The sequence below is a fragment of the Melospiza melodia genome, chromosome 3 (genome assembly GCF_035770615.1).
Source record: "Melospiza melodia melodia isolate bMelMel2 chromosome 3, bMelMel2.pri, whole genome shotgun sequence".
Taxonomy (NCBI): Eukaryota; Metazoa; Chordata; class Aves; order Passeriformes; family Passerellidae; genus Melospiza; species Melospiza melodia.
This window is the reverse complement of record NC_086196.1, coordinates 38,683,401-38,827,006: the sequence shown is the minus strand read 5'-3', so window position 1 is coordinate 38,827,006 and position 143,606 is coordinate 38,683,401. Positions and strand designations below refer to the sequence as shown.

The window sequence follows — 143,606 nt, the reverse complement described above, 5'->3', positions numbered from 1 at the left end:
GGCTGTGCAGCCCCACATGCAGTCAGGGCTGTGTGCCAGACCCATAGATGGGGAGCAGCAGCCCCCTGGAAGCCAAGACCTACATCCAACCACATAGCTGCCTTTCTGTGTCTCCTCAGCTCTGGGGTGATGGATCAACAGTCTCTTTTTCCAAAGCCTCTTGAAGATCTGAATGACTTTTTGGTTTTAGACTTAGTGGTGGCAGCACATAGGTTTCTGAAGAGGATGTCCCTATCCCTCTCCATGTTCCTATCCCCTGGCTCCATGCATTTCTGGCTTACAGTGTTCTGCTTTATCTAAGTGTCTCTGACTCTCAAAGAGCCTCTAACTGGTGATGATGGGAAAACAGCCTTGCCAGTCACTCCATTTTGTCCAGGGCAGATCCTGCTGGTGGCTGCCCTAAAAAAGAACACTGTAGGAACAGGGCAGAGGCTGCAGTGCCTCAGCTAACACAGTCACGGTGCTGTGGGACAGGCACTGACACGGGGCCTCCACAGCTGCTGGGGGTGAGCTCGGGCACATGGAGACCACCACCGTGTTTTGCTCTTCAGGAACAGTAGCTGTGGGGACTGACTGGGAGTGCTTTGAAAGCCCCACAGCACAACCATAGGCATTGGGAAGCCTCCAGTGACATCTCCTGATGTCACCTCATCTATGCCAGTACATGGACTTCTGCAATGCTGCCTTTCAGTCAAGACCTTGTCATTCAAGGTCTCATAATTATAAATAACCCCACACTCAGCTGCAGATGGGGATTTCTGAAAGATACAGAGAGCACACACATGCCCCTTTCTGGAGGAAGTGGTATCACTCTAAGTTTAATTGAGACTTGCTCAACTCAAGGAGCAGAGGCCTCTGCACCATCAACTAACGTGACATTTTGTTTGTGTTCCCACAGGGTGGCTGACAAGCTGCCGAGACCAAACCTCGTCTTGCTCAAGCTCTTGCTCTCTCTGCTCCACCACATCAGCCAAAATGCTGAGACCAACAGGATGGACTCCAGCAACCTGGCCATCTGCATTGGCCCAAATCTGCTGAGCCCAGGCACGGACAGCGCGCTCCCGCTGGAAGTGCAGAAGGAGATGAACGACAAGGTGCGCTGGACTCACCGAGCAGCCGCTCCCTCGGGGCAACTGAGAGCCATCCATAGGGATCCATCCCACGGCCATGGCAGCAGCTGAACACAGCAGCACCCCTGGGCCTTGGGGGTGCTGAGCAAAGCAGCAGCTGCCCTGCAGCCCCCACAGTCACAGCACAGCTCCTGCAGCCTTTGCACGTGGAGGGCCAGGGGCACCCGTGGCCATTGTCACCCCTGGGCCTCGGGCAGCGAGGCCAAAGCTGTGGCTGATGGTGTTTTGTCTGTATTGTTTGCAGCATTGGGCCTTATTCCCCATGGGGGACTCACCCTTAGGCCTCAAGCCAGGATTTTGGCAGAAGCCACTGTGCTCTGTGCTGTCCTTCCTACAAAGATAGCAGACAGGGTGGGGAAAGAATTTTCAATCTGTCTTGACTGAAATGGGCTGTTTTGTGTGTGCAGGTGACAGTGCTGGTGGAGTTCCTCATAAACAACTGCATGGAAATATTTGAGGGGGACATTGCCTTCCCTGCCTGTGCCTTGGCTGAGGAGTCACCAGAGCACACAGACAGCTCCACAGGTATGAGAAGGGGCTGGGGATGTGACTAACTGCGCCAAATTATTGAATTTGATATGTGAATATACCTATGGAAACACAGAGAGTTGCTGACAGTTCAATGTGTTAATAAAGTGTTTTTCTACAGGAATGCCTTCCAGAAGTTCAAAATTACAACACTCACAATCCAGACTTAAATCCCAATGTTAAACATCTGATTCAAGCACAATTTTTTACAGATATGCTGAGATTCCAAGAACCTTTCTGGCAGGCTTAAAGCAGAGGATCATTCTCCCAACCTAACAAATCTAGAGGTCTTTATTTTGTCACTGCTTCTCAGGAGGAACAGGCTATGAAAAGATATACACATTTTCAGTACAGCTGATAGCCTATCTTTGTCCTTTTTTGCACTTGCCTTATCAAAGTTAACTGCTTCAAGAACTGTTTGCTCTTCAAGGTGAGATGAAACTTGAAAGTTTCAATGCTGGCTCCAGAAATCTGTGATGTGAAATGTCCTCTCAAGAAGAGAGAACATTTCAGAAGAGCAGAACACATTACAGAGAATGTGACATTACAACATGCACAGATGCCTCGTATATGATTTTAGCGGTGTTTTAAGTTTTGGGTTTTGTTTCATTTCACTGCTTATTTATTGGATAATGCTTACCTTACTGAATTGTCAAGTTTAAAAGTCACAGCAAAGTCCTGCACTTTTGCTTTTCAGAGCTGAATTCAGAAGAGCAGCAAGTGAGGTGCACACAGGGAGTGAGAAGGTGCTTTTCTGAAGAGATAACCCTCTCCATTTTCCACCCAAGAAGAAAGAAGAGTACATGTGGCTATGCAAATAGGAAAAGGAGAGGTGCAAATTCCCCAGCCACTGTCAAAACAAGTCTCCTGTATGAACAAAGATTCTGTTGCAAAACTGGGCCAAAATGAGAAAGGAACTTCTCCTCACAGAAGGTATTGAAACAAAAAAGTCTTCAATTTACACCATGAGGTTAAGTGCAAAATTAAGGAAGATGTGTCTCCATGTGCACTGGTTCTGCTGCTTTCAGCTAAGAACTACGTCGCTGAGAAATGCTGTCCTCTACAGAAGGTGTCCAGCCCAAGAAGGGGATGGGAAGACAGAAATAAGGTCCAGATAAGTGCTCAGCTTCTCCCTGGCAGTCCCCACAGGGGCTGTGGGAGCCTCTGTGGTGTCTCAGTCCAGCCCACTCTCCACTTAACCCCCAGCAGCACTCACGATCCTCCTTGCCAGCTGCTGAATTTTTTCCATGCTCATTGATTCAGAAGGGCTGTGAGATCTGGAACACTTACAAGGCTCTATGCAGCTAACAGTAACAAAGATCAGGTGTTTATCAACTGCTTTTCAGGCACACTACATATTTTGGTGGCTTCCTTGGTCCCAGTGTTTCCCACCAACAAAAGATCCCATGCTTTATACAGATCTGCTTAGTGTTTGCTCCTGGCTTGGAGCATGGTCACCATGTGGTTTTGTCAGAAAGAAATACACTTTGGGAAATACATCTTTGTCAAAAATACTTCATTTGGGATGAGCCATTCAAACTCCTACACAACCTTTAAAAAGGTTTGAAATTACTTTACTGTCTGTCGCCACCAGATGTCACTGATAACACTAAGCAAAGCACCTTTACCTGAGATTAGAGCCTTCCCTCAAAGGTAGGCTTGCACACCCACATATTTGTTGCCCACAGTCTGCACCATGGCCGTGGGTGGTTGACGTAGCAGACATTACTTTAGCATTTGTCATGCAGAGGTTATTCAGTGTAAAGCTCTTTCTGGCATCCATGCTGCTTATCACACACTTTGGGCTGTATAATATTTCTCTCCAGATCTCCCCAGTCTTAGGGACTGGGCTTCCCTAAATGTACAGCTGTGGCAGTGACCAGGAGACCAGTGCCAGGCTTACTGATGCAACCTGGCAAGGTACCAAAACCCAAGTTTTCCACAGTTTAGGGTAAAAATCAAAAACCTGAAAACTGAAATGGTAATAAAATTCTACCATTGGGCTTGGACCAAAATGGTTCTAATGGGCAACAGAGGATTAGGATAATCTTTAGAGAGACAATCAAGGAGATTGATGTGGCTGCTACTGCAGGGTTGCCAGCAGCCACCCTCTCCCCTTTGCCCAAGGCAAATGGAACAGACAGACCCAGCTAGGATGGGCCTGGGGGCTGACGGGGAGCTGAGAAATTACTAACAGCAAAGCTATCAGCACATCTGCCTCTTCAGCCCTGACAGTCTCACACAGGCGCCTCAGCAGGCAATGGAGCAAAGGCTACTGTTCCTAAAGGTCATCAGAGTGTTGTCTGCCACATGTGCTGACCAAGCAGGGTAGATCCCAGTCTGAGAGTGGAATATCAGGAATGACACCATTCAAGGACTTGAGCCACACCCCATACCCTCAAAAGGGTCCACTGGACCTCCCTGGACCACCAAGATATGTGACCTCAAAGGCAGCCCTGCCTTCCACCCATCCTAGGCTAGAACTACTCAGTGATAATCAGGGCAGATCTTGCTTAGTTGGAAAAGCTCCCTTGGAAGGTGTCACCCTCTCTGTGGGTGGCTAAAAATCAGAAAAAAGCAGTGAGATGTAACCACCAACAAATCCGCTTGGTGGTTAGAGGATCAACAGGTTTGAATGTGTTAAACTGAATGTCTACAGTCAAATGGTTTGAGGTCAAAATTGGGCTAGCATGTTCTAAAGGTGAACTGTTCCTCTGTAAACTCTGGGGTTTATGTCACAGTAATTCAACATACTGTGCTCTATGTTTCATTTATCATTAATTCCTACAAGTATCCTAATAGATGTCACCTCTCTGAAACTAGAATCGTCCATGCTCACCCCACCTGCTTACTAGTATTTGAGAACAATTGCTCTGTTTCTTTTGGTGACACACTAGATGGGAATCAAAGGCTGGCTGTGAAAATTTGGTTTAGATGTTGAAGTCAATGGGACCAGGGCTTTATTACAATGGTTTTGTTTTCATGAGAATGGCGACTCTTATCATGACTTCATACAAATCAGTCTTATTATGGCTTATTTTATCTGATTTAAAATAAATAAAAAGGACATTAAGGTGTGGCATGTGAGAACTGTAAATATGTTAGCTTCTTTAGTGGAATATTAAATATCAGTTTTAGGGATTACTCATTACTGGATGTCCTCTCATACCTTTACAAGAGACTTAGCAGCACTAGGAGGATTAGTGTGGATATTTGCAAAAAGATTCAAGCCACTGAAAGCTAACTTTAATATTTATTTTAGGAATTATCCAAGGAACAATTGTCAACTGGAAGATTTTAATTTCTGCCATTTCTACCTTGTGTTTTATTGGCTGAAAAATTTAATTAGAGGGTGTTGAGTTGTAGTATTTAAATTATCTGTGACATTATTTTTATTCTTAAATTGTTGTTAGAAAAATTAATTATTTATACCAATTGCAATAAATCAGTAAAATTGGTTTATGAAAGGTCAAGAACACTCTGAAGAGAAATTCCAAAGTATGTACATGACGGCTAATCTTCACATAACATTAAAAGTGTTGTTCAGAGAGTCCCTGTCCTCACCTACCTGAAGTGATACGAACAACTCACAAGTAGAGAAAAGAAAGCAAAGTTTGGTTATATCTATAAAGACAGGCTCCTGACTTCATATCACTTTTTCTTTTTTAAATGTAGAGTGTGAAGAGTTTGTTTGGATTTTTATGTTGTGGAAATTGTCAAGAGACTACAAGATCAGCCTAAGGTGGTTCAGCTAATTGGGATATCACCCCCACCTGCTGCAGTATGGGTGGAGGGCACTTGTGGAAAGTTTTGTGAAAACTTACATGTAGATATTTTTCCTCTAGCACCATTCAAATGAGTGCCATTTTTACATCACTAGAATTCACAAATACATCCAAGCCTGTAAATAATACCCACACTTCAAAATCTGTATTTAAGAAAAAAAAAAGTAGCACGAAAATATTACTACAATTTATTGCAAGGCAAAAATTACCTTGCAATAAATTTGGAGAATATATTAGAATAGGAGAGCCAATTCTCTTAACCCTAAAATATGGTGCAATCTGTGTTCTTTTGTCAACAGCTAATGGTTGTGTTTGATAAAAAACCTCATAAATCTGTTTCCATACCCCCTAAATGAAATATTTGTTTAATGATAACAGCAGCATAGGCACCAGGAATGCTTATTTGATGAAAAATATTTCTTCACATGGATAAGGTGTACCTAAGTTTAAAAGAAAAATATTATAATGGCCATTCCCAAGACACCTTTTGCAAGTGACTCAGTGAAAGGACACGACTGGGCTCTGCAGTCAGCCTGGCAGTCACATTCCTTCAGCTGAGTAGTGGGAATTATTTAAGTTTGCTCTAACTTAAAGATAGCAGTGGCAACAGAATTTACTTAGGAGCCAGACAGGCTCCTATGCCAATAAAATTGCACTGCACTGGCCCAGAGAGGGCATCTTGCTAGTAGACAGATCAGTGGTTGGGCAGGTTCTGCTGCATTTCCTTCCACCTGCTCCAAAACATTTGCACAGAGCGGCATTAGAGTCGTGCAGCAGGGACAAGCTGACAAGTGGGCAGGGAGCTGGGGGTGCCAAAGGGTGCAGGAGTTGTGCCTGACAGGTGACAGCTGGCCCTGGGCTCTCTGCTGGGCAGCACAGGCAAGTGAATGTCCTGAGGCTGGAGAAGTGAGGTTACTCCAGGATGACCAACCTTGCAAGCTGCCTGCCCAAACCCTCACATGGCCAAAGGTTAAGAACTAAGAGAAAGCTCCAGCATGGGTTTACCTGATCCCCATGCTCTCCAAGGGGCTGGGGAGCCACCTCTGCCAACATTCTTCTTCTTACAGCACAGTGCTTGTGCCTGAGGTCCCCTGGCAGATTTGGCACACCAAATAAGGAGCAAAAATATAATTTACTAATATGTAAAAATTACAAATTCAAATTAATGTATTTTCATGTATATAACTGCCCAAATGATAGGAACTGTCTAGTTCTGGTTAGTGGAAAACACAGACAGAATGAAAATGTTATATATGTGCCTATAAATCAGCACTGTCTGGAGACATACCAGTGAATAAAAATAAGTCATTCTCCTGGAAAATTTAAAAAAAAAAGTTTGTTTTTTTTTTTCTTATGCCTGTGTGGCACCACCTCTGTACCTTTAGGCAATTTGATTTCCTCTTCCAAAGAGTGTCAGCTACTGCCCCACTGCAAGAAAACATTGCTACCCTCCAATGCTATTGAGACACAAGATCTCCTGCCATCCCAGTCATGGGTGACTTGCAGTCCCTACAGAAGTGCTGATGAACTGCTCTGTGGGAACAACCTACACCCTGTACCTGGGCTGCAGGAGCTGCCCAGCCTTGCAGACAATATAGGGCTTTAGTAGTGTCTGTGGGAATGGACTGGATGAACTGAAGGAAAACTAAAAGGGAATCTAAGTCACGAGATGAAACTCACAGGAATTGGGAGAGCTCTTCCCTAGTACTCTGAGAACTTTGCATGAGCTTAGGAGGTGCCACAGCAGCGTGGGACTTGAGACTGGAAAACCCATCAGCCACAGGGATGCAGTGCCAGTGCCCCTGACCTCTCCATTCTTCCTGTGTGACTTCAGACTTGGGACTTTTGGACACCTACTACCAGTCTGAGGCTCATTAAAAAGTTACTGGGAAGTACAGACGGTTGCTATGGCAGTGCAGACGATGTGGTATAAATGTATGTTGAGTGTGGGGCGGGTGGAATAATTGTTCTGCAGCCCTTTTTCTGGGCTGAAGCCCAATCCCTGTTGCTGGTTCTGTGGGACTGAGCTCCTTATTCCATCCCTTCCAGGCCTGTGTCCTCCAACTAAAGAATAAATTTTGTTTTACTGTCTTTATTTACAGTATATGCTAATTCACTTCTGGAGAAAAGCACTATACAAAGTCCAAGGTAGTTTCATATTTAAACAGCTTTTGAAGAACTCCTCATCCTCATGAAACAGCTGTCTCTGAGGGGCTGCTAAAACCACAGTCTGGATGGTTATCAGCAACAGAGATGGCAGTCATGTAAAAGAAAGGACTTCTCAGCAGGATGGGCTTGCACTGTCAATCTCTGCAAGCAGCTGCTGTCTCCCATTCCATATGCAGCCTCTCGCTGACCTGCCATCAATCAGCAGAGCAATGGGAACACAGGTGAGACAAACAGGAACAACAACAGCTCTACTGCTTGGCTTTTGCCCACATCCAGAGCTGGACCCTTGTACATGTGGGAAGTTGCGCCTCCAACCCAAGAGCTGTACACTGCTATAAAATCCAATCCATATGGCAAGGATTCTCCTCAGCAGAAACAGGTCCTCTTTTCACTTCTCCTTAGGGAAATGGCCTTCCCTCAGGTAATTCCCCCCTGCCTTATGACTGACACGCTGGATTTCCACTATGTTTAGAAAAGCACATGAGAGTCTATAGAGGTTCACCAGCCTTGACAGGAAAGGAATCTTTTTCAGAAGACTCGTGCCTGAATTTTGTTCAATACCTTGGGATGATCATGCTCCTTTTCTCCATGTGATCTCAGGGCACTTCCACTCCTGAACCCTAAAATTTGTCTTGTTTTTGAAAAAAAAAACAACACTGCAAATATTGATATGCCCAAACTGACTCTTCAACAGAAAGAGTAGGTGGCAATCCACCTCCTTCCAGCAGCAAGGCTGGAACAGGAGCTCCCCATGGGCTCTCAGCCAGGCTCAGGCAGCTCAGGGCAGAGATGGGGGGCTGGCAACACTCAGCCCCCCTACAGCACTGGCACCTCATCCTTGCTCTCACCCTTCAGTGTCAGCAGGCTCCTGGTCCTGTGCCCTAGATAATAAACACAAGCCCTTGCAGATGTGGAGTGTGGAATTTGTAACTGTTTAGGCAGGTATTGCTGGTATTTTAATCACTTTCTCAAATGGCCCATCTCTCTCGTTCTGCCAGCACGGGAGGACTGGATCTCCACAGTTTCTTACTTCGAGTGTTTAAACAAGCAGCAAGCCTTTTGGCCTGTGGCCACCTACAGAAATACAGATTATTAATATTTATTTATATCAAATAATTAACTAGGAAATACAGGCACGGACCAGCGCTCAGCTTGATAATGTGGTGTTATACAAACACACAATGAAACACCTTCCATCCCTCAATTGAAGCAACAGGCAGGAAAGAACAAGAGAGGTACAGAACATAAAGAAAGAGCATTTCTGTGTCACAAAGATTTATTGCAAAAATTGATGTCTATGACTTACTAAAGACTGTGGGAAAAAAAAACCCACCTTGAGAGAAATGACAGTTAAATGCAGGGATGACTGTGCTGGGTCAAACAGCAGCACTTCAAGTCCAGTCCAGGACTATCTCCAGAGCAGCCAACAGGAATTGCCTAATGACAGCATGAGCACAGGGAAGGCTGCTCCCCAAAATGCTTCTGCAGGATGAGGATTTGCACCTCAAAGAGTTCCTGAATCAGAGCTGTTCGTGCTGAACATGCCTGTGCAGATTTTTCTTCCATGATCATGCTTAATTGCTCCTTAAACTGCTTCCTGACGTCCTGTAGCAGTAACTTCCAAGATCTGTTTTGTGTGAAGAGGTACCTTCTTCTGAACCTGCCACCTCATAGTTTGATTTGATGATCACTCTTCTTCCCCAGCTCTTATGCTAAGCTTTCAGTAAATACCTCTCCTTGAATCCAGTGGCAACAAGAAAAAGAGAATAAACTTCCTATTTAGAGAATTCAGCTGTATGAAATCATACATATATACATCTGTCTGTGTGTATATACAAATTATGCAAGATACTCTTCCCCAAGAGAAAATGCATATTCTTTATTATCTTACCAAGGTCTCACAAAAAAAAAAAAAAAAAAAAAAAAAGGCAAAATAAGCCACCAAAAAACTACCCAAAAACAAACAAGCAAAAAACCACCAAACCAAACACACACAAAAAAAAAAAAAAAAAAAAAAACCAAAAAAAACAACCAACCCCAAATCCAAACTCAGTGATCCTACAGCAGAGACCTTATCTGAGAGATCTGAGAGTAGCAAAGGACTATGTCCAAGCAGTAGGGTGAGAACAGGTGCAATTGCACAGTGCAGACCGAGAACATGTGTTGGGAGCATGTCCACAAAACCAGCCCAGCTCTGGCAAGTAGGGACACATTTTGGAAGGGGTCCACTGCACTTATAGCCCTTGCTGTCTTGAGTATAGCCAGGAACTTGGTATATTTTAAGCATTGTTTTTAAAAAAGGCACACATCCTCAAATAGGGGACTATTTGCTTTCATTCTGAGTCATTTCAGTTTTCACAGTTCTGCTCTCCTTACCGCCTGGTGATGCACCCCCATCTTTCCCAGCTGGAAAGGGGATAAAAAGAAAATTCCACCTAGGGTTTTTCCACCGGTAGGTTTGGGTTTTTGCATTCATTGTGCATTAATCGGGTGGGGAGCCCGATACAGGGCAGGCTGGTGTCCTCCCCGCAGCATCCTGCCCAGAGAGGGCCTGGCCCTGCGCTATCTCTGCAGCCTCTCCCGTGGCACCAGCGCTCAGACTAATGCAGGAGAGATGGAAGAGCTCGGGCCAAGGCGATAAGCTTTATCAGCCCGCTTCCTTCATCGGGAACAGGCCGTCTCAGCTCTCAGACAGATGCTGTTTTAAAAGCACACACAGGACACGCTGCCAGGAGAGCTTTGGGTTTTTCAGGACGGCGTGGCACCGGCTCCCCTCGGTTGCTGCAGAGGCAGGTGAAGCGCACGCTTGGAAGGGAGGAACTAACCAAGAGCTGCAGGAAGAGCCAGCGAGTCCTTGAGGGAGGACAAAGTGACAAAGCCAGGCACCAAGGGCCCCGAGGGTGCCACACCCTGCCCCGGGGCTTCTCCCGGGGGCCGGGACCGCGCCCAGCCTGCCGCTCGGGGCGTGGGCGAGCCGCGACCAGGGGAGGGGAAGGGAGGGCCGGGCGGTGGCGGCGGGGCCGGGGGCGGCGGCCCCCGCGCTCGGGCACCGCCACACCTGGGCCGGCCGGCCGGGCGGGCGGCGCCATTTATAGCGCGCTATTTCGGGCGCGCGGGGCCATTGGGCGCCGCCGCGTGACGGCACCGCCGCGCCCGGGGCAAAGTCCGTTGGGCCGCTCCCAACGCCGCCGGGGGGGCGCGGGCGGCACCCGCGGGCTCTGCGCGCATGCCCGGGCACCGGGCCGGGGGCTGCTCCGAGCCGCCCCGAGGGTCCCTGCCGCCTGGGAGGGGGACGTGCGGTCCCTGGCCGGGCCCCTCTGCCGCCTCCGGGCGCTGGCGCTGCCCGCTCGGGATGGCGCGGCTGGGGGAGCTCCCGCCTGCTGCTGCCGGGGAGGGGAGCAGCGCCCGAGGGTGGGATCGGCAGGGCCTGCAGGCAGGGTGCCAGAGGTTCTTCAAGCCGTGCATCCTTAGCCGGACCTGCAGAGCAGGAGAACATCGGCAGTCGCCTGTCCCTGTGTCGGGCAGCGCAGCGCTGAAAGACTGGCAGCTGGGCTCTGGTGTGAGTGTGATGGGAGCTGGGTGTGAGGGAGCGGTGACAGCAGGCACAGCTGCCTTTGGCGCCGGTCTGACTGAAAGTGTGCCATGGCACCTGGGTACCCCTGACACCAGCCAAAGGAACGGGCAGGGAGCAGCCAGGTTGGGTCCATCTCTAGGTGTACGGGCTCCCTTCACAGAATCAACTAAGCTGGAAAAGACCTCTGAGGTCATTGAGCACAGCCTGTGACCGAACACCACCTTGTCAACTAGACCATGGCACTCAGTGCCACATCCAGTGTAACCTTGAAACGCCTCCAGGGATGGTGACTCCACCAACCTCCCTGGGCACCCCATTCCAGTGTCTAATCACCCCTTCTGTGAAGAAATTCCTCCTAATGTCCATCCTAAACCTCCTCTGGCACAGTTTAAGACTATGTCCTCTTGCCTTGTCACTAGGGTCTGGGAGAAGAGACCGACCCTCACCTGGCTACAGCCTCCTTTCAGGGAATCATAGTGAGTGATAAGGCCTCCTCTGAGCCTCATCTTCTCCAGGCCAAACAACCCCACCTCCCTCAGCCATTCCTCATGGGACTTGTGTTGCAGACCCTTCACCAGCTTCATTGCCCTTTTCTGGACCTTGAAATACCTTAATTCAGTTTTGCTGGTTTAGAGCTCTAGATAGGAGCATACTCACATCCCCATGTGAGGATGCCCTCCATGACAGGATGGCACAGAGTCTGATGGCTCAGGGCTCAGGTGACTGCAGAATTTTTTTTTTTTTTTTTTTTTTTGCATATAGCATGAGTGTTTTGTAAACATTTAACAAATGGGCTGAATGGTTCCAGGACTCAGTGCCATTCAAAAACAGCCACTAGAACACCTTACTCATAAAAGCCATGTGTGACTTTCATGCATTTATATAGACAGTGTGTGATGATGAGTGGGATATATGATTTTTGGCAGCTGCAGTCCCTCAGTTCCCCAGGCCTGGTGGATACATCAGTGCACACATGAGAGGAGAGTCAGAAAACTCCACGGGGAGAGGTGAAAGAGCAGACTGCCATTTCATGTGATTGAAGAGCCCCACAGTAAGTAGTGTCAATATCGAACTGCCCAGTATTGTTATATTAATGTGGAAGTTTCTCCAGTCCACCAAACTGTTCAGCTAAGACAGCGCTCTAGGAAAGGTGCAATTATTGGCTTGGCAAATGTAGCATGGATGGAACAAGCTGTGCAAATTGCCTTCCTTAAGTCTTACAGGAGTCATCATCCCCGAAGTTGTTGGATGTAACTCTCAGAAGAATGTAGAAATCAAGCTACATGGAGCTGGGTATCTGAAATCCTCAGTTTTCTACAGCCAGTAGAAAAAAATGCTCCCAGCATCTTCTCAGAGCAACGCAGGTTGGAAAAGCAGCAACATATTGGCATAGCCCTGAAATTGTCATTTGTGTAAGCCCTTCATCGCCCACGGGATTTTGTCTGCGCAGGCAAGATCTGTGTTAATCTGGAGCCTGAGCCAAAAGACTCCTGGGCAGCTTCTGCCAGATCACAGGTCTGTCACATGCTAAGGACACAGACCAGGAATGGCATTTTACATTCCTTGCCTGCTAGCAGCGATAGTAAATAATCAATTAGTTGCACTTTGAACAATTTGCTTCACACCTTTTCCTGACTTAGACTGCATTTCTGGCAAGTAGAGTGCAATACATAAACTTTGCAGAAGCTGTTTCTGTTTGTCCATGTCCTGTTGTAGGGTGTCAGAACCCATTTATGTTATGGCTTTAAAGTTATTTCCAGGTGTACTGAATTGTTTAAACTAAAGATTATGCTACTGTTTGCCTGGCAGTGCTTTGTAATGTCTTAAGAACAATCTTGGCTATGTCTTTTGCCCATATATTTAGAAGCATATCATTCTTGTACCAGCACAAATTATGTGTGTTTGTTCTACATATGAAGCACTGTTGAAAGAAAGAGAAATGCATTCCTCCCAACAGCTGCTGCTCATTAATTCATTAAAAGAAAATCTACTTCCAAAAAGCTGTTCACTCAGGAATTAACATGTACTATTCTAGAAGTGTTCCCAAGCTGCCACTTTGGGACCACTATTGAGCCATATACAACAGCTTACTATAGAATTACACATTTCACAAAGTTGGGCACTTCCACCACTGTTACTATATCTAGAAATTGAAATTGAGCAATTTCTTCATGCTCACATTGAGAGCTTGATTACAAGTCCATTGTAGTCTATGACAGTCTTTTCAGGAATGTCACAGTGCTTGAGGACCTGCCCTCAGCACATAAAAGTCCATGGAATCTTTTATAGAGCCCACTGCTAAGTTGTCTTTACTGGGGAAAAAGCTTAGAAGGGAGCAGAAAGTTAAATTTGCAGGTTTAGATACCTGATATCTGGTTAGCTCTGCCCTTGTCCATGTGTCTTCAGTTGTTTTATCCAAACAAAACTAAAACTAGATTCCAGTTTTATAAGAGTCTTATAATGACACTTTACAATGGTTGGAAAGTCAAAGTTCACTGGCATTACAATTTCAGTATTGTTCCTCAAAGAGCTATTTTGGAAAGATCCACACTTCCCAAAAGCTTCAATTTAACAAGGTTTAAGAAGAAATTCAAGATTATATTATCAACTTATAAATCTGTCTGTCAACTAAGATCTAACAAAAGCTTATGTTTGGATGCAAAGATTTTATTGCCTTGAGCTAACAGTATCAACTGCCTGATAAGCAGAGCATTTCTGCTAATATTTGGAGAATAAACCTTGACTGCTGGGCTTATTTCCTATCACTGAAGCAGAGGAGGATTCTTGAAGCTCCCATTGACTTAACTGGGAATTAAATCAGAACCTGTGCCAAAAGTAAAATGCAAGTAGTTCTGCAACATTAAAATAGTGAAACTGCATTGTTGGTGGAGATATTGATTTGTGTGAGTTTTATCACTTAAATGTAGTAATTGTAGGTTACTGGGACAAGCAGTTTTGCCACCACCACAAATCAAAGGTATCATCAGGGAATGTCAATGAGGTTTTGTGCTCAGTGAATCTCATCTGCTGTGGGGGGAAAAGGCTGAGTAGTGCTTAATGATTAGATGGATCCAGTTTCTGCCTTGCCAGTGCCTTGGTCAGCATTGTAGTGCACAGCACACCGTTTTCTGAGACTCCAGAATGACAAAGAATGAACTGTAACAAATAAGGAACAGCATGTGATGGAGAAAAGTTTGGAAATTATGTTATAGTCATGAAAGTAGCTAATTTTATATTACAGTTGTTAACACAATGTCATGATCAATTGCACGAAGTCAGATTCTACCTGCCTTATTAATAAAAAAATTTATAAAGCACAGGAAAGGGCAGACTGAGGAGTAGTATGTGCCTTTGCATTCAAAAGGCTCTTTTAAAAGATTAATGCAAAGGTGTGCTTCAATAAAATTAATTTGCCATATGCAAAAGATTTCTTACCAGACTGACCAAATTCTTGTCAGCTTAATGAGAAGCCAAAAATATGTTTTCAAAGCCTGTCTTGTTGCAAATCTTGCTGCACAGAAAAATAATTGCAACTTCTGGTGTGAAAACGTGAGCTCCAGCATTCAGGGAAACAGTGCACCATTTTGCAGAATGGAACACGAGGTCATTTTGGGTGCATGCTCATTAAGGAAAGGAATTGCATTGGAATGTAGGAGGGTTGAGAGTAAGAATCTGAAGCTCCTATGTCTGCAAGAAAGCAGGGCAGTATGTATGCCACAGTGACTTCTGATGTACAGACACCATACTGAAATTCTAAAAATGTTAAGGATGTAAATTGGCTGTACTGAAGATCACAGTCACTATAAGTTGTCCATCAGCTCTCCCTGAACTCATTAGTCAACTATTATCCTTGAGCATGTACAGGAATGCCTGCTGGGCCTGGGCTTTACTCAGGCTCCAGTTCAGCAAGACTTTAAAGGACATGCACAGGGTTAAACAAGTCTTGTCATTTCACTGAATCCTGGAGAATGCCAGCAAGGCTGAAGTCAGCAGCCTCACAGTGAGGTACAACACACCCTGCCACTGGCTCCCAGAGACAGTTCTGATATGCACATTAAGGCATGGGGATGCTGCAAATCCAACGAGGATCCTGCAGATCCTCCATGTGGGTCAGTTCCATTCGTTGTTCAGCAGTGAAGCTGCACTGTGAGAAACAGCATTACATCAGTCAAGAAAAAAACAATTGAATAATGACATTTGAAACCTGAACTGTGATTTGAACAGAACAATCTAGCTTGCCCAGAGGTAGCTGTAACAGGACAATAGCGGGGTTGTAGAATTATTTATTTATTAATACTTCTAACTTTGAAGGGTATTTTAAGGCATTTGTCAGAAACCACCCTGATGATGTGAAGTAATGATTGTCCCTTGGGCTTCCTTCCTCACCTCGTCTGTTCAAGTAGCCATCCTGGGCCTGACCCTGACTGAATGAAATCCATGGGTGTTTGGGGTAAGACCAGGGTCTCTCTAATGCTGTATTCAAGCTGCACTGAGCAGAAGTGCTGTGGAACTAAGACAAACATTGAATTTTAAAGAGCTGGGGTAATTTTCACTCCCTCAGTCTTTTTAATTAGTAACATTGATTTATTTTTACACTGTTGCAGGCTGGTAGCAGTGTAGTCTGGGGCAGGACTGAAAGCGCTTAATTTTCTCTAAAGTGTTGTGTTTGCTCACCCAAATGTGCCACTACTCCCACAGAAATGCAGTACTCAATGCATCTCAAGTGTTTACACAACACTGTTGTAAAGCAGACAGTAAATTACTTCCTTTATGGATAGATCTGTGGGTACATTCTGCTCACTGCTGTATTAACTGAATATTAATGATTAATGAAAAAAAAAGGACATGAAGAATAGTTAAACCAACTTGTTATACTTTTAGGATAGTATAAAGTTTACTGACTGCTGTAGCACACCCTTTTGCATCCTGCATGTACTGCTCTGCACACATGCTCTAGTGAAGGCCCTGGCACAACCCACAGCAGCCTGTTTCTAGCCCAGAACATCTGGAGCCAGCCTGAGAATCATTCCAATACATATCAGATTAAAAGGAATCCATTATTTTAAAGATTTTCTCTTCTGTCTCTGTCTGGGACAAAAAACAGGCATAGGCATTTAGTTTGAGTTGAAGACAAACAATTGTACTGACCAGGACCATTTCAATTTTCCCCGATTACCTCAGATTTTTGTAATTGCTGACCAACTAACTTGTTCCATTCATGTCATCTCAAGTTTCCTAAGAAACATAGAACTGACCTCTTCCATCTCTACATGTGTTTAAATAAGATTGCATAAGAAATCAGGTAATGGCACCATGGCTAAAAGTAGCAGAATCAGGCTGGTAACATATGACTGGCACAGACATGGAGCCTTAATCTGGTGTTTGATAAAGCCCATAAACAGCTGGATTGCTGTGATCCTGTGATTGGGTTGACAAAATCAGCCTGATTCAGTCCTCACACAAGTGCATAATAATTTCTGACTTTGTCCCTGTGCACTTCATGCAGGTCTTTGGATTATACTTAAACCATGAGCACAGTTCAATGTTATCATTTCACATTAACAAGGGTTGGCTGAGAGGCTAATCTAAAGTAACCAATTAAGAATTACCGTGGAAGACTGTCATAGTGAAGTCATGGAATTTTCTCCACCAAACCTCTCGGTTACAGGCCTGGTCCCACTGTCTTGACTGAAGGGCTCTGGCAGGATTGCAAGCTTGAGTCCTGGGGAAAGGGGCTCACTTACAGGCACACTAGCTTGCATTGAAACAACCTCCAGCTCTCATTCTCTTCTCCACAAGCAGGGTTTCACTGCAGCTGAGTTTACCATAAAAGGGTTACACAGAATTAATTACTGTGTCTAAAATTATTCAATTACCTTTTTCCTAATATTTTTCCTGATATTCTGTGATAGCTTACAGGGTGTGAGTTTGAATCCATCGGGGTACTGGAAACATTTCTTCTCAAGGGACAAATAAGCAAGTTACCAAAAGAACAAGAAAATAACTTAAATCCAAATTTAAATCTTGCATGTACTTCTCAGTGGGAGTTTTACTGCTTGGATTTTTTTAAGGATAGTCATTACAAAATAAATCTTTTAACCCCGTGCAGTTTCTGCAATCATTTTCCCATGCAATAGCAATTTAAACAAAATTGTTTTGACTAAAGTTAAAAAACTGAATCTCAGAAATTTACAGCCACAATAAGAATCAGTGGTTAGAGATTTTAGAGGCAGCAGAGATTATTTTGATTATCTGCCTTGTCTAACATGAAACTCAGGTTGTCAGTTAGGAATTCCAGTAACTTTTGTTTAGGACTTTGTTTGAGTTAGATTGTCCTGCTGAAATTTAACACCTGCAAAAGCAAACAAACCTTTTTTTTAGTTCTTATTTAAGCCATTATTTACTCGCCATTCATGTGTGGTGGCATTTGAAACACAATACTTAATTGCTACTTGAAGCACAGAAAAAGACATCATTTCAAATACTACACATTGGAAACCATGGGGAAAATGGTGGCCACAATCTTACTTGAAACAGCACCACTATTTCAAATGTCCTTAGCACTGCACTAACTATATTGCACACTGCATTTTGAGGCAATTTCTCTAAAGAGGGGTTGGTTTTTTGCTTTGACATTCCTTTTTTTTTTTTAACTAAGGGTGCAGACTGAACTCTGAGACAAGAAAGAACATTGTGCAATACTCTGTGCTGTTATCTAAAGAATATTGTTTCTTATCTCTCTGGATTTGTACAGCACAGCATGGCTAAACTTCAGTGATGAGTGAGCAGTTATTTCAGACGACAGGGGTGGAGGGCATTGAGAGGAATGCAGGGAAGGAGCACATTTAGATATCTGGAAAGATAATACATTAGAAGATTATTCCTTGCTGTTAGATTTCTTGCTTGTGGGATTAGGAGAGTTCCCATAACTTCAAACACAAAGGGAAAAAATTGTGTGTTGTTAGACATGATTGCACTTGGAGAGAAATAAAGTGTGTGAAGCGCTTTTCTTAGTCCTGTCCACGTGACCTTCTGGGAGCACCTTAGGTGCAGTTCTCCGGGAGGTTCCTGAACCCTCCCAGGCACATCTTCTCTACAAGAGTCCCTACCTGTGAGACCAGTGTCTTGCTTTGCCAGGGTGTCCTGCTGTTGCTCTACCCTGTGAATCAGCTGTACATGCACACCCTGTTTTGCTGTCATCTCTAAGGCCCTCTTGGTGTTTTCCTGCCTCACCATGTCAAACAGGTAAAGGGAAACCAGGCCAGTGGCCAGAACTCTCAGCTTTCCCATTCTGTAGTGCTGTATGCAGGGCTGGGCAAGGGAACCACTGTCATGCCATGCAGACATGGAGCCTTCCTTGCAGGCTTTCACAAACAGGGCTCAAAGACCACATTCCCTATGGGTGGCAGGCAAGAAACCACTTGCATCCCTCAATCCAGAGCACTCAGACACTGAAGTCTGCCCTGGACACTTCAACATGCTGGGTCACAAACAAGCCTTGATCCCTGGCACAGCCTTTACTGTGACAGCAGCCCCAGTGCTCACAGCAATGGCCCTACATCAGAACGCTGCAAAAGGAGGCCGCAGCTTGGTGCTGTACTTCCCCCTCCCTCTGCATCTGCCACGGCAGGCAGAACACAGCCAGGGAGAACAACAAAGGACATCCCACTTTCTCACAGGAAAATGTTGCACGTAACAGCGTGGCGTGCCTTAGGGACAATATGGTTCATCCAGGACTACAAGGTGTTCCCAGCTCTTGTGCTCCTGGTCTCACTCGGGAACAAACTGGGCCTGGCTTTGGAGATGATCCAAGGTACGACTATGAAGATTTTAGTGGATATATGTTTGTATCAAATTACCCAAAGCAAAGTCCATAAGGCCAAAAAGCATGGGTAGGAAAACCAGCCAGCCTTCTTGGATACAGAAACTCTAATTCATTTCTGATTGCTGCAACAACGCTTTTACCGTTCCAAGATAATTAAACATACTGAACAATTAGCTCGTGAAGCACCAGCTCTGGAGTCACCTAATCCTCACCCTCAACTGATACCAGGACACAACACCCTACTTCTGGAGTCCAGCAGCACCTCACCCTTCTCCTCCCACACTGGAAGCACTTGAAGGTAAAAACAGCTCCAAAGGTGCTGCTGGTGAATGCTGAGACATCACCAAAATGAAACCATAGCACAGAAGTTGTTCATAAGGTTACATATGACAGATTTTCCCCTCTCATCTTGACATTTCTCTTTTATTAATAGAAACCAAAGAATTCATCATGCCACCCGTACAAGATAACTGGCTTATTAAATAACTGAACTGCTGAGCTGCGTTCTTCCTAGGAACAAATCAAGTCTGTATGACATCCTAGTTACATCCCAGGCAGCATGTCAGCTTTATTTTGAAGGCTTGAGTGCTACTCAGTAAATACCTAGGTCCTGAGTTACCTGCTGTAAACAGGTGAAATTCACCCAGTATTTTAAAGGAGGCACACAGATATTTTCCAAAGTGTTTTGGTGAGTTGCTAGCCAACACGCTACAAGACTTGTTTATCTTTTGTGTCATGCGTCAGAGGTAATTACTTCACAGGGTAGGTGTGTCATTGGGAAGCACTGAAAACTCCCTTTGTTTCAGGTTACCTGCATGCCTCAGTGTGGCAGGTGAACAGTAATCAACCTGATCCCCTTCTCCTCCAGCAAGGCCTCACAGAAGTTATTTGGTTTGGTAGCCTCTTTGTTTCTGAGTTACTGCCTTTAAGGCAGCTGGGGCTGATTAGATAAGGTGACTGTGTATCTGCAGCCTTGACATAAAATGGATTTAGTTTGCCCTCAGTGTTTAGCAGGGTGGTTGAAAACAAATTAAGGATATATGTAGCCATTTGTAAATTGTATATGAGCTGTTTGCTATGAAACACAAATATTTTTTTCTCACGAATGAATATTTAATTGAGGTACAGTTCCAGGTAAGCCCTTGCAAACTATCAGAGTTAAAATTCAGGTCTGGTGAAAGTAGGCAGTGTTCTACTTCGTTTAGAAATGTCACCCTGCTTGCACCTCCCTTGTACTTGGTCTTACGTCTTCATCAGTGCCCGCCTGTTTTCAGCATTATTGTTATCACAGAGCAAACAGAGGATTTCCCAAGAGACAGGTAGATACTTGTACTTCAGACTCCAGCTTGGTGTCTTACTCATGATACACTGAGGTCAAAACTACTCTCCTTTATCTGTGTGGAGAATCTCCATTATATTCCAGTATATTCTCTCCTTACTCAGTGCTGAGAGCTCCCTGTGCAGCCTGCACTGCTGTTGGGAAGCTGCGGTCTGAGGAGAGAACAAACAACTTCATCTCCTAATGGCACTTGGAACTGTTCATGTCTGCAGCAGACACAAGTGATGCAGAGCAGGAGAGATCATGTATGGACCAGTAATAAACCGCATCCCGAATATTGCGTATTTTCTGTTTCTCTCACTATTAGATGCATTCTTTCACCAGTGTTACACTACAAAAGTTTCACTAGTCTTGCACTAAAAAATAAACCTGATCTCTAATGTTCAAAGGGAGAGAGCCTTGTTGCATAGAGCACTTAAATCCGGCTAGGCAATATATGAGAAGATATCTGAGAGAGCTAGTCCTGAATGGCAGAATAGGCTAGAGTGATATTTGGGACATCTGAACTTTACCTAGTAACCTCTGCGTCAAAAATTTTTTCTGTGTCAATTAGAGAAAAATATGAGAAAATGGTCTGGCACCAAATTGCACAGTAATGCCCAGTTTATATTACTGACTTAACCAAGGCAAGGGACATGCTAGATGTTTTATTTTTGCTGAGTATTTAACTGTGAATTGCCTTATAGGTAATGCAGCTTCTGAAATTGAATGAGAAATACAAGTACCAGTCAATGCAAACAACTTGCAAAGCTCACACTGAAAGAGCACTTGGCTCTGGAGAGGAGGTAGAATCACTGCCATTCAGTCTTGAGACGGGGGTTTAAGGCCTTTCTAATGTTACACACTGGATTTGAGAAACACCAGGTGAAACTCAAGAGCTTAGTTTATGCTGAAAGTCAAACAGTGTGACTTTAAAACTGATTTTAAAAGGTATGAGTCAGTATCATATCGCAGGAAAAGAAAAGGCACCCTGTCTATAAATTGTACATTGAACTTTGCACTCTTAGCCCTGAAATTCTGAGTTTGGGCACTCTCAGTTAATTTGAAATAGCTTATTATTTGTGGTTTTGAACTCTTACATCCTCATTCCCACAGTCAGAGCAATACAAATGCCAGCAATATATGTAATTATAAAACAACTTGGAATAAGAATAACAACTGTAAGTAGACTATGAACTATTCTTCCCTCTATCAACCAGTGGGCATTTGTTTTGCCTCCACCTTCCTTACACTCTCACCTGCTCTAAACACAGATCTGTGCTCTGTCCACAAAGCACATGAATTAAGTTAGTTAATGTTATTTGACATGCAGTTTTTGTCAGCACCATCTTAACATATCTCTACTTCGATGTTAAAAAGCAAAACCAGCCAAACGAAAAAAAACTCAACAAAACCAACCACCAGCAAAAAACCCCAAAAAAACAACAAAAAAAACCCCAAAGCAAACAAAAAAACCCACAAAGAAGAAAAAGCCACTAAAATAGCTGGTCCCATAGAAAGTACTGAAAGTGCTTGGATGTGTGGGGGATATTTGCAGTATATGGCACTCAGCTCTGCTTTTAATCAGATTTCAAATAGAAAGCACAAAGGAAGATATCAAGGTGAAATAGAGATTACCTAACCAGGGGAACTCCCTTCCTCTTTCCTTTCTTATCATAAGCATTAAGATCATAGTTTCATTTTGAGACGTAAAAGCTGTATTGGCCCTAGTTTCCATTTGCTTTGAGCCTTGGACAAACATGGCTGGATTTACACATGCGGTATAATCTCTACAAATTCAGTATGTCATGAACTTCATTCGTCATTTCACACATTTTTAAACAATGGTTTGTGACATTATTGTTCTCATTCAATAGATTCAGAAAACTCTCAGTGTTTTTTTCTATTTGTTTATTTGTTGGTAAATCAATAATTCATTGTGGATTTCAGTTACAAAGATGATTACCACAGACTTTCCTTCCCTGGTCACTTTCATGTTTAAATCTGCCTTTACTTTGAGTAATATTTTATCTGTATTTTACCTACCACTAAGTCTTGCCTTCCCCATCCATTGTAAATAATTTCTCAGTCTCGGTGTACACAAAATGTAAATGCCAAATTATATTTTGTTTCAGTAGAAAAGAAGATTTTATTGCACACTTTGCATCGCTCCCTGTGAAAGTTTCCTGTGGAAGAAGAATGTGTTACTAGAGAGGTTACTACGACAACTCCCATGGGAACTGAAAGCAACCTGTGTTTGGGACTTCTTAAAACTTATTGAGGAGAAACATAATCCCCTTTAAGTTTTTCTCTCCTTTTATGATGGGTAAGAACAAACCAGATAAAAGCCTGAAGTCTTGTCTGATTATTTTCCTTCTTACATTTTAAAATAATCCTTCATAAATTTCATCATATATACTTTTCTCCTTGTACGGCTCCATGATGGTAATTCAAAGAGTGAAATAATCCCAAAGACTACTTGAGGGTGCTGCTGGAAGACAAATTGATGATTAAGGGTCATCAATTAGGATGGCAAAAATAAGGATCTCCCAGCATATAACCATTGGATCATTGAATTAGGTTTATTTCCAGGCCTGAATGCATCTAACCTCTTGTTGGTGCAGGAAAAAAACCCCAAATCTATGCTTACTGAAAAAAAAATAGCAAAACAACAAACAACTGAACCTGGCAACAGCAGTTTTTCATGTAGGAACAACAAGCAACTGAACTTGGCAGCAGCTTCTCATAGGAACAAGCAAAAATGAGGCACAAGCCTTGCACTCTTTTACACCATTTATCCCCTTCATAAGAAACTCAGAGAATGTCTCAAGAGGCTTTGCCAATAGATGCTGGTCCACTGTGACCTCATTCTGTCAGGTTTTCTGTAAGCTCAGTGTGGGTAGTGGGGAAGTAGCTCTCAGTGCAGAACTACAACTCACCATGTCCTTGGTCACTCTTCCTGAAGTCTGACATTTCAGGCATTATAATGCCAAAATTTCAGAATGTGCAATCAGTAATAAGCTGCTTATTCAGTTATGCACAATGAAAAAGAAACTATTGTCAGTAATCCCATGTGGTTCTTTTTCCTTTTACAGCTGTTCCAGTTGAAAAAGAAAATCAAAGTCTCCTGACTGTCCTGCATGACAGCAAATCTCCTTAAATCTATATGTCTCAGAATTTGGCAACCTTTCCATTAACTACTCTGATGAATGTCCTTACTTCTAGCTGCTATACTAAATGTGTAGTCTGTGAGTTGTCAAGAGGACAGAGTTAGCTACTATAGGTTTTTGTTACTAAAGAATCTGCAAACAAACCAGCAGAGAATCTGCAAAACTCTTCCAGCTATGCCTTGCCTAACCTGGATGAAGGTTTGTATTCAGAGAAACAGGGAGTTTAGGTCTGTCTGTTCTTGAGACTATTGATTCTGCATGAGCAACAAAGAATGGTGGATTTAGGGCACAAGATTCTATGTTTCCCAGTTCCAGGATGATCTGACTTAGGAAGTTTTATGTTGACTAAAAATTGACTGGCATGAAGCCTGTTAAGCAAATGCCACTTTTTAGCAATAGGACTTGCTTGAGCAAACCCAGGCAAGTACTTGGAATTCATAAATGATCCACATCAAGTTTGAATGTAATTACAGCTTAAAGTATAACAGGAAAATCAAATTGGTCTTCTCTCTAAAACAGGGAAGGCAGACTTGATGAGATGACACAGTCTGGTTAGGGGTCAGTAAGTCACAGGAACTGTTACAGGGAAGAAGACAGAAACTGGGTTCTGCTACTGACCTGCTGAGCAATCGGGACTCTTTCGTCACCTCCTCTGCCTTATTAATTCCTGTAAATGGTTGGTAATGCTATCCTCTTAATAAAGCAGGTTAAGAGTAAGTGCTGGATCAGAGCAGATCTTAATCCTGTGACTTAAAGGCTTCATTTTGATTTGGGTCTTATGCTTAATTGTGAGGTCTGACCGAAGATGATGTGGTTAGGGTGGCCATAAAAGCTCTCTCTTGCTTAGCTAATACCTAAATCTAGAAGTAACCAAGTTCCATAGAGTTTTAATGTGGAATTTTCCCCAGATTGCATATTTCTATCTGTTTTTTCTATATTTGTACTTCTGCCCCAGGATATCTTGACGCGGGTTGATTGTTTTGTGCCGATTTCATGCCTTCTCAGTATTCCCTCACACACACTCCAAAGGGGATCCAGTCTCTAAGCGTTCTTAGACAATGCTTAGATTTATACACGATGTCCATACTCTCAAAATTCAATATACTGATTTTCAGAGCCATCTCAGGAAATCCAGAGAACTGAGGGCTTTTACCCCCACTCTGGAGCAGAGGGAAACTGCTTTGTGTCTGGAAGGATGAGAAGACTTCTGTATAAAGGGGAAGAAGGGGCTTGCATTATATACATTCCCGTACTTCTAGGGGAGTGGTAGGGAGAGAAATAACAAGGAAGGAGCTGAACAACCCAGCTGCAGAAGAGAGTTTTGTACTGTCACAGAGACACCTGCCTAGCCAAGTCTTCAATAAGGTACGGAGCTCTGCAGGCAAGAGGGTTTGAAAGCACACCTAGCACGAGGCAAAAGCCCAGGAAGGAAGCAAAGGGTGTCTAACAAACACTTCAAGCTGGCAATTGTTCTGGTTCCTTCCACTGAAGACAATTCTTCCTGTGTAAGCTCAGTATGTTCACAGTGGCTGGTTTTGGGTGGAGTGGTATTGGGCAAGCTGGTAGTTATGGATGCCATTGAGGTATCTACCTTTCCCCATGGATTGCAGGTGTCTGTGGGAGAATGGCACAAGTTTATGTGCTGTGGCAAACAGGAACCTAGAGATTGTACGTTGCCACACTTAATTATTAGTCACCTAAATTCCTTTTGCCCCTAGGTTTGTGTGTTTAGGAAGCAATGGTGAGTGTTAGGAAAAAAACAAACCAAAACAACAAAAACCCTACAAAAACAGGGGTTTAAGCTTGGATATGTAACTAGCATATGGAAACAAATACTTACCCGACTAAATATGATGTATTAAATGAGACATCTCTCTGACTTGGAGTTTCTTCAACATGAAACCCAGGGTGACGGTCTCTGAGCTCATGTTGAGCTATGGACAAGAAAGGATTTTGGGAATGAAAATCTCCCAGAATGGAAATGGGTTTTCCACTAGATCCATGCAATGCTTTTTTTCAAGGGGATGCAGACACATACACTTGTTTTGACTTTTCTGTTTCCAGTCACAGCCAAATCTAGATTTTAAAGCTATGGCATGAAAATATCTCATCTCTATCCTTTTCCATCCCTCCCAAAATATCTAAGAACGTCACTTAGGGTTTTGAGTGAGAGCTGCAGAAGCTGGGTTCTTACAGTATTTCTTACTTGGAACAGTTGTTCCTTGTGCTTGGCAGCCTATCCAAAGCACTGTGATAATTTGGTCTGGTTCATTTCCAGTGTCATCTTGCTGAATAAAGCATGAAATCCCACCATAAACTTATTGCTTAACAGAAGAGCAAAGAAAGTGTCTTCACAAATCATATATCTGTTAAATGAACCCAATCCAACTGAGTGTCAGCTTATTTTGTTAAATTAACCTGACCCAAGTAAATCTCAGTGGAATTGTTTCAACTGAAAAAGGAGGCCATATCTGTTTCCCAAGGGTGTTTGATCCCATGGCCCTTTTCTTGGAAGCTGTTCAGCTTAGACTATTTCTTCTCACCTGCTCTTGCAAGCTGCCACCCCCATGGCTGTTTTGATGCTAAAGCCGTCTCTAATCTCTGAGGATCATGCAACAGGAAAGGAACACTACCATGAATTCTCTCAGCCTCCAACTGGGTTCCCCTCCCCTTTCTTTCACAGACCTGACACAGTAATGATTCTTTTATTTAAATGTGGCACAACCAAGTGCTGCTTGGTGGAGTCTGTGGGGGAAGACACCATTTGGAACTCTGCCAAAGCAAGACTTGTATTGTTTGGGCTATCCTTTTTGTCACCATCCCTTGATATTTCCCAGGCTCTCTCCTGCCCTATAAATTTTCCATGTAGTGGGTGTTATTATCCTTGTTCTGTGCCTCCCTGTTCCCATCCTATGTCCTATGCCAAACAGACAGACAGTGGTTGAAGTGGGGTGTTGCAGACAGTGGCTTGGGGACAGGCCGCACAATTTCCTCAATCTCACAGCTCAGCTATGTGCCATTGCTGGCACAGTGGAAGAGCTGTGTCCTACAGGCCGCTCGTTGCCCATGACTATGTAAATCAATGTGCTCTTGTGACCAGCCAAGCAAGGAGATGCAGTGGGAGGCCAGCAGCTCCTGGCAGACGCTATCCACAGAAGTGCATTACACTCATGGGTGAGGAGGGAGAAGGAACAAGGGGCAGAGACACAAATTTTGTTATCTGTGTGTGTTTATTCATTGTTACTCTACTTGCATGAACTTTACAAAAAGTTAGAACCACCTGAAGTATACTCTATAGTTTCTGAGTTTAGATGCATTTTCAAAGTTTTCTCTTTTGCTGACATCGCTGAAAATATGCTTTACTACACAAAGCAAGCCTGTGTGTTTTGTTAAGTAATCATATTTTCTGACCTCGCACTTCAAGAAACACAGCAACTATTACAGACCATCCCCAAGGCATCACCTGTGTGCCGGACGGACGCTTTCCCCGTGCCATCCACTGGCTTGGGAAGCGCCGAGCCCGGCGCGGCCCCGCCAGGTGCAGGGCAGGGCAGGGCAGGGCGGCGGAGCCGGGGGTCTCCGGCGGGGCCGGGGCCGTGCTCGGAGGGGCCGCACAGGCCCCGGGGGCCCGGCCGTGCCCGGGGGTCGGGGCGGCACCGCCCCCGCCCCTGTCTCCCGCCCGCCCGGCCGTCCCTCACGGCTTGGGGCTCGGGGGCTGCCGGAGGCTGCGGGCCGCGGTGCCCCCTGCGCGCCGGGCACGTCCAAGCGAAGCCGGCGGGGGTGCCCCGTGGCTGGGCGAGGCCGGTGCCGCGCTCGGCAGGCGCCGGGGGGAGCGGCGGGCAATGGCCGGCGGCGGTGAGTCACGGCCGGGCCCCACCTGCCGTACTTAACCCGCCGCCGGGCGGCCGGCGCCGCACTCGCGGGCTGCGCTGCCGCCGTGGCCGGGAGCGGCTCCTTCTTCCTGCACCTCCTCCGCACGGGGCGCTCGGCAGAGGCGCGGCAGGCGCTGCATGAACGTTTGTGTCGGGAGTAGCAGAAGCACCAGCAGCCCTCAAAATGCCGAAGCCGGTGAGCGGGGCGCGGTGGGAGGGAGTCGCTCCGCGGGGCCGCACCGGGGCCCGCCCGCCCGGCGCTGGGCGTCGGGGGCTAGCCCGGGCGCTCGGCGGGGCGGGCACCTCCGGGTGTCGCGGCGCGGGCTTTTGCCGGGCTGGAAGGGCTGAGCCCCGTCCCTGCTGCCCGGGACTGGACGGGGCGTTTGGACTCGAGCGCCCGGGGAAGTTGAGCGCGGCGCCGGAGGGAGCGGCGGGCACCCCGCGCCGGAGCCACATCAGCGGCCGCTCGGAGCGGGAGGGACGGAGGCATCGCCAGAGCGGCTGCTGCGGGCGCAGGGCCGCGGGCGGGACGGAGGATCTCGGGTGGGCTGCGGGATCTCCTCGCCGTCCCGCCGCCGGGAAAGGGAGCGCGGAGCCCCGGATCTCCGTGCTCCAGAGATCAGGCGGTGCATTGCTCCGTCTTGTGCAGCGCTTCCGTGCTCGACATGCACAGAGCTGCCGAGTAACTCTCGAAAGAAGAGCTTTCATCACGCTCCCGCTTAACGAGAAATGATACAACTGCGCCGCTGCCATTTAGCATGCTTGTGGCCTGTGCATTTATCTACAGGAAGCATGTATGCATCTGTAAATATAGGACAACGCTTGTTCCCTCCTTGTTTTGCGATCTAAAAACTAAATGCTAGGGACTCTTAATAAAAAGTTCTCCACGCTGGTCTTTACCAGTCATTACCGAAGACCTGTTTCCTTTTTTGGTTGGATTTTTTTTTTTTTTTCAATTGAACGGTCTTTTTTATCCCTCCTTCTTTCTCTTGACACCACCACCTCCTCAGCGCCTCCTCCTCCGACCTTGTAGTGGGTTTGTTTGTTTTATTTCAAAGTCTGCAGCTCCTGTGCCGGTTAGAGACGGTAATTCCCTTGGGGAGCCAAGTGCCTAATGCGGAGCTCCGAGCAGTCGTTGGAGCAGACGCACTTTTGAACTTTGAAGAGCATGATCAGAACAGATTGTTGTTACTATCTATTTTCAATAGAGGCAATATTTCTTAAATTGCAATGCAGTGAAGGACTTGTGTATTAGCTCACTTAAATGAAATGTGAAATAAGAGCAAACAAGCTTATCTTTGGTAATAAGTAATTGATGTTTTATCACCATAACGTTGAAGTTAGTTGAACTTTTTTTTGTTTAAGCATTTAGGTTAACTTACATAGCAGTTTCTATAAACCTACAAAAAAAAAAAAAAAAGAAAAGAAAAAGAAAAAGAAACCCAACCCAACAAAAGACAAAAACACTCCCAAAACCACACTGTGCTCAGTCCTAAGAACTGGTAAATCTTCAGGCTCTCTGGTTGTATTTCATCAGTAGAGGTGACATATTGCTGCATATAATAACAACTAACTGAGAGGGCCCTTTTGTAACTGGGGAATCAAATATATAATTTAAAAGTATGGATATAAAAGGTTGTGTGTGTGAATAATCTCTTTCTGCCTTGTTAGCTGTTTGCTAATTACAGAGTGCTTTCTTGAAATATCCTGGTTAGAATAATCTGAAATCCTGGTTTAGGACTAAGTCGCACTGGAAGCCATGGATAGGTGTACAAAAACTCTTTAATCTCTTAAAAAAATACAGCTGTGTTTATCTTTTTGCTTGGCAGTGCTAGGTTCGTATTCCCTCAGAGATGGTGATTTTTCTTTGTTTCTTAGCTGAGTGGCCAGTGAATAACAAGGGTGGATGGTGTAAACCACCATCCACTGGGGAAGGACAGTAGCACTGTAAAGACTTCTGAGATGTGACCTGCTGGCTGGGATTTATGGACAGGACTCTGTGTCAATACTTTGTAAATATAAGCCTTTTTCTCATTTAATCTGCTGTTCAGTGGGGCTAACTGCCACCTTATTGTAAATGGAAAAGAGGAATTTTGCAGAGGCTATTTTAGTAAAACACACTGTTCACTCTGTCTGCTTTAGACTGAGGCTGGATTTGGATCCTTCCCAACTCAGCTCATTTAATCTTAATACAGCTAAATAGGATTCGTGTCAGTTTGCAGGGAGGGAGGATGTAAAGCTGTCACTCCGGAGGCAGAACTGTGCTCAGGACGAATGTGACAACAGCCTTTGGCAGGTGTGAGGAATGATAGCACGACCTCTTGGGATGCACAGGGAAGCAGTGTTTTTCTGCTGGGTATTTAGCATGGATGCTAAATATTTATTACCTGTGCTTGTTTGCATATGTCTTGTCTACATGGCATAAGTAAATATGGTATTGCTTGGCAGACTTCATGCTGCTGTGTGAAGTCTCACACACTGGTCATCAGTTATTTACAAGTAAAGATTATGATGACAGAAAGCAAAATTTTGGCAACACCTTCTCCTCTGGCCCCTCCACCCACAACCCAATAAGCTAAACCTTTCTGTGAAACTATTGTTTTAACAAAAATTATAAATGTGCCCACAAAACTTACGGATCATGTTTGTAATTTATTATTTCACAGTAAACAACTGTAAATCCATTAACAGTCAGACATTAGTGATTTTGTATCTTAATTGAGTACCAAAGTGAAGTGCTAGAAAGCTGGCTTCCCAAGTCTGTGGTAACATTTGGTCACAATTAGTTGTACCTGATGCATGTTTACCATGCTCAAAATAAATTTTAGTAAAAGTCTAGAAAATACTACTGAAATAAGTATATTTGTTAATATAGACACGTGTTAATATGTAATTTAACAGTGCCATTCTGCCATGTGTAACAGTTACAAAGTAATGAGGTCCCTCCAAGGTAAGCTATAAATATATAACCTATACCCAGTTCATGAGGGTTTATGGCTGGGAGTTCATCAGCAGTCCAGATGCATGATTTCTGTCTAGTCTGTACAGAGGTTCATTAGGCTTTACAGGTAGTGAATTATTTTGTAAGGAAATGCAAAAGGTGTCATCTTGTCCAAATCTTGCTGTGTTATCTGGAAATGAGTGAAACGCTAAATAAACTTACTTACTCAGCCTTGCTTCATTTCATTACTGGAGTGTCTGTGTGCTCTGTGCATTTTCCTAGATTCATGGTTCTAGTTTATTTCTGATGGTGTTTTAGGCGGATTATATCCTCTTGCAAAACAAACCAATCTAATAAATTGTGGCCAGAACAGCATGGCTTCGGGCTAATGAACAGTGCTTACCGAAGGAGGAGGAAATGTGATCTCGGGTCTATAGAGTTGTTAATTTGATCTGATCTACCAGCATTCTTGGTTACTTTATTGAAGGTGGATTTTTTTTTTGTTTGGTTGGTTTGGGTTTTTTTGTTTCCTCTTGGAGGGAAAAAACAAAATGTAAAGTTTCACAAGAAATTAAGTTAGCTTTGCAGCATAGCACTTGATTGATGTGGTATCACACAAGAACTTCTAATACTTGTGTGAATGTGTATAAAACTGTGTAAAGAGAGGACAGCAGTAAGTGCAGTCTAGCAGCTTTTGGTCCTAAAGAGAAAATACAAGTGAATTATATCCAGAGGCACCTTTTTAAAATACCTTTATTAATGGCCTGTGGTCAGAAAGCTGAGCACAGTAATGAACTCTGTTCATGTCATGCTGCTGGGGGGGAAGCATTATTGATGCAGAGGGCCAACATATAAAGGGGATTGAAGGACTGGGGCAATAAGTTCCCTTTGCATAGAGTTAAACTTGGAGGGGTGGGGAAAGAAGGTCCCTCACTAAACAGGTTAGAAGGAGACGGATTAATCAATGTATGGATTAATCAGTGGTACAACTGTCCTGTTGTTCATGTCATCTGCAATGCGTAGGGCTTTTCTAACAGAAGGCATTAATAGAAGGTTCTAGTGAGAGCTTTCCTTTAATGAAGGTACTTACCTGTGCCCAGGACAGACAAATTCAAAGCAAAACCTAGAGAATGGGTTTGGGATGACAACAGACAAAATTCCACCTTAAGATAAGAGGGTGCTTGGCTATTTCAGCCTGGTAGAATTCAAGGAGTTATCTCTTCCTTCACCTGTGTAGTAAAATGTAAGGAATTTAAATGCCAAAGAGGAGAAAGAATTGCTTTAAGCACAATTTGTGGTTTAAGAGACTTTAAACTTTTAGAACAATTAAGCATGTATGGGGAGGGGGTTGTGAGTGGGTAGAATTTTTTTTCCCCTTCCTTGTTGATCTTATTAAAAGACTATTCCAAGACCTACCATCCTTAAGATAAAATTTGACAGTACACAATTTATTGCTGCTGCCTATAGGAGTGGGGAGCTGGAACTGATGTCTCAAAAGGGTTTTCCCAGCCCTGTGTTGTTAATAATGGGCTGGTGTGTGCTAGGCATGAAGTGGTTAGACAAGTCCTCTGTACCTGTTTGGTGTTGAATATACATGCGTGCTGTCTTCAAGTTGTTTTTTCAGAATACAGGTCTTCTGCCAAACCTTTATCTGTCTGTGAGCAGACTATGGCATTAAAATTTAACAAGCTTTCGATAAGCCAGCCAAAAAAATATGCAAGTGTAATGACAGGAATTTATTTCTAAATATAAACAATTAAAATTATTCATTGTTCCAAGATCTTCTCAAATTTTCTTCACTATCTGTTTTCTAACTACACATAGTGGTTTTATCTCAGAGCTCTTTACAGCAGATTCCTGTAAGTGGACTGAAATAAAAATACTTTTTAATGGCTTTAAGTGTTCACAATCAATTAATATACTCTCAGCTTATGGACGGCTATAGATTTAGTCAAGAATAAAATATTACCCTTGTAAGCACCAGTTGCAGTCCATCATGTGATACAGTGTATGGTGTATTTGATACCAGGAGATGTATACTCACTCTGGGGCAAAATGGAAACCCAAGGAAGCTTCCATTTGCCAAATGCCAGAACTCCCTTACATTTGCCAAATGTGTCACTCACTGCTGCAAAAGAAAGGTGGAGAATTCTATGAGTAGTAAATGTAAGGAGGTGAATAAAGTTATAAGAGAATGAGTTCACAGTTTGCCAAAACCCTTATTTACTGTGTAAGCTGAGTAAGCATTTCCGAGGGCAGTTTGTTGTGGGATGTTAGCTGCTACAGAGAAACCAAGGGTGTTAACTGTTATGTTAGTCACTAATTAAAGAATTTCTTAACCTTCTTAAAGGTCAAAAGGAGGGAGATAAGCCTTCCTGTTCTGTTCTCTTCCTCCACCCACATGAACATCTTCCTTTGTCCAGGAAAAAAAAGCTGTGATATGTCAGGACTTTTTGAGAATAAGACTTCTTGATGACCACTGAAGATTCCCACATCAGTGTCATTCTTGTTTGGCACCCTGTGCCCAGAGAGCTTTACATGCGCTGTAAATCCCATAATCACTCGATTGACCTTGATGGAAGGCAGTGCTGCCCAGGATCACTGAACCTCGCTGCACACTGTTAAGTAATGTGCTTTAGCTTTTAGCTGTGTTGAGTGCTTGCTTTCAAGCCTGGTTTCTGCAACAGATAACATTTACTCTGTGAGCTGGGAATTACAAAAAACAGCAGTGGGTGCACCTAGGAGAGGGGAAAATTGTTCCAGTATGAGGCTGGAAACAAGGCATAGCTCAGTGTAACAACTAACCCTGCTGCCTCCATATTGCTCATCTGTTCAGATCCAGATTTTGTTTCTCTTTCTAGTTCCTACTTCATAGTGGGGAAATTCACTTGCCTTCTCTGCATCCGCTCTCATCTTTGAGGTGCTCAGCTGAGGCCGATGGACACCTCATAGTAACAGCTGTCCATTAAGGAAAAATCCTGACTCCAGGAATTAACATGCAGGACTCTGCTTTCTAATTAAGTAAGAAAAACTCTTGCTGATGACCATGGACTCGTATTTGGCTATCTACTGCGTAGGCTCAGTGGAAGAGATGCTAACTCCCCTACACCAGGCCTGCAGCCTTTTGCTTCCTTTGAGAGGGGAGTGTGTGATTGCCCTGTTTGGTTTGTGTGCATTTACTTCTCCCTCTCATGAGCAAGTGCTGTAGCTATTGTGTAAAACTCTGAGGTGTTACTGTCACCATCTCTTCTTTTCTTGTTTTTGCTTGAAGAAGTCCATGTTTGCTGTAGTTGTTCTAACTAACCTCAGTGTGAAATGAGTGTGAGAGAGAATTCTCTGGGGATGAGTGGATGGATGTCCTGTTGCTGAATCTTACAAAACTCTAGAGTGGCTCAGTTCTGCCAAGAGACCACTGCTGTGTAGATGCAGAGAGAGGTCTGTGAGCTCTCTGCTACCTAAAGAAGCAGAGACTAAAAAAATCTCACTTTTGAACCCAGGCACCTGAATTTTGCCTGTGTAGCCCAGTAGATGACTTCAAGCCTATACTGTAAGTTCTGGCCTTCAGAGTTATTTGTAGGAGCTAAAGTTGTTCTTCAACACCTAGCTGAGTACACTTAGCTGGCTTAACTTTTTGTCTCTGTAGAGATAAGTGATTGTGCAGAGTTCCTGCTGCACAAACTGTGGTGTGTGGTGGGGTGATTTGCATAATTGATACTCGCTGATCTCAGTGTGGGGGCGAATAGATCTTCCTCCATAACAACTGTGTCACAGCTGTGAGACAAACTCTTGAAAGGTGCTTTATCTGCTGTCATTGTGCTCAAGGTACACTTTGGGAACCACTGGAGCATATTTGTTTGCCATCACACGTCGATAGTGAGGGGAGGGGGAAGAGTTTCATCTCAGGAGCCCTTAAGGTGTTTTATGGGTTACAAAGGGGTACTTTGGTCCTTTGCCAGTCCTTGCAATCACTTTTCCTTTATGATTTGTAACTGCTCAAGAGCAATGCCTTTGTGCTTAGGTGACATTCCAGGACTTGCCATGACCTACCTTTATCTGGGAGCAAATAGTGCCTGTTGCATGCTGTTTGAAGTACCTGCTTGAGAAGTTGAAGCATTGTAGTGTATTGCACATAGATCAGATTATCGAGCTGTCAGAGGTGATCACATCTCATAACCCCACTAAGAAATTTCACAAATGCCATGAAGTGTGTTCCACTGAAGTCCCTGAGTAAAATGAAAGAGGCTGATATGGAACAGGTAAAACAGAAGGGTGGAATATCAAACAAAAATCTCTCTGTCAAAAGGATTTGTATCTAGAATGCAGAATGAACAAACATCATTACTGGGCCTTGTGTGACTTGTTGCACTGCTATGTCTCCCTAAGTAAATGGAGTTCATTCTCCTTCTGCACTTTGATGTCTATATGAACATGGCTGGCCTTGTAGGTCAGGCAGAAGCCCTTGTAGCCTAATAGTACACCTCTGATGTTGGCCAAAAGCTGATGCCTGAGGAAGAGTATTTCAAAGATATGCACTGGTGCTTTCCTCTGAGGTATTGGAGGTTGAAAAGTCCTATATAATGAGTTACTAAATGGATTTCTGTGAACTTGTCCAGTCTTGCTTTAAAACCCTGTGAACTCCAGCATCCGTAGTATACTTTAACAAAGGCTGTGTCCTAGATAACCTTCACATTGTTTGTAAAGTTATCTACAAACCTCTTTGCTACAGTGCTGCATGAACACATGTTCCTTGTCTAGTCTGTTCATGTAGCTCAGGAGTTTATATGCTCTCATGTCCTTGCCTCAGTTAATTTTCTTCCAAACTGAGAAGTCCTAGCTAGCTTAGTTGATCCTTGCATGGTAATTATTTGAGCATCCTTGATCTTCTTCCAGTTCACATCTGATGATATAAATATGAAAATGAAATATGGCTTTGCACCCTGTAAAGTTTCTGTCTGGGAAGAGTACAGTTACTGAGAATATTTCTCCAGTAATTGTTTCTTGGATGCCTTAAACTCCCAGGTCATAGTCCTGTGAGAGAGTAAGTCACAGGTAATCCTTGTGTTCACTCAGCCCACCCTGTTCCATTGCAATGTGCTGCTCTTCCACCCCAGAAGAACAACCACAGGGTCTATTGAAAGTGTTGGGAGCTGTGTGCTGTCAGGCTGTGTTCCTGCTGTCAGACTTCTGACTGTAATGGCACTGGGTTTTCCATGCACATTGCCCTCTAGAAAATAGATCTCTGCATAAGCATTGGAATAAAAGGCACCAGTATTAGTGCCTCAGATTCAGGGGAAGCTCTAAGGCTATTGTGGCTTTTATTTAGATTATTCACAGCGCTTCAGATCCTGCCCTGGTTGTTGTGAGTTTGTACTGTGGAGTTCACCGTTTGCTGAAATTGTTGTGTGTTTGTTGTTTCCAAGTGAAAAAGCCAAGCAGAGGCATAAAATTATGTTTGTGTTCCAGATCAAGACTGTAAGATACTATTTTTTTTTCTATTCTCTCAAGGGGATTGCAGAAGGATGGAATCCCCTTTATGTATTGTAAATATTGGAGATGTTAAATTATTTAGAAGACCCTGCAATTATGATAAAACTTGATAAACTCTATATTATCTGCACTTGGCCTCATGCTTATGTTTCTGATGGAAGACAGCAGAAGATCTGATCCATTCTGGGTTCTGAGCAACTTCTTGAAATAAAGCTTATTTGAGGATTGTTTATGGGACTTGCTGTAAACTTCATGCGTGAAGCCTTAGTCTCACAACTTCATTATGTTTAATTAGATGCAACAGCTGTCATGATAAAACAGTCTGTGTATGCAGGAGTTTGATCCAGTGGCCTCTAGCTTTCCTCTGTATTTATTCTTTATGTACAAAGGAGCTATTGTTGCTGCACTCTGTGTTCCTAAATCCATCCTAGCATCCATTGAGGGCAAGTGACACATCCAGGCAGTGGTGCTATGTTGAGCCTGTTGTCACTGGCTGTGTGTTCCTCCTTTAAAGAGCAGACTGCTGCTTGTACACAGATATTCTGAAAATGCTAATGGAGTATTATACAGCATCAGAGAGCCTTTAAAGTGAACATTAATGTATTTCAATGAAACACCATAAGCCCTCCTACTTCTTCATAATATTGTGTTCAAAGTAAATCATTCTTACATCCCTCACACAGAGTGAGGGCAAGTGTTTTGCATGAAAAACACCTGGGCTCCTTGAGTGTACAGGGCTTTGTTCAAGGGCAGTATCCTGGGGCCTTTCAGACTTACTCTGCGTTGCTTTATGTCTTGCCAGAGCATAGAGCTGTGCCTAGAGAATTTTGCATTTAAAAAAAATAATTGAGTTTTAAAGTTTTAGATAGGCCTCTGTCTCTCAGCTTTTCAACTTGTTCCTGGCTTGAGACAGAATGATGCTGTTTGCTTGTTAGGAAAGAGTTGGGAGGAATCTTCGGTGACTGGAGAAAGATTCTTAAAAATTTTTTTTTCTTTCTGGGTAGAGTGCTTGGTTTTACTGTTTCACTGAGCAGTTACTGTTAAGTGTACAGGGCTGACCAGAGGTGGAGAATGCTGGAAGTCTGTCTGGGGCCTAGGCATTTGGGAGCCAGGACTATCAGAGATATACTGTCACTTGCACTTGCCACACCTGCATGAAATCTTCATGGTCTCTTGGCATGCAGAGTGTCATTGCTTGACCTAAGATAAAGAACTGAATTGCAGCCATTGCTGCTTCTTGATTTGTCACGAAGATGCCTACTATGCAGTTATTACCTGCTGACAGAGGAGATAGTAGGCCTTCATTAAGGGAACTGAGATAGGCATGTAATTTAGTTTGGCATCTTCTGCCCATCTAAACATAAAAAACTTTGAATTTGCCTTCTAGGATTATGTTCATGTTTAATTAAAAGGACAGTTTCATGCTATATTACAAAGAAGAGTTAAGTGGCATGGCAGCAATACTGAACTCCATGGATTTGCTGTCTTGTGACCTGTTTGTGTGTGTAGGCAGGGAGGGGGAAGTTCATTCTGAAAATTCTACCACTTTGTTAAAACTGGAATTTCTGGATGACTCCCCACATCTGGGTGCTGAAGGTTTTCCTGCTCACATGAACCCCCCTCCCTCCACCTCATCCAGAAGTCTAGCTTTCACATTTCACTCCAAAGTTTTTCTTGGCTTCCCCTCAAAGTACTTTATTTCTCTTCCGAAAAACTGCCGCAAAAGAAGTTGTGGTTTTCACCATACATGAGAGCAAGTAACTGGGCTCCTATTGCCTTGACTAAACTTAAGAAATCTGTTAAGTATAACTGATATAGCTATTGCTCCTTAAATACTGAGGACTAGTACCCCCAAAAATATGATTCTGCAAGCTGCTGCATTAAAGCTGACTAGTAGTTAAGGCTTACAACAGTACTGGACAATTTTAAAGTAACTACTAGATTCTAGGTTATTATATACACCTCAATTGAACCTCAGTGGTATTTCTCCCTCTCCTGGGAAGGTAAGCAAGGTTTTGAGGAACAAAGACCAGCCTGCTCGGCTCTAATTTTACCTGTTGCAAATGCAGCAGTACCTAACTGCTTCATAGACTCTGAGGAATTCCATTGGAACGTGACTTAATGTTCCCATTTATTTGCAATGAGGAAGCAATGTTTAACACAATGCGATCTGAAATGGAACGCGTCCTTCAGTTCACAGAGGGGTATTTTGATTTAGCACGGTATGCTGGGAAACTGGGTCGCCCAAGTGGGTGCCACCAGCCTGCCTTGTCAGCCAGGGGGAGGCCACTGAGGCCGTCTAAAATTCACATTTTGTGAGCTGCTGAGGCTCCCTTCCTCCTTGTCAGCAAACTGTGTGCAGGGGAGGGCTCACGGCTGCTGCGCTGCGCTGTGCTGCGCTGCGCTGCGCTGCGCTGCGCTGCGCTGCGCTGCGCTGCGCTGCGCTGCGCTGCGCTGCGCTGTGCTGCGCTGCCACCGCCCTCCCTGAAGTGCCCCGTGTGAGGCAGCCACTGCATGAAAGGTTCTGCCATGGGAGCAGGGGAGGAGCTGTGAAAGGCTTTCTTCGTGGCTGGGCTGTGCAGTTCTTCCCATTCCCATAGGAACCAGATTCTCCTTCCCCCAGAAGAGAAATGGTGGGTCTGTCATCTGCCTTCCCATTTCAGGTTCTTGGACGTCCTTTAAATCATGAAAGTGTAGCACTGGGAAGGACTTGGACCTGTGTTTTCTGAAGGCTGCATGGAAGTGGCTACATAATATCATAATGTCTTACCACTCCAGCAATTATTGTTTCTTGTCATGGTACCCAGCCTGCAATAAGAGGACTTTTTCCTGGTTTTCTCCATGTGGATTTAGAAGGTTTTATAGTCTTCTATATAAAACATGTCATGTTTCAGACAACTCCCATTTGGAAAGGGATCACTGACATGTTTAAAAATAAAATCTAGTTTGAAAACAAACAGAAAACCTCCACCAACAAATAAAAAGCCCCAAACACACACAGATTAAAAAAACCCCAACTGGCAACCAACCCAGAAACACTTGACCTGTAGGTCAGTGTAGACTTTCCTCGATTAACTTGCCCCCTTGCAAAAGAAGCATTCAGATTTGGGTGACAGCATTCCATCTAGCAAGTCATCGAGGCAGGCAGAGCAGAATAGTCACCTGCTGTAATGCTTCCGGTGACAAATACACTCAAGAATGTAATTTTCCCCTCTGTGTAATAGCATCACACCAGGAAATGTGGTGTTTTTCTGGGGATTATAATAAACCACATCCTTCTCTGCAGTCCTGCTGTAGCCCATTGTTTTTAAGCCTGTAATTTGTTCATCTCTGCCTCTTCTCCGTTCTCACCTCTCCAAGTGTAACACTTGCAGCTATTTTTCAGACCTACCAACATCCTTGAATTCCAGTGCTGTCCTCCCAAAAGACTTATTTGTTCTTGACTAGATGCTGTTAATGATCTTGTAAGCGCACTCCATCTTCCAGGGACTGTGAGAAAACTTTGTTTTCTTCTTCCCTCAATCCCACCCCACTCACATCCCCTTTTCAAGACCTTGACTTGACATGAAAAGGTCAGAATATGTGTCCCTGCTGTAGTTCCAGGAAGGTGAAGGTGCTGAGCCCAGCTGAGAGGGAAGCTGGAATTTGGCAATCCTGCAGCAGCGAATGGAATTGACCATTTGCTTGATATTCATGACATTTATCTCCTGCTCTGAAAGAAGCTATGGAGAACGTAGGCGCACAGCTTGTCATTTGGTTGTAATTTCACATGGCTCAGATTTGTTGTATGCCTAGTCTGTGTTGTATGGCACCACATCAAATATGTTATTAGATTTTATTTGATCCGTCAGGCAGGTTATTCTGTCAGTGAAGAAACAGAATTGTCTCCAGGCGTTGTGTTCTTGATATGCTGGTGTTCATAAGTACATTCTTAAGAAGTATACCATAAATTTAACTAATATTTCTGCAGTTGCTTCTGTGTTATTTGCACTACTTACCTTCTCAGAGTTGTCTTCTGTGCACAGTCTCTGAACCATTACCTGTTGACTTAAGTAACTTATGCAGGACGGAGGAATGCAGATACTGAAGTGTTAGCAGATCAGCTCTGAGATCTGAAGCTGCTGGGATTTTTTCCCCTCCTCAAAGTTGAAAATTTTCCCATAACAGTTTCCAGGAGCTGGGACAACAGTTACTCCATCAGTTAGGACAATATCTTTCTTTGTTGCTGGACCTGGAACCAATGAACACTACTGAATGGAATGTGGAAGAATAGAGAGCAGTTTCATTGCCCTTCTGATGCTGCTGCATGAAGTTGTTTTTCCTATTACCAGATACTTAATCACTCCACGCGTCTATGAACAGCTCTGGTTGCTAAGGTCAAAATGAGATTACTTTGTCCTTGCAGATGCATTGCTGCCCAGTCCAAGAAGCTTGCCTTTTATTTATTCCATTAGTAGCTGCTGCTTGCCTGGTGAAAGACTAGACCTGCAGAAGTGAGGATTTATGGTACTACTTTCTTAATATTATTATTAATGCCACTGAGTCCTCCTTGTCAAGATTTCTGTATTCCTTCAGCACAAGCAAGTCCATATCCACACAGAGTGTGTGCAAAAAGGCTGAACAGCTCTGCACGCTGTTTTTCATAGAATGTGCTGTGCAGAACAGCAGTTCAAAATGTGGCTGATTTGCTTAAATGTACCAGTGACTCCTGGGATTTCCAGACATCCAGTGACTAAAGAAACGAGGCACGTCTATCTAGGTTTCTCCACTGCCAATTGCCACCACTTGGAAAGATACCGTGCTTGGAAACCTGCTGTTTAGGAGACTCGGGTCTTTCTTCCTCCTTGGAAAGGGGAGAAAACATTCCTGAGCATTGTCTAAGGCATTTAGACCTGCCTAATGACAATGATAAGTGACACAGTTAAGTACCGGTTTGTCCTGTGTTAATGGGTAAAAGTTGGTATTTAGTGCCCTTTATCATATGTATTTACTGAAATTAAATTGTATGGTCTTATTTAAATGACTTGCACAACTTCGTGGTTTCACTGAACTATTTTATTATGCAAGTGAACTATTCGATTACATGTGTCAGAGTGCAAAATACCCACAATAGCATAGTGTGTCTGACAGCTGTGGGGTTTTTTCCCTGTTCTCCCTGCCCTTTTCCCTTTAGTGTGGGATGTTTTTCAGTAGAGCTGCAGTATCAGCAGAGGGATGGTTCGCTTCAAAGATACCGTGTTGCCTGCAGTCATATAGTGGTTCTGCACCAAGGTGCTCAAGAATCCAATGTTTGAACACACAGCTGTAGTTTTTTCTGGGTGTTTGAGAGAGGATGGGGTTGAAGAGGCAATGTCTTCTTGGGTTCGTGTCTAGGTCTTGATCCTTCCACAGACATGGTGCCAGTCAGCTGCTTGGCAGTGTGCTGCCTCCTTAAGAGAGTGTCTTCTGAATGTTTTTCAAAGGGCGGTTTGATTTTTCAAGTTACTCTACTGTTGTGCATGGACTCTGAAAGGCTGCACCTGCCCCACAGATTGATCTACTGACTTAGCATTAGAAAAGATGTTGTTCTATCGGCAACAAAAGAAACAAATGCATGACTTGAGGGCATTGCTAAAGCACAGAAGATTCCATTCTAACTACCATTGCTTTCCATAGTGTTACAATCATTTAAACTGTACTCTGAAGTTCTCTCTAGCTCTGGCCTTCATCTTCTATTCTCTAGTTGGAGTTGGTGAGGTAGCTAGCACGTTACAGTCCAGTATGAGGTCATGGAACTGGTGTTCAGTCTTTCAGTGTACTAAATTCTTCAGCTTCATTGAGAGTTTTTCATTTTAATGCAGAGGGCATTGCCTTTTCAACAACGTGCTTTTTCCCTTCTGGATCAAATTTGTTAGCAATTTTATGCATCCTAAGACAGGAAGAGGAAAAACTTGTGTTCTGTAGTGTTTCTGTATGCACAAGGAAACCTTAAGGGCCCTTTGTCATTTTAAGTGTGTTAGCCTCAGACATAAAAGTAGAATTATTTAATAGTTTAGGTTGGAAAGGACCTTAAATATAATCTATTTCCAACCCCCAGAATAATAAAGTGTTATGACATTGGCCTATCAAGAAAAAAGTTACATCTTACTGTCCATGATTTTTAGAGTGTTTTGTGCATAAAAGCACATATTTTTTAATATAAGCTTTATTTCATGTATTAAAGCTGTTCTCTTTTCTCCACACCCTTGTGCTCTTAAAAATGAAAAGCTGTTTTCATTTTGGTTATGGCTTCAACATTGTCCTGGGTTACTGCCAGGATTTGCTAGGATCTTATAAAGGACATGCCTTGCCTAGACAGGGTGAGCAGGACTTCACTTGTGAAAGTTGTCCTAACTGTGTCTTCTTTTTGTTGCTCATGGAAATGAGTTTGGGTTCTTGGTTGTTTTCCTCCCCAACAATGCCTGAATTGGTTAGCACGTTAGGTGTTGATTTAATCGTCTTGGCGCCGTGGGGAGCTCCATCTGGTCTGAGCTGAGTGCCAAACTGATAGACTCTCAGTGGAGCAGACATCGAGGTTTCTTCAGGCTGTCCGAACCAGAGTTTCATGTGGGTTAAGCTCTGTTTGCTGCTTTACTAAGAGTTTCTCTGTGGCTAAAAGCTTGCATGTATGGAGTGGTTGTAGGACATCCATTTAGAAACACTGTTAAAATCATTATGTTCATGAAGTCAAGGCTAAGGTTTGGAGATGAGAAGCAGGAGGGCTTAGTAGGGCAGGAAGGAGACTCAAAGGATATTCCAGGTAGTCATCAACTCATTGAAGGGACAGAAGGTCTCTTCTTGCTGTGCCTGTCTTGTGGCTGGCAGTTTGTCTGAGGGCACCAGGGAAATTCCTCTTTGTCCTGATGGTTATGTAGCCCTTAGAGGACTCAGGAATTAACCTTTACTGCAGGCCACAAGTGTCCTTGAAAGCTTTTTGGATAACTAAGTAGTCATGTTCCTGCATGCTTCCAACTTCAAGTGATTGAAGTGGAAAAGCAGATGACTACAATTTTTGGTCTTAATACTAAGATAATTAATGAAATATGTAGCAGCTAAATGCACTAAATAGCTCACTGTATAGCTGATCCTACAGTCTTTGAGGGTTGTAGTGAAGCAAGACTAGGGAGTTTAACTTTTTTTACTAGCAGATAACCACCAAGGAGAGAGAGAGAAGAAAATACATGCTGGTATGAGCTGGAATTTTGTACTCAGCCAGCATTCTGCAGGTTTTTGGTAAGGAGTAAGAAGCACCTCCTTTAAGTTCTTTAGCTTGTAAAGTGATACTTATTTTACACTTCTATGGTGTTTCAGCCAGAAGAACAAATAACTTGCTCAGCACAAAACTAAGACGATGAGCATATGTTTTCTTGAAGTGGGTAGAAAGGGATTAGAATATGATTAGGGATTTAATGTTGAGAGGGATTAAGCAACAGGTGTTTTTTAAGGTCACATCTTTGAATTGCAGACTTGCTGTTCCAAAGAATTTGATATCTGAACTTCCTCTACCTTCCTGTACTGGAAAAATTTATTGGGAAACCTTTGCTTCTTAAGGCATGGGAAGAAAACCTTGAGCATAATTCCGTGCTCCATTATGATCTCGAATGCTAGTTAGGTTTTCCAAGAACTCCTCTTACCTTCTTGCTTGTTCTTCCATCTTGCATTTAAAGAATTTTTTTAAAGGACAGTGCTTTAAAAACACAGCTTAAAAGCGGCATCACTAAGTCATCTTCTCTGGTTTAGTTCTGGGGTCCTGTGACTTGGAAAGTGTCTTCAGTCATCTTTCTTTGGGAGGATAGTCTGTCATATGGGAGCAGAAGAAAAGAAACAACTCTATTAAGATACTTGATGCCTTCATAGAATCATTTAGTTTGGAAAATATCTCTAAGAACAAGTTCAGACATTAACCTAACATTGACAGGTCCACCCATTAAACTGAAGAAGGTTGGTTAAACATTCAGTGTCTCACTGAAAAAGGAGTGCAAAGCTTTTAAATATATTTTACTAAAACTAGCTGAAGCAACTTGTTTTATTCACAATTCTGTGTTAATTGTGACATTGTTACATATGACATTTATCCTAGAGTTTAAACATACATAATTAAATTGCTGGGAACTGCTGAAGGCCGAAGCTTTGTAGTGAGTGATTCTATTCCTCTCCTTCCTCTTTTACCTCTCTTTTCTTCAGATGTGGGCCAGGCTGTCCTGGTCTCTTAACTGTGGCTTTCTGTCATGTGGCATTACCAAATTGTTGGGAAATTGTCAAGAAATCTCATCTGCCTGTACCTTACATGTTGTCTGGCCTTGTAGCATAACTGTACTACACAATCATACATATTTGGGACTTTTAGATTTGTTTTGGAATTTTTGTGTTTTTTGAGAAGTAGTATAATATTACAAGCTGTATTCAGAACAGTTGGAGATAATCCTTTCCCGATTTGCCATTTTACTGGTCCTTATGCCATTCCCTGCAAGATTAGTTTCTGCTTTTGCATCCTGATTAACTGCTAACAGACTTTTTCTAGTCATTAAACACTCTTGCCTTCTGCATTTAGTAGTAACCCCTCTCTTGCAGTGTAGTGCCATTACAGTAAATCTAGTTATGTTGTTTCTTCACTGACAGCAAGAGCTTATTGAACTCCTGCCCTGCAGAATCATTCAGTACCTGTTACTGCTGTTTTTATGTGCTGAACAGATTTTTATGAGGGAAAGAATGAACGTTTATCAGGTTAATGCTGATTGCTTTATAAGAATAATCTGCAGCCTTTTGCCTTTAAAACCTCAGATTAATTCCAGCTCTAATATAAATGGAAGTTAAATTATAAGTCTTAAATTTAATTTAGTCATTAGGGCCTTTCGTAATCCAAGGGATAGCCTGCAGGCAGCTATAATGTGTATCCACAGTAGCTCTTAGTCCAGGAGGGTTTAGGCCTGGAAAGGGTCAGGTCTAAAATACCCTCCTGTTGAACCAGAAGATCTGTCCAATCCTGTGTTGAGTAAGAAAACCTGTGGAGCAATTTGGTTAAAACAGCAGAATGAGTGCCCCAATTAAGTTTGCTGGTGTGATAACACGATTCTAATTGAGGCTTAAGTGTGTTTATTATAGAGGTTACAGGAGTGCATCAAAGCATGGAGACTCTTGTACACAAAGGACTCTGTTAACACCTAGAAGTAACTTTCAATGCATCTTAAACAATGCTTTTTGTTTTTTTCCTTAGATCAACGTTCGAGTTGTTACTATGGATGCAGAGCTGGAGTTTGCCATCCAGCCAAACACTACAGGCAAGCAGCTCTTCGACCAGGTCAGTGAAGGGTTCCTGTGGGTTCTTGTTGTTTAATTTTGGAGTATGTTTTGGACTGTAGTGTTTTCTTAAGACTGGATTCCAAACCTATCTTTCTTCTCTCTACCTCCTAATCAAACGGCCCCAATCTGAACTAAGATCTCTAAATTCCTTCACAGTAAAAGAAAAAAGCAAAAACCCTTGCAGGTATGTTATGTTCCAGTGAAACCTGTCTTCCTAGCATGTTGGATGATGAACTGTCTAAAATATTTAGACAGCATAACTAACATGTAAAAATATACCTCTTGCTTTGAAATACTGCTTAGCTCTTACATAGTTCTTAACTTTTAAGGTTGAAATGTTGCTCTTGTGCATAAAACTGTTCAGAATCAGGTCTTCAGGTGGCTGATGAGGGCGTTGGCATGACTGCATTCATTCAAATGCTGGGTTTGAGTTAGCACAGGGGTTTGAGTTTGCCAAAATACTGGAAAATCAGAAGAGTTTGTGATCTCTGTGCAACTTTTACAGACAGCATGCCTCGTAAGAAGCCCCTGTGCAGCAGGATGGAGCAGAGATTAGTGCAGGGATCCCTGCCTTCAGGGATTCCCAGGGAAGTGGAGAGCTTGAGTGGCCAAGACTCCTCCTGTACTGTTATTCTTCCTGTTAGTGCTTGAACAATATTCAGGTCTATTTGAAGATGGACCTGCAAAGATCAGATAAAGACAGCTAAAACAAACTGTGTGCTATTTGTGAAATTTTGTTATTATCAACTTAAGTAGCTTGCTGTTATAAAACTGAAGCAAGGCCTAGATTTTAGCAGAAAAAAAATTACCTACTGCTCTGCAACTCAAAAAAAAAGAAGAAGAAAAGAATTGCTTCTAACCATTTCTGCTGTAGACCTGAAAAACAAGAATTGGTCTATGCAGACTTCAGTCACACATTTTAACGTGTTCACAAACCATTATTTGTACTTCTTCCCTTGTACCCAATAACCTTGATAGCTAAGGGTGGTTGTACTTGAGTAGCTACTGCTACTCAGGTAGGCAGTATTGGCTAAACAATGTCCATTCCTTCTGGGGTATTGTTGGTGCAATTCTTGTTTCAGTGAGTTAACTAGAACTTGCTAGGCCTTATGGCAATTGTGCATTGAGAAGTATTTAAAAAGAAGATCCAGAAAAAAAAAACCCACAAACAAACAACCCACAAATCAGTTAAAAATAAACAAAATTCTAAACCCCCAACAAACTAACAGGAAAAAAGGTTTTAGTGAGTTCTTGAAAGGAATGAAAGAAGGAAATCAAATACTAAGCGCTGCAGAGCTTCACAGTACAAAGCTGAGTAGTCCAGCTTGTATTTAGCATTAAATCTAACTTTAATTCCTTTTGATTACTACTGATGTGGGATAAACATCAAGTATTCATTGAACACAGAGGCCAAGGGTTCAATTCCCATATGGTTCATTCATCTTAGAGTTGAGCTTGATGATCCTTGTTGGTCCCTTCCCTCAGAATATTTTATGATTCTGTGGCTGGAGATTTGCTGAAGTGCATTTGAAACCTGTATTTTTATGTAAACAGTAACTGCAGCTTGATCTTCCAGAGGAGAGTCACCAAGTTGATTAGGGAGATGGATCGCCTCTGCTATGAGGAAAGGCTGAGAATTGGGATTATTCAGCCTGGAGAAGAGAAGGCTTTGGGGTGACCTAACTGCAGCCTTCCAGTGCCTGAAAGGAGCCCTAAAAAACGTTGGAGAGAGACTATTTACAAGGGCATATTGTGACAGGGCAAGAGGGAATGGATTCAAACTGAAGGAAGCATCTTTAGATTAGATATAAGGAAGAAATTCTTTACTGTGCTGGTGGTGAGGCACTGGAACAGGCTATCCAGAGAAGCTGTGGATGCCCTAACCCTGGAAGTGTTTAAGGCCTGCTTGGATGGAACTCTGAGCAATCTGGTCTAGTGTAAGGTGTCCCTGTGCATGGCAGGAGGTGGAACTAGATGCTCTTTAAGGTCCCTTCCAACCCAGGCCATTCTATGATTCTATGATTCCATTCATGCTGATCACCATGGCATCAGAGTAACTTCTTCCCCTGGCCCTTTCATGTTGATCCAAAACAGAGAAATTGGGTTTTATCTCCATCAGTATGAAAATCCAAATTACTGAAAGCCAGGTTTTAAAAAGCAATGCTTTAGGTTAGACTCTAAGTATGTCCTTATGACAAGCATTCAACAAGTACTTCCCTCCTCCATATATATTAACTAATGCTTAGATCTGTTCAGAGTCAGGGTTGTCTCTCTGGCAGAAGGGAAACCATTTTCTCTGCTTTCTGCTGATAAGTTCAAAATCCTGAGAACATGGAAAAGGCAGGATGTTTCAGATTCCAGATACTTCTATTTTAGCTTGCTGTCTGGATTCTTAGGGATTTCTGAAGAATGATTAGTGCACTATTGGGATAGACCTACACCTCGTGGAGATTTGCTCCTTTACATCCTATGGCATGTGATTGGAAATTCTTATCCATATTTCATACCTTGTTGGAGGATACTTCAGCATATCAAGGGAAGGCTGAGGTAGAACTGAGCAGCACAAAACCAGAAAAGGTGAAGACCATGCATTCTCTCCTCAGTTCTGTTGAGCAAGCCTTTCACTAGGCCCTTATCTCGGGTGGAGTTTACACTCAGATAAAGCCTGTGGAGGCAACAGGTTTTCACAGGTATGGGGAGTGGCCCAGCTGGAACTGCAGAACCACCGTGGGGGTTTTGAAGAGCCAAGCTATTTTTAAAAACTACAAGGTGACTTATTGGCTTGGTTGTCAAAAACCAGAGCTAGGCTTTGCTAGATGTCTGTATCCTGCATGTAAGGTGTTCTATAGCTCCTTTTACAGGAGAGGGTAAATAAGGAAACCTGTGAATATTAAGTTCCTCTCCACCCAAGCCAGTCCTGTGCAGTTTATGCTGCAGTGAGGTCGGAGGCATCCCAAGGACCAGCCCAGTGGGCTCTGCTGCTGGCTGGAGTATCTCCCAGGTGGCCGTGTGCCCTCCTGACCACGTGTAAAAGAAATTCAAATGGAGGAGGGTGTAACTGGCATTCTCTGGGAGTGAATGCATAACTGCATGGAATGGGAAGACTCAAGATTTGCGGCTTCATGCATTTGAGGAAGCAGAGGAGGTGTCTTTCATCTTGTATATAATGCCTTGTTTCTTATTTCTTCCTTGTTTTGCCGTGGAGGAAGTTTACAGAGCATTTCCCAGTACAGGCCAAAACCTTCTTTGTTCCTTGTATTGAAACTCAAACAGTCAAATTATGAAGTTTAGCTTAATACTTTATCCTTCCTTGCTTTTAGGTTTGGGAAGAATTTGAGGGGTCATGATTTCTGAAAACTTTCTAACTCTATTTATAGGAAGTGTACTTTTTCTCTTGTAAGAGACATTCAGAGATAATGACCTGATTACTGCTTGATTTATGTAACTTTTTATTTTAACAAAGTTGCAACATTCTTTTGTGCAACAGGAAGTACCACACTCAACATACCCCTGGTTTCCTGTTAAACTTCACAAAAATACATCCAGCTGTCAGAAAACTGGTCTCCCATGATGAAACAAGTCGCTGTGAGGGAGGAGGGAAAAGGAATTTTAGTCAAGTAAAAGCTGAATTATTTACAGAGCCCAGCTCTTTTTTTAAAAGAACGTGGTGGGAGCTTGGGTTTTTTTGTTTGTTTGGATTGGTGGGTTTTATTGTCTTTGTGATAAACTCTAGTTAGTCTTAGCTAACATGACATTGTTTCTCTCAAGTCTGCTCTCCAGCCAGAGTGTCTCCAGCAATACCTTAAATGTGGAGGTGAAACAGATCCTTGGTTGAGATCTTAGACTTGCTTGAAGCACATGTAACTACACATTCCCAAGTCTGTCACACTTCCCTAACTCACTCAGTGGCTTTTAACTCTTCTTGCCTTCTACTCAGTTGAGCTCCCTGTAGTGATGCCTACATCACTTTTTGTGGGGCTACTCTGCAAATAACATAACAGAAGTGATGCACCTGTGAACGTGGTTGATCTTTGCAGATTTTGGCTGTGTCTAGAGCTTTACAGGTACATCAGCTGGCAGCCAAGCACTTGGCTATAAGAACAAGCTCTCAAGAGTAGGTGAAGGTCAGGGACTTGTTGACTCTGTCCTCCACTGAGGCAATGTAACATGTCCAAACAGGACTGCTTTTCTAGTAAGGGCACCACCCAGTCAATGGATGGTGTTTCTGTGTCTTTCAGCTGGTTAGTATTTACAATATATGAAATGAAACTTGTCCTAATGTGGAGGCATCAATGTATTCTTGTCCTTCATAAACTCAGCCTTTTGGGGGGTTTAAAGAAATAATAACCTTGACTGAGAATACTTGCATCTTGTTTTAATTCTCAGAGCCTCACAGCAGCAGTATAAAGCACCTCTCAGTTGCTTCCTCCAGAAGGAATAGTCTCTGGTGACTGGCAGACAAGGTCACTTGAGCCATTTTATTACTGCTAACTAGCTGTAATTAGTACTAATACCATTAGAGACCATCCCACCAAAAACTTCGGTGACATAACTCATCTGCTTCACTAAGTACAATTTTAAGATGAGTCAGTAGATAAAAGCAAGCAGAAGCCCCACCTGCTGCCAGTGTGTCAGTCTAGCAGTTGGTGGCCTGTCACTCGCTGTTTGTCTCACCTGCTTTCCCCAAGATCATCATCTTCTCAAAACTGGGTGGGACAAGTATCTCAGCCTGTGCTGTCATCATCATCTACAATGCAGCTGTATATCCTTGTCTGCAACGTGAAATTAAGAGATGAGTAGGTTTAGGCTCTTGCCTGCACCATCACAGGTGATGTGGGACTCGAAAGGATACCTGGGCCTCAAGTGAAGTTTTTCCTGCAATAGCTTTTTCTTTTTTACCTTTCTGTTGCAGGTGGTTAAAACCATAGGTTTGCGAGAAGTGTGGTACTTTGGTCTTCAGTATGTGGACAACAAAGGATTCCAAACTTGGCTGAAGCTTGATAAAAAGGTAACAGACTTTGGGCTAATTGCTGGCCAAAGGTTAAAGCTTGTATGTTTCCTGATGTGTTATTGGCTGCACCTTCATACACCTTGTGCCTGCTGTTGATTGTGCCCTAATTTTCATAATTCCAGGATTGTTTTTAGAGATAACATTGTGATCTCCATGGGTGAGGTGTGACATGGTAGAAGCCCTTTCACTCTCTGAGTTGCAGGAAGCATTTGCCACGTGTGCAGCAGCACCTGGATACTGTGCTTTGTTGGGAGGAAGCAGCTGCACTTTCTGTGGCTGGAGGAGCACTTGGCTGGCATGGGCTTAGGCCCTGCCTGTGCAGGATCAGTTGTGTCCTAATTGGAGAAGAGGCTCTTCCAAGCAGGGCAGCCAAGTGCTGATGCCTCTGGTGTGCTCCTGTCTTTGTGTTCCCAGCTCTTATGGGCTGCTTTCCTTGGTGGGGCAGTCGCTGACACACCTGTTTAATGTCAGGGGGCTGTTCTCTGTCAAACACACACAGTACTGGGTGGGTTTGCCATCTGATACAGCACAGTAAATCATTCTCCAGTGACCAGTGTTTGCTGTACAAACAGGATTTAACTGGCTTAGTTGGAGAACATAATGCATCTCCCCCATGTTCTCTCGTATCAGTAAGCAGCCAGAATTAAGGAATTCCACTAAAGAGTTGCCAGTCACCTCTTATGGCAAATGCCCCAAATTCTTTTTTCTGTCTTAAAGCACTCTATTCTATTGTTTGCAAAAAAAACCACCTGCTCAGTTGTGGTGTCACCTCTGTCCTCAGGTTTCTGCTCAAGAAATCAGAAAGGAGAATCCCCTCCAGTTCAGATTCCGTGCCAAGTTCTTCCCAGAGGATGTGTCTGAAGAGCTGATTCAGGACATCACGCAGAAGCTGTTCTTCCTGCAGGTGAAGGAAGGGATCCTCAGTGATGAGATCTACTGTCCTCCTGAAACAGCAGTACTTCTTGGTTCCTATGCTGTGCAGGCCAAATTTGGAGATTACAACAAAGAGGTGCACAAGCCTGGATACCTCAATTCAGAGCGTCTGATCCCCCAAAGGTGAACGAATTGGCTGATGCAGTCTCTTTTTTAATTTTTTTGTTTGAATTCTATTTAAATGCAAAGAGTTTCATTTAAAAGTATCTTTGGTTTTGTTTTTTTTTTTTTTTAATTGAATTGCATATAATTGGGTTTTTCCCTTATTTCACTTCTATCTGTCATATTTCAGTATATTTTTGCTTCTCCTTGTGTTGGTTAGAGAGGAAATATAGTTTTGTATTCAGATTTTATTTCTTAAAAACTGCTGCCATGCTGGTAACTGTGGCAGTATGAATGTTTCTTCTTTAAGAAGAAAAGAGCAGCATTAAGTCAAGAATATGTCGTTCTTGAAGAAGGTTGGGTTGTGTGTTCTTAATCCTAAAGTACAGTCCTAAAAAGCTTGTATGTGGAAAGCATGTCTTGTGGCTTCACAGTCCATCCTCACTCAGGATCAGTGGATGTTATCAGAACAATGCCTTCTGTTTACCCTTCCTGATGACACTGCAGCAATGTCTGATGCCAGGGATTGCACCAACTTTTGCTTTGCTCTAATCCCCTGGTGTCTACAGTATGTGTGTGATTCGTTTGCAGAGTTTTGCTTATACCTCTCATGTGTCTGGGCAGTGACCAGAAAGGCTTTGCAGAGGGTTTTTGCCCATTCTGCATTGCCCTGCTTCACAGAGAACATCTTTGGGCTGAGTAGGGTTTTCCTTTTGGCTACAGTAAAGCTTGCACCAGGGTGAGAGCAAAGATCACCATCAGTGGATTCTGCAGAACCTCTAATCTTGCTGATATGTGTTTCCTTGTGTAGGGTGATGGACCAGCATAAACTCTCCAGAGAGCAGTGGGAGGAGCGGATCCAGGTGTGGCACGCTGAGCACAGTGGCATGCTCAAGTGAGTGTTTTGTGTTGGTCCTTGGGCTGATCACCCTGCTGCTTGTTTGGTTACCTTAAGTTTGCATTTCTACAGCATGGTTTTGTTAGTCTGGGTTTAGACTCTTGAGTTGCCTGTGTGAGTGATACACACTGCTCCTGGTGTGTATTTTTTAGTTCAGTATTGGGTCACATGGTAAAGCACAGTAGTATATTTTGTGCTGGTGCTGAGAACAGTGTGGCTTCCAGAAGATCTTGGACCTGTGCACATTGGATTAGTGACAGCTTTGAGTGGGGAAAAGAGTAAAGGTGCTGTCAAACCTTACAGTCACTGAAGGATTTGCATTGACAGATGGGGAAAGCTCAGATCCTATACCTTTCCTACTCATTGTACCCTGAGACAAGGATGAGTGCTGAGGGAGGTGAATGTTGCTGATTTTCTGCCTGGAAGTACTAGGGATTGGTATATGGAAATATTCTCTGTGTGTGCTGGTAGAGATGCTCTCATAACTTCTAAAGTGAATCCTAATGGTGCATGTTCAGTTTTAACTTCTGAGTTTCAAGTGAGGTTTCGGAAATTTTTTTCTTCTGAGCTGTTTGTGTTTTCTGAGCTAAAGCTGATGTTGGTTTCTCATTTATCTGTTTTTTTTTCTTGTCTCAATCAGAGAGAATGCCATGCTGGAATACCTGAAGATTGCCCAAGACCTGGAGATGTATGGAATCAACTACTTTGAAATCAAGAATAAGAAAGGAACTGATCTTTGGTTGGGAGTCGATGCCTTGGGGCTCAACATCTATGAAAAGGATGATAAGTAAGTCTTTTGTTTTTGCCTCTGATCTTCCAAAGAGGGTTGGTATGGCATATTTCTCATTTACAGGAATGCTTGTGGTCCAATTTTGGATCAGTAGGTGAAGCTGGGAAATGGGCTTTCGCATCCCCTGTGCTTTCATGTCTTTCCTGAGCTGCTAACTCTACCTGCTGTTCAAAGAGAGAAGTCAGTTGTACAATGCTCATAATTGTGCGCAGTGCTGGGGCTGAATCCTGAACTGAGGCGTTCACCTGGCTTTTCCTTGAGTCAGGTCACCAGGTTTGCCATCAGTGGCCACAACGAGAACCTGGCTAGGTGAAGGCATCTGCAGACACCTAAGGAAACTCCTGTCCTGAAGTTAATGATGAATGTGTGTGCAGCTGCCCGGTTCTGAAAAAGGCAGATTATGGGGTGGACACAAAAGCAAAGCTGGGTGACACCCAGAGCCCAGGGAGAGGCTAACCTATATAGTTACTGTGAACAAGGAATGAAATGAGGGCTTGCTGAAGTACACACAGTTTTAATCAGCCCTTCTGGTAAAGGCAGAGCCATTATTAATTGGATAGTAGGTGGGAAATGATAGACTACATCTATAAATAAACATAATAAGAAGGTGAGAACAGCTGTGTCTAAGCCTGCTAGTCTCTTCTAATACTCTGCACTGAAGGATTGAAGGGAGTTAAAAATATCTATTTTTTAGATGGAGCATTGCTGTCTAGACTGCTTTCTTTTCCTCTCCCCTATGTTTCCCATCTTTGTTTTGTGTCACTAATCTGTAACAGACTATCATTGAAATACAGAATGGATTTCACCTGTTCTACATCTTTGCCTCCAAAAAGGTTTGAATGCAACCCAAATATTAATTGGAACTCTCTGCATCTTCTGTTGATAAGGCAAAGAGAAAGGCAGTCTTTTCTGCAATGCTAATATGTGCTGTCACCCAGAAAACAAGGAGTGTCACTTGAAAGAGAAGTAGTTTCGCTCATGTAATACTTCAGTCCTGAATGACTGGTCTTGCTATGTAACCATGGTCACACAAACAGGTTTTTCGAGCTGCAGAAATCAGTGTAGCCATTGACTGTGGAGGCCTATCGAGAGCGTTTGCAAAACAAATACAGTGCTGGAATAAACTGCTTATTTCTGCTGTGACTCTTGCCACTATATAATTAAGTCTTTCCAACAGATGTGGGGACTAGAAATAGTAATGTGTATGGCACCTCTGGTTTGTAGGTGTAAAGTTTGGGGACTGAGGGCAAAGATGAAGAAGCAGAGATTTCATTGTTGGAGTGTAACACGAGGAAAATGAGGCTGTGCTGTAGGTGTGTGAGCCTCTAGACTGCAGTGCATGTCAATGTCCTGTTTCTGGGTATATTCAGGCTTTTTCTTCCCCTGCATTAAAGGGAAGAATCTGCAGTAGAACTTACTTAATGAGTGAATTATTTTAGTTGTCTGTCAGACTGTATTATCTAGGATTTAAGCACTTGTACTAATGTGATGGAGGCTGGAGTAATTAGTTGATCTTAGTCTAATCAAATAATTTTCTTTACAGTTCTTAATGTTACACACACACACACACACACACACACACACTGTTCATAATCTTGCAGTTGAGTTAGAGATTAGGGAGTGGATAGTTCTGAAGAGGGTGAATTTTATTCTTGATGTCTGAATTTAAATGAAGCAAGGTTGGTTGTTTTTTTTTTTTTTTGTGCTTGGACCCAGCAAAATCTTTTGATGTAGTAGCTTTCTATCTCTTTGACAATGAGGGAAATTCCTCCCAAAATTGCACTTTTTTTCTTTAATCAATGTGCTCCACAGAATTCTTACAGAATTTGAGTGGTCCACTGTGATGATAAATATTTCTGTAAGTGCTAAACATGAAATAATTGTGTCTTCAAATAATTTGCAAGAATAATTGTGACAGAGACACATATGTTGGAGGGGTTAGAGAATAACTAGAAGATTGCTTGTTGTCATTATTTTTTATGTAAGACACAATTATTATAGTTCTTAATCATAAACAGCTATCTCTAGAGAATATACCATCCCTTGCTAAGAGAAAAATAATAATGTGATATTAAATATTTAAAAAAAATATTTGGTTGGGCTAATTAAAGGACTTTATTATAGTCACATGCACAAGTCCTTGTGATGTTAGAACTTGCTGCAGAGCTGATCAGGTGTGTGAAGGTGAAGTATTGGAATAGCTCAGAAACATTTGATCTCATGACAAACTTTTTATATGCAAGACTCTGGAGAAATTAGGGCAGAGGAAAATATCAAGTGTTTAGTGAGTCATATAGAAAAATTCCAAACGAACCAGCAGACCTGGACTCATCAGCGGCGAGGAAGAGCTGGGAGTCTGAATCCTGCCCTTTGCTTCATAGGGGAGCTTTCCACTGGTGGGAGCCACGTGGCACAGCTCATGGCATGAGCAGCGAGTGGAGTTCCGCTGGGTGACTCATGGGATGGGCTCAAAGAGCAGCTTGTATGGAAGCAGAGAACAGGGCCTTTGTTACCAACCTTGCCTGTCATCTAGGGGAGGAGATTTCTGAAGGGAGGGTGTCAAAGGATGGAGCCAGGCTCCTCTCAGTGCTGCCTAGCAATGGGGCAAGGAGAGGCTCTGGTGCACAGGGAGTTCCACCTGAATGTGAGGAAGAACTTCTGTGTTGTGCACAAGAAGTTCTTCCTCGCATTCTGCTCGTGTACAGGTGACCATGCACTGGAACAGATTGCCCAGAGAGGCTGTAGAGTCTCCCTGCCTGGAGGTATCCAGGATGCATTCCTGTGCCATGTGCTCTGGGATGACCTGCTAGAGCAGGGAGGTTGGGCCAGATAATCCACTGTGGTCCCTTCCAACATGACCCATTCTGTGAAATAAAAGAAAATAAATCTTCTCCTACCAGTGGTGCCTGCCCAGCACTTCAGAGAAGGCAGCAGGGAGGTGACTGGGCTAGCTGTACCACAGCAGGGTGGGTTTGCCTGTGGGTGCTGTAATGTGTGGGGAGCAGCTCAGTTACTTTGGCTCATGCCTCCCATGATGTGTGAGAGGTCTGTGCAGGGAAGCACTGCACGTAAATTCTGCATGCTGTGGATTTTGGGACCAGAGTTAAAAGAAATAAGCTTAGAAGCAGCTGATCATGTGGCTTCAGCAGAGTCCATTCCTATTTACATAGCCAAAGGTCAGTAGGGTGGTGAGAATGAGAAGAGACTCACTAAGAGAGGTTACTGGGCTTCTTTTCCTACTCCCTGTGGTATTCTGGTTCAATTACTGTCTTCTCTCTTTTGGGAAAGCTTTGTGAAGCATTGCATTCCACCAAGTCTGTGTGTTGGAAGCAATATGGGGGAAAAATGTTTATTGCATCATCCCTTAAAACAAGTTTTTCTTCTTTCCAGACTAACCCCAAAGATTGGGTTCCCCTGGAGCGAAATCAGAAACATCTCTTTCAATGACAAGAAGTTTGTTATAAAGCCCATTGACAAGAAGGCACCAGTAAGTATGTCCAGAAGGGACTCCTGGATACTGCATATGAAAAACTGATAGTGTTTCATCTCAAAATAAAGTAGTCTTGGGAGAGGAGGAAGCCACAGATATTCTAGATGCAAAATAAGCATTTGTATTTAGAGTGTATTCAGAGCTGCTGTTTTTTCTGTGCAGCATAAATGAAGGGCTGATAGTGATAGCTAATGTGGAAAAAGATAAGGATTTTACAACTGCAGAGTCCTTTTTTGTAGCAAACTGGGTAACTTCATGCTCAAATTTGAGATTCTCTGCTAGTTTGCTAGTTCTGTGAGGCCTCTCTGCATATCTTTCAGTGCGTGCAAGCTGCTGGGTAAATTTTATTTTTGTTTTTTTGTTTAAAAATATCCATACATTAAAAAAATTACAGAAGTAGTTCAAATGCTACTGCAAAACCACATGGGTATATACAGCTTCCCATCCATCACTGCCCACTTCCACACTTCTGACTGAGTAAAATGTGGTGTTCATTGGCTTTCTTGAACACCAAGGTAAATTTCAGGGATATGGCTTTGGTGGGGAGCTGAAATGTAGCTACCTGTGAATGTTGCTTTTCAATACTTAAAAGTATGTTTTCAGAGTTATTTTAGTGAGGAATTAGAAACTTACTTTGACCTGTTGAGAACGTAAGGTGGAATAACTGGTATGGGTGGATGTCATTGTGTCAGTCTTGTGAAATTATTGGAGTAGTTGAGAAAGATCTCCTCTGCTCTTCCCCCACCCCAGTACTTGGCCTTGGTGGATAAGTGCAGCCCAGACAAATAATAAGCAGCCTGGCTTTGGCAAAGGATGATGGCTTATAAATATCTCTAACAGCAAAAGATCCTCCCAGTAATTTAAAGGATACTAATGCACTGTGTGCTGCAGGGATTTCTTCCATCCTCCAGATAAGAACCTGGGGGAGAGGAGCTATTTTCTGTAATGCTGTTAGTGAAAACAACAGAACTCCCCAGAGATAGAAAGCTGGACTGTCAGGCATGCTTTTCTCAATAGAAGAGCCTCTTGCATGTGTTGTACATAATTACAAAACACAGATCACACCTTGCCACCCACTCCCCAAAGAGTAAATCTGAGTTTGAGATAGAAGGCTTGCAAAAGGCTGGTACAGAAAGGTGTTAGCATTGAAAACCTCAGTTATGTTTCCTCTTTCCCTGTCAATTATTATTTTCCCTCTGGCTGATGGTATGTTTAAAGCTATGCCTAAAATAAGAATTTACCTGGGCACTAATTTTGAGTATTCAGGAAGTTGTCTGGGTTTTTTTGTGTGCTTGTATCTCCTTTTAGAAAGTCAGGCATCATAACTACAGCAAAATACTCAGTCCACTCAAGTTGTAGGTTGGGAAGATCTCTCTTAATTTGGAAGATTCTGTATGCCCGTGTTTAAATTTACAGTAATGTAAAGGGCAGAGTCCTGTGGCACCTTGCCCAGGATAAGCTTTTTAATTTCTGGGCTTTGTCTGCCCATATACTCCAAGATCTTCAGCACATTATCTTTAAAATACCAAAGTGCAGTTCTCCCATTGTGTGAGATCTGGGGTAGGCTGGGGATGAGGAAAGAAAGGAATTTTTTTATATTTATATTTGAATGTTGTGTCCCTTGATTATGGCCTTAAATGACAAATGCAAGCACCATCCATACCCTCAGTATTTACTTCCATGGAAGTGAGCTTTGCCTCAGCACAGGACCTGTTCATTGCAATGTGCACAAACTTTGTTTTTACAATTACTTACCAGAAGTAGGAGGGTGGATGAGCAGTTTGCAGTCACAATTATCAGGATCAGACCTGTGAGCCTCGGAATGGCTCCAGCAGGATTTAGTGGGAGAGCACAGCACAGTGCCCTGGCTGCCTCTTCTGCAGCCAGTGTGCATTAGGGAAATGCATTGGAGAAAATCAGTCTTTGCCAGCATGTTCATCTTAATGCCACTTAGGGAGCTTTTAATTGCTTAGTGTGACTTCTGGATTTCCCAGAGATAGCCACAGTTGTGCTTCTGAGCTCAGGCAATTAAAAACATGGTCACTGCTTCCATACCTGGTTCCATCTTTTGCTAACAGTGAGGCAATCCATAGGAGAATAATTCCAAGGAATGGGCACTGGTTTATGGTGGTCATGTGGCAGCTTGCCCACTATCCATGTAGTACACAGAAAAAGCACAAGGATGTTTATCCACTGTGTAAGTTTTGACTGTGTTGTAGATGTGTGTGGTTGTGGACTCAGAAAAATTATCAGGAAGGTAGTGAACCCTCTGTATCCCTTCCTTAGTTGGTTTTCTTCTAGAAGAGCTAGTCTAATTTATAATTTCTGTAAAAGTCAGACTACAGGACAGGTAATAAGAAATTTGGGAGTGTCCTTTTTACTGAACTAGAAATTTTAGAATATCATTTGTTTTGTCACTGCTTGCAACCTGATATTTCAAATAACCCATGTGGCTGGTGGTTAAAAAATTACTTTTTATTTGACACTCTTCTAACAGCCTAGGTCAGCTTAACTAGGAAATGCCATGGAATGGACAAGAATTATATTGAAAGAAGTAATAAGATATTAATTATTCTTATTAATCTAAGATAATAAGAAATTATCTGAAAAAACACACAGGGCCTTGAATGTTGATTCAGATAGATTGAGAAATTCTACAGATTTGTAGTTTATGCTTTGTCTTTCAGTCACAAAACTGCAAACTGAAAAACTACTCAACACTAGAGGCCTGTGTGTTGTCCAGATGTTTACCTGCCAACCCAGAACCTTCTGCAACATCTAATAATCTCTGTTTAAATGAGGCTTCATCTGTCTGGGATTTTCTCTAAAAGATGCTTTATCTAGAAGAGTAACTTGCACATTCTATGTAGACTTTAAATGGAGAATATAAATCACAATAGTTTTGGCTTCAGATGATATTTGCAGTCTCTGCTGCTGTGTTTAAATGGTCTTGCGTTTATGTCTGGATTTGAATTAAATTAGTGACAAGATGTTCTGTCTGCAGTTAGCTGGGAGGAGAAAGAGTGTTTGGAAAAACTGACTGTGGAGTCTCTCTCTCCTAGGACTTTGTTTTTTATGCCCCTCGCCTGAGAATTAACAAGAGGATCCTGCAGCTCTGCATGGGCAACCACGAGCTGTACATGCGGCGCAGGAAGCCCGACACCATCGAGGTGCAGCAGATGAAGGCCCAGGCCCGGGAGGAGAAGCACCAGAAGCAACTGGAAAGGTGGGCTTGGATGCAGGCAGCTGGTGTGGCATGGCAGAAGTAAATGACACCCAGGTGCCAGGGTTCAGCAAGCAGCTGCATCCATGGGCGAGGCCCTGAGCCATCCCAGGCTCAGGGGGAGCGCGTGTGGCCCTGGAGCTCTGGACTATGGGCAGGGACTTTTGGGGTGTCCTCCAGTGGGACTGTTTTACCCTACCCTGCCCTGCCCTTCCAGCTGTCCTGGCTGCAGCCTCAGGAGCTGCAAGAAAATGTGCAAGTAAAGGCACGGCAGGCTCTGGTGTGGTGGTGTGCTCCTAGAGAAGGATTTTCCTGACTCTGGAATGTTGGCATCTGATTTATGGGCTGAGCCACAGGATGCTTGGGAGTAGGGAGAAGCCTTCACAGGGAGCACATATGGGTACTCTGTAAAGACAGAAGGAACTGGGAGATCTCTTACAGGCAAGGAAAAAGGAGAATAGCAATTCTACCACTGGCTGCAGTTGCTTATGATTCAAGAAATCATGCTGCTTTTTTCCTGAACTTGTGGATTGTTTGTCTCTGTTCTCTCAGTCCTGTTGTTTTCACACCTCCTTAACTTTCCATATGGCAGAAGTAACAAAGTTACACCTCTTCAGCCTTGCAATACCAGTCTTTTTCCTCTCTGGGTCTAGCAGCTACTTGGTATTCTAAATTTCTGTGGCAACGAACAAAAATACAAATGCTATTATGAAATGGGGTATCTTAAACAGAGCAAAAATTCTAAAGAGATGAAGGAACAGCCTATTTCTGTCTTCTGGCTCCTGTTTCGTGGCAGCCACTTTCCCATTGAGCTGCCTGGAGAGGTTCCCAGCCAGCTTTCTTGTCTGGCAGTAGCTTGGGTCTGAAAGTGAGCTTCCAGCATGAAATGTGTTTTTAACAGGAAACAACTAGAAGATGAAAAGAAGAGGAGAGAGACAATTGAGAGGGAGAAAGAACAAATGCTGAGGGAGAAGGAGGAGCTGCTGGTGAGGCTACAAGAGTATGAAGTGAAGACTCAGAAAGCAGAGAAAGGTAAAGTATGTCCCGGCTGACCACGTACTGTGCTCCACAGAGGGCGTGTATGGGTTGTTGCCCATGCCTTGCCTAAATCTGGTGACACTGGGATGGCTTGGCAAAACTCACTAATGTCAGTCTGCCAATACAGCTAAATGTACTAATGTGCATCCAAAGGATGAAAGTAGCATAAAATCTGCAGGTTTTATTTGGAAACGAAAGGGCAGGAACTCTGTTTTCCCCTGTTGCCAGGAGGATTTAAGTAGCACAGCCTCTTCCAGCAGTGAGCAAGAGTTCAGCCCTCAAGTACTTTTTACTCACTCCTAACAGAAAAGTACTTTGGGAACAAATCTTTCCAGTGAAATGGAAGCTTCTGTTTCAATGCACAGAAGAACACAACATCTGATCCACGCAGCAAACTGTCAATTAACAGCAGCAGAGTCATGTCAGTGTTACAGACTTCAGTGCAAACATCTCACAGAAGGTTTAATTGCAATGTGCATCTGACTACTTCTGAATCCAGTTACTTGGTGTATTATGCAAATTATTACTTTGAGGAGCACAGTGAAGGGAGTATTGCAAGCTGGAATAAAGTCCTGACTTCTGCAGTTACCTAAGAGACTGAAGTTCCATAGCTTTGAGCAGACTTTTGGACTAACCACATTGATCTGTCTCTTTGCAGAGCTGTCAGATCAGATCCAAAGAGCCATTCAGCTGGAAGAGGAGAGGAAACGGGCCCAGGAGGAGGCAGAACGCCTGGAAGCTGAACGTTTGGCAGCCCTGCAGGCCAAGGAAGAGCTGGAGAGACAAAATATGGACCAGATAAAGAGCCAGGAACAGCTGGTAAGACTCAGCTACTTTGAGAACAAGATACAGAGGCATATTACTGTGCCCTTGAGTAAGGCAAAGCCATCATGTCCAGGGAAAAACAGTGATGTAGTGGGCTGTCATTGTGGCACTGATTTCTATCATAAGCAATCTAATTTTTACTTCTTAGTTTCTTATTCAGTCTCTACGAGAGTTAACAGTATTTTTTATTGTGTTTGGTTTTTTGGTTGGGTTGGTGTTTTTTCTAAGAGTTCCTGTAATTCCCATTTTATTATTCAACAGGCTACAGAGCTTGCAGAGTATACAGCCAAGATAGCACTTCTTGAAGAGGCAAGGAAGCGTAAAGAGAGTGAGGTTGAAGAGTGGCAAATCAGAGTGAGTATCTGCTTTACCAGCTGCTCTAAAATTCTGTGGTTCTTAGCCTGGTGTGACTTCTCAAATGTGTGGAAGCAAACATCTGTTCAGCAGTGAAAAAGATCAAACTTGTCATGAATGTGCAATATGTCTGCAAAAACACCTTTCTTCCAACAACCCTTCAGTCAAAAGTCAGAATGAAAACCTGTGTAAAACCTAAAAATGCGATAATTGTCTTGGAGCCTTGGAGAGAGAGGGGCACATGAATAAATGATGCATGTAATCCATGATAAAATGTCTGAAAACATTACATCAGTCAAGAGAAGATGCTGCAAAAGCAGCCACACTGCAGGTGTCTGTTTTGAGGGGCACGTGCTGTTGGTGGCTTCCTGGTCCTGGATCAGGAGAGTTTAATCAACTGCTGCAGTGAAACCACACAAGGCTTGGAGTGCTGGTGCTCCCAGTGCAATGTAGGACATGTGGGAGGGCAGAACCACTGCAGCAGCAGGGAAGGTGACTGCCTGCTGTGTAATTGCACTAAAAACGCCAAATGAGATTCCCAAATTCTTGCTCTGTGGAACCGGTGTGTCTCCAGCCTGCAGCTCTTCTAATGGAGAACCGAATGATGATAACTGTAGCTTCCCATAGAACTGTTTCCTGGGTTGTTTTATTGGAAGAATATTGTTTGATTAGACCCCTTGCACATGTGTTTGTTCACACCCCCTTGCTCAGTGGCTGATAATGATAGCATCCCTAGCAAAAACAAAAGTTCTCTAATAACAGAGAACCATCAGCTGCAGACATTTCTTTCTCTCTTGCTTTTCACAGTAGATGGAACAAACTAGGAAGATAAGCATTTAAGTGTTCATTAAGCTGATTTAAAGCAAGAAAAGCATTTAAAATAAATTCCACTCTTTTCCCAAAGGCCAGGGAAGCCCAGGAGGATCTGGTAAAGACCAAGGAGGAGTTACACCTGGTGATGACTGCTCCACCTCCACCCCCACCCCCAGTGTACGAGCCGGTGAATTACCACGTCCACGACAACCTGCACGATGAGGGCTCTGAGTACTCTGCCTACAGCGCCGAGTTCTCCAGCGAGGGCATCAGGAACGACCGCAACGAGGAGAAGCGCATCACCGAGGCCGAGAAGAACGCGCGCGTGCAGAGCCAGCTGAGGGTAAGGCACTGCTCGGAGGAGGCAGAGGAATTGAAACAGTCCTGGAGAGCAGGAACCAAGCACCACTTGGTTAAACACACAGAGCACGACAGTTTCTCTTTGTTTACAGTTCTTGTAGGAAGTTTGAAGTAAAGGCAAGGTATATAAAAATGACTCTCATTGCTCAAGCTTTGAGATTGCTTAAATCATCCATAATGGTTTTGGAAAGGCCAGGTCTTATCCATATCACTTCTCTGTCCAAGCACTCACAACTCTCAGCTCTCCCAGAGAACAGGACTGACAGGAGCTGAGAGCTTCTCACAATAACGTGCATTTATTGTTCTGTGTACTGCAGGCGCTGACAGATGAGCTGGCCCAGGCTCGGCACGAGGACAAGAGGACCCAGAACGACATCATCCACTCGGAGAACATGCGCCAGGGACGGGACAAGTACAAGACGCTGCGGCAGATCCGGCAGGGCAACACCAAGCAGAGAATCGACGAGTTTGAGGCAATGTAGAGATGCTCGTACGAAGAAGACAGGACTGTGGGAAAGGCAGATCTTAATGCTGTGTTCTTGTTTTGGGGTTTTTGTTGTATTGGTTTTTTGGTTTGTTTTTTTTTTTCTCTGAGGAGGGGTCACTGTATGACCCTTAACCAATGTTCTCTAAACCCAGAGGTGTTTGAATCTCCCCTTTATTCTGAACCTTCTGTGAAATTTGGTATAGTTTAAAACTTATTGTACCACAGATCCTGGTAACTTGCTCATGCCTTTACTTAGTGCCAAAAGGCCTTATGTCACATCTCTCTTTAAGCAAGACAAATTTTAACAGGCCATGCTTCTTTTTAAAGATGTGTGTCCTGTGCAGGTGCTGGATTCAGCCTGGTCTAAAAGATAAGCATCTGTGGGTGAATTTTGTGCCATATGTCTTTGTATTATTAGCTACAGTGTAAAGTGTAACAGATGAGAAGACAGGCTGTGGAACTCAGGATTTTCAAGCACCTGTATGTGTGTTGTACGTCCACGCACAGGTGCTTGTAGATCCTGGTTTTTCCTTGGTCTTGATGCCCACGCTCCCCCTTCCCTGCCCCCCCACACAAAAGAACTGACAACACCTCAGAACTTCTTTGTGTAGAAATTAGATATTTTGTAGTTGCTGTTCTCAGCTGGAGAAATGGTGCAGTGATGGCTCAAAGTGGCATAGGGACACTGATACCCTCTTCATGTAACAAGTAGCAAATTATTCTGGAATCTACAACACCACTGTGTTTGCATTCCAGCTTCATTACTGATCAGTTGTAGTGTAGTATTTATAAATATATATATATAAAAAACATGCAATATGTGAATTGCAGTACTAGTTAAAGGGAAATAGTTTTGCTCTGTATATTTTGTTACTTTTCAGATTTAATAAGACTTGCATCTGTAAAAATGCCTAAGCAAGACTGTAGTCTGATACAGTGCAGCTGATTATTTACTATAAAGCATTATTTGTAAAGATCATTTTTTTTACTTAATGAAAACTGTTATATGTACACATGATCCAATATATACAATTTTACTGCACCTATTTTTCTAACAAATTTTCTAATTTTTTTAAATGTTTGATTTAAAGTTTCAGACTCCAAAGATGAAGGGACTGCTTGTTTATATCACAGTTGTATTCTCTCTAGTAGAGAGCATTTCTGTGACCATCCTTCCCCCACTCTCCCCTTTTTTCCTTGAAAATCTGTTAGAAAGTGAGATACAGTATGTTGTCACCTCTTCATTTACAATATCTATGCTGCGTTATACTTGAGTTGAATCTTGTGTGGGGTTTTTTTATTTGCAGCAGCAACCATCTAAATAAAAGATCTGCAAAGTAACAAAGGTGATGGAGTGGAGTGTTTCTTGTGTGGGGTGTATTTTGATTAAGTTGTGCTTCTGCTCTTTTAGTTCCTGAGCTTAGCTTTTGAATCCCCATGGTTTTAAATCTCAAATCCTTAAAAGCCACATGGACCGAGAAAGGGAGGGGGAATACTTAGAGAAAGGACTAAAAGTATAACACAGCAACACAAGTTGCAGTTGTGCACAAGTTCCTGCTGACTGTAAAGCTACACCCAAGGCAAGGCAAACTGACACAGGAGTTGGGCCCTAAGCTTGTCCACATGAAGGAATGATAAACTGAGCTCAACTTTTGTCATGTGCTGTACACCCTAAGGCTCAGAGCTGTTAATTCTGTCTTACAGTGGCAGCTGATAAGAAGGGACTTGTTACACCCACCCTTATTCCATTGGCTGTAGTCCCACCCTGCTACTGACAGGGAATTTATACATTTAACTTTCTAAGCACCAGGCTATAGCGCACACTTGAGAGACGTGGCCACAGGCCAAAGCTTTTTAGGATCACGTGAAATAAAGTGGCAGTGTGGTTAATGCTGAAGCACAGAGGCGTTAGCATGGCCCATTTGCAGCTAGCAGACAAAGATAAGCTGGTTTTGCATTCTGCGGCTAAAACACCAATGTGAGAGTGAAACAATGTAACTTTATTGTTGTAACAGTTATTTTCTCAGAAGTAGTCCTAGTTGTGATTTAAATAAAATAGTAACAGTTCTGCTAGGCCTAGAAATGGAAAGCTGCACATTGTCTGGCCCCTGTTGCTTTAACAGCATAATGCATCTCAAACTGAGGCTGTCACTCCTCAAGAAACAATATCATCCTTACACTCCAGCTAGAGACACAGGCTAAAGCCTTAACTTCTGAAGAAATCACACATTCAGAATGTCACACACGTTCAAACACATAATTCTATTCCCAAAGTAACTGGAGCAGGTGCTATTGCAGTGTACTTTTTCCAGAACTGAAGTGTATGTACCACTTCAGTTTAAAATATCAGACATGGGAAAGGAAAGGTTTTGTCTGATAATCTCTCATGATTTAAAGTTTTCCTTATTTGAATGCAGTACAAGTGTGAAGTCCATCCATGTGTTTGGGTTGTGGAGCACTTCCTGCCATTGGAGCACTCCCTGAGAAGCAAGGTCCATAGAGCCAAAGAATTCCTCTGCAAGAAAGCAAAAGGAAAGATCAGAGTTACTTTTCACTTGGCCTTACCCAACTCCTGGCCAACCCTTTCACCCACTTCAGTAATTTCAGCTGTTCTGTAGCTCCTGAGGCACTAATTGCAATAAATGGGATTTATACTTTTGAACTATTATTTATATCCTGTTAAACTGGGAGCACTTTCTGAAGAGTGCAACCTGCAGCAAAGAAAAAGTTTTTGGCTGTATGACTAAAAGCAGAAGAGCAAGTGTGCATGCTCATAACAGCAGAAGGGCACTAAGCCTCCTGCTTCAGTTCATTCCATGTTTAAGACTTGGATCACTTACAAGCAGATAGTCCCTGCTCTAGCAGAAAGGCAAATGCTGGCTTTTGGATAAGGATAAGCAAAACACCTTCATGCAAAACAACTGCATGACATTGAGCTACCACTAGTGATAATACTCCTGTAAACTGCAGGCTGATACCAAAACAACACTTGACCCTCTCCTCTCAAATACTGAAAGCCAGGGCACTTAACTCATTGGGAGAAGAACTTTTGAGCAGCCTTCAAGGGACAATGCTTCCCTGCTCAACTACCAGTGAACACAGCCTACTTAGTGAGCAGAGGGTTTCTCAGGCATTGCTCAGCCCTGAGAAGGAAAGCTCACTCATAGGTTAGACAAACATATCCAATAGCCCCTTTGGAGTAAGTGTCACCTCCAGTATTTCATTGATTGGATTGATTTGTGGATATAAAGTAATAAGCACAGACATAAGCAAGGTTGGAGTCTATGGGATGATCAGTTCTCCTGCTTCCTTTTGATGGGAAGTTATTTAAAGTAAGCCAATTAATAGAAAACAATTAAAGGAATAAGTCTTAAAGAAATGTGTAGAGCTCTGTGTGAGTTAGAGCACACAATTTCTGTGCTTGTCTTAGCATGGCTCTGACCCATAAAAATCACCATGCTAACAAATGGCTTTCCTGAAAATTTCCACTGACAACCTTGATCTTCTGCACAGACCTGAACAGAAGCACCTGTATCAATTCTTGCATGATCAGAGCCCAAGACTGAAAGTTGCTCAGGACAGAGGCTGGGACTGCATGTGTAGGCATGTGAAAGCAGGTAGTAAATAGCACAGTATAATTCATTATTGCATGGGATGTAAACTAAAATGCACTTTTCCCCAAATTACATTCAACTTTCAGTGACAGAGAACTTACTTGCACCAAGCTTGGCTCCTCCTAGGAACTGATCACTTGAGCTGAAAATTGACTTGTGCCAGACAGTCAGGTGCAGACATGATTGCTGTAGCTGAGCTGGGGTCACACCATCAAAGACAAACAAGTGTTTCCACTGTGGACAGGTTTCTTTCTTCAGGACAGGAGACTTTTGCTTTACCTCTGCTTGGTCTGGAAGGATAAGACAACTTCCCCCCCACAAAAAAAAAAAAAGAGTTCAGCAAGGATACTGATTTCTCAAGCAGAAAACAAAACATTTTGATAACCAAATAGAGGTTAGAGGGCTTAACTAGAGCCCATTGGTTTGCCCTAAATAGCAAAAAAGTTCAGCTTTAGTGAAAGGTATAAAAGGTGCTCTTGTGTTGATTTTGGGAGCTGCACCTTTTCCTGCCAGCCTTTAGTGCAGGTGCAAATAGGCTCTTGTAGTCTGCTTTGACTCTGCTGTCACTGACTGCTGAAGGAGTCTTTGCTCCACGTGCTGCTACCCAACGGTGCCTCAAACCAAACTTTTGCCCACCCATTTCACCAAAGGTGGGGGCCACAACAGGTGCAATGGTTTTGTGAGATGTAAGTCTACCCCAGTATCGTCCTTCCAGTGGCATCTGATGCCTGACAGCAAGGAAGTAAAACAATCCCACATACAAGCTACTCAGCACACTGAAGAAAAATTCAGCTCCTTTGCTTTGGAAAAGTTAAGAAGAGGATAGAAGTTCTCAATGTATCCAGAGCAATACTTAATTCTGCAAAGGCACAGGTGAAACTGTGACAACAGCCCCTTTATTTGCACCTTTTTCCCATCACTACCCTGCAGACTGCTGCTGCTCTGCAGACACCCAAGTGTCACCATTTCCAGGAACTCCAATTAAGAGTGTGGGCAATGCCACTTTCCCATGCCAGTCTCCTGCTGAAACCATGTTAATATGTCCATTTGCATGGAACACATGTGACAGCCTCTATTTGAAGTGCTGGGTCTCAGACATACCCTTTAACAAAGGAGTTCAGCATTGCAGCAGATCTCAGCACGGGCAAGTTCTTGGCCCCAAATATCATAACCTGAAGCTGGCAGTTGAGAACTCCTTGGTCTTTGTTTCCTGAAAAAGGAGCACTTATCACATGAAATGCCCAGTTAGCTCAGTTTATAGCTTAAGATGCTGCTAAAAGTAAGCAGGGGAATGCCTAAGTGGCACTACTGAGATAAGGAGTCATAAGGCTGGACTAGGAACATTTCATAGATTTGAATGTTTGTACAGTGAATGATTCACACACAAAGCAAACCAAGCAGTGAGCAGCAGGCTGCTTTGTGATCCCTGTTCCAAAGACAAAGCTTTCTGTTGTGTTTGTGAAAAGCAAATACAGGGCAGTACACACAGAAGCATTTCTCTGGAACAGTCAGAAGCAGTGGAGAGAGCCAAAGCCATGGTGTGGTACTGCTCCACTCACAGCTCAAGGCACAGAGCAGACCCAAAACACAGGCCTGCACAGGGAGGAAAACCAGAAGATACAGAGCTGGTAACTTTGGGGTCATTTGGAAAGCAAAGGGAACAATAGTAACAAAACAGTTAATTAGAGATCCCCATTGGTCTCTACCTGTTGCTGTGGTCCTGACACAGAGAGCACTTCTGGAGCTCTGAATGTCTGTACACCTCACTGAGGTCTAGGGAGGTAAGGAAAAGGAGGTTTTCCCATCCCTCCCTCCCAAAGTGTTTATTTCACTCCAGCAGCAGGTGCTTGCTCTGACATACTACAGCAATACTTAGTGTACTTACAAGTTTTCATTACTAGAAACTAAATCCTGACTATACATTTTGAACCTAACACCTTTCAAGTGAAACAGTCTCCCTAAGATGAGACCACTGGAGAAAGCCAAGGGTGCTGGTCTGGTATCCTTGCAGATACTTCCCTTCCAAATTTTCCCAAATTGGCAGTCTCTGCCTTGGACAGCAGAACTGCTGTTTCACCCTCAGAATAACCTTTACTGGTTACATCATGACAGGCACAAGTTTGGAAAACAGCTGGATGCAACACTGCTGCCATTATAATGAACAACTTTCGTTGGCATTAAACAGAACATGCATTAAATAAAAATCTTCAAAATGCTTTGATTCTAAATAACCTAAGATATAAAACACCATTTGCTGTAGCTGTTAAAAAACCCATACATGGACACTTTGCCGGTCCTTCATTGATGGATTCTTTTCTAGCCAAGGAATTCACAGAATCATTTATGTTGGAAAAGACCTCTAAGATCATTAGAAGATCTGCTGATTAGGATCTTGAGCAACTAAATCATCAGGATCACAGAGCAACTGTTAAGCAGTTGTGCATACCAAAACACTCTATACCTTCAGACTGGAGGTTCTGATACTGGCCTGGTACCGACAGCCTTGCAGACACGAGGAGTTCAGCACTGTACTGGACAAGATCTTCAGGCTTCTCAAGCTGAAGAAAGGGACACACAGAAGTCTGCATTACTGCAATCATGCTCACAGCTTATTCTCACATCCTTCTCACAGCTTATTTGTGCTTCCAACATATCTTGCTAATGGGCTGGATTGACAGCACCTTCCCCCCAATGATCTCATAGGGGTGATCTTTCTCACAGCTTTCACCACATCTTGCTCTTAAGGAACAATGAAGCACAAAAACTTGAAATCACCTTGGGTTTGAGTGGATACCAGTCAAACTGCATCGAGTCCTCCTCAAAATTCCATGCTGCCAGAGGAATCACCACTTCCCCCAAAAACACCCTGTATTTGAGAGCTCCTGCATGCCACACAGAGATCTGAAGCTGCCGACTTCTCAGCTGGGAGTGCTCAATCTTGTACTAGAAAGACAAACAGCATTTACAGAGCAGTGCACAGCATGAATGCAGCCCAAGCTCATGACCTGCTCCCAGGAAGCCTAGCCACAGCATGACTGAAGGCCTCTGGATGCAGACAGAGCCATGTTGTCTGACTGTGCTTTGCAATCTGAAAAAAACCCAACTACCTATATATTACACATGCTGAATAATGCTCATTCAAATAGGAAACAACATTCCAGGAATACCTTGACCTGCCTTGCTAAAGTTTTTGATTATAAATTCAGAACTTTAAATAACTCTTGACCATTTTTGCTGGGGTTTTGGGGTTTGTTTTTTTTATTTTTTTCTTTTTTGGTTTGGGGGGGGGGGTCTTGGGGATTGCGCGTTTTCGGTTTGCTTGGGTTTGGTTTTTTGGGGTTCTTTGTTTGCATGTTTCATTTATATACATATATATGTTTATATATATATATATATATTTCTGTTTACACTCCCAGCAGAATATGGCTGCACTGGAAGCCAGTTCAAGAAGAAGACACCTAATGATGGCTCGTAAATTCCCATTCTGGTCAGTGGACATCTACTTAATGCAGTCAGCAGGGGGAAGGAAGTAATTCAGCTGATGACTAATGAAAGCCTTGATCCACTCTCCAAACATAGTTAGAGCCCTTTGAGACATTGCTGGGTATCTAATACACCCCTGACACTGCCAAACCCAGCCCACAGGTGACCTGCATGGAAAGCTGGAGGCAATGGCACAGGCAAGGAAATCAGTGCCCATATTTAGGCTGCTGAATCACAAGCTGGGTGTGGGCTCTGTGGCTCATCACCCTGAGTCACCCTGGGCTCCAGTGACTCCCAAGGGCACTCACACAGCCCTCACACATGCAGCTACCTCCAAATGCAGGTGCCTTAACCTGCAGCTGAATCCCACCCAGTTAGATGTCAGTGTCATGATGGAGCTCACCTGCAGCAGTGCTATGCACTTTTGACCATTTGTGATACTCTGGATAAACTAATAATTAAACAATTTTTAAATATTTCCAAGTAAACACCTTTACCAGCTCAGGCATGGCTCTCACTCTCCTTAATCACTTCTGCATAACTGGCATTGAAAAATGACTATAAAATTAGGACCAGTGATTTCAATTCCTGGCCATTTTTTTTTCTGCCAGTTTAAACCCTATAGATAGGCTTTGGGCTGTATAAGAACCACATACATTACAAAAATCCTTTTATGTTATCATCAAACTTTAACTATTGCCTTTACGAACATTTTGTTTGTTTCACTCACTATTGATTCTTGATGTTCACTCATACCAAGAACTGGGGGTAACACTGAAAATTTTGTGTAGTTCAAGAAGCAACACAACTTTGCCTCTCCACTAACTTTGTGTCATATCTCTTCCAAGACAATATACAACTGAAGAACTCATCATCTTATGTCCTACTGCAGCTTGCCAAAGCACACACACAAAAAAAAAATGGCTTACAGTGATCTGAGTAGAGAAGTGGAGCTGGGAAAGCTGGGAACAACCAAACTAAGGCAGGCTCTCCTGGCTGACAGCACTCAGCTTTGTATTTAATGAGGTGTCTGGGAAGTAAGAATAATGATTCCTGTTTCCTATACACAATTCTAACAAGGATGCAAGAAGCAATACTAAAAGGCATTATGGAGTTGAAATCATAACTACTCTTCTCTATGGGATAATTAATGTTTGAAATTAGACAGTACAAAGAAAGAGCCTGGCATCAGCTGCAGAGGGAAAAGGAAGGAGACATTTTTTAGAGATGGTGGATTTCAGCTGGGACACAGTTAACTCTAGAGAGACACTTCAAGTGGCACTGACCAAAGGGTGTCACTTGAAAGGGATATTTGCTCTCCAATACATCCAGTTTCTGAAGGTACAAGAAAAAGCATCTATAGAATACACTTTGCTTTTGCCACGTGGTAAATCAGACCAACACTGGTATTCACTAAAAGTCCTTTCTTGGACAAAGGCAGACTTCTCTAATGGTTTGCAATTTACTGTTGCAGCTCCAAAAGCAACTCTCTCTTATTTAGACTGAAAAACCATAATTTTTAGACTTATTTTCAGTGATTCCTAAATTTGTCCCATCAGGTCAGTTCAGAACGTGCAGGATTGTACCATGGAAATGCACAAGTTAGCAGCATGGGATTGCAAACCATACCTTCAAAGTCTCATCAAACTCTGGATCCACTGTGCTCTTTTTGACAGCTGTCTTCCTCTTACTCCAAGGAGATTTATCAGGAAGTAAATAAACTTTCACATACCTTGGAGATAAAGATATATGGAAAGGGATCACAAGGAGCAGGGAGGATCAAATGAAAAAAACAATTAGATGAGAGGAGATTTTTCTTAATTCTTAAGCAACTTTGGAAGTTCCCAAGCAATGAAATGGCAGAATATTACTTATATATTTTCTCAATATCCTTGTGGATATTCAGCTATCTTTGTGTACCATTCAGCTAATGAGTTTCAATTCCATTACAGCTGGGGAGAGATTAAGATCTGAATAGGAATCCTGTTGTCATACTCTTGGCTTCTGATAAAACAGCCCCCTAAAGAAGTCACTTTGTCAGTTGTAGTGACAGCTTTATGATGAAAACAAACAGCATATTATGTGCTCAAAGAAAAAATGTAAACTTAATCAACTTTAGAATCACTGCTACTTGTCCCTCAACATTCATGAAAAAAATCTCATCTTCACATCAGGTAAATAATACAGAATAACTCGGAGGTCTTACAAATGCTAATTATTCTAACAGCAACTAGAACAAAAATGGGAGATTGTCTCAAGGGCTCAAGATTGCCCTAACATTGATTCAAGAAAAACCAGCCAAAAAAAATTTCTGGAAGCTGAGCTGAACCAATATCAAGCACCAATGACTCATACCCAAAGTTTCTCAAGTGTAGGTCAAGTGAGCACTAATACTTAAATATTTCCCTTAATATCAGTTCAGTGGGCTATACTTGTGTTATGGCTTCAAAACTAAAGAATTTCAGCAATAGAGAGTGCTTCTAGCCTGCCAGGTAAAGGAGCAGCTGTTTACACAATACAAAATATTTATAAACTGTACTTAAACATATTTCAGATACTATGATTTAAATGAATTTTAAAAGAGCCTCTTGATTAACTTACTGGGCAGATAAAATCAACTGTATCTCATATCATCAATGCAGAACTTACACATACTCCCTATTTTTTTCCAAACTGATCCATAGGTAAAGCTAGTTTCTAAAATATACAGGTACTAGAAGATTTAGCCTCTTGCTCTGTGAGCCCAGATCATTTTAATTAAAACATAGCCAGCCAGACTTCAAACCAGCAAATAAGCTAAATAATTAATCAGGTTTTAAACATCAGTTAAAAGCCTGCTTTTCAGCAAGCATGTCAAATAAGTGTGCTGTACTTTTTCATCTGACTTGGAAACCAACAGAAGTATATAAATATATACCCATAGAGAACACAATGTTTACTACACAGCACTTCCCTCATTGCCTTTCAGGCTTCCTGCAACTGTTTGCCTGGCTTAACTACCAGGGGACTTAGAGAACCTTGACCTACTTCTGAAGTGCTCCAAACAGCCCTTCTCCACAGGCTGCTCCTCCAGCCAGGCACTGCTCATCACCAAGCTTGTCTTTATGAGCATTCTCTGCAAGATCTGCACAAAATCCATCGTCCTTCTAGGTGAAGGTGATTGCAAGTCCACAATTCCAATGTAGGCCCCTCAAATGCTCAAACACAGTGAGACAGCAGGGGCAAGAACAGGTACTCAGGGATCCTACCTGGTCATCTCCTGTCAGTGGCTGCATAGTCAGAGAGGACTCTTTAGTGATAAACAGAGAAATCACCAAGGTTTAATTATCCAACCAAGATTTTCTGTGGCATGTTTTATGCACAGAAATATCTACTGCTTCCTCTTACAATGGTGCATAGTTATTAAACAGCTTTAGATTTTAAAAATATGTTGTAGCAGCTGAAATGTTTCCAGAAGATGGAAGAAATGTTATCAGAGAAGATGGTAGCACCCAAGCAGCACAGCAACCACCCAGTGACCCACAATGGGCCAGCAGATGAATTAGAAACAGGATATCTCATGTTTCAGCCACAACTTAGGAATTAAAAACTGAACAGCTATTCCTGAGGCCCCAGGACATCCCCAGCTTCCTGCTGGGGGGAAGAAGGCAGGGAAAGAGAATTCCTAGCAGAAAATGGTCACAATGGAACAGGAACTGGTATGAAACCTATGTGTCTTGCAGTGTGCATCTGTACAGAGGGTTGGTGTGTATATTGGATGTTCAGAAGGTGCCAGTACTGCATACAATCATCTATCAATCCATTTCACTCAGAACATGCAACAGTATTGTAAAAACCAGAATGCTTTCCTTTTGTTCCTTCTTCTCTACAGAAATACTTACGGGTTACACTTTTTCCTCTTCTCCTCTCCATAAGCCAGGTTCTTGCATCCCTTGATGCAGATTTCCAAGATGCAAGCTTTGTAGTTGTATTTTAAGGCAAACTCTATTTCTCCTGTGATGTTAGCCTTGCCAAAATATCCAGACTCAGTGCAAGTGCTGCTAAGACTATACAAGCTCCCCTAAGAAAAGACAAATGCTTGGTAAATGCAGCTTCAGATCAAACAGGACAAAACATTTATTTCCCTCAGTAGTCAATATTTTTACAGATATGACTGTAAAGCTACTGCAAATCATGAAATTTAGAGTAATCTGTATAAAACATTCCATTGCTTCCATAACATCCCTGAAAATCACAACTGTAATTGCAATTCTACTGCTTTGCCCTCTTCAGTAAACTTTCTAGGCTGAGAAAATGCTTTAAGTAACTTCTGGATCTAGAAACTGTTTCTGAATAAAACTGCTATGTTGCTTTCCATGAGAAAAATGGGCTAAGTATCTGAGAGTAAAAAAACCCTCTGAAATCTAAAAACATGAAAAAAAACCCATTGAATTAGACTGTTTTTAATACACTGCTCATAGTAGGGTACACTATCAAGACATTTGGTTCTACCATGCACCAGAGGAAATACCAAAGTGGCCTGTATATCTAGTAAATGCTTTACAAGATGTCCCAATTCCATATAAAAATTATGTATTCTGTATTGCAGACCATTCAGGAGAGATTAAAACATGAATACTTCCAGCTGTTGCTTGTAGGTGCATAAATATGTTCCCTAGCTGAGCTCAGCTACTTTATTCTCCTTTCATTTACTTCCACCTTTGGGTCAAAGGGGTGGATGCTTTATATGTGTGGATGAACCACATATAAAGAGCACTTGTATCTAGCATTGACAGAAGGCAGGACTCTGCAAAGCAGGAAGAGATCAATCCTTTGGGTGGCTCAGTCCAGACACGTAACTCTAGGGAGCTATTGCCTTCACTGCAACAAATTATCAACTCAGAACAGTTTGATCTCCATTCATTTATAATGATATTCTTTAAGGTGAGCCCTAGAAACTTTTTACACAGCATTTGTCACGAAGGCACCACTGTTGTGATTAGTTTCTCAGCAACACTGCCCTAGATTGCTAAGATATCTGTGTTAGATCACTCCTCCCCCCGAAAATAAACACCAACCCACACAGGACTGGTTGGCCAAGGAGTTCTGCATTGCACAACCCAGCAGCTACAAGTGCAAAGCAGTGTTTGCAAGATCATATCTCCCTTCTGTGGAGATGCTTTTCCTCCTTTGTACAGCATGCCAAATACTCATTTCACACCAAGGGATTTATTAAAGGGGCTATCTGCTCTCTCTTTTCAGCTCTAAGCAACACACACATGTCAAAAGAAGGGTCAGAGTGCTTACTGAGGAAGTCAAAAGACTGTTTTGACCTGATGCTTGTCACAAATAATGTTGCTCCCTTCACAAGAAGCGTATCAGCGTAATCAGTCTAACTTGCAGCTTTGTTCAGCTCTGCACTTTCATTCCCAAACATATTTTTATTCACCAGACCAGAAAATGTTTATTTCCCACCAAAATCTATTATGGCAATGGAATGCAAACAGTTTTGTCCTAAGCTCACATGTCCCAAAACAAAATTCGGTGAAAGTCCCTCATATGTATTCCACAGAACACCCTATTTATTTAGGAAGGCTGGATAGGTGTTATGATTAATGATTTTTGGACTGAATATCACTACATACATCTCCCACCTGATCAGGCATCCCATACATTTTATGTGGAAGTCACCACTTTAGGTTCAGTGAGCAGGGATTTAGCAATGACTTGCCATATTGTACTTCTGCTGGCATGGCTGGGAGCAATGCCATCTGATGTTCTGGGAGATACATTTTTGATGGAGTGTCCTTGAACATCCAACAATTACCCATAAAGAGAAAGTTAATGGATTTTGACCTCCACCTTTATAAGACAGCAGAAAATATTTCAGTTCTAAGACTGAGCTTTCTGCAGCCCAGCTCAAATGGTTGTCATTAGAATCACAAATGCAACACAAAACTGTTTTCCATTTGTCAGCTGAACACCTCAGACTCCTCAGTGCAATGAGCTACAAGAGAGCACCCAGGTCCCGGTGTGTGTTTCTGCTTCTCTGTCAAGTGAGCAGCCTGGTTTAACTGTGAGGCCCTAAGTCATTTGAGTTCCCTTCCTTACAAGATCAGTCAGGAATTCTTTGTGTACTTCACCTTGCTTAACCTCATCACTAATAGATAGAAATTAGCTTCCACAGTTAATCACAGAGGCTTTAAAGCACTGTGCTGAATTCATTTATAACCAGCTTCCTTCTCTCTCATTTGCAGTACTCAAAATGCCATCCAACAGAGGATGATTCAATGTCATCCCCTAAGCCTATGAACTGCTCCCCTGGCTTCCATCACTGTCAGTTCCCACTTCATTCACTGGCATTCTGACATTTGAATTTCCACTGACATTTCCAGTACCACAGTTCTTGCAGACTGACAAAACCCTTCTGGTAAATGAAGCTTGAAGAGAAAAAGCCAGATACCAGGTGACAAAGTACCACATTCATAATCCCAATCCTAAGAATCAAATGGGAAGAATATTAGCTGCATTTGCAAAATTCAGAAGAAGCTATTCTATCAATTATTCATTATCAGTAGATGATATATCCATCAATTATCCATTATTAATTTGCCTCATGCTTCAAAAGGTTCACAGTGTTACTATGAGGACTGTGTCAAAGGCATCAGTCTTTCATCAGAAACAAACTCAAGTGCAATTCTTCCTTCTTTTTATGATATAATCAAAAATACACCAACATTCTGCACAAGCTTTTCTATCAGTTCCCTTTAAACACCTCTTCTGTTGGGCTTCACCTTTAACTTACATGTTTTTTGCCATCACAGAAAACTGTATCACTCGTGGGACTGGTTGTTATGTCTTCTTCCTTGCAACTACTTTTGCTCTGAGTTTCACTGTCATTTTGGGCCCCAGTGATGAGCTGTTGCAGACTGGGTGTACTTTTCATCTGTAAGAAATTCAGAAAGTAATTTTTTTTTTCAATTTAAGAAAAATGTCCTGATTCAAGAATGTTATCAGAAAAAAACTTAGTAAATATCTACAACTGACTCTGATTAAGGTCATGCAAGTGGCACACCTTCAAAGATAATGTAGCAACTTAATTTAAATGTTGATTTATAACTCTCTCAACCCAGTTAGTGGTACACTCATTATATTAATAATTTTTAAAAATCAACATACCACCAGCTAATCTAAGGGTCACAACCTCAATCACTAGCAATTACTAACAGCAGTCTACTAATAACACACCAAAAGTAGCAATATATTAATAAAAGTCCTTATTAAGCCTTAACAAAACAGTAATTTTGGAAGAAAATATAATCTTGCCTCCAGGAAATTAAAAACTGTGTTTTGCAATATGCATGACACATGCCCATATTTACTTATGCAAGAATAAACATAAGTTGAAAGAGATTTGAAAATAGAAACAGACTGACAAGTTCTCTTTTCTTTGTTTATAGAAAAAGTTTAAATTTCCAAGGTGTTCTTGACTTTGCTTTGACTAAGTCCATTCACATTTCAAATTTTCCCATGAAAACCCTGATAATTTCTGAGTTATATATCTATATATATATTAATCAAAAGTCCTTGAGATTTATCTTCAGCCACCTCTGTTGCCAAGAACAACAGCTAATAGAATGAAGTGCTGAAATACAAATACATAGGGCTGGAAATATGCTCAAAATATTGGTGTTTGTGGCACACCACCTCTTGGGGATAATACAATCTATGAAAAGTATGTTGACATCTCAATGGATAGGAAAAAAACAAAGTAAGAAATTTTACATGGTTAGGATCTAAGAAAATTAAGTTATTTTAAAAAGGTGTGTAACAGATTACCTGAAAGACTAAAGAGAATATAGTGTGACTGAATCAATAGCAAGGATTAGGACTTATTTGCACACAGGAAACAGGAAATGTGAAAGAATCCCTCCTGCACAGCAGCAGACAGCACTAGAGAATGAGGACAAGAGGTGAGATAATTCAGTGAGATTACTTCTGAAAAAAATAAGTTGTGCAAAATCTTAACCAGTCTGCTGTTACTATAGCACACAGAAATTGTGATGTCTATTAAGTGCCTGCCTTAAGAACAGATGCAAGAACTAAGTTACCTTGTGAGAGGGAAACAGACAGAAAATGCATTCAGAATACAGTCTCAAAAAGACCCCCAAGTAAACCCAAAATAGTATTTCCTAGCAGAGAAAGCGTCTTCTGCTTTATAAAACCTGAAACACAAGCGATGTTCACTTGCTAACCAAAACAAGCTGAATACCCTGAATTTTAGCTTAACTTGGATCAGAAAGACTGTGCTATTGTGCAGTACAGAACAGAAGAGGCTGACAAGGCAACTCAGCTTCCAGTAGTGCTAAACTCAGCAGCAGCTCACAGAGCCCAGCCCAGCCCATGTCTGCTGCTGTTGCCACAGGAGAGGTAATCCCACAGCTACCAGTGCACCACACACAGCTCCCAAACGTGGCTCATGCCTGCTTGCTCCCCAGTGAGGCAGGGATAACTGCACTTCCTTAGTAAACTTGGGCATTCCAAAGATGAGAGGCCCTCAAAATCCAGATTTTACACTGGCTGGTACTTCTTGCCATTGGATTTGGTTTTCTCACTGAGTTTAAGTATAATCTCTTTCAATTTTAATCCAAAGGAATCAAGCTCTGCACACATCACAAATTTAGCAAACAAACTTAAGAAAGAGATAGCATCCTTGAGGCTTAAATAGTGCCCCAGTTTTAAACACTGCAAATTCAAACTTGTGGTTACAGTTACTACTTCACAGTCACTCCTTAGAGAAAAAAACAGTTTAACAGTTTCTAAGGGGGAAAGCCACTCTTCCGATTCATGTTCTGAAAACAAAAGCTTTTTCTGGGGTGGAAATCATAACAAGTAAGATTTCAACATGATATTTTCTTATAAATATAATGAGTTGTTTGGCAAGTGTAATTTAAAACAGGTTCTGTCCCATAACTTAAGGCATAGTTCCTTTTCTAAAGGAAAACAAAGATGAAGGACATTCACAATTTAAAAAAAAATCAACATTACTTCTCACAAAACTAAAATTTTAGCTTAAACATAGTCCAGTGATCAAATGACTCAGAGAAATAGCACTCTGGCACAGAAACACTGAAACCTATTTTTCAAAACCTGCAATGCAAATCGTGGACATAAGTTCTAAATTTTTAAACAGGCAATTAAAAACCCACACAAATAATTTGGATTCCCCTACTAATTAATTTCTTAAGCCAAAGAATCCATACCCATCTTTTAAATGTGGCAGATTGATTGCGATCAGCATGCAGTGAAGCATAGTCTGAATTCACATTGCCTCCAACTGTGATGTTTTTCAATGCACTAGAGGGGCAGTTCTCTGCCTGTGGAATAAAGCTAATACCAAAGTGTGGCTTGACACAATGAAAGCACCACTCAGGTAACCAATAATTGTTGCCAATTCTATTGACAATTTATTTGCATATACAAACACCAGAACTAATTTCACAGAGTTCTCAGATGTTGTTGGGCCAATTCAACCTGCCCAGTCCATGCAATTTGACATCCTATCTCTTCCATTTATCAGCACCCAACACTTCTGAGGAAAATGAAAAAGTGCACATGGGAGCTGTGAGCAATGTGTGCCACAACATCTGGCCCAAAGCAAGGGCTTTTCTCAGCATCTAATCCAGGCACTTAGCAAACCACGCTGACCTCACTCAGACTAACAAGGCAATTCAGTAAGTGACCACAATGTGCAAAACGGAGTATGGACAAAGTTCAGTCACTTGAGAGCTGAGAGTGTACAAAACAATCTTCAGTGTAACTCTAAAACAGAAATGTGAGATCATCTTCAGCCCTGCACAATTTATAGGAAAACATTTGACTGGATTTTTCTCAAACTTCCCAAGAAAACACTGAAAGCTAGAGACTGTAACCAAAGCAAAAGGAAAAGAGAGGTTGCATAGCAACTAACAGCAATGCTTTTTCCCTGACAAGTTAAAAAATGCTCAGAAAATATCAGGATGGTCATAGCTTGTTCTGTTCAGCAGCAAAAGGGGCAAGAAGAAGACAAGAGAGAGCACCTCCCTTCAGTCTAACAGTCACATAGAGCAGGTATCAATTCAGCCTCAAGAGAATCTGTGAGCACCTGAGAGCAAAATGTCCCATCCTTGCCATCCTTCCCTCCCTTGTTAAAAATCCCAGTTAACATTTCGACTCTGGGCTGACATCAGTTGTACAGAATCTGTGAAAAACCTTGTGAAGAATCAGAGTTCTGACCACAGTCAGTGAACATCAATTATGTCCTGTTCATAAAATAAAAGAAAAATTCCACTGTGCACATGATTGCTCTCACAAATGTATTTCACCCTGAAACAGCTCTTACAGTTAGAGACTGTGTATAATAATATGGATACCCTGCTTGTAACGTTGATTGCAGTGTCAGACTGGCTCCTTCTTTGCTTTCTTCTTTCCACATTCTTCCCATAATCTGTGGTTAGGACACATCTGTCAGCCATATCATTCTGGGACTTTGATATTTCTGAAGATAGAATAAAGAGAAAAGCCACTATAACAAACTTTGCAAGCAATCCTATAGATTCATAGGCTAATTCTGTAGCTTTCAAACTGTCATCCTGTACCTTTAGCATTGATCTCCTAAGAGTAAGAAACAGCTGGGAAGACAAGTGGCTGTCATATTGTATATAATTATATTTGCCTGCCTAAACCTCTCATGCTGTCTCAACTGGAAATTATACTCCTTGCTGCCTATCATTATAGCTGCTGCAAGGAATGGTGAGCCATCAAATACAGTTTCCTCTCAGAAGCAGCTACTACAGCTCCTATGTATAGTTTGATTTGTAAACCAGTTTGGTTTGGTTCAGGATAAAAGCAAAATCATTACAACAATATAATGCAACATGACAATGAGAAGTAGAAAGAAGATCATATTGGAAAATATTTAGAAATGTATCCCAAAATATGGACGAAAGGAAGGATGTTACATACTCTGGTCCCAAACCACATATTATTTTAAGAACCTGAATAGCCTGCATTGACTTCAACAACATTATTCATATGGATAAGCTTATGTCCATACTTAAGCATCTCACTGAATTAGCACTTCAGTTGCACTTAGTTTATTGGCAAATAAATCTACAGGGTGATTGAACATCTGATGCCCCACTTTCCACTTCTTATTCCTTAGTGTACACTCAGAATTTTGCTTAAAGGGAAGGGCAGCACTCATCCATGACTTCTGAAGTTGAATATGAGCAGGCTTAACTGCAGATACTTTGTTGTCAGTCCCACATAGACTCTCATGAAGAATTAAAAATTTATAAGTAGCACATGAAATAGCTATCATATGTTTAATTCATACAGAAGAAATAAACACTTCTCTCACAACATGAACCTCTGTGGAGGAACCTCAGACAGCAGACAATACAACATTATGGTATTCAAAAACAACGGCACTCAAGTGTGATTTTTAAAGACACTCTGGGTTAGTTTTGTTCTTAGCAGCAATCAGTCCTCAGATGTTTACTGTACTCTGTGTACACCATTAAGGCACCATGTGACCCATTCAAAGGCAGGCTCAATTAAGCCATCTCTGTAAATGAAACCAGGTTTTTAACATATACAATGAAATCAGAGATCATAAAAGAGACTGGAATTGAGAGTTCTAATGGAATAGATACAATCTGAGGAGCTTGACCAGCAGTAGAGGCAGAAACACCAGCCTTGCCTCACACTGTCTTACAAGGAACAAGAACAGGTTATTGTGTGAGAAAACACAAATGTTCCGTTTTCATATTTATTCCTCTTTTGGCTCCTCTACCCAAATATCATTAAGACTGACACTCTCTCTAGTGCCAAGGGCAATTTTTCACTGCAAATAAAACTACAACCAGTAATTCATTTTCCATTCACCAAAAGGCAACCATTGGATTAGAATGTCCTCTTGCTGCCAAGCCCCTGGAACAGGAGGCAGCAGCACAAAGGAGCAGATGTACAGTGGCAGCTTTGTGCTGCACACACCCATCCCTCATTCCTGCTGCACTCAGACACACACACGCTGCCTCCAGTGAGAGAGTCAGAGGCACAGCAAGCTTCTCCAGGTTTATTTACTGCAGCACACAAGAGCTGGGTGTACTAAATACCTCTGCAAACCAGGATATTTTTATCTAGATAAGATACAGAGTACTAACTTTAGACTCTCGTGATCAAAAACATTTATCAGCACAGTACCAGATTTCATTGAGAAGCCATACTGTCTGAAAAAGCTGCTTTCTTAAGGCAAGAAACCCAAGTCTTTCTCTCTGTAACACTTCTTTTAACTACTGACTTCAATGATTGCAACAGCCTGTTATTTTCTCCCAAATTAAACTGCTCCACATTAACTGAGGATGAGAGCACCTGAATGGGGTTTCACCGGCAGCTGAACTGAGCTAACAACTTGCTTCCATCTCCCTCTGGAATGCCTGCTCTGCTCTTCTCCCTCCCTGATATGGCTCCTGATCACATGGACCAGCACTGCCTATTGTACATGTTCCAACATATATCTTACCTTGATCTCATTTAACTCACTAAAACAGCAGAAAAGTACCTATGTGTTTTGTCTAGGTTAATACTAACCTAGACAAACCAATTTCCAGAGGTTCCAGATGCTAATTATACCAGCATAAGGCTCGAAACAGAGAGAAAAGAAAGATGCAAGTGGAGTAGAACCTTCCTTTTGGTAGCAGGAAAATAATAAATTAGTTTGCTGCAGTCCTGACAGTTTTTACCAGTAACTCTGGGATATGGCCAGGCTTCAAACTAACAGAAAGCTGCATAAATTACTTTGCATCCAGTTCTATGCTGCAACCATTACTGTTTCCAGGATCTTACACCACTGTATGCTTCTCTTTAGGAGCAAATCACCACGTCTCTGTATAGCTTTAATATGAGTTCTCACAGACACAGACACATTAAATTTGCATAGTTCAAGGAGAATAGGTCTTTAGGATGGGTGGAAGAAGCTAAAGGAAAGACCAAACAAGAGCTAAAAGAAGAGTTAGGGGGAGAGGCAGAAAGGCACTGAAGCCAGATTTGTTCAGGTCTAATCTCACATGTGGGGTTGTGTAAATTGAAGCCAGCAAGAAAATACTACAGTTTGTTCAAATCCATGCAAATTCACAAGCCCCTATAATCTTCTTAAAGCTCAGAAGTTGTTTTCCTCTGGTCACTGATGCCTTTAATTTGTTTTTCACAAAGGCTGACTGTCCTCAGTGTAGTCAGCCTTAGAGGTGCACACACAGTCTGCATCCCTAGGAACAGCAGGCAGTGTAACAGAATGAAAGGAACCAAAAGCATCAGAAGGGAACAGGAGCTGTCAGGATTGGAAAGCACAGAAATGTGCACTGAAAAATTCCAGACAACTAGACTGAGAAACAGGAAGGAAGTCCTCATGAATACTGTCAGTGAATGAAAATATTAAACTCCTGTTAAATGACAGACTCTTTAACTAGGTCAGCTGGGGTTCAGCCAGATAACATGAAGATCAGAAATTGGTTATTACTCTAACATTAATTAAATATACTGGATTTGAACACCTGGTAAACGAAAAGCAAAAATTACACAGTCTTTTCACATCTTTACAAGAAAGGTGATCTGGTTTGATAGAATCAGTTTATTTAACAACGGGCAGAATACTTAAGGAAAATTAGATTTCCTGTATTATTTTTCAGGTTGGCACAACCTTGGCATTAATAGTTTCAGCCATTACTTGAGAGCCTTTTTTATAACAACTCCTTGGCCAACACTCTGGCCAAAAAATCAAAACATTTGACTACATTATCCTGGAATGACAAGAGAGTGAAAGCTACTTACTTTTTATATGTGTTGTGAGCGACAAAAACAAGTTTTCCACAGATTTATTAAACCTTTTAGACTCTCCAAGTTCCTGCATATGGGAGATGCAAAGAGGAAGAAAACACAAAATATTTGTAATTTTAAAGTTGCCGTGATTACATATCTACAGACCTCATGACAGAGGGTAAAGCTGCAGCCCTTTGCTCACTTCTGTAGACAAATATATCTGAGGACATACATTGATGTATGGAAAGTCATCTTTTCAGTTCCTGGTCTTTCACATATAAGCAGAACTCCTCACAGAAAGATCACATCATAAGTTCATAAATACAGCTAATTACCTCACTGATTTATGGTAAGGTATTTAATACTCTTATCCATTACAGGACAAAGAGTTTTCATCAAACTCTGGGTACGTACATAAGAATGCTTACAGAACTGCAATGGGCTTCAAAACCCAGGGCAGGGCCTGAGGAGCCAGTCCAAAATTAAACAAAACAGTAATTTCGTGCAATTTCTGTGAGTTTCAAGCCATGTTCTACTATTCTGCCCACTAGAAACTGGAATGCAAAGGCAGCCATCAAATTCACTGTTTCTCACTCAGTAATGAAAGTGACATGTGACCACTGAATGTCACAGGAACACGAGATCCTTCAGGTTGGAGTAGAACTCAGATCTCAGTCCAGTCTTCCTGTGATGAGGCACCATAACCAGATGCAACATTCTAATCTCAAGTAGAGTGGTTAACCACTTCCCTCAAAAACTGAAAAATAATTGAAAATAGCCCTCGTAGCTTCTAAACTTTCTCTCCCAGTACCCATGCAGCATAAAAATAATGACAAAGTAGCAAAAGGCTGCATTTATATTGCAGAGGGATGTTGCAGCAGTTATTTACCACATTTCTGTGGCTGACCTTTTCATATGAATGACACCTTAAGGGATGCCCTCATATGTATATTCTGTAGATACATACATTACCCATCACGTTGGTTCCTGCTGGTGATTCTGTGAAAGGAGGTGGAGTTGGAGGTACGACAGAAATTTTACTGGAAATTTAAGAGATAAACAGCCCAGTAATTAATATATGATGCCAACAGATGAATAAATAAAACATGTTCATGCACAATACCTTCATTACCCATGTTTCCTGCACTCTATAAAGGTCTGGGTCAACATCCTGTGTCTGTCAGAGTTGCAGCACAGGTTTATTGCCTGTTCTTAGGAATTAGGACTACCTTTCTACCTTCTCAATCTTGGGGTGCTCCAGGTAAAATTATTACATTAGAACTATCAGGAAGATCAAATTTAGGACAAGCTCCCTAGACTTCTATATGGCTGGGAGTCTCACAGTCTGTGTCCTGAATCCTAAAACACAATTGCTGTAAAATGCACCCCATGTCTTGCTCAGAGATGTTTTCAAAAGGTAGTCATCTTTATTTACAATACTAGAAGGATCCTTCCTTGCCTGGGTTCAGAACTGTTAAAGACCCTTTAAACATTCCTGCCATTCCATCTGTGGTAAATAGTCCTGGTCTGTGAAAAAAAAAAAAATAAATCTGCCCGATTCTGTTTTCACAGCAAAATCACGAATCCTAGGGTAGCTGGTGAACTTGCTTCTTCATTCTTTTTTAATTTTTATCACATCCAGGTAAGAGCAAGTCTTGGTTAGGATCTTATCCAGCTGAATATAAGTTTCTTTCTTATGCAGCTGTGCCTTGCCAAACAATTATAATAAATTGAGATCACCTCTTCATATCTTATTTTACACAGGCCTTTTGGGGATTTTTTTTTGGTTGGTTTGGATTTTGGTAGTAGTTGTTTTTGTTGCTGCTTGGTGTTGTAGTTTTTGGGTTGGTTTATTTTAAGGCAGAGGCTCCTTTCATAACATAATAACCAGACTGTTACTTCATAATGTATCACTGATAATAAGTTAAGTATGGTCATGTATTGCCCTCCAGTCAAAGTATTTATTCACTGTAAACTAGATTTTTAAATTTTTTTAAGTTTGGTAAGTGGAAGTGTCTAACTTCTTGTCTACCATTTATTGTAAAACTATCATATCAGCAATATCTCCCACTGAACAAATAATGATGCTGTTATGACACCTAGAAAATAACTTTCATCTACAATAATTTAGAAGTATTTGGCAAATTTAACAGATAATTGTATAAATAGTTAAGCAAAAAATATAAGCAGATAAAACAAAGATAATGCACATCCCTTCATTTCAAGGAAGACACTATTACTCTAAACATGATACTTACTCTCTGTTGTATGTGAGACCTATTCTGTGGATTGCTGCCAGCTAAAAGTGAAAATTTTTCTATGCTTTTATCATTTGAACTCCAAAAGTACTGATTCTTTTTCATAATAAAGGAATACAAACTACTGGTTGGTTTATAATAAAATATATCAGCCATACAAATTTGCTGTGTCCCATGACTGTTTGTCCTTTTAGGAGTCTTACCTCAGATTCTGGTAAGATTCCAAGAGCTTTGCACCAACTGTTTCACGTCTGCCTATGAAGGAGGAAAAAAACCCCAGATAATTTAGTAGCAACATCAGTTACTTGTGCCTGTATAACACTTTTTAAAACCAGTGCCTTTCAGGAACTGGCCTTACACAAGCCAGGAATGAAGTCAATTCCCAGCTGATGTATCAGCACACACATCAAGCAACGCACAAGTCTGACACTGTACCATGATTCCACCCTCCCCTGTTGCAGGTGACACACAGATAACTCTTCACAGATGCTAAGGACAATCACACAGAGATGCCAACATGCCCATTCCTAGGTTTCCAAGGGCTGTCAGCCTCCCAGGGTGCAGGAGGCAGGCAGTGCATGGGCCCACTGCGCTAAAGCACACTTCAGCCACAAAACTCAAACGCCAAGGGAAGCTTGAAAACATCTACAAGAATAGGCACACGGTCAACTCTTGCACCTCGTGAATTCTTTTTCACTCTTCCTACCAGAGACCTGAGCAACGATGAAAATGCTTGACTAGCTCACAAACATGAGCAAGAGCCTTTGCTAGGAGCATCCCTGCAGGGAAACAGCAACCATGGCACATCCCTGAGCTGAGCAGCCACAGGATGTGGAGACACCAAGGAGCAAGAGCTCCATCAGGCATCAACAATGAAGACTCATAAAACTGTTGTTTGTTCCTGGGGGGAATCACAAATATAACAAATGGTGAACTGAAATTATCTGGCGTGACTTTAATCACTAGTAATTCCTGATACAGTAAGCAACATGTGATCCATGTTTTACTGTCATTAATTGTAAGATTACTTACATGAAAGTAATAGACCTTAGCAGTGGTAGAAACAATAACAGCTCAAGGATGTTAGAATTTTCAATCAGAACTCTAGAATTCTCTCTTATTGAAAAATAACATTTGCTATCTTAGATTTTAAATTGATTAGTCATGAAAAGTAATCTACCACTTTAGGGAAAATACTAATCTCATTCTTCAGGTAGAAGATACAAAAACATTATTAAAAAGCATAACAATGTGTTTATTTTTTTTTTTACTACACAACATGAGAAAACTTCATTATAAAAATTTTTTTCTCAGTTCAACTTACCTTCTAGCAATTACATCAGTTATATTTTCAAACCAAAAGAGGGCACTGTCCCTCCAGGATTGAAGATTGCATAAAGGCTGCTGTGTTTCAAAATTGGTCACTTTTTAAAACTCCTTTAAATATATCAGTTGGTCTAATCAAAGGAACTAAACAAAACATATTTCTCCTTGCAGGTTTATCTTCTGTATATCCTTAGATCTTTGTGATGTCAACAGCATTACCATTAGACCAACTAAGCAAAATGCTTCTAGAACCCACAAAGCTTTCATAATTCAAAGTGAGAGCTGATTTATTTTGCTAGAAAAGAAGACTGTCTGTAACTTGCATTATGAGATTTGATATCCAAGAACAACCTTTTCCAATAATAATATATTATTAATAGAGATTGATAAAACTACCAGCTTCGTACTCATTGAAAAGAATGAGGGGAAATTATTGTCAATGGTTATTGGATAAAATTGTGCTTTAAAAAGATCAGTCAGCTAACACTTTAAAATCAAAAATTATGTTAGCTGGAAGGGACTTTAGTGAAATCTTTCAAATTTTAAATGAATTGTTTTAACAGGAAAACAAAACTTTAACAGGAAATTAAACTTCAGTTTAGTTGCTTAATATGCTGCCTGCTGCCTTTCACAAACACCTACCACCCAAAATTTGCCTGATTATGCTCTTCCTTTTGTAAAATTCTTCCTATTCAAGCTTCCCAATAGAGGTTTAAGGCCTGGCTCTTTCCGTTTTACCAACTACTCTCAAACATAGATGCAGATACTGGAAGTGAAACTGTATCATTTAACTACAGTCAGGTACAAAATTTAGTAGATGCCTACCTGAAGCAGCACTTCAAGGGAAAGAGAAAACAAGTCTTCTCCACCTTGCTAGTTATTGTAGGTGAAAACAAACACTAACAGCTCCTTTGCTGGCAAAACACATTCTCCATAGAGCATTCCATCCACATCCGCTATAATTTCTTTTAGAATTTTGTACTTTTAATGGCTCTGAAAGGGCCATGGCACAGCCAGCTGCCTGAAGGTAACAAAAGTGTTTAATTCTCTCCTGATTTATAGCTAGACATGGGGGGCATTTATTCCATTCTATCTTTTCTTTAAACTCCTCAGTGAAAGCAACTGAAGTTAAAACTTTGACAAATGATGAATGCAAGATCATTTTCTTCCTGTACATATAACATTTCAATACTAATTTCACATCATTGTATTTCTTAGAAGTCTTACACGCTCATGAATTCAAATTTAATTCAAATATGGCTAGCAATACTCTTCTTTTTATTACTCCAACAAAATAAGTTATACTTTTAAACGCATTCTGCTAATTTGTGTTCATGTTTTATTTACTGCACAGACAGATGGACTGCATGGGAGAAACACTGGATACAGTGTCAGACTACATTCTGTGTTTGACTTAGATGACAACGACACATTACATAGCAGTTCATGATCTGTTCCAGTGATTACCTTCACCTGGATATTTCTTTGCTCGTTCCTCAAAGAACCATTCACCAGCCTTCACTTTCACATCTCTGGAAAACAATCAAAAGAGATTAGAATCAAAATGTTTGCAAATGCATTTCTTTAAATGTTCATTTACCATGTAACAATCCAACATCCTTTATTAATCTTACTGTAAAACTAAGATTTCATGACTACTCAACCTATTGACTGGTTTTGCAGTGGGTCTGAAAACAACATGGAGGGCAAGAATCCTTTGGGGACATTTGTTTTGGTTTTGGAGGGGGTTTTGTTTGATAGCTTCTTTTCCCTTTTTCAGTGTAGGACTGGCCATGGAAAGTGATACACCCTGCTCTGGCCATTGCTCTGAAGACAGGAGAGCCCTGGGTGCACTCCAGTCTGCACAACCAACTTACAAAGCAGCCCAGGCACTTGTGCTGAGTGGGGAGCTGGCTGCTTACAGCTGCAGCCTTGTCTGAGAAGTTGGCAATGTCCATGGTAGAGGATATGGCTCCTGGCAGAACTCAGGGTGGCTACCAGGGAGCACTGAGCTACACAGCCCTGGCAGCACAGGGGCTTCATGGCCCATCTCCCCATTTTCTGGAGACTACCATCAGTTACATCAATGTCTTACAAAGGCACCAGGATCACAGGAACAGAAAAGTAATGATTAGCAAGTACAAGATTATATCAGATTAAACAGCTCTGTCACAATCAGATTTTCAACAAATATTACTCTTCCTGAAGTCTGCGACTTAAACTCACCCATTATTAAAAAGACAAAAAAAAAAATTGAACTGAAGATAAGATTCTCTGGATCCTTCAGGTTCCAAATTCTCGTTTTAAATGTCTTACTAATTTTTAGGGCATGTATAATATCTCCCTTCCTTGCCAATTTTGTGATGCTTACTATAAGATGGAGTCTCGCCGCAAAGATTTCCTCAGCACAGGCACTGCTAAACTTTTTGTCTACCCAGTTGTTGATTTTCCTTCTATAAAATTAATCACTTTACTACCATTCCCTCAGCCAAAATTGCTTGACACTGGCAATAGCATACAAACTTTAAATTCATGTAGGGCTTACCTTCCCTTAAGAAAGCAAAATCTCTAAATACAAGAGCTAAAGTGACATCCACAAATGGGCAAGGCAACAAAACCTCTGGGTCTGCCATTTCACCTCACCTTATTCTGTGTCAAAACAAACTGTAGGTAGGATACTTTTGGTTCTGTCTGGCTTGATTTTGGTTCTGGCTTGATTTGAAAGCCTCTTGGGCATTTTAATGACATCTTTGTAAGTAGCAATGCAGACCAAAAAAAAAATCAGCACCCATAAAGACTGTACAATTAATTTTCATACCTAACCATAGACCCCTGTGCATAACTGAACACAGATGAGTCTAAAAATTAGGTTTAAATAACTGAGATGCAATACTTACTAATTTTGGATGCAGATTTATTAATTAATTAATGTCTGAAATCTCTATCTTCAAGGGCTTTGCATTGGTTGTCCCTTGACTTCCATTCAACCCCAGGCCCCCCTTTATATTATTCCCACCTCTTCCTGGTTATCTTCCAGAGTTTAATCTCCACTTCTGCACAGATCCATGTGATAATTGAATCTACTCACAGAAGTTCCAGACATGCCTTCCTTGGAGGTGTTCAAGGCCAGGCTGGCTGGGGCTCTGGTCTTAGAGAAAAGTGTCTTTGCCCTTGGCAGGGTGGGTGGAACCCAGATGATCTTTAAGGTTCTTTCCAACCCAAACCATTCCATGATAATTAGACCACACACAGAATGAAAACAGATCTGAAAATATCTTTTTTTAAAATAAAGAGTGTACTAAGATATGACCAAAAGTATGAAAACAAAGCTAATAAAGACCCTTTGTCAGGTAAAATAGACCAAACTCCTCCAAAACAAATATCTTTCTAGACTCCTAGAATATAGGATTCCTTTAAAAAAAACCAACATACTATACCAACTCCATTCACATAAAAGATGCCTCTTCCAGGTGAAAGATACAAACTTTTTCAGTTCACAAGGTTTTCAAAATTTCTTATTTTGTAAGAAATACAAAATTTGCCTGTCCCTACATGCTCTTTCACTGAGGTGTTTAAGCACATCCCTTGCAAACATGACCCCAGAATCTAGGGGAGAACCCCCATAGTGCTGCTGCTGCTGTTTGGTTCAGGAAAAAAATTATTGTAGTGATAAGCAAGACCCAAAATTACAGTTACTTGGGACTTGGAAATTAGCTCTTACCATTTTTTGCCATCCTATTTTCCCTCACCAGGATAAACTAACGGGGCTGAGTACCATTTACCACATTGCTGCACTCCCTTACCCTTCTTGAGATTTGCAGCTTTGACATAAAGCTCACTGAAGGAAGAAGTCTGAATTTAATTGATTTACATCATGACTAAAGACCAAATGTACTCTCTCTTCACATAAAGAGAAATTCAATGACAGCTGGCATATCCATCTGTATTAGCAAGATTAAAAAAAAAGGTAATTTCCTGCAGGAAAAGTAAAAAGGTCTTTTAATTAATCTAGATAACGTTTTCTTGGTTTTACCATTAAATATCTGGACAAGCTAATTAAATAATTAAAGATGTGCAGCACCAGCACTACACAAAGCAGCTTAACAACCAAGGACTCTATAGGGGATTTCCACAGTAGCCACCAAATAACTAGAAACTAATTTAAAGCAAGAGGAGGTGGGGAGGGTTATCTAGACAAGCATATGGAAAGTTAACTTTTGAATTTTCAGTTTAGTGCACATAGCTTGAAACACAGCAAAACACACAAATCAAAATCTAGTAAATATTTTGTATCAAGTATAAATATAGCTGAACTCCGTATTTTGCATATTAATTGCAAAATAAGCTGAAGATTCAGAGAATACCTTGTTTGCGATAGTTTACAACTCTCTTCCAAACTATAAAAAAATACTTCAAACTAGTACACATTTGTTTGACTGAGACCAATACTTTGCCTAGTATTTCCCTCTGTTTTAATCTCCTTTTGGCACCTGCAGAGGGAGTGGAGTGGTGGATTCATCTTGTGTTGGCATAAAGTAAATTTTCATCCAAACCCTCACCCTTTTCTACAGGGATATTTATCATCCTGCAGAGCTTTTGAACAATTTTACCAACTATCATTCTTCACCTACGTATTATTTTTCATCAAATGGGAAAATATCTCTAAACCATTTTAAAGATTGCATTTAATAGAATGGACTAGGGGAATATTGTGATATTAAAAAAATGTATCAATAAAGTAAAAGACAAATTGTTTCCTGAATTCTGAAATACAAAAATGTGGTGTAGTAAAAGAAAAAAAAAAAACTAATTCAAAGTAAAAAAATTTGTATTTCTGACCATACTTAAATAAACCCTAGTAATGTTACTAATTGGTTTTGCCTTTTGAAATTTTATAAAGCATGACTTCAAATTATTTGTCAATCAGATTTCTTGCTCCAGTGGTAAGAGGCAGAAAATGATGAGGAAATTGTCAAGAAATTTGCTATACTACATCAAAGCACAGCACCTTCAGCAGGTTGTGAGGATGCACTGGTTCAATACTGAGCTGGTTAGGTATGAAAATAAATTGTACAGTCTATATGAGTGCTGATTCTTTTTTTAATTGTCTGCATTGCTACTTACAAAGATGTCATTAAAATGCCCAAGAGGCTTTCAAATCAACTGACAGAACCAAAAGCATCCTACCTATAGTTTGTTTTGACACAGAATAAGGTGAGGTGAAATGGCAGACCCAGAGGTTTTGTCGCCTTGCCCACTTGTGGATATCACTTTAGCTCCTGTATTTAGAGATTTTGCTTTCTTAACGAGGAGCTCTCTCAGTGGCTCAGATTCATGACTGTTTCTATGCTTTGTTATTATCATCTTTGTCACACTCACAGTACCACTGGCCTACCCTGAGGCTCCGTTTTGCTAAACACAGGAAGGGAAACATCCGCCATGTGAGGAACAACCCAAAATTTCCATCCATTTCATCACCACCAGGACCTCAGCCAACATTTTCACTCCCCCAGTGGCTCTGCAGGCAGGCAGAATTGCTCACCCATGAGCATAGCAAACGGTGCATTTCCAGAGGCAGGCGTTCAGGCAGACGCGGCACTCGGAGCACACGCGGTGGCTGCAGCCGTTGCACACGGCGCCTCTGTTCACCAGCAGCCCCAGAGACTTCTGGCAGCGAGCACAGCACCTCTCCTGGTACTCGTGCCTTGAGCTCTTTGCCCCCTTCCACCGAAGCTGCTGCAGCTGCTGCTTCATTTTCCTAATTCCACAGGTAAAAAGGAAAAAAAAAAGAAAAAATTACAGAGGACAAAATCCTCATGGAAAGCACAAGTTAGCAATACCCTGGTTGTGCAGTGCCATTTCTAGTGGGAGATATGCCCTCCAGTGTGACCTCTGTTGAGCACTGCTTGAAAAGCTGCACACGTAGCACTTCTGCAGTGTGATCAGAACTATGCATACTAACAGAGAAACAGTTTAGTATAAATGGGGTTTTGTTCATTTCAGGCCCATTTTCCACTCTGAAATAATGTTCTGCAAGTGATTATGCATTTACCTCCAAAAATTGAGACTAGATGGTGCCCCCCTCCATTTATTTTTTTAAAACCATATTTATCTGAGAATTAAATATTCTACTGAGAAAAATAATCATAACAAATGCATCACCTGAAAGCTAAAAAACCAAACCAAAACAGCACACAGCCTAAAATATCAAAACCTTACTTTGTCATTAACTTTGCTTCCATTGCATGTACCAATTATCAAGATCTATGTTTTTAATTGATAGTAACATCATCAGTAGTTGAAAAGGATTTTCTAACCAATTCAGACTTTCTATATAGCCCTTCACATAATTACTATTGTTTTAATATTGTTTTATGCTTAATATGTCCCATTATCCTTATATAAATGTTTGGTGTAAGCAAAATTTAAATTTCCACATTTAAGGGACTAAAAATATATATCTTACCCACACCAATACCTAGTTTTACAGGGGGATGCAATATCACAAAGCAGGATACAAGGTACTAGGAAATCCTGGTCCTGGCCAAGACATAAAACAAATAAAGTGCTGGAAAATTATCCTTTATCCTCACCCGCTGAGATACTGGCAGAGTGTGAAATTAGTAAATAAAATCCTTTCCTAACCAATGACACCTATTGACACAAGCACCATCCTCCAAGGCAGAGTGGTGTGCTCACTGCCTGTTGTGTGTGAGGAGGAGCAGTGATGGATTCAGCACAATGAGCAGGTATCCAATGATTCTAAACTCCAGTCTTGGCACAATCTAAGCTAAACAAGCCAGCCTAAGATCTGAACATGTTCCATGTTACCAAGACTACACATATGCATACATAGGAACATGATGAGAATGCCATAAAGCCTTCACAGAAAAAATGCAGCCAGCAACTGAACTTTCTATGAAAGCTGGAAGTAAAATTCACCAAGTACATTATTCAGTGAACAGGATTTGCTGATCTTTAATGTCGAGTCAATAGAATGGCAAAAACAAGAGGCTCTGGATAACCTTAGATTTTTCCAGAGAATAAAAAGGCATTAGCTAACAAGAAGCTATAAGAGGAGTACATTTAGGACAACAAGTGGAAGAAGAGTAATTTAAAAGGAAAAAAACAAAACAAAAAACAACAGAAAACAGGAATAGGGGAACAGCATTACCTTATTCTTTCCTCCTCCGTTTTCCTCACCATCTGGTCACGGTATAGGACTTCCAGAACAGCCTCTCGTTCTAATTCCTTAAGGAAGTTCAGATTAAATTCACACGCCATTTTTGCCAAATTTCACTATTTCACTTGTTTCATAAACTCCTGTTTTATGGGCTCCACTACATCCAGAGTGCTGGTCTGGGTGTTTCCTAAATGCCTGTACTCCTACTTGATGAGTTTCACTGTGTCATACCCCTGAAAAAAAAAATAACTTTGTCTGTCTTCACACGGATCATCATTTAAGTGTCTCTGCTGCACAGGGAATATGAACAGTTATCAAGGACACAGCAGTCTTGACTTTCTCATAGGTCCTTTAACTTCCTTTTCTTTTTCCCACTGAAAGCAGTTCCAAAAAAGATGAGAGCTTGCAGCAATGCTCCAGATAGGGCTTGAACTGGCAACAGATAGAGGGACAATTCGTCAAGAGATAGTGTAAAGGAGTGGCAGAAATGGTTTGGGTTTCTTTATTTGCTCTTCTAGGTTTGGAGTTTCTGGGCCTAAGGGGAAAAAAACCAAAAAACCAAACATTATCTCTTCTCACCACTTCAAGACGCTTCAAAAAATGTGAAGGACACATTTTGTTATACTCAAACCTTTCATGCAGTAATTCAGACACAGGAGAGGTTTTAAGATAGTTCTGTTCTTCAGAGAGGCTCACCATATTGTCCATAGCACTCAGGCACATACCTTCATATTTTTGTACAACATAAAACAATCAATAAAAAAGCTTAAGTTAGTTTTGAATACAGGCCTACAGGTCCCATGACTGTCATACTGCCTGAGACAAAAATTTTGAGAAAAAAAAGTCCTTTTATAATCTCATTTTGTTGAAAAGACATCACAAGACTAAGAGGGAAAAAGACCTCTAAGTCACTTCCATCAATTACCTGTGTCTGCTAAGTCCAGAGAAACAGTTTGATACCAAATAATGCTATTATCTTTGCTAATACACAGAGAGACTAAAATGTTAAGATATATATTATTTCCAGCTCAGTGTACTAATTATTTTGGTCCCAAATAGATAAAGTGCAAATATATGCAAGTATAAAGTTGAAACAGAATCACAACTGTAGTTTGCATACAGTGACCTTCACTTTTGCAAAACTCCGCTAAAATACAAAGTAATTTTAATATACTTTGCAGCAGAGTCAAGAAAGAACACAATTATTCAACCTAAACCAGCTTACACACCATATTCATTTTAGATATTACTGTCTAAGATTTAGTGCATATTACTAGAAATGTAAAGCAAGTCCACTTATGGTACACCAATAATAAAGATGGGTATATGAAAACTGGTTTGTTTCGGACTTTATCTGAAGTAGATACACAAGGTCAAGTTCTAGGCAGGTGTAGACACTGGGACCGAAGGGCAAAGTTTTCCCAAAGCAGTTACTGATGCTTCACTGATGGACCTCAGCTGAGAATCTGACCAACTTCTGCATTGCTGGATCATTATTTTCAAATACTAAGGTTTAAATTTAAAACAAACAGCTAAGCCACCAAAAGAACCCACTAAAGCTTCAGCTATATAGTGAGAATGCATTTTTGTCAGTGCAGGGAATTTACATGCACCTTGCCCCAGTTAAGTTACTTAATTTTCCACCAGAAAAAGCAGAGGGTGAAAACATGGCTACATAAACAGGTTGCATTCCATTTGTCTATGAGGATTTTTTCATGAAACCCTTCAACAGACACCAAAAGGACAAACCATATCACAGAAGCTTTTGTTCAAGAAAAAAAAAAAAAAAGATTGGTTTCCTGTGGAAACAAGAGAGACAGAGATAGGCATAGTCATGTTTTATTTCCTTACCAACTGCAATTTCACAGGAAATTACTCATTTGAAACATAAAAAGGCTGAGCAATTTTTTTTTTTTTTTACACAATATAGGTCATTTTCAAAGGCCCCTGCATCCTCCACTTGCTTTCATCTTTTACCTTATGAATACCTCCTGAGATTAATGAGCATGTTTAAAACCATCAACTCCATTTAAGTCAGCATAACCTAAAGAGGAGTCAGTACAAACTCTGGTGTCTCTTCCCTACACAGGGCACCAAAACACCCATTACAGGGAAAGCTACATTTGCCATAAACTTGTAAGATTTTGGGCGTATCCAGAACACCACCAGAAAATCCCAGTAAAGCAGCAATTAACTGCATGACAGACAATACTAAGTGGATCCAATAAAACTCTGCTCTGGTGATCTTACAGAAAATACATTAATGTCTTATAGAGTATTAAGAATGTGCCACAGTAAAATAGTTACAAAGAGCAACACCTGCAGTTAAGCAAGCACAGAAAGAGTTGCTATCTGATGTCTCCTTCAAATTCTTTAAAAATATCTAGCTGAATGATGAGGTAGCTTTAAGAATAAATAAAGTATTATAAAAGTATTAAAAGTATTACAACCCCCAAAATGAGAGCTAATCCTTGGCCTCACAACAAACTTGAACTTGTAATTATTTCACAGAGGTGTTCAAACTGGACTGAAAAGTTCTCTACCACTGCGAAATAAGAACTTCTCTTACACCAAAGCTGTCTGCACTAGAGCAGTTTTTTGGCAGTAATAAAGTGTTTTCAGTAATGACCCTCTTTGACTGGAAAAATCTCATAAACCTTCAGGGATGCCCTCCTTTCAAGTTCACCCATTGAATCCAGCTAGCTAGCTGCTTTGCACAGTCAGCTAACCTCAAAGCTGACCATCTCCTACATAAAACCAAAAGTAGCAGCAACCTCTTTAGTAAATACCACAACACTTCTTCCTTCTCAGCACAATGTTCGCAAAAAGATTCTGTTGAAACACTTCTTAAATTATATATTTATCATTATTTATCATTACATTTTGTATTTAAATGAATGCAGGGTCAGGCACCTTGCAGATGGATCAGTAACTTCTTGAAAATATCATAACAAATCCCAAAGCCATTGTAAGGGATAAGGGATGACGAATGGGGCTACCCTTTTCGAGAGAAATTCATGTGTGCACAGAGTACAACCTCAAAAAACCATGTTTTTTCCTATCAGGATAAAATAGCATGTAGTTCTGTCACTGAAGATCAAGGAAAAAGCATACCTTACACTAGCTTAAGTTTGCAAAAACAGCTTCTTTCCTAAGATTTTAAACTGAAAAATGACTGGCTTAACAAGATTTTCCTCAAAGTAATTTTACAAGTAATGTATTACTTGATCTCCTTTCAGATCCTTAAGCTTCAACAAAACAATGGCAATTAAATAATTATAAATTAATATATCTTCTAAAGTCATAGTCTTCATTTACTTAAGATAATGGGATAACTTTATCCATTAACCCAGAAGATGACTGTAACACATAAGTAGTGAGGAACAGATTAAGAAGGTTCAGAGTAAAACTAGTCCCAAAAGCTACTGCAATTTGTGGCCATTTTCTATTCTGCTGAGGCCAATCACATAAATTCATTCTTAGTTAAGAAAATTACAAGTGTTATTTGGTACTACCTAGCTGCAACAGTTTAGTTTTTACATGCCTACATATACACATGAAAATTATTAAGTCCTTGATAATGCTTTACCAAAATTAAGACTCTAATATTAATAACTTCCCATCCCAGAATTCAGAGTAAAAATAAAACCAAATAATTAAACCCAACACAAACAACTACGTTGCAGGTGTGGTTTTTCCATTAAACCTTTTCCACTTTGAAAAAAAAACCATGCCAGTAAACAAAAATGCATCCCCCTGTGCTATGTCATACAGAACACAGTAAAATGATGTCCTTACCTCTTCAGCAACCATCAAAGAGAGACACCAGGAAGTAAACTGCTTTTAAAAGATGAGAAGCAGTCTCACTATTTAATTATCTCTCCTTAAGAAAACTGGGGGCTGTTCTCCACCCCCTTTCCTTCCTCTGTGCACCGAAACCACTGATGGGTGTTCAGAGGAGCACCCCAAAACAGCTGAAAGCAAATGCACTCAACAAAGAGCTCCAGTGTTACAACAGCTTTTGCCAGATCTCTGGTTTTGTTACCAGCAACAAGTAAAGATATTTGTTTTTCTAATAGTAAAAGGAGACTCAGCACAAGAGACTACAAGAGCTGACTGATACACCAAAATATGTTCAGTGTTCAAGCTACACACAGGAAGAGAAGTGGCTTTGAGTTATACATTTTTCTTTTTCACCGTAAATGTGAAAACGCTTCTAACCTCAATGTCTCCAGGACTTGCACAGAAAGCTTGATTTGTATCATAAGCAGTTCTTTCCTGAAAACAAAACAGTTTTCTTCTTAAGTCTATAAGATAAAGCAATTAGCATAGATAAAAATTCAAGAGAAGTCAGTTTTTATGCATCTGCAAGAAGAAGAAAGTTATTTTACCTCACAACTGGAAATCTGATCTCAGGTAACAACTGAAAGTCAAAGCATTATTCAGACTGGACATCTTAAGTCTATCACAGAATCAAGTGTGAGTAATGAAGTTCAAAATTACATACCAATTATTTCTAAGTCTGGAGGAAAAAAAAAAAAGGAAGTTATTCTTACAGCTCAAGCTCCTTTCTTGTTCCTGGCTCTACAAAACTGTGGATGTGATACAGAAGCCCATCTTAACTGTTTCAGGTGTTTTAAGAGTTGTGATTTCTAGTCAAAATGAAACAAAGCACAGCAATTCTACACAAATGGCAAAGTTGAAGAGTCTGCATTTTTTTATAACCTCATCAAGCTAAATAGTTTCAAACATTTCCACCTGTGTATGTCAAGTTTAATTACCTTCTTCAACTGCATCATGGAAGAGAAAGCAGCTGTTAGTGGGGCATAGAGCTATGTGTGCATGCACCATATTTGGGTAATTTGAGCCTTAATTTTAGGCAAAACTTGAATTGAATGAGACGCCAAAAGCAACCTGAGGATTCTAACTATCCACAGTGACAGATTAACTCTATCCCAAATCCAGACTGTGGAATATTAGCCCTACTACCAGCTTCCCCCTAATATTTAATCAAAGCCTTAACTGCCACGTATTTAACTCATTGCATTTTTCCCTCTCACTCCTGGACCTGGAAAACTGCTGCAGTATTTTATACATGCTAAGAATATAACCGAATATACTGTTGTTTATGCTGTATAAACATAAACAAGCACAGCTTTTTGTTCAAACAAGCACCACTTGTTCACTCTTCCCATAGTCCTCACTTTTTGTCTCTGTTTTTTGGAAGCAGTGAGCACAAGACTTGGAATGGGGCTGAGGATGTGCTCAGCACCCAGCCGCACTCCCACTGCATCCCTCCGGAGCGAGTGGAGCTGCTGCTGCCCATAAGGGGACCACAGAGCTCCAAAGTGAAGTGGCTGGTCAGGGTCTCCTTTTTCAGGAAAAACTGGAGGCAGAGCCTGACAAAGGACTGGAGACAGGACCAAAACTGCTCAGTCAGCACACTCAGGAGCTGTAACTACCTCTACCTTCTTGAAATACAATGCCCAAAACTGGACACAGTATTCCTTGTGCAGCCTTACTGCAGAGAGGGCAATATGAATACTGCTTCCAGGCTCTATGTCCTCTTTTTAAATTTTTTCCCATATTTTTTAAAACAGCACCATATGAGAAATTGAGATAAATTGTACCTAAACACCTCCCTACTCCACATGTCTATGGAACAGCTACTGAGTGAGTTGAACCTGCACTTGTAGAGCTGGTTATTCCAGCCTCCATACAGCTCTTTGTATTTGTCCCCAGTAAGTTATTTCTTCCTCCATCCAGGCTCATTCTGCAGTTCATCCAGGCCCCTCTGAGCCTGACCAGCCTCTCCCACTGCCCGGAGCAGCACTCAGGGGCTGGAAGCATCACTGATTCGGGCAACCTGTAAACACCACACACCCACAACATCCAGGAACTGTGACAAGGGTGCCCTTTAATTTCATTCTCCTGGTTCTTGCTGTGTCTGCTAAAAATCATGTGATCTGCTGAGAACTCTAAGAATTCGGGTATTCTTCTGTGGTGGGCTAACCCTGTCTGAATGTCGGATACCCACCACAGCTGCCCTGTCATTTCCCTCCGGCTGGGCGCAGGGTGGGGGGGAATATAATTAAAAGACAGCGAGAGTTTTTCTACTTTTTAATTTTTTCAGTTTGTGACCTAGGCCTTCTTTATAAGCTGTTTCCAGAAACAAGAAGCAGATCCTCCTTTCCTCCGTGGGGAGCAGATGAGGATCACTCAGGGAAAGACTTCCCAGGGAAGGACCTCTCGGATGGCTGCACACGAATGCTAAGCTATCGGTACGAAAAGCACAGCGGCCCCCTGCCTCTCTCAGCCAGAGGCTCTGGGACGTGTGACAGCACCACAGCCGCCCCGCCGAGCGCCATCTCCCGCCCGACTCCCGGCCGCTGTCGCTGTGGCAACGGCGCCATCTTGGCGGGCGCCGGGCAGAGCCCAGCGGCGGCGGGCGCTGGTGCGCAGGCGCAGTGCGGGCGGCGGCCGGCGAGGGGCGCAGCGGCGCGGGGGCGGTGCCGGTGCCGGGGTCGGTGGCGGCGTGACGGGTTCTGCCGGGAAGATGGACGAGTTCCAGGCGGCAGAGGAGGTACGGCATGGGGAGCAGGCGGAGCGCAGCTTCCCGTCCGGCGTCTCCTTTCCGGGCCGGCGGAGGGTCTCAGGCGCTGCCCGTCCGCCCCGGTTCCCACCCCTCGGCATCCCCCGCCGCCATCCCTGTCGCCCTCCCCCGGGGTGGAGCCGCGTGTCCCGGCACCGGCGGCAGACGGGCCCGGCCTTTGTTCTGCCGCCCCCGGGAGCAGTCCCTGTCCGGGTGTTCACTGGGCTCCTCCACTCCGGCTTCTACCCCTGCTGCTGCGGTCCCTCGGGGGAAAGGCGTGAGGGGTGTGGTGGCCGCGGGCTGGCCCCGCAGGAGCAGCCGAGCGCCGTGCTGGGAGGGCGGCCGGTGCTGTTTGGGCCGGGGCAGGACTCGAGCAGGCTGTTTCTGTGCGGAAACAGGAGTCCAGCCTCTCGTCTGCGTGTTACGGGCACACCGATGGGGCTCCCACCCCATTCACAAGATACCGAGTGGGATAAATCAAGGGTCTCAGTCTGTTATCGTGCCAAATGACCCCCCGATGTCCCCCCGCTAAGGAGGAAGCAGCCCGTGCTGCTTTTGCAGAGGGACAGTGCCACTGAGCTGAGGGACAGGGTCACTGAGCTGCTGCACTGTCAAACAGCCGCGGTGTGACACAATAGCGAAGCAGCGAGAGGGGCGAGGTGTGTCAGGCTCGTCCTGTTCTAAAAGCCTCGTCCAGGGCCTGGCCTGTGTTACAGTCACACACTGGGGTTTTTTTCAATATATAATTAACATACTTGAACATAATTCTTACAGCTATTTTCAGAAAGGTCTCCAGAATTATTATAGGGCTGTAGTACTGCTCTGCAGTTTGCATGTGTTGCTTGGGAGCACCCTTTTTAAACAAGGTGTTGGAAACATTGGCTGCTTGCTTTGTGCCAGGGAGGTAGGGCAGGGAAACTGCAAAGTAACCGATTCTTTCCTCGTTTTTTAATACAAAATTTTTTATGTCATCTTATTAAAAGATGACATAAGGAAATATTTTATTATTAAAATTTTCTTATTAAAAGATGACATAATTATAAATCGGGTAGTGTTGTGTTATTTCATAGTCCAGTTACAGCATATATATCCCAAATCTGGATATCAGAAATTTATGTTCATTTTTGTCATTCCAAGAAAGGAAGATGGTTGAAAAGTGACATCAGCCCTAGAAGTGAATTCTCAGATCTCTCTATTGTTTCAGTACAAATTAGATTTCAGAATACCTTTGAGAACTTGGGTTGGATTTAAGTAATTTTACTTTGGTGTGAACCATGTTTGTACTCACTCTGGCATTCCTAAGCAGATTTTGTGAAGAAGAAAACTGTATGTGGTTTAGCATCTTGCTTGACAGCAGTCTTCATGTCTGCCAGCATAGCATGTCTGCCATGCATATTCTTAAGCTCTGTGGGAGAGAGTGTTTTTTGATAATTGTAGCTCTTACTTGGTTAAATACACTGGTGCACCTGTAAAATGCAGTATACCATGAAAATAAATGAGGCGTGTTCAAATTAAATGCAAGTCAAGAAGCTGAAAATAAAAAACAATTTGCCACAGCACATAAAAGCTTTTTAAAATGTTGAATTGTACTTCTAGATGGGTACAGAAAAGGAGTTGCCCAGCTTGTCTCCCAGGGTGTGCTGTTCCTTCCGTCGTGGGGAATGACCAGCTTCTCTCATCTTTCTGAATATCACGTGTCATTGAAGCTGGCTAGACTGGTGTAACTGCATCCTGAATTACAGTGTTGTTTGTTTCTGTCAGCTGGGGAAGCTGACTGACCTCCCAGTGAAGATCCATCAACAGTTGGATGGATTATGTTCATCTTTACATTCTCACTGGGTCTTCTGGAATCAATCGGTTTGGCTTCGGTGCTGTTCTTTAGTGCTGGTGTGAGGTGAGCTGTGAGACACCAGCAGTGGCAGGGTGGGCTGTGAGCACGGGGTCCCCCCAGTCACTGCTCCCTGGCCCTGGCAGTGGCTGCTTGTTCTCCCCCTGACATGGGAGGCAGCAGGAAGAGCAAAGGGAATAAAACAAGAGCACACAAACCACTAACCCTACGTGTAAATGGGTGGTAGTCTGAAGATCAGTCAAATGCTGGGGCCTTCACTGTCTGATTCCACGTGCTTAATCTCTGCTCCCTGAAGGCTGAGGGTGCAGTGAGCTACATTTCCCCTTTGGTTTCCAAGGAGCAGCTTTCCTGCCCTAGGCTGAGCCTGTCAGGACAGTTTTTCCTTCAGCTCTGAGCTGAGATCCTGCCCACATCGGTGCCCTGCAGATGTCGGTTCCGTTTAGCTGCCAGCTGAGGTTCCTCTGTGAGCCCACTGTGATGTGCAGACATTAATTTCTGCTTTGGAGAAAGGGGAATAGATGTGAACACAAGTGCCATAGTTGTTATTTTCAAATGTCTCCAAGTTAAAATTTGAAAGCTTTCTTTACTCAAAAGGCCAGCCAATATCAGTTCATCTCTTACTTTTCATTACTTTTCTAAGAACTTGACTGGGCTGAAGGAGCTAGAGTACATATATATGCAAATAAAGGCAGACTTGGTATCTTTTGACTTGCTAGAAATCTGACAGGGATAAATTAAACTTCTAATGCATGTTCTTAACAGAGCTCAAACATCATAAACAGAAGAATGTGTCCCCTCATTATATAAAATTCTTCTTTCTCTTTTGTAGGCTGCCTTTCTTGTTGATGAAGTCAGCAGCATCATTAAAGAGGTAATTTAAACATTTTCACTTTTTTGGTGTGGAAATTTGATATGTTGTATGATGTGTACTAAAAGGCATTCAGTAAAATGTGATAACTGATATGTAATAGATTTCTGGATAGGTTGCTGTCAGAGTGCAGGTAACTGTGGATTTAACCAGTGTATGGACCTCAGTGGAAATGATACCAAGCTTTAGCTGTGATTTATGTTACAAATCCAAGAGACATTTAAAGTAATTTCATAGACTCCTCTCTGGTTGCAGTGCACTCCTATTAGAATTTCTAGGGGGATGTCTTATGTTAAACACTGTAGAAATAGATTTTATGTTTTAGTAAAATAGAGTTTTTTGTAGACTGTCTGCATATGCGTGTTACTGTGTTCTTTCAAGATGCTTTTCTCCAAAGTGAATTGTTTGTTTGGAATGATTGAACAATTCTTGTTGCTAAGAAACATGAATTTTCTGTCTAGAAAATTTCTAGCAGGATTTGAAATTCCTCTTGTAGACTAGTGCAGTCTTTTTGTTGTTGTGAAATAACTATTTTGGTCAAACTCTGTAAATTGAATACACATGCTTTAATACATACTCCTGTCTCTTCTGAATTCAGTTTTATGGTTATTTTTGACATAATCTCTGTGATGAAAAAATGTGCCAATGAAAAACATGTAGGTATAGTGTACTTTTATTTATATGTTAAAAGGGGAACTATCCTCATAAGTAAAATGGATTATTTGGCTGGAGGCTTATGCTCTGTTAGTAACCAGCAACTATATATGGGTCTTCTGTTTTAGTCTGGGGGTTTGTTTCCCAAAAATGATTCTGCTCTAAAACTGGAATTAATTTCCATAGAAGAATATGTGTGAATGAACTGTGCCTTTTTAAATTCTCTTCAGGACTGTTTAAATGTAGGGCTCTTTTCATAACTATGGCTGTGGGACTTCACAAATAATATTAAATATCACAAAATGAACAGAGTGTGGGATGTATGATGACTTCTCCTATGCCTGGCTCAGACTCTGACCTGCATGTATTAAATAACTGAAAACACTTCCAAGAGCCAGTGTGGAGCAGCAGTATTTGGGATTTTTCTGTGGATATGGGTCCATGTTGGGAAGGGTCACTGTGTGCCTGGCAGTGGATGAGGCTCCCTCACCTGCTTGTCCCCCGCAGGCCATAGAGGGCGCTATCGGCGGCAACGCCTACCAGCACAGCAAAGTGAACCAGTGGACAACGAGCGTGGTGGAACAAACCCTGAGCCAGCTCACAAAGCTGGGGAAGCCCTTCAAGTACATCGGTGAGCTCGGCTTCCCTTCTCTCTGGAAGCTGGCACAGTCACATGCACATGTAGGCAGGGGTGGGGGAAGATCTTAGGAAGAGCCTTGTCTGTAAACTGCTCACAAGCATGCATGTTTGCTTGTGTATGTGTGTGCTGAGCTGAGCAAAAATGGAGCTAAATGTAATTAATGTGTGTGAGAAATTAATCAAAACTTCTCTACTCACTAACAGTGACCTGTGTGATTATGCAAAAGAATGGTGCTGGGCTACATACAGCAAGCTCTTGCTTCTGGGACAACTCCAGTGATGGTGAGGAAAACAACTCTTGGATTTTCCAACTAGCAGCTTAATGCCAGTCTCTTTAAGACTAGGCAGCACACTTCCCCCCCACCCCAAGTGTGTAGTTTTGGAGTAATAGCATACTGTTGGGTACTTTTTCCATTTGGCTGTGATGCTAACTGGGCTGTATATGAAATGCTTAGCTGTTGTGAAAGGTTTGTTATTAAGATTCTTAAAGGAAACAAGTATAAAAATGCATATAGGGGCATGCATGTAATCACTTCAACTTCCTTCTGTTTCTGAAACCCTTATTTTTGTATTTGCAGGAACCTGCACTGTGAGATGGGAGAATAAGACCATGTACTGTATTGTCAGTGCCTTTGGACTTGCATTATAATTGCCTTGTTCATTCTTCTCTTTTCTATTCCAGCACTTGATTCCATCTCCACTCAAACTGTGATTACCTGAAATTGTTTTTAAGGCATTTTTTTTAGTAACTTTTCTTCAAAGGTAGAAATTTGAAAACATGCTGTTACCTGTTTTATGTTTGTACCTAGTACCATACCAGTGTTTTCTATACTTTTTTATCACTTAAAAACTTCTCTTCAAGGTGCTAATACTGAAATCTGCTGCAGTATAAACACTTTCTCTACATTTCTTTTCTTAGACCAATATAAATGAGACACTGACTTTCAACTTTGTACTTTTGGTTAGCATTAAATTATTGAAATTCATAACCATTGGTGTGATTCATTTAAACTTAGATCTTTTGTTATTGGGGGAAAAGGTTTCAGTTTTTTCAATTCTCTTCAAGATAGTCAAGGTAAATACTGCAGTGCAAAGCACTTTCATAATTTTGCCAAAGTCACGACAAATTTGCAAGAAAATTAGATTATGTTTATCAAAAAGTAACTTGGCATTTTTGGGACCTGTTTAATCTTTTTGTATGGTATTTAGAGCATGGAACAAGAACTACCTTCATTGAACAAAGACAGGTAAAAATTTTTTTCCCATTCTGGAAGTGCTCAGCAAGCTGTACCTGGGTAATCATTCACTTCTGCAGTCAGTTACATGTGTTAAGTAGGTCTTGAACTGACTTGCTACAGGCCCTGTCAATTTTGCTGATAGTGAGGGTGATGAGTTCTGGTAGCTGATGAAATGTGATCCTTTCTGAAAGGGGAAAAAGCTGCCTTGAGGTGATGTGACTAAATGACATGTGAGTAAGTCTTCTTCCTTCTAGAGTAAAGTTGCAGAAGAATAACAAGTAAATAAGTGTTCAGCATAGGCTTGGGTAATGTTTTGTCAGCTAATTAAAGAAATGGGAGCATACTATGAACTTCAGAAAACCTGTACCAACAGCTGTGCTGCTTCTGCAAGCAGTAGCTCACTGCTAATGAAGCTGAAAGAGTTACAGAGCCATGTGGGAGAGCATCTCTGGGCTGGAGTCAGTTTGAGCAATCTGTGATTTGCTTCTTTGTGGGAAGCCCTGTCTAATGAGTTCAGAATCTGGCTCTCAGCTAGAGCTGTTCAAGAGAGAGATGGTTGCTAATACAGCAGTGATTTCACAGTCTGGAGAGATGTAATACTACAAATTCAAATGGCAGGAGAGGATTTGTTTGCCATAGTGTTATGTGCTCTGTGCTCACTCTGCTCAGTGTAGTCAGACTGTGGAAAGCCCTGTGCTAGGCAAGGTTTTGACTCTCTTCAATCCATATCTGCTGTCAGAAGAACAGAACAGGTGTATGAGACATCTAATAGAGCTGTAAGGCTTCTGTATTTCTGCTGGCATTCCATTCTGCTGACAGCCCTGTAAAAGCATCTCCTTCATGACAAGCCACTTCATTCTGTTCACATAATGTCTAGTGAGTGCTACAGGCTCTACACAGTGTGTATGTATATACCTTAGCCTGAGGAGCACATCCCTTACATTGCTGTAAGAGAGCTTTAGTACAGATCCAGTCTTCAGTCAGAAATGATACAACACCTGTAAAAAAGAAAATATTAAAAGCAGATTGAATAACATGCCTAAAACAGTCATCAGGGTCAGAGAGAAACTTGTTATGAAAAGCATAAATCCTTGCTCTCTTGAGTTGCTAAGGAAGTTTTTCATCTGGATGCTTAGATACTTTTTCTCCTTTCCATCATGCCAGAATGATGCTAGCAGTGTAGTACCTACTGAACTATTTCTTTACACTTAAAAGAAACAGTTTTGTGCACTTTGAGTTTTTATTTGCTTCTTGGTCATCCAGACGTTCCTTGTCCTTTGTTCATGTTAAGAATAGCAAATCCCTTGAGCTTTTGGTGCTTTTTGGTTCATGCATATGCTGAGCTGCAAAAAAACCCCAACAAATGTTTGAGATGCCTGTCAGTGTAAAGGCTGCATGGGAGGAGAAACCCCTGTTGCATTAAAACAGGAGATGCATTACAGAAAGGCAGATACAGTTTTATAGATGGTTTTAAATGTGAGCAATAATCAGTACTTCCAATGTAAGTTCTAGGATACAGGAAGGGGGTTAGAGGCTGTGGATTTTTGGGTGTTGGTTTCCACTCCCATGATTCAAACAGTGCTCTTCTTTAAAATTGCATGTTTTGGTGTTCTGCAGTAACTGATTTTTAAATTTTCATTTCCTTAGTTTTAAGCACTTTTTCCAGCCAAAGTAAAGCATTTGGGTGATAAGCTGGCAGAGTCCTGGCTCTAGGTAATTAATTTGCCTTAAAAAAAATAAACCCAAACTGTGGATGGAGCATTCAAGGTAATTACACAGTCAGTCACTTGCTTATTGCCGTGGCTCTTCATATGATTACAGCTACAGAAATGGGGGGCATGGCAGTGCCAGTCTGCAGGGGAGGAGGAGGAGGAAGGGGGAAGCCTTTTACTGTTGCTGTCACAGTCTGACCTGTGTTAACTAAAACCTAAGGAAATGGCTCCAGGATTAACTGCTGCTAAAAGAGCACTGCCCTCTCTGATACTACAGCCAGGAGTAAGCTGCATATGCATTTACACAGGGAAGTTTGTGGCCATTTTGTTCAGCACAGATTTCAGTCTCCCCTCGAGCTGATACAAGAAATGGCATCACCCCAAACAGCAGGTGATGTGCTATGAGCAGATTTCTGGAAGACAGAGCTGTAAGAAGTTGATGAATGACATCAGCATCTTCACTCTCTAAACCTGTTTTTTATGACTGCTATTAACATCCACCAGGAGAATTCTCACTGCCAGCATGGCCACAGCAGGCTTTGCAAAGCCACTGTGAAGCCATTTGAAAATGCTCGGTCCCTTATGAAACCTGGCTGGTGTATTAAAAAAACTTAGCAACCTGTCCTTCCACCTTCAACTCTGGACAAGGTAATAAACTGCCCCCCACCAAAAAAAAAACAATACAAAACATCTGCAATAACACAGCTTCTTGGATCCCATCATTATGCAATTAACCAAGCTTAAATATGCATTAAGATGCATATAAACTGAAAATATGTATAAGTCATGAAAACAGTTTATGAGAAGGAAACTAAAATTCAGTAGAAGGAAAATAAACCTAGGATACAATATAAAGATATAAAACTTTATTATGAACATATTTAACAATGATTATGCACATAAAGTCTTCCAAGAAACTTCCTTGAAGTAAAATATTCCGTTTTCCTTCATATTCCACATTAGCATGAAGTTTTACAACATAAATGGATAATTTGCTGTTATTAGCACAACTTACAGATACACAGAATATTTAACATGTCCTCATGCACACTTTCTCAAAGCAGCATTTAATTACAGCTTCTCATTAAACAGAGCATTTATCTTACACATTTTTATACCATTTTGGTATACAATTTTTCCGTATTTTCATTTTACATATTTACAAACTCCTAAAAAAAGTTTTACAGTAATGCAAAAGTTATTACTGGCATAAGCAAAAGGAAATGGGTGGGGAAATCAGGTGACTATGGATGAAATGTTTGGCTCAGAGAAAGACTACAGATTGAAGTCTTTCCTAGCTGGAACTATTCTCCCCAGTACTGGTACCACAGATCCAATGCACAAGCTGTTGCTCACTGGTGTTAAGCCTTGGCTGCCTCTTGGCCGCTCCTAGGAAAGTTTCCACCAATTTCAACACCAACTGTATTTGTAAAGCAAATACTACAGAAAGTAGTTGGTATGACTGGCTTGCACTCAATTATTGATTTCTTAGAAGTCCCTTGTAATCACTGTGTACATGGAAGTCTTGCAGTAATTAATGGATGATGTCTCCCTTAGAGCCAGGATCACTGTGTGCTGTGGGGCCTTCCTGTGTACATTTCTTGTTTTGTACAGCTGCAGTAGTGATGCAAATAACTACTTTAGCAGTAATAAAAGGAAAGCCAGGCTAGCTTCTTAAAAAGAGTTCTTCTGTTTGACCCTTAGATTTCAATACTTTACTCAGAAAGTGAATTTATGCCACCTACTCCCAAGCTGTTTACAACCCATATTGGAATATTCTTCAAATACTGTCTGCTGTCCAGTCATGGAAATAAGAGGAGTCTTGCTAGCAAAATCAGTTCCTCATCTGCTTCACTGCTTTTGGCATCTTACTGTATATTGAATTTGATGCAACAATGATTCAACCAAGCTACCATAACACTGTAGCACTTCCAAAACAGAAAGCTATTTTGCATGGCAAACATTGCTTAAATATAATCTCTAAAAATGACCACAGAAATTATTTTCTCACTATTTTCATAGTGAGATACTTCAAGTACACATTTCCCAATCTTAGTTTTTCTGTTTCCACTTTGAATATAGTGATGTAGTGAAGTGAAACAAAACAGCAAGAGAAATGGGTTGAAAACAGCTTAAAAAAATAATCTCCAAGTTAGATTAAAATATGTTTTTAGTTAATGAAATCTCAAGGCATGACACTATTTGAGTTAACTGTAACAACCAGTGCAGACTGTGATAAGAAACACTGGTGTACTTTGCACATTGGTCAAATTTTATCTTTCATAACAATTTAGGAGAGAATTAAAAAATATCAGAGGAAAAATATCTGAGTATATAAGAATCATGTAAATATCAGTTTTTGAAAACCCACTTCCTGTACTCACTGTTACTCCAATGAAACTTGAAAGGATTTGGCTTATGTAAACAATGCCAAATTGGTTGCCAAGTCTGATTCTGCACATTCAAATAGGGAGAGTTATCTCAAAAACAGTAAAAATGAGAATGGACTCTACAATTTTAGGATTCAGAGCATCTCCCATACCCTTTCAAAATAGGCTTAAAAGAAGCGCTGAGGGTACCTTTTACTTTCTGGAAAGAAAACCACCACTAACTTGAATTACTTCTTTAGTGTTTTCCTATATGTTCTTCTAAAGTAATACCGACTAAGAAGGTAAAGAGAAAAACCTGCCCTTCCTCCCCAGCAATTTCCTTGCTTTAGCCATACAGCAGTGCTTTGGCTTCCAACAAAGAAATGATCCCTGGCATAAAAAGGTTTTAATTTCAGGTACTCCCCAAAAATTTCACAGCTCCATATAATTTTAGATAGTTTTCCCTCTCTCTCTCACACGCACACAGTCTCAGGACACATCTTTAGCAGAGCACTGATTTAATCTGAACTATTCTATGACAGCAAGGGCACAACCACATGAAGCTGGAGGTCCTTTGGTCCTCTCTGAGTGAGTTGCTGCCTTGTGCAGCCTCCCCTTCATGATCCTGAACAGCCACCAGAAGGTCACTGCAGTGGACATGGTCTAGAGCAGTTGTTGCATTAAAGCAGAACAAATCTCCTTTTTCCCCAGTGTGACTCAGCAAGTCTAGCAGGACTTCATTGCACTATTCTGCTTAAACTGCTTTAATGATGAACACAATTCCCTAGTGCAACCCAGCACCATAATGTAGTAGATTAACAGTGCTTTTGGGAATCTTCTAAAGCAGCAGGGCATGAGAAATTTACAGGAGTAAATCTCTATTGTGAGTACATGAAAAAAGGAGATACTTTTAGAAACTCAAGTATCTGAAAACAAAAGTAGTTACAAACAAACATCTTAAATAAAGAACCAAACAATGGTGTAGGAGAAAACCAACTTCTAAATAGAGAAGCAGCAGCATTGTACAAGGAATATTTAATTCCCATATAACTTTGTTCCAGCACAGACTGGAATACAGATAATCACAACATGTGCTAGTAAGAGTTCCCATCATACAGGTGGCGACTGGTATGACAAAGCAGCTGAACTGTGCACAGAACATGCTCACAAGCTGACTCTCAGGCACGTTCAATACATGAGCAACTACAACTGTTCCTAGCATGTAGAGTAACTATCTAGAAATACAACTTAAGGGAAAACTGATTCAGGAAAAAAAACTCTAAAAATGAAATGTTTGGAAATTTGAAACTGTAATTCCTTAGAAAACCTTCATACGCTATTCTCTGCAAGTAACAATCTCCTCCAGCATACAGGAAGACCAGTAAAAAGCCAGTACTGGCTTCCCTCTGAGATTTGTTGTGGCTGAAATAATTCATTCAATTTGAAAGGGCTGTTTAAAAAACCAACACAGACACTTCTGCTGTGGCAGTAAAGCATGTCATGAAACACATAATTATACAAATAATTTTGCACCACTGAGATTATTTTGGCTCAGCTCACTACAACTTGCCTATTTGCCCGTATCTTCCACTTATAGATCTGGTAAACTTACTGAAATGTATTTTTAAAATGGCCTTAAGTCTGTATCACTTATTTGAAGGAAGAATAGAAAACTTGTGTCTTCTTGCACTGATTAAAAAAACCCAAAACACTGAATTCACTGCCTCCAGCTCAAAAGGCTAAGGTAGAAAATTGAAAGGGAAATGAGGCACTTCATACCACGGCGGACAGCATACAAAACAGCTAATGCAAAATGCAACAGATGGGTGGCAGTAGGCTGTACATCGTCCTAAAGAGAAAAAACAACAACGAAAACAACAACAAAAAAGAAAAACAACAACAACAAAAAAACCAAGCAAACCAAAACCGAGCGGCAAGGAAGCAATTTGAAACTCAGTATACAATCTGTGAGACTTTAAAACAGAAACAGATGAAGATTTTAGTCCACAGACATCTTGCTATTAGGCATTTTATAAGACATGTAAAAATTTTGGTTTCTTCAGTTTTCACCACAACCATTTCCATCATTTGTTTTCTCAGTTTTATCCTTGTAAACAGAAATAGAAGCAGAATGTCCTTCCTGGGAGTTGGTGTTCAGGTGACAGCAGACTGTAGGAACCCAAAGAAGTTGTCCACCTAGGAAAACTTCAGAACTGGCTGTACTCCAGATGCACAAGTCTGTCTGCACTGAAACCAGTCAATCAATCACTGTCAGACTCTTCTTTATACTTGGCTCTAATAGCTTGGCCATTCTGAAGAGGCATCTCTTCATAGTCACTCCTGTGAAACAGACACGTGTTGTAACTTCTGAACATGGTGTTCAGATAGGAAGTTGAAAATAAAGAGGAAAGTTCTGAACTACATTGAGGCATAAAATTGTTACTTGGGTAAGAAGCTGGTATCTGTTTTTCTTCCTTGTGGGAGCTATGAACAGCACATGATTTTCCTCCAGAGGATGATGCACAGTAAAAGTTATTCCAGTGAAAGCCATTTTTCACACAGAACAGCAAGAAGCAAGCTGGCACTACCACTACTCATCTAACTAACCAAAGGCAAGCTATCCCAGCATGAACTTGTTCAGGTTACTGCAGTGTTGGCCCCATCCTCACTGTTCCAGCCACTTCAGTGTCTTTGGTAAGAGGTGAAAACATCACGGGTGTATTTCAGTGTCAACACAGGACACCTGATTGGGATGGGTCTCAAGTGCTACTGTAATTCTCATATCACATAAAATCATCCAAGTCAAGGAAGTTTTGCTAGACTTGATTATTCTTCATTCAGTAAGTGCTGGAGACTTAAAAAGCACCACTCTCCTTGCCTGAAGCATTTACATATGAGATGGCTCTTTGCTAATTCCATCTGACTCCTGCAGTCCTTCCCAATGTAAAAAGGAAGCCCTTTCCCTTCACAGCTCTTACTGCATTCACTCCATGAGCTACCAGCATCATAATACCTTCTTACCTGTTTGTTTCAGTGCCATGGCAATCCCTTTTAGAAACCAAGAAAAAGAAAAAGCATGCATTCTCATTGTATTTCTGTTTCAGAAAAGGCTATACTTCTATTCTTTAGGCAGAAAACTTCCAATAACAAACCCTTCACTTAATTAATATGTAAAAGAATATTACAAAAATAACACACCAGAAGTAATTCTCCACAGGTATTTTTTAAATCTTACCCATAAATCACATCGTCATCTGAATCATTCAGCATAGAAAAAGCAGGATTGTCTTTCAACTGTGATTCTGAAAAACACAAATAAGGGTTAATTTAGTGTGTTAAATAAACATGACTGTAGTGCTAACTCAACACTGTAGCAACAGACACAACAACTTCCAAGGCAGTCACAACCACAGTTCAACAAAACTATATCAAATGGCCAAGGAATTCTCTCCTTTAAATTCACTACCCTTCAGCCACATAACTGTAGTGCTCTTAAGAGTTAAAGAGATAACATAATTATCTCATTTTTAGATAAATATTCTCTATGTTGTCTGTTCATTTCCTCCCCTGTGCAACTTCCCATGTCATATTTCAAACTGCACATAAATTGATTATTCTTAATCAACACTTCATATGCATTTAAAAAGCACAGACCTCTTGATTAATTTCTAAGCTAAAAATACAGTAGACCAAAGCAGGAATTCCTTGACTACAAGTCAGTGATTATCCAGTTATTCTCTATCCTTGAAAGAGATGAAGGAACAACTTGCACCTTTATGGTGAGATGAAAAGAAGCACATACCTTCCAATTGCTATTTATGACAAGTCCCTCTAGCTTAAGGGCTTAATTTCTTGCATAATCTGTGCTGCTTAGCTGCAGTTCATAGTTATATGCAAGTAAAATTTGATCTAGCAATTTGCCATAGCAACTTTTTCCTGGCATTTTACCTTCTGCTGTCCACAAACAAATAGTTCTGCAACCCAGCAGAAGGGGTGCTTTATCTTTGGGTGCTTTATCTGCATCCAGCCAGTTCTTTTTCCATTCTGGACGGAAAAATAGCATTTTCTGGAACAGTTTTGTCCATCTCAACTCTAAATTAGAGAAAGAACAAGCTCCACTATTTAGTGCCTTCCCCCTGCATGCTCTCAGCATACACAATACAACTGGACAGGTTGCTAGACAATCTCAGGCCTCCTTTCCCATGAAAGGTTGGGCCACATCATCTTTCCAGGTCTCTTCCAGTGGTTCTGTACCTTGAACAGAATGCTTAAAGCAGAGAATATACTCAGCAAAAATATTTATTTTAATGATCTTTATCTTTTGGTGAGGGAAATGCTTTATAATCATCATGTAAGTCAGACTGTATCCTTTATATCACAATGCAAAACCAGAATTGCCACTGACTCAATCCTTTGTCCCTCCTTACATGGGCCCTGTGCAGCCCTCCCCCTAGCAAGTTCTCCAAAATTTCTCCCGTATTAGAGATCAGTTTCACTCCTACTTTTCCAACAGCACTTGGATTTCAGAGTCCAGTTCGCCAGCATGCATGTATTAATTTTTGTTAGAACAAAGTACAAATGAAGTGATGTTGTTCCTTAAGGGCTCTCTGTGAGTCACCTCAAAGGTTGGTGCATCACATGCAAACATCATAGTGACTGTAAACTTGAGCTAAGTGCACAAGAATTCAAGCCCAGCTAATCAGCTGATTACATTTTATGTGTTCCTTCACATTTCCAATACTATTTGCTCAGGAGCAGTGAGTGCAGCTTCTGCTTATGTTAACTCACAGCAAACCAGAACAGTAATGAGACAACCAGAATCCAAAGGCATTGCACAGCATCTGCTAATATGGCAGCTCTTGTCACGCAGGCTGCCAGACAATGGCTCACACTTACCATATAGTGCATTCTTCGAGGGGGAATACACAAAGGCTAATGTGTAGAGATAAAAGTTCAATAACCCATAAAATGATAAGAATTCTGCTGGTACTAAGTGTTAAGGATATTGCTCAATATAGTTCCATACATATTAACTTTGGAAACAAGACCCAACCCATACACAGGCTGTTTCAATGGAAAGAATGTTTACCTTACTCAAGTTTGTGAGCATGAGTGGCTAAACAAAACTGCATGTTTTAAATTCAATAACAACTAATGTACTCAACCTATCTCAAGATAAAGCTCCCATTGAAAACAAAGCTTTAACACAAGTAACATTTGGGGTGGCACAGTCTGCTCTTGAGCAGTGGAGTGTATGGTCAATCAAACAGTTCTGCTTGAATGCTGAAAGAAAGCAGAGTAAGTTGGGTGTTCAGGTGGGTTTAGTTTGGTTTATTTTTCAAAAAGTTCTTCCTTGGCACACTGATGAAGAAGGGAACTACATTTGGATAGAACTCTGAAGATGGTTTCTTGCCATTGTTTTAGGTGAATACTAAAGGTTTTATATATTGTTTTCTCCTACCTTGCAATTCATATCTAAGCTAATCAGCAATCAGAGCAGCTGCAGTCATACAGAGCAAGGATCTCATGGTTCAGGGCCAGGAATACAGGTCACAGTCCTGCTGGCAACAGACACCAGCAACAGTCCTTCCCAAGCCACTTGAATTCTCTGTTGTGACCTGTATCACATGTAGACTTGGACCAATACACAAATGTATTTTCACTGACATCAAAACTATTAATTTCTCATATTTTAATATGCCCCATGACAACTGGTAAGTATAGAGCAAACAACTGAAGCAGGAAACACAGCCAAATCTGCCATAATATCTCATTAAAATTAGTTAGATATGCATAAGGTATGCATAGCTAAGACTTCATTCCTCTTGGAGAGTATCACGAGCAGTTGTGATGCATGTCATGTGGACACACTAGACTGAGACAACTTTTACAAGAGCCATGGCAAAATGCTGACAGGAAATCCTAAACAAAACAGACTCAACTACAAGAGTCCACCTAGAAGTCAAAGGTCTCAGTCCTAGGTACATCATTTTAAAGCACCTTCTGCAGGAAAACAGATTACCATTCCTACTTGAGCTCTCTCACAACACAAGGATATAGTTCTGATAATGAGTTGACAGCTCAGCAACAAAGTTGTCCTGTAGAACTTGTGCTCCAAAGCGTAGGTAGAGTATAACAATGCTGTGGGGAAAAAAATAAAGCATATAGGTACTGTGTCCTTAGGCTGCAAAATTGAAATAGTAGGTTTATAGAGAAGTATACCAGAGAGTAATTATGTTAACATGCAGATCACTTATTTTAAGATACATTTGCTTAGCTAGTTCTAAATTAAGAATGATTCTTTTGTGATTAACAGTTAGCATTCAGCTGAGAAAAGCAGAAATCCTCAGATTTCATCCACTACAGACAATCCAATAGTCAACAGCTATTTGAAATAACAGCTTGGTGTAGGGAAAACAGATATTAACAGTAATGTAAGAAATTAACAGTAAACTTCTACTTTGACTAAGTGAAGCCTACAAAGCTCCAGAAGAGCTCTGCCAAGTGAACTTCTAAATCTTGTGCACTGCCATGGTAATCAAAATAATATGAACTTAGCTCAAAAACCTCAGAAGGGTTAAAAAATTAAGAAACTATTGCCATCACAATAATATTAAAAGGCATTCTTCAGTTTCATTGACTAACTTATTACAACAAACTGTATTTAAAGCCCCGGAAAAAAGGTTAGAAAAGTTAGAGTACTAACAAATGTACTTTGAAAAGCCTTACCTAATGACAAGCACTACAAAGGTTAATGCAGTCAAGAATTTTAACCTGAGATCTGAAAAAGATTGAGAAAAGTTGTTATCAGGGAATTTACACCTACATCTAGGAGAAGCAAGCCTGTTTGGGAAGAATCAGAAGAAGTATTCCTTACCAACATAAGGCATGTTTCGGAGTTCTGAGCATGCCCTCACTATCAGGAACAAAAGGTAGAGAATGTATGTGGTTGCCACCACAAGGAAGAAGATTTTCATTCCCTATAAGGAAAGTGTTAGGCTTTATTATTTAATAAGACTTCATCTATTCCTTCTTCTGTCAACAGAAATAATTAGTTCCCAAAAGCACAACACAGAATGGTCCATTTATTCAGGGAAAGTAGGCTCATGAAACAAGGATGGTGATACATTCAGGGAGGTTTTTGGGGAATGCAAAGAAAGGATGCTTAATAAAAACCAGGATTTTGTTAACTGAATTCAGAGTTGGCTTAATCTCAATAATTCTCTAGAAACACAGCTCCCAAGAACAATACAAGGACCCATGTACATCAAATCTCCCTTTACAACAATAAAGTCTGAAATATACTAGGGATGGAGACCTTGGCGGGAGTTAAGATGTACAAAACTGAACAACAGACTAAAAATTTTTTCTTTCAATCCCAACAAACTTGTGGTGTTTAGTCTCCAGATCTGCAAGACAATTTACTTTTCTCAGTGGGACAGATATCAATATGGTGTATTCATGATCTAAAGCAAAAACTAAAGTACTCTAGTCAGAATAAGACTGTCTGACCAGCATTTTCTGTTTTCTAAACTGTGTTATACATTTTTATAAAAGAACAGGCCTGTATCTCCTCATATTGCCTAAGTGTACCTGACAATTGGACAGCAAGAAGTAATTTTTGACTTACCTGGAAATTACCTGTGTCAACCCTGTATTGATATGTAGGGTCATGTACTTCATTCACACTAGAAAAGATTCAAAATTAAAAAGTGGTATTAAAAATGCACAATTCCAGACAAGGTTAAAAAGACATGCTGACCAAGAACCAACTCACAAAGAAAAGGTTTAAAGTTACTATGTACAGCTTATAACAAAAAGGTTTGGCTGTGTAAGTTGGTACAATGCCATTAATTCTAATGGAGTCATGACAATACCATATACAGCAAACTAAATTTGAAGAAACATGGAGGATTTAAATTGGGATCATGTCTAATCTCCCCACTTGTTTTTTAGAAAATGTGTATCACGTAAATTCTTACAAGCCTTCAGGATTTCTACAAGTCTTCATGATTCAGTGTCTACATTTTACCCTTAGAAAATTGTGGCATGAGGCCTTCCTTCACAGCAATTTTACTAATAGCATGAGCATTTCCTGCAACTGCACTGCTTTCAGTAATGCACAACGGCAAGGAGAAGGTTAGAAGGTATCTTTCTTCTGAGAGATAAAATAAGGGACAAGCATCTGAGACTAAAACAGTATAAAACTACAAATGTACTAAAATGGATGAAGTTTTCTGGGTGGGGAAGAGAGACACCTTTAAACACAACAAACTGGAAAAAAGGGAGAACCACTAAACCAAGCAAAATAATAGAGTTCTGAGCAAAGACAGCATAGCTTGACTAAGCCATGTCAGTACCAGTTGTGCAGGTTTAATAGCCAAGAAAGTCTGGTCAAACTATGTCATAATTAGCCACAGAGAAACTGTTGCTTCAGCTACTCAATTAGCTACAAATGCTAATTGAGCCATAGCACTAGAGTGATTCTTGTAGGGAGCCATAACATACTGACAAAGTAGAATGATTTCTACATCACACTCAGATTTATGAAATTATTTACTACTAGGTTGTCCATGGAGAACTGTTTTCAAATCAGTCACAATTTGCACAACAGAAAGATGAAGAATTTGAACTCCATTCCTGTATCACAATCTGAGCATTAAGAAACAGATACACCAGGTACACACAGTATTCTCATTCTTGAACACTCTCAGCTCATATTGCACAATACATTTGAAATTACTCACGTTTGCCATATTCCCAGTGTAACAGAGGCCAGCCACAACAGTCCAACAATAAAGAATTTGGGCAGATAGAAAGTTAAGCACTTCCTTTCCCCCTGTCAAGAAAACAAGAGTGTGGTGAAAGTGTGAACCCATACTTCAGATTTTATTTGTTCTTTACAAAGTAAAATAACTGTCATCTTTGTTTCACTCAATGTGAACTGGATTAAGAGACTCATCTTTTGTATTTTTATCCTGCACAAGTGACTAAAGAAGACATTATATTGTATCATCATTTGTGTTAATAAGATGAATTAGAGTTGGAGCATCCTATTTATAAGGTCCCACATATTTCACTGATAATGCAAATACAGGCATAGGCTCCAGGACTCCTATTTCTCTTATGTAGTATTTTAAATTAGTTTAAAAAAAACCAATCAACTACCACATACAACATCAAAACTCTTCAAGCAAGAATGAAGCATAATGGCATCATAATTCTGACAACTGTCTCATCTATTGCATTTAGGCTTGGTTGACTCAAAATAATCTACTTCACCATAAATCATTCTAACTCCAAAGCTTCATATGTCACATTGTACTTTATGAATAAAATAAATGTTTGTTTTCTAAGAATTTGATTTCATTCTTGTCACCTTTTGAGAGAACTGAACAAAACAAGTCCTGTCTCCTCAGTAAGTAGAAGATACTGTTGCATCTCTTACCTGTACTCTTATACCATGGTAAACACAAAGCCAGAACAACAACAATGCACACAGAAACAGTGACTGGAATAGATCATCCAGCATTCCAGGAAACCAGCTGTTCACCAGAAAAGAAAGGGGGAAAAATGGATCTGTAACAAAACAACAACATAAAAAAGACTAAACAGAGAGAAAAAAAGCCTTTCAGTATGAAAAGCAAAGCAAAATCTAACTTCAGCAGAACAAAAAAAAAGCCCAGATTTTTTCAATTTACCCCAGTAAATGAAACTGGAGCTTCCTTTATTTTCAATAAAGTAACAAAGAAAATGGTGCCTCCAGCAGCAATCCACTCTGCTGTAGGAATAATCTTGAATGGTTGCCAACATTTCTAGAGGATTTTAGGTTTTATTTGACTTTCTATTAAACTACTGTTAATGGTGACAATCTAAAAAAATATTGTATAAATAAGATGCAAATATTCTTTTGGTACTGCTAGAAAGTGCAGAATTTTTTTACTGGACCAAAAGTAGCCTCCATTTTTAACTAAAGTGTGAATATCTGAAAAATGAAGACAGCAGACAAACAGAAATTGAAAGGTTAAGTATGGCAAGCACCTATTCCAATCAGAGCTTTAAATAAATAGTTGACATCCATGTGACTGAGAAGAACAAAATCCACCCACTCATGCCCTTGAATTTGCTACACTTGGAAAGGGCTGGTTTTTTTTTTAATTTAGTTTTCTGAAGCTTTATAAACAACTGCTTATAAGTTCAAGGAGAAATTCCATTTTGCCTCCTCTTTTTGTCTCTTCCTTTTCTGCTTCTGTTTTAAAATGGTGCCTTTCCAAAAATTCAAGGATACAAGTACCATTGTAAAGTAGCAAGAGAGGCAGTAGGATGGACATCCATTTCTGTTCAATACCCCAGTCTCTCATGGAGAATTTCCGCAGGGAATGTGCGAACAGACACTGTAAAACAACAACAATTTGTAAGGAAGGAATACAGCCTTCAATGGTTTAACCAGAGCTAGGGCAGAGTTGAGCACACTGCCAAGGCTACTTCATGAGGCCTTTGCACTGAGAACACTGTAAAATGGACACTAGGTCACCTAGTTTCTATTTCAAGTTTGCTCACTGACCCCAATGCAAATTACTTTTTTCTCAAGCAAGCTGGGAAGTGAAGCAGCCAGTACCTGAAAATCAACATGTGAAAAAAAGGATGTTGCCTCGTTACTGATCACACACTATCAATGACTTCCACTTGAACTCACTTTCTAAAAAAGCAGATTGCATTTTATATTCACAATTACCTGAGCAACGTCACCTGCAAGAAAAATGCTATGGAAGCATGTAGTACTTTGGTGTCCCTATTCTGAAAGTTCAGGATTTTTGATTTTAAGTTGGCTTTTTTTCCAAACACTTCTTTTCCAGGAGCCAAGACAGGTTAGAGAGGAGACATCACCTAAATCATAGCATAATTTAGGTTGTAAGGGACCTCTGGAGGTCATCTGGCCCATGCTCACATGCCAGGCAGTGATAACTTTCATATTAGATCAAGGTCAAGCAGCCCACACTCTGGCCATCCTACTCCTGAGCCTACCTACACTGCAAAATAATACTTTCCTTTTGTCATCACAACCTCCTTTGTCTAAGCAATTTTTTTCTGTTTAATCCAAACCCAGAGTTTAGAAAAACAAGTTTTCCCACTTATCCTATTTTCTTAATATCCCTTCAATACCACTTGTAAAAACATAAAAGCAGCAACTACATTAATATTTCAGAAACATTTTTACACCCAGTCAGTGACATGTCAACTTTGCTGCCTGGGGTTAAACTCCTAAACACAGCATCACAGAGCACTGTTATCAGCTGTCTACACAATAAACTCCAGAAAAGCTGCAAAGGACTCTTACCGTGACCATAAAAGTAAGAACTACAAAGACAAATCGGAACCAAATCTCCACTTGTGAAAAGGTTGGATTGTAGGTCTTCCACTAAAAGAAAACAGAAGAGCCCAATGAGTAATATTCTGACAAACTACATATGACATCAATAATCAGCACTTTACTGCAGATACCGAAAAGTTCTGTGGCTTTTCAAAATTTAAAGGTATAACCAAATTCCACTGTGTCACCATGGAAAAATAAAGATAAATTTGTAATCACAGGACAATCTGACAAAAAGATAAGAAAAGCAGCCTAATAACCTTGCTTCTCTTTTATCCTGCCACTTCCTAACATAGTGCTGTCTTATGTAAAGCACTCTCAGGACAAATAGGATAGTCTCCATTGATCTCACTGCACTTTCAATCAAAGTCTGAATGCCAATAAATGAGTAAATCCAGTGTGTTGCTCTGTACTACCAGGGTCAGATGCATAAATTGATAATGAAGAAGTCAGAAAGGTACAGGTGTACTTCCTGTCAGGAGTCTGTTCTTAAAGCTTACTCACTTGTCTCAGAAGTTCAAAAAGAGAAAATCATGTAAAGGAAGGATAAGTAGCTTACCAGAAACACAGAAATCTTTACACAAGTTAAGGAGGAAAGCCTCCTTCTTCTACTCTAGTTATTAGAAGGCATAGATATTAATTATAACATGTCAGTTTACATAAACTCTGCTCTGTTGACAATTTATCTCATACCTGGCATGCTTCTGAAGCCATTTTTGAAATGTAAGCTCCCTGGCAAACACATGCTCTGCTCATCTGAACAAGCTTTACCTTTCAATGTATTAAATCTGTCAACATCTGTCTTGTCTTTTTAAACTGTAAATGTAGAACGAAAATTATATGTAGAGAAACTTATTATACAAAAGGCAATCCATTGATTTCAACTGAGATCACCACAAACAATTACAATAATGAAATAAATGTGACAATTTTAGTTGCTGCAGGAAAGTTTGGGTTGAAGTTGTTTTGGGATTGCATACAGGTCTGCCTTAAAGGCAGCCTGCAAAGGAAGATAAAAAACTGTACAACTATAAATGCCCCAATACTATGTTCTATTTTGAAATCTGGAACTAAAGAAAGGGTTTGCAAGCCTAGGGGATTTTTCCCCTTAGAGCTTTTTTTTTTTATTATATTCTTTAAGCACTGGAGTATTAAAAATACTAATATTTAGAAGTTAATTTGGTATGTTAAAAATATTTTTCCTTTACAGGAAAAATAATTTTGGTTGCTACCTGCTCTGACACAGTGAATGCTGTATACAGGTAAATATACCAGAGTAATCTGTATTATAAACTTGGTTTAGTTCCCTTTTCTCCCAATGCAAATGTTTCTAAATGGCTTTCTGGAGTCAATCAATACACACTATATAAAGCACTATTAACTGAGATAGTTATTCCACTGGAGAGCATTTGAGTGAATTATTTTAGTAACCGGCTTGTGTTAGCTGAAAAAAAACAATTCTCTTCCTCATAAGCACAGTGCTCCTCAAAAAAAATCTCTTCATTTTCCTTTGACTTAGTTAAACCTTTCCAGTTCACACTTTTATGAAGTCTGGAAAACTTTGCTAAGTCAAATACACCTACTGAAGAGGCTGAAAAAAAAATACCATCCTGCAGACAGGCAGCATCTCTATAAGCAAATGTAGAAAACTGGATGTTCTAATCTAGCTTGCCTATTGTAAAAAATATCTCCCAGCATTCAGACTAAATTTATCTATTACAGAATACAGCAGCAGTAGTTCTGAGAGAATTTTTTTCCTTTTGGAGTTAAAAAATTTAGTCTTGACCCTTATCAACAGTAAATTCTATAACAGCTCTGACATCAGTAGTGACAGAAAAAATAATTATGATGCATTTTTTAAATTATCTTCAAAAATCTGATACTTTTTTGTTACAGTTAAAGCACACTTTAATACAGCATTAAAGAGACTTCTTTTAACAGACTAAACCTTTAAACTTACTGTGAAAGTAATATTCTGGATGGTGGATGCTAACTTGTTCCGATCTTCAAAGCTAACAAATATGTTGTACTGAGTGTAGTTCAGGTAGCCCAGGTGAGCAACAATGATTTCACTGCATTTCTGTGAACACACACAGAGAACAGAAATTAGAAGTCTTCAAATTATTCCAGAATATGCACTGTTAGTATAGGCTGGAAAATTTGCTCCTAAATGGTCTAATATTGATGATATTTATTATATATCTCACCACTCTCAGTCAGTCTAATCAAGACTTTCTTGAAAGGTACCAGAGAGAGCAGAGGAAACTGCTGAAGTGAGTCAGGTGGATCAGTGGCTGAACAATAAACTCAATTAGAAGTGCCAGCTTTTCACCTGAGCCAGTGACAGCAACTGCTTGCAGCACCAGGATGGAACCAAATAACTCTGTCACTAACTCACGCTGGTGAGATGGGCCTACCTTACACTAACTCACTTAAAAAGTTAACAGGAGAAAAGAGAAAAGCGAATTATATTGCTCTCTTGACTGTGTAATTAAATCTAATGGAGCAGTATTAATTAATTTCTGCAAATTTCATAGATATGTACATGTATCTATATAAAAAGAAAATACTTGATTTACTATATATGCTTATCATTAAAAACTTCAGCTATGTCCTTCCTAAAGGATTTGCATCTGGAGAAGCTGTTTTGAATGTCTTCAAGCTTAAAAATTTCAGTGCAAATTACATTAGAATCTCCAAATGTTTCTTCACACTGGCAAAAAATGTGGCTTTTTCAGAACACAGTTGCCAGCTGATTTCAAGCAGATTCTACAAGGTGTTGGAGAAGAATTTTTCTCTCCTCAGGAACCCCATATCAAATCTTTTGCTACAACATCCCTTTCTTCAGTGCTGCTAAACCTGTTTAGGTGACTGAACAGGACCCACTGCTTTCCTGACAAAGAGTAACTCTAACAAGAGGAGTCTGTAACAGTCAACAGACACAAGTCACAGAACTGAACAGAAAAATGATGGACAGGAAGGTGTCTTGTCAGCATTACTGCCTACGTTGCCATTACAAATAAAACTGTCCTGTAGAGTCTTTCCTGAGACATGTTTAACAGGTAAATTCTTATTTGCAAATTTGTAAATTAGCATGCACACAGATTTAAAGAAAATGCCCTGCATCAGAGTTTTGTTTAAGCAAGTGCATACTTGTGCACAAGTGAGTAACCTCGTCCGATTGTGAACTTGGTTGTTAACGTATGGTGTGCTGCCATCCTTCACCACTCCCAGCACTCTGACTGTCATGGTCACATTCTTCTTGAGGGATACTGCAATTAAAACAGCAAACATTAATCTATTGCTACTTGCAGAAATTAAACCTCAAATAGAGTTCCAAAATTGTTTAAAACATGCTATCCAAATACTACTCAGACTTACCAGCTATACATTACTGGAGTAGGGTACAGTATTTTTATACATAGGCCTGTACTGAATCTACAGATTAACAATTACTAATAAAGTATTTCTCCCATATATCCAGGGAAGCTGTATTGAAAAATCAATACCATTACAATCTACACATCTAATTCCCCCCAAAATGAAGAAGGAAATACACAGATTATCTAGATACTATTGTTTTCACAAAAATAACAAACAATTTGTCCCCTACTCCTGCTGCTTACAATTTAATCAGTGCTGTCCATCTCTTTATGAAGGGAGGGGGGTGAGGTGGAAGAAAAGCCCATCAGAGGAGAAACCCACCAACCACAGCCAGAAAGCAACAGGATCATGTGTGTGACAGATGGAATTAAAGGTACAACAGACAGGTTGCTATAGCAGTTTCCTGAGAATTAGGTCAGATTCTCACCATCGTGCTGATCCAACTCAACCACACAGGTCAGCCACAGCTGCTGGTTGTAAGTTGACAGTGGTGGCGAACTTAAATTAAATGGCTTCAGCTGTAAGAAACCCCACAAGGTTAGCACAGCCTTTACACTGCTACATGACATATCTGTAGTTACAATAATGAAAGGCATGATAATTATGTTTGTGACAATGTTTTTGAGAAGAGATTTGTATGTGCTCCTCTGTGGACAGCGTGATAAGCATCTCACATAGAAGTCTTCCACAGAAGTAGCTTAAACAGCACACATATTTTGCAAAGCACTGAAGTAAGGAAAGGTACAACTACCTAAACCGCATAAAAGCAGCAGCAATAAAACAGAGAAGTTCAGATGTGAAAACCAAAATCCTGAGGCCTAGCTTGAATTTAAGAAATAATGTTTAGAATTTTACATCAAAAGCCAGATTTGTGGGCCTTATCTGCTACACAGTTTTAAACTTTTTAAACTATAATTACAAAAAAGTCCTATTTTGCACTAGGTTTTCTAAAAATTCCCCATTGAGTTCAAAAGAATCAAAGGTGTCATTAACAGATAAAACCTACATGCAGGAAAGACTTCTCTAATGTGAAACCAAGATGGGCTTCCCACCCACAGTACCGTATCAATCCAAACACATATAGGTGACTGGGAGGTAAAAAAAAAAAAAAAAAAAAAAAAAAAAGCAGGGTCCCAGTGTATTTAAAGGAAATGCACTTAAAAAAAAAACACAAAAAACCTTTTTAGCCCTTTCATAAAAAATACTTTAGACATCAGGTTGACAATGAAGAGTCAGACAAACAAAAATGCAAGAACTGAGAATCAAAATACAAAAGCACTTAAGAATGTTCCTCTTAGGAAGCCAGATCCCATGTCTTGGTCACATGATAGCTAACAATTAACAAGAAATATTTCTTTACAGATGATAGAAAGGGAAATCACAAGAGAGATAGCATTAGTTGCCACTGAGTGCATCGTTTTTCAATGCATGTTCTCAATTTCTATTTCTGAACCCCTACAAGAATCTCCAACATTAATTCACCAGAGGAAAACTCACATGCTTCTTTATCAGAAACTGCTGTGCAGAAACACCCTAGAAATCTCTATCTGACCTGCTCCCAGCAGTAAGAGACCAGAAATTGCTGCTGCCTATTCATGAAGTAACACAGTGGTAGTACAATATTGCACGATCAGCTTCAAACTGGAAAGCACCACTAAGACATTCTGCAGTAAAAGTTTAAATATTTAAAATGACTCGGGGGGAAGGAGAGAAATGTTTAACATCACTAACATCAAATAAAGCCACTCATATAATCCAACAATATTTAGTAACTCTTACCTTTAGGCTGTTATTTAAGTCAGTTCTTGCTACAGAAGTTTCAATTACATTAGGACCTACACAATATATAAGAAGGAAGAAAGAAAATAATATTGAAGTATACATACAAGCGATGATGTAAATATAGGTTTTCAAAAGACTGTACAAAATACCTTCTGCAAAGAAGGTAAATGGTATTCCACTTTTCAGATAAAGGGTAAAGCACTCAGATATCTCAATATAATTTATAAATTTGACCTACATATTCCTTTAAGCATCTCTGCCATGGTATTTCTACACATCATTAAATAAAGTAAATTATAAGTCAAGAACTCCACGACAAAAGCCCTGAATGTGTACTCTAAACTACTACAATTTTAGTAGTAGTTTTTTATTCATATATATCTCTATCTTTATCTATCTATATATGTATATATATCTCCCAGGATTTTATAGGAATGCAGTCATGAAAGCACTCAGCTACAGAACCCCCTTGTTTAATCATCTGAGGCTGCTGAGGGCCATGTCCAGTTAAGTCTTTAACATCTTTAAGGACAGAGACTCCCACAACCTGTCTGCGAAACCTGTTCCAGTTTTTAACTACCACTACAGTAGGAAAAATGTCCTAAGATCTAACTGGAATTTCTTCTGCTCCAGCTTATGCTGCACCTCTGAGAAAAGCCTCATCTTCTTTGTAACCCCTGATAAAGTGGTTCCAGACAGTGGTACAATTTCCCTTTAGGCATGTAAGAGCACGGAGTACTGAGGACAAGAGGAATGCACATGTGTTTGTGTTTTTACGTACACAAAACACACAAGGACTAAACCAGGAAAGTGACAGGGAAGAGCAGGAAAACATCTGTGTCTACACAGCAGGCTGTGAACACACAGAGAAGATGTATGGCAGGTAGGGACATGAGCAAGACATACACACCTGCACTTGGGCTAGGAAGATCCTTCTGTCCAAATGGTCTCTCCCTGTATATATTTAGTCTGGCAATTTAATGGATTTTTTTAACCCTCAAAATATGCTCTTTCAATTGCAAGCTCAGTACTAAAAAATTAGGCAAGAAAAGCAGTTTCTCACACAGACCAAACATTTCAAAGTTACTACAAAGAAAGAATGGAAAAGAAGGAAGTTTATAAATGAGCAGCACAGGGTCACTGTCCAAGATGGATTAGCTGTCATGACAGCTCTAAACATGCAGCACTGCTTGGGCTCCTACAACCACTCTAATAACAATATTAACCATCTTACAGACTTAAAAGAAAAAAATTAAGAATTTCAGCCATCACAGCTAGACTTTCATATAAGAATTGCAGTGCAACATCACTAACAGCCACTCACTATAAAGTCAGTTCAGCATCATTGAACTTTTCAGCTCTCGAGTACATATAAACCAGATTTTTGAAAGGCATTTTTTGTTTTAAAAAGCAAAACTGAGTTTCAGTAGGTACTCACCATTGGTAAGTCATCATATATCAGTAATTAGGTCTTGACAAAACAACTAGAAATAGCCTTTTTAAGAGTTTTTATTTTCTTAATTGGAAGATACGAACCAATGTTGGCACAGAGAAATCACAGTTTTTAAGAACAGCAACCAAACAAATAATGAAGCTCTAGTGCTATAACTGCTTGTTCTCTAGCAAGTGATAAATAAAAGCTTTTGAAACAAAATTATGCTGTGGCTGTGTTACTTACAAATGGAGACTAATTTAAATACTTACTGTTTTTCTTTTACTCTTGCTCGCTTAACATAATAACAGAAAAAGGCAAAGAACTACCCTGAGTTGATGAACTGCACAGCTACCAAAATGAGTTCTGCACCTTGGATTTTCTCTGAACTTGTCTCACCCCAAAGATAACACAGACCCATTGTGAAAAGAGAAAGAAAGTGAGTGCAACTTGGAAAAAAGTCCAAACAAGTCTGTGTCTGCTTTGGGTTACAGGAACTGTAAGAGCAGCATCCATCTCCAATCAAACTGATTTCTCAGATGAAAATCGAGAGTTCTGCCAGGCTTCCCAAACTGCAGGTACAGATGTTGGGTGTGGGCAATGGCACATTTAAGCAGCACAGAAAATACAGATGCATCTCCCACACTTTCATTTACTTAGTGGGTTTGGTGAGCTTTTCTCAGATTGTACTCTCTAACGAGGGAGCATTCTCTCGTTAGGGCCCCTCCCTCTACTCACAGGAAGCAAGCAGCTGTCAACAAAAGCTGTGAGGAATATCACAGTAATTGTTCAGTGGATCTCCTCCCAAGGTAAACAGCATTCTTTTAAAAACATTTCAGTTATAATAACGAACACTGTTAGCCAAACTGTCCAGCAAACCAGTCTCACAAGGACAAGAATCCCACAGCCATGCCAGCTCCTGAAGGGGATCACAGGCAAGGCCTGGGACCACAGCATGGGACAGATGACCAAGTGCTGCTTACAGCAGCCAAGTCCCCTGGGCCAAAGGTGACCACACCACCAGATTTCTCTGCATGCAGACACAGTACACCAGCACAGCTCCCTCTCAGGTTCTGCTACGGATCAAGAACAAAACACTCAGTTTTCTCTTCCAGGAGCATTGCCTAGTCTTACATAAAACAATTTTCTTTCATTTCTTGCAGCCTGGCAGTATAAGTACACAACTATAAATATTGTTCAATTATAAAGCCAAATAGCCCAATTACACTAAATTAAATAATTCTGGTTTTCTCCCCTTTATCATAACATGCATTTTTGCAAATGTGTTGATGCAGTATTTTAGTGGCCAAATAATGCTCTTCAGCACCCTTCAGCAAGTCACAGGAATATCAGTGGTTAACCTTTATGAACTGAAATCCAGTTTAGACCTTTGGCTACTATAATAAATCAAACAGCAAGAAAGAACATTTTATTTCTCAGACAGATTTTATTATTGAAGGCTATTATGAAAAATGTACTGCCTACAAGGCACAGATGGGCATAAAAAGCCCAAACAGCTGCCTCCAATTAACCCACCCTTCTTTCCAAGTCAGGCAGGGCTGGATGGCTCCGAGGCCTAGGAGCCCTTCTCACTCTAAAGGAGGTGAAGGACAGGGCAGAGCAGAGACAAACCCAACAGGCCAAAAAGTGTCAGAGAGGGACACAATGGACATGCTGAGTGATGTGGAAGTCAGCAGTAAAGCAGAGGAAGATGGTAGCAAGCTAAAGTAATTCTTATATAGGGGTGGGTTGCTTGATGAGCACCAGTCACTCTCCTTCTCCCTGTCACTTCTGTACTGATAAAGCTCTTCTGACAGAAGAGTATCAGTACATTTAACACTGCTAGGCGAGCACACTGACTTATTTTTTAAGTATGTTTTAGCCCTGGAAAAGCCCTCTGGCATGAAATAAAGAAGGGTCCCATGCTTTTCAACTCCCTAGTGACGCTGCATCTTTGTTGACCAGACTAGCACAAATCTCTCTGATCTCCAGGATGACTACCCAGGCTTTATGTGCTTAAGCCTCCCAGGTCATGTCAGGACTCTCACAAAGATCTCTGAAACCAGAGATCTAAGCTCATATACATTTGACAAGTGAAGTTCATATTTTTACACTAAAATATTTTGTATTTATATGGCATCTATCACCCAAGCATTTAGAAGGCTTTACAAACAGTTATGAGTTTCCTCACAGGAAATCAAGTATTAGCACTATTGTCTTACATATAGAAATACAAAGGAAAACAATTAATGTAGCAGTCTGCTGAAAAATTATGTTGCAGTGAATCTGCTTGTTTCCTTTTATTGTCTCTCCCCTGCAAAGCAGTTGCAAATACCAAGTCTTTGTAGGCACTACTTCTATGAAAAGTGAGATAGAAGAAAAACTTCCCTGTCTCTGTCAAGACAAAGGCTTCCTCAGACATCTCAGGAGCAGTAAGCTCATTAGCATTTAAATACATCTGTAAATACCAACAGGTTTAGACAAAGTATATGAGAACTGTAATCTTTTAAAAAGAGAACATCCTTACCTGCTATTCCTATGAAGACTGTCAGACCAAAACAAATAAAGAATACTACAAAGACCAGAACAAAATGCCTTTTGGACAGCGTATACAATCGCATCGGGGCCAGCCTACAGGAAGCAAAAGAAACCACAGAATTAGTGTCTGTCATATTTCTAAAGGGACAGAAAATAAACCCCATTCATTCTTCAACAAAGAAAATTAAACCAAACACTGAGGTAACATGTAACACTAACAAAAAATATATTAATGCTGCTTCACAGAGCAAAGATAACAGGAATTATTAAACACATGTATGTATGCACACATCTGTGCTCCAAAATGTATGAATTTTTTCTATTGTCCTAAAACTTGAGCAACAGAAAGCCTTTCTTAAAGGGAGAAAAGGCTGTTTGTGTTATTTCATACATTAATAACTTAAACATCCAAGACCCTACGTCTCCTGCAATGAGAGCTCAATCTAAAGGGACAGACATCACTGACAACTCAGTTACCTGCACAGGATCTTGATGAGCTGTCTATACCCTATAAATATATTTCAACCTAGCAGAATCATCCCTAACAAGGAGCAGGGCAGAACTCCAGATCTGCTCGATCTGCATGCTCAGACTTTGAACTCTTGTCTGAGCTCCACCAAAGCTTGGGAAATAAAAACCTGAACTCAGGTTTGCAATTGGACACCTAAATACAAATACACATACAAGCAATGACATCTCCTGCACTATGCGTTGGTGGTTATCATTAGGGTAAAGACAAAACGGGGGCAGGGGTGTGGTGTGCATTGAAAATACCAACTGCATTCCCTGGAAAACAGTGCTGTTAGCCTAAGGGAAATATGAATAAATAACTAATCTTACATAAGGTGGACAAATCCACCATGTTTCAAAATACAGCAAACATTTCCTCTTGGGTTACACCAGAACTGAGCCACCACATACCTGACTTTCCACTGCTGTTCCAGGAATCATAGGAATCTGTACAGTTTACATGGGAAAGCTGCAGGACTGGGGGGGCTGATGGCGGGGTGGTGGTGTTTTTCAATACATTTGGAGGAGCACCATCATGGAAAGAAATGAAACTTTAAGACTTTAATGACAGCACTCCCCTTTAGCTTGCAATAAAACTTCTTTCTTCTTTTCACCAGCTGAATGGTGCTCTTACTGGTTCACCACATTAACAAAGAATTGCAGAAGAGGTGGTGAAATCCTCCCCATAAGCCCAGCCTGAACTCTAGGACCAGGTACCATGAGCTGCATGCATGGCAGCCCTTAATGCAAGGCAAACAATTCACTTTAAACCACTACAAAGATTTAATAACAACAACCTCTGCTTTCTTTGAGAATCACTGCATTTTCCCCAAATGAAGCACTACCAAAACCAATTTGCATTATTTCTTTACTGTAGTTTGAGAGATTCAAATCTTAATTTATTAACACAGAAAGGAGGTGGGAAAGGGAGGAAAACTCCACAGAAGTAATGAGAACTGCAAGCAAGAAGCTGCAAATGTTACGAGCCTGCACAAACTGGCTGCGCAGGACTCCAGGCACAGCACCTGCAAAACACTTGCCACACACCTTTACACACAGCAGAAACTCTGCATCAGTCTAGAGGTCAGAAGAGCTGACTGTACAGCCAAAAAAGGCAAACCATACGTGAAACAACCAAGTAATTACCATAAAAGTAATATCAGATCAGCACACAGAAGCCTCATAGACAAATAGGGTTTTAAGTTGACTTTTAAAACCACAAATAGAGGCATTTCAAAGCAGAACTTGTCTGCACGACTTTTGCAGGGATGCAACTGCAGTATTTTTATTACATCAACGTCTTAAAACCTCAGCCTTCATGCACTTAAACCATGTTAAAGCTCTTAAATCTGTAATAGTTCTAAAACAACTAATTAAAGTGCATTTTTCCATCAGCTCCAGGGGCTCCCTCAGTTCCACAGATGACCTGGTGTTCCCAAGTACACCAATTATGGGGTATTATCTTGAGATACCAAAGTATTAATCTTAGCAAGAAAATCCCTGGCATATAAAAACAGTACATAAAATGTGGACATGCCTAAATTAACTGTAAGAGTTCAAGTGGATACCAAATGCTTCATGGCAGAGCACACACTGAGGATCTCTCAGCACAGGAAAGTCCATGGCTTGAGCACAGCTGACAGCTGGAAGGGTATCATGTTTGCAGTTATGCATAACACACACTTGTGCTGTCTGAACAGCTCACATCTGGGCATCCACTTGACAGCTACAGGCTGATGCAGGATACTTCTGACTTGCTGTGCATGTTCCTGGTTCTTTTCAGAACTTCCCTAATTTCAAAGTTTTTGCATTGCAGACATTTCAAAATGCATGATGTAGACATGAGAAGCAGCTCCCTCCCCACACTCCTTACAGGAAAGCCACCAGTTCCTCACCCAGGCAAGAGTGTTACAACCACTGGCAATTAGCACCTTGGTTTACACAGAAGCCAGAGGAGATGTGAGCTTTTGAAGAACACGTTCCAGACATTGGCTCGTTCTTTATTCCAGCTGCTCTCCTGATGGTGAACACCTAGTAGCTGGAATGGGTAGGTGTACACCTACCTCCCCAGCCAAGAGTGAAGACAGAGAGCAGGGACACACCCCGTGTTTTCCTTTCACTCACACCTGTACTCCTCAAGTCTCATTTAAGCCCCTGACCGAATGTGCTGCTTTAGAGGTCAGCAAGGCAACGTGGACACTTTTAGTCATAGCAAATGTAAGAACTCAGCCAAACCTTAACTGCATTTCTCATGAGGGCAAGCCACAATTTACAGCATTCCTATCAGGTGATGCACGCTCCATTGCCCCTTGCTGCAGCTGCAGAACTTCCTTGTGCAGATTTAAGTGCCTCCTTGCACCTACCACCAGCTGACACACAAAGCAGGTCAAATCACCTTCCCCTGAGTTCACTGTTTAACACCTGCCTTTTGGAAAGAGATTACATAAAGTTTATGAACATACCTAAGTGCAAGTTGGTGATGCCCCACTGAGAGCCTCTATCTTACATTTGAAATGCCCAAGAAAGAAATGAAATGTTGGAAACACATTTATAGGAAAATCAAAAGAGACTACTCCCTCTGGATGCACCTGTTCAAACAAGTAAGGAACTGTGCTTTGCTTTACCAAGCCAAGTGGAAGATACTTTAATCAGTCCAACCACAGCAGTCCAAAGCTCAAGACTAGGCATCCAACTGTCTGCAGGTCTTTCAGGCAGCTTTTACCACCTACACTCAGCTTTACCCTAATTCAGAGTGGTTTATAATTAACTTATGTCTGAAACTGACTGCAAAGGAGGAGAAAACACTGAGATACAAACAGAGAAATTGTATACTCACATGTCTCAAATAGCAGTCAGTAAAACTAAACTGCTCTAGTGCAGCCTGTGAGAGTTAACTTTGGAAACACACACTCAAAAGTACTGCAATCTTTCAGGAGCCATTCATATGTGAGATGTAAAGGAGGGTTACATCTTGCTTTTGGAGTAAAGACTAAAGTCTCCAAAGGGTCAGCAAAATGTTCCTCAGGACATTCCTCACCTTCAAATCATTTCTCATGACTGCACAACAAAGTCTTTCATGACGACCATCATGAGAAACAGAGCCTGTTATATAGCAGTTTTCGCTAAAGACTGACTTTAAAGAAGGGAAAGCTGTGGTGAAACTGAGATTAAGCAGTATGTAGGCACAGAGTTGATACTAAAATCAGAAATAGCTTGCTTTTATGCACAGCAGCTTTTCTAGCCTCAACATCTCTGCCTCCAAATGCTCTTCTCTATTTTAGGCTCTCTCCCAAATAGAACCATCAAACCCACTTTGATTTGAATAATTATATATTCTACCTACGTTGACAGTAGGCTATCCATACACCCTGCACTTGCTCATGGTTTAAATACATTGCCAGCTTTGGTGTCCCTCAGAAGACCTTGAATTTCTTCTTGCAAATGTATTCCACAAGGGTTAATAGCTAATAAGGCAGCACATGAATAGACAAAAAGAGGCATAAAATTAGCATTGTCAGTACTACATAGAACATCTACATGGCAACTGACAGATAAACATGGCTACGCTTTACCTTTGTATGTGTGCACAGGGTGGGTTTGGCTTTTTTGTTTTTTTAGTTGTTGTCCGTTGTATTCATTTAAGTCTGAATAATTAATCACAGCTATAGCTCTTGGTCATGCATTTCATGGTCCATGCCAAGAAATATCCGGGAAAACAAGTTTTTTTCTTTTTCTTTTAACAAGCAATCTGAGAGTGAAGATAGCGGGGTTGAGGGGAGGTTTTATTCGCCATGTACAAGGCAAACTCACAGCGTTCACCTAAAGAAAAGGACAGTCACCCTCGGGGCTCTGAGCGGTGAACCACAACCTCAAAAACATTCATTTAACCCTCGGCGAGCTGATTTCCCTAGCGAGGATAACCTGTATAAACCGAATTACACTCAGGCCGCCCAAAGAGACTGAGGGCTCTCCCTCCCTGGAGATACCCGAGACCCGTCAGGACACAATCCCGTGCCGCGTGCTCCAGGACGGACCCTGCCGGAGCAGGCGGGCTGGACCACACGCTCAATGACCGCGGTGCCTTCCGAGCCCGCCCGTTCTGTGATTCCGTCAATGACAACACTCCGCTCCTCCCTCACAGAGCGCGGTTTGTTCTCCCGGACCGGGACCCGGGCGAACCGGCGCCCCTCAGGCTCGCGCGCCCCCCGCGCCCCCCGCCCCCACTCACGGCTCCATGGCGGCGCCGCGCGCGCGCTGCCGGCACCTCCTCCGCGCGCCACCGCCGCCGCCGTGGCACAGCCGGCGCCGCGCGACGCCTTCCGCGTGCGTCACCGCGCGGCCGCCACGCGGCCCCCACACGTCACGGGCCCCGCCGCGCCCCGGCCGCGGGGGAACAGAGGAGGGGGGGCGGGGGAGCTACGGCGAGCCTGAGGGGACACGGGCCCGCGCTCCGCCGGGGCGGCGGGAGAGAGACCGGGAGAGACCCGGTGTGGGAGAGGGAGAGCGGGAGAGATCCCTCGGGAGAGACCCCTCGGCAGGGAGTGCGATAGGGCGCCAGCTTATCTTTGGTGAGCCGGCTTGCAGTGCCGGCACACGGCTGGTCCTGGCCTGCGGGTTCAAAATGACAGTAACACAGAATAAGAGAACCAACTAGGTTGGAAAAGGATCCGCAAGATCAGCGAGTGCAGCCTATGACCTAACACCACCGTGTCTGCTACACCATGGCACGGAATGCCACGTCAGTCTTTTCTTAAACACCTTTAAAGATGGTGACTTCACCATCTCCCTGGACAGCCCGTTCCAATGCCTACTCACCCTTTCTGTGAAAATATTCCCCCTAATGTCCAAGCTGAACCTCCTCAGGTGCAGCGTGAAGCCATTTCCTCTTGTCCTGTGTCTGGTTCCTTGGAAAAGAGACCAACCCTCACCGGGCTGTAGAGAACTATGAGGTCTCCCTGAGCCTCCTTTTCTGTAGACTAAACACTCCCAGTTCCCTCAGCTGCTCCTCACAGGACTTGTGCTCCAGACCCTTCCCCAGCTCCGTTGCCCTTCTATGGACACGCTCCAGCCCCTCAGTGTCCTCCCTGCAGTGATGGGCCCAGAACTGATCATGGGATTTAAGGCACAGCCTCACCGATGCTGAGTACAGGGGGACAATCCCTGCCCTGCTCCTGCTGGCCACACCATTGCTGATCCAGGCCAGGATGCCATCGGCCTTCTTGGCCACCTGGGCACAGCTGGCTCATGTTCAGCTGCTGACCAGCATCCACAGGTCCTTTTCTGCCAGGGCACTTCCCAGCCACTCTTCCTCAGCCTGTAGCCCTGCCTGGGGTTGTGACCAAAGCGTAGAGCCCAGAGTTTGGTCTAGTTGAACCTCATACTGTTGGTTATGGGCCAAACATGTCATTGTGTCAGGATAAAAGCAGTATTTTCCACATTTCTAGTGTGTTTTATCAGTTTGTGCTGTAGTAGTAGCAACCCCCGGTAGCAGAGGGAAATTTAACCGTATAAACAGAAAATACTTGGGACACAGAAGTGGTTCTGAATCCAGTCTAAACCTGTCAATTTTAGGCAAAAGGCCCAGTGTGACGTATCCATGCTGAACACTCACATGTTCAGTGCCCACCTGGGTCATAACCAATTTGTTTACCAGCTCTTTCAGTGGAATTAAAATGCTGTCACTGCAGTCATCTGCACGAAGCTTTGTGGTATTCAAGGGATGTGATTGATGTGTCGTGTTTGCAGAGAATTCAGTCAGCTCATGAGCAAGAGAAATTAAATCCTAGGAGTAAGCGACTACTTTAAACACACTATGTAATAAAAATCTCTAGTTCACACCCAACAGTGTTCTGTTCTTGCACAATGTTAAGATAAAGTTGGATTTCTGTTCTGAATTTCTGTTAAATGTCCTAAGACTAGTCAACAAAGATTGTCAGCCTGGGTAGTGATGGCAAAGAGTAGGAAGGTGTAAGGGTTAGCCAAACTATGTTTTGTACTAATTTTTCATAACTCTAACATCTGCTCGTAGAAAGTCAGCACCGCAGTTACTAAAACATGTGGGAATACCTTATGTGTAGTCTTGAATGAAATTCAGAGTAACTACCTGGCTTTGGTGTTTGTCATATACAGAAGGCAGAACCACTTTGGATTGACCCCCAAAGAAATGCTTGGATAGATCAGTCAACAAATAATTTAAAAATTATCTCTTCAACGGTTAAATAATTTCATTAAAAGCTTACTTAGATGAGTCCAAATGCAATGGTCTTATTGCATTTCCTTTTTAAAAGTACGTAGGATTAATAATATTATTAATTTTATTCCATTACTCTAGGGGCAGTTATGTCATTACTTGTGACCTGTAGGACCCAATATACCACTCTTGTGTAACACCACTGAAGCTAAAAACATGCTGGGAATTAATTTAGTCATTGATACTGGTATTTATCCCATCAGTGATGGGATACATTTACAGCACTGATGATCACTTGGCAATCTCATAAAGACAGCTGCCTTGAGAAATACATAGTACCAATTAGTGAAGAAAAGGTGTTCACGCATTTTAAATCAACAAGAGTTTAAACTGTAGACAGGAATTAACTGGGGGAAAGAATATAAAGCTTTGAGTAATCAGGACAACTTAACAAAGTGTATCTGCTCGGAACAAGTTATCATCACTGCCAAGCCACAATTGGCCATTAGGTCATGGATGACTATGACATGCATTGTGCTGCTTTCAGCACACTTCAGGCTTCTCCAACAAGTTCTCCCCAGCCAGAAGATGATGGAGCGGTGCTTACAGCATCTGTGACCATTCCCAGTGTTCTGGGAAGCGTGGTTATGGAGTTATGACTCTCTGCAGTTACACGTCTATTTATGTGCTCACCACTGAGCTGTTCCAAGGACTGCTCCAATCCCTCTGGCACTCAGGTGTCTCACTAACCTCAGTTTATTATCCTCAAACCAAAACTATATTATTCTCATTGAGTAGGTAGGAAAACTTGAAGCACAGAGAGTCTGAGCCTTGCCAAAAGTCACTTGGAGAACTGTGTGGGTGGCAGAGCTTGTAATCCAGCTCACTTCAAATAGCCATGGGATCACATTTCTCTTTGCTCTCTACCAACCTTCGAAGGATTGTGAATACACTGTAAACATATACATTTCATGCTATTTTTTGTAAAAATTTTGGCACTGAGTTCACAACCTAAACACTTGGTGGGAAGGCACTGTGAAACTCCTCTTTCTTCACAGTCAGTCAGTCTCTTCTTCTTCCAAGAAGATGCCACTGAGTGCCTTGTCTGACCTGCTCTGGGATGAAATAGTGCAAGCAGCTGCTGTCTGCCTCATTGGTTGTAGGAGCTGGACAGTGTGTGATGGATGAATGAGGCTTGCAAGAGAAGCAGACTGAGCTGTCAACAGGAGGCTGAATGCTCACTCAGCTGGGATTCTACTTAAACTGAACACCTCAGCACTAAAGCTGTACTTTCATGGCCAGTTTACACTTCCATGGCTCACAGCTACAGAGTCACAGCTCCAGTGACAACAGGTGAAATCCAGCCTCTCTAGCTGGAGCTCTTTCAATTTTGCCAACACTCATGTTAGTGCAGTGCACTGATGAATCAAATAATGGAAATCATCTGAGTTAAAGGTCACTTAGGAATCAGTTGCTCACTCAGTGTGCAGATAAAGGATTAATTGTAGGCAGATAAGGAAAGAGCAGAAATGTGTGACCAGGGAAATGAGAGCTACGATGGCTTTTTCCAGCCACAGAGCCAGCTTATGGCAGCTTGAAGCAATCATAAAGCTACAGTGTTAGTCTCATCCTCCTCTCTGTTTCAAGCCTTCTGGCCCTAGCTATATACTTCCCATTGAGGTTTTTCAGGTTCTTCCAATTGCCAGGACCCTGAAAGAACAAGAGAAGGGTACCAGCTGTGGCTGAAAGCAGCCTGAAGATCCTGCCTGGGTCAAGGCTGAAGGCAGCATGAACCTTCCAGGAATTAGACTGGGTCTTGTTGACCCCACGGCTTCTCACAGACTTGCACTTTAGCCCTAATAGAAGATGCATATTGGTGTGAAGAAATGTATATTTTATCACAACAGCCTTCTCTGGCAATTTGAGGTTTCTCCTCAGAAGCACACAGGTACCAGTTCTCTAAGGAAAAATGAACAGCTTCTCTTTATTGCTGAGTCAAATGATGTGGTATTCTCAGGTCTTTTTGCCAAAGGAGCAGAACCACAGTCAGTGAAATTTTCCCATATGGTTTGAAGATTGTCTGTGTAACATCAAGCATTAATTAAAGCTGCAAGTTAAAAAATACTTTTCGTGATGTCCTATGTATAGTATTTTCCTTTTGATGTACAAAATGTCATATTACTACATTATAGGAGTTTAAAGTTTATCCCTCGTGTAAAGCAGGGCAGATTGAAGGACATTTATCTCAGTCTCAGTATTATTATTACATTCAGCATCAACACTGTGCTTCCCTGTATAAGCTGATTGGCCAGTGGGACATGTTCATTAACCTAGAAATTGATTTTTCAGGAATGCCATGTTGCAGTTATGCAACTCTGATGTCAGACCACAATTTGGACACCCTCCTGCTCTTCAATTCTTCAAAATGTTTCCAGCAAGCTGGACTCTTCGACACCAGCTAGGTGATAGAGTTATGAAATTCCCACTGAAAAATATCTGTCAGCTGACTGGGAAGCCTGGTATCTTCTGGTAAGCTTTGGTATCTCACTGCTAGCACGTCAAAGAGATAAAAATGTGTTTTAGTAAAATTGGTACTAAGCTGTTTTCAAAGTCTACTCAAAATGCCTTAGAGAAGCAGGGGAGTTGCCACTTGAGAAGTAAAGTCTCCACGTTACATCCCAGAGTGTGCTCATTTATAACCTGACCAAACGTCCTGAGTAAAACAAAGAGGGACAAGAGGATCAAAAATCTAATTCTCCTTCCTGTAAGTGGGAGTTGCCTGTAAGAAGATTGTGTGGTAGCATCAAGGAACCCTCCTTCACACCAGGAATCTAAAAAGCAAGGTGCCATTGCTACATCCACCCACGGTGCTGAGGGGAAGCACTCACCAGAACAGCAGGTATGCAGTGGCAGTAACTCACTTTACACCAGGTCACTTAGGTTAAGATCTTGGGAATGCAGGGAATTACTAGCATGACTTGTAAGTCAGGAAGTATTATTTCCATGCTAAGAGTCCAGTATAACTCCATTTCATTCTAGATGACCTGCAGCTGATACCTCTTGGGGTATTGTCACTGAGGAAAGAGCAGTGTAGCACTAACTCTGCAAGCTCATTTGATTCACTGAGGTAGCAACTTTTCTTTTCAATGCAGAAAGTCCCGCCATACACTCTTAAGTCATAAAAATGAATTAATAATAGTTTATCTTGGAGAGCTCAGGATTCTTCTAGAAATAAAGCTGAACAAATGCCTCTCCCAGGACCTCTTATTTGTTAATTCAACAAGTTAATGCCTCCTGTCTTTCTCCATTCTAGTGCCAAAATTCCTCATTGTGCTGCCAGATGCACAGAGGTACATACATTGCCATCACTCCTTATCACCTCCCATGGCTTCTTACACCACACTCAAGTGTAAGGAACCACTGTTTTGCCAGGAAAGACCATAGTTTTACTAGATTCTGCCAAGCTGTCAGTGTTTCCAAGCTCTGTGACTCTGTAGTCTTTGATGTTGTGAATAATGAGACAAACTCAATCTAATGGACCACCTGCCCCTTCGCTGGGAAGAACCACATTCTGAAGTCAAACGACTTAAGCAGAACAGCTGGAGTGCTGTGCAGAAGCAGACTGCCCAGATGCACAGTAAAATAGAGCTGAAAGAGACCTTACAAGGTACCTCCTCCTTCCCTCTGTCTTAGGACAGCATCTGCCGGATCTAAGACTTTCCTGGGATGTATTTGTCAAAAGTTTTTAAAACCCTCCAATGATGGAGATGCTGGAGTCTCTCTGGATAATCCTTTCTTGTAGTGTTTTGCCATCCTTCCCATTCAGATTTTTTTTCTTGATGTCTAACAAGAACTTTTATTGCCTCAGTGAATATTACTCTGTACTGTTTTGTCCAAGATGAACATGAAGTTTCTCTTTACAGAAATTCCTATTCCTCCAACTTCAATGTTTGCTGTTTTAGGGGAGTAATCTCAAATTTTCCTCAAAGCTATGCTTTCAAGACTTTTGATTATCCAGATCCCTGTCTTATCCTCTCTTCCACTGACAGGCCCTTGAAGTGTGGTGTTCAGAATTGGACATAGCTTGCACTAAGGTCTGGAGTGTTGACTAAAGTAGGTGGTGTAACTCTCACATCTTATGCTTCCGCTGTACATTTACCTTCTTCATGTGTGCAAGACAACGTCATTGTTGAAAGAGGCTATTTTATAAAAGATTACAATTTCTATACCCTTTTAAGACAAAAATGTCATATAACTCTTCCCCAGCTTGTATTTGTGTAGCTGAACAGCCTCCATTCTCTGCATAGTTCCTGGCACCTGTTTCCCCTGATGTTCATTGGACTTTTTCAGAAACTTCCTTCAATTCAAAAATTCCTTTCATTTATAACCGAGGTGCCCAATACCCTTGGAGCCCGTCCTAGCCTTGTGTAATCTCAAACCATCCATCTCTCCAGCCATCACTGGCCAGTCACAGAAACAGCAGATATGGCAAGGCTCTGAAGAAATGTGGGTGTAGCCCAGGCAGTGTATCTGTCCCTTCTGACCTCAACCTTTGCCAACCACTCTCATTTTCCTAATCTATTCTTACCCCGTTCCAGGATTGTTTCGCGGCTGCCTCTAGAACACATCCTCGCTTGCTACGGCAGTGGAAAAGCGGTAGCATGGAGGGACGCAGATGGAAATTGCCTGTGTATGGCTGTTAACAGGTGAGGGCAGGAAGAGGGGCGTGGGGCTGTCCGATCGGGGGGGGCTCTGCCAGAGCACATCTCCCGGGCGGAGCAGCGGGGCCGCCGGGCTGCGGGATGGATGCGGGCGCTCGCCCGGAGCAGCCCCGGGGCCGGGCGGCCGCTCCCGGGGGCTCAGCCGGGGGGTCCCCGTGTGATGCCCGGCACCCACCCCCGCTCGCCCCCGCTCGGCCCCGATGCCGGCGGAGCCGCGCCCGCAGTACCGGTAGTAGCGATCATCCTTGTAGGGCGTCAGGTCCTCCTGGATCTCCCGGTACGTCTCCCGCACCCGCCGGCAGAAGCGCTTGACCTCGCCGCACAGCGGGCTCCCGAAGGCGGTGAAATCCGCCTCCATGCCGCCGCCTCAGGCCCCGCGCTCCGCCATGGAGCCCCGCCGGAGCCCGCCCGGCGCTGCGCGGCGGGGGCGGCGCTGGAGCCGCAGCGGCGGCGGCGGATCGGGGGGGAGCGGATGCGGGAGCGGGGGATGCAGGGAAGGGGGATGCAGGGAAGGGGCCGAATGCAGGGGCCTCCGATGCAGGGAGGAAGGATGCAGGAATGGGGATGCAGCAGCAGCAGCAGCAGGGGATGCAGGGGCGGAGGATGCAGGGCGGGC

The 143,606-nt window shown here is 41.6% G+C and overlaps 5 protein-coding genes across 7 annotated transcripts; 3 read left to right on the top strand and 2 right to left on the bottom strand.

Annotated features, from left to right (window-relative positions):
- Positions 1–853: 853 nt before the first annotated feature.
- LOC134416718 (T-cell activation Rho GTPase-activating protein-like) lies at positions 854–2,990 on the top strand. The gene is made up of 3 exons (XM_063153454.1): positions 854–1,094; positions 1,538–1,655; positions 2,356–2,990. The coding sequence occupies exons 1-3, from the start codon at positions 993–995 to the stop codon at positions 2,565–2,567; spliced, it is 432 nt and encodes a 143-aa protein (XP_063009524.1). The 5' UTR covers positions 854–992; the 3' UTR covers positions 2,568–2,990.
- Positions 2,991–27,412: 24,422 nt separating this feature from the next.
- On the top strand, positions 27,413–64,786 carry EZR (ezrin). Its single transcript, XM_063151376.1, has 13 exons — positions 27,413–27,567; positions 45,032–45,115; positions 50,030–50,125; positions 50,910–51,184; positions 51,975–52,058; positions 52,702–52,848; positions 56,242–56,338; positions 59,404–59,567; positions 60,466–60,596; positions 61,261–61,421; positions 61,689–61,781; positions 62,686–62,937; positions 63,272–64,786. The coding sequence occupies exons 1-13, from the start codon at positions 27,556–27,558 to the stop codon at positions 63,434–63,436; spliced, it is 1,761 nt and encodes a 586-aa protein (XP_063007446.1). The 5' UTR covers positions 27,413–27,555; the 3' UTR covers positions 63,437–64,786.
- Positions 64,787–65,479: 693 nt separating this feature from the next.
- On the bottom strand, positions 65,480–99,026 carry SYTL3 (synaptotagmin like 3). The gene is made up of 16 exons (XM_063153453.1): positions 98,940–99,026; positions 95,133–95,676; positions 93,501–93,716; positions 89,426–89,490; positions 86,836–86,887; positions 85,342–85,414; positions 84,387–84,459; positions 80,930–81,054; positions 77,323–77,463; positions 74,420–74,598; positions 72,168–72,270; positions 69,831–69,998; positions 69,517–69,613; positions 68,157–68,265; positions 67,157–67,362; positions 65,480–65,956 (listed from the first exon to the last, which is right to left on the bottom strand). Exons 2-16 carry the CDS (start codon positions 95,240–95,242, stop codon positions 65,826–65,828), a joined length of 1,848 nt encoding a protein of 615 aa, XP_063009523.1. The 5' UTR covers positions 95,243–95,676; positions 98,940–99,026; the 3' UTR covers positions 65,480–65,825.
- Positions 99,027–101,628: 2,602 nt separating this feature from the next.
- On the top strand, positions 101,629–106,733 carry DYNLT1 (dynein light chain Tctex-type 1). The gene is made up of 5 exons (XM_063151374.1): positions 101,629–101,724; positions 104,412–104,453; positions 105,612–105,735; positions 105,948–106,025; positions 106,322–106,733. Exons 1-5 carry the CDS (start codon positions 101,698–101,700, stop codon positions 106,390–106,392), a joined length of 342 nt encoding a protein of 113 aa, XP_063007444.1. The 5' UTR covers positions 101,629–101,697; the 3' UTR covers positions 106,393–106,733.
- A 2,811-nt stretch (positions 106,734–109,544) lies between these two features.
- On the bottom strand, positions 109,545–143,384 carry TMEM181 (transmembrane protein 181). 3 transcript variants are annotated; one of them, XM_063151371.1, is made up of 17 exons: positions 143,218–143,384; positions 131,559–131,662; positions 127,597–127,652; positions 126,245–126,335; positions 125,587–125,705; positions 124,394–124,513; positions 122,401–122,481; positions 121,357–121,456; positions 120,511–120,641; positions 119,810–119,901; positions 118,693–118,750; positions 117,940–118,042; positions 117,792–117,843; positions 117,121–117,203; positions 115,959–116,048; positions 114,298–114,364; positions 109,545–113,402 (listed from the first exon to the last, which is right to left on the bottom strand). In XM_063151371.1, the coding sequence occupies exons 1-17, from the start codon at positions 143,346–143,348 to the stop codon at positions 113,324–113,326; spliced, it is 1,557 nt and encodes a 518-aa protein (XP_063007441.1). In that variant the 5' UTR covers positions 143,349–143,384; the 3' UTR covers positions 109,545–113,323. The 3 variants fall into 3 exon arrangements, with proteins under 3 accessions (XP_063007441.1, XP_063007442.1, XP_063007443.1); XM_063151372.1 differs by lacking the exon at positions 143,218–143,384 and adding an exon at positions 136,308–136,351; XM_063151373.1 differs by lacking the exon at positions 143,218–143,384 and adding an exon at positions 135,652–136,069.
- Between the last annotated feature and the right edge of the window lie 222 nt (positions 143,385–143,606).

Bases quoted from the DNA above. Each gene is read 5' to 3' on its own strand.
- TMEM181 (XM_063151371.1), bottom strand. From the start codon at position 143,348: ATGGAGGCGGATTTCACCGCCTTCGGGAGCCCGCTGTGCGGCGAGGTC. The intron at 120,642-121,356 runs GTACTTGTATCC...GTTTTGTTACAG, and splicing joins TCTCTTGCTACTTTACAATG to ATCCATTTTTCCCCCTTTCT. The intron at 117,204-117,791 runs GTAAGGCTTTTC...TTTTCCCCACAG, and splicing joins TTTGTAGTGCTTGTCATTAG to CATTGTTATACTCTACCTAC.
- LOC134416718 (XM_063153454.1), top strand. From the start codon at position 993: ATGGACTCCAGCAACCTGGCCATCTGCATTGGCCCAAATCTGCTGAGC. The intron at 1,095-1,537 runs GTGCGCTGGACT...TTGTGTGTGCAG, and splicing joins AGAAGGAGATGAACGACAAG to GTGACAGTGCTGGTGGAGTT. The intron at 1,656-2,355 runs GTATGAGAAGGG...TTTGCTTTTCAG, and splicing joins GCACACAGACAGCTCCACAG to AGCTGAATTCAGAAGAGCAG.
- SYTL3 (XM_063153453.1), bottom strand. From the start codon at position 95,242: ATGGCGTGTGAATTTAATCTGAACTTCCTTAAGGAATTAGAACGAGAG. The intron at 81,055-84,386 runs GTAAGTAGCTTT...TTCTATCTTCAG, and splicing joins GCTCACAACACATATAAAAA to AAATATCAAAGTCCCAGAAT. The intron at 69,999-72,167 runs GTATGGTTTGCA...TTGTCTTTCTAG, and splicing joins AGTTTGATGAGACTTTGAAG to TACAAGATTGAGCACTCCCA.
- EZR (XM_063151376.1), top strand. The intron at 52,059-52,701 runs GTGAGTGTTTTG...TGTCTCAATCAG, and splicing joins GAGCACAGTGGCATGCTCAA to AGAGAATGCCATGCTGGAAT. The intron at 60,597-61,260 runs GTAAAGTATGTC...GTCTCTTTGCAG, and splicing joins GACTCAGAAAGCAGAGAAAG to AGCTGTCAGATCAGATCCAA.
- DYNLT1 (XM_063151374.1), top strand. From the start codon at position 101,698: ATGGACGAGTTCCAGGCGGCAGAGGAG. The intron at 101,725-104,411 runs GTACGGCATGGG...TCTCTTTTGTAG, and splicing joins AGTTCCAGGCGGCAGAGGAG to GCTGCCTTTCTTGTTGATGA. The intron at 105,736-105,947 runs GTGAGCTCGGCT...ACTCACTAACAG, and splicing joins GAAGCCCTTCAAGTACATCG to TGACCTGTGTGATTATGCAA.